The following is a 109543-nucleotide window of genomic DNA, read 5'->3' as shown; positions in this document are numbered from 1 at the left end:
TGCCACACTTCAGTAAAAGCTACTGATCCGGAGTTGCCGGGTTCGAACCCGACCGCGGCGGCCGCGTTTCGATGGAGGCGAAACGCAAAAGGCGCCCGTGTGCTGTGCGATGCCAGTGCACGTTAAAGATTCTCATGGGTGAAGTTCTGAAAGGCGCAAAAGACACACACACAGGAAAAAATGGGGATGACAAAGGCGCTCTTTGTGTCATCCCCCTTTTTTCCTATGTGTGTGTCTTTTGCGCCTTTCAGAACTTCAATCATGAACCAACTAGCCCCAATGCAAGTTCTTCTGCTACACATACTCATGGGGTCGAAATTATTCCGGAGCCCTCCACTACGGCACCTCTTTCTTCCTTTATTCTTTCACTCCCTCCTTTATCCCTTCCCTTACGGCGTGGTAAGGTGTCGGCCGATATGTGAGACGATAATGCGCCATTTCCTTTCCCTAGAAAATTTTTTTTTTTTTTTTAGCGGGAGATATTCTGCCCTAGGCGAAATTGGCAATGGCTGCTTTTGAATCGCTTACAATCACTTCTGCTCGCGAGTTTGTCAACGCCAAGGCGATTGCCGCTTCTTCGGCTATTTCTGAAGAGTTGGTGCTTACTGTCGCGTTTGCTATGAGTGGGCCTTCCTCGGTCACCGCGGCTATCGTGAATGTTTTCTCGGGTGCTGAGTAAGCTGCCGCGTCTACGTAGACTACGTCCTGTCGGCCCTCAAGTTTCTTAGCTAGGACTTTTGCTCTGGCCTTGCGTGTTCCTTCGTGATGGACGGGTTGCATATTTTTCGGCAATGGTTGTACCGTGATTGTCCTTCGGAGGTTGGACGGGATTTTTGGGGTATCCGCGTTGAGCGGCTCCGCGTTTATTCCGAGCCTTTCTAGGATTGGTCTACCCGCATTGGTTCTAGTGAGCCTGGGCTCTTGCATTCTACGATGGCCTCCGTCAATTCGTCTAGCGTGTTGTGTAGGCCGAGTTGCAGTAACTTCTCAGTGGAGGTGTTGACTGGTTGTTGTTGTTTTTGCTTGAAGTATGATGACACATACCCACGGTGGGGGATTGGCCTGGGTTTGGTGCAGATTCAAACAAGGAAAGTCTAATCTAGGTTTATCTCAAGTGGCTCATAAATTGAGATGATTAATTGTGAGTGAAAAAGGAAATCACGAATTTCGAGAGAGCTTGAGGAAATCGGAATGGAAATCAAGGAAACAAAGCGGTGTGAGTAGAATAACTAAATTTTGAGAATTAATCAGAAAGAAAATAATTTTGAGAGGGAAGAAAAAGTATCGAGAAGTTAACACAAAAATCTCCCGGTTTCAATGATATACTTATGTAGTAGCCGACACACCTGCCAAATGGCATGCCCTTTGACGGTTGCACCGGTGGAGAGGAGGACGGGAAGAGTAAACGGCAGTCATAATTGAGCGGCTACTGATCCGGAGCTCCCGGGTTCGAACCCGACCGCGGCGGCTGCGTTTTTATTGAGGCGAAACGCTAAGGCGCCCGTGTGCTGTGCGATGTCAGTGCACGTTAAAGATCCCCAGGTGGTCGAAATTATTCCGGAGCCCTCCACTACGGCACCTCTCTCTTCCTTTCTTCTTTCGCTCCCTCCTTTATCCCTTCCCTTACGGCGCGGTTCAGGTGTCCAACGATATATGAGAGATACAGCGCCATTTCCTTTCCACAAAAACCAACAACAACAACAATAATAATAATAATAATAATAATAATAATAATAATAATAATAATAATAATAATAATAATAATAATAATTGAGCGAGAGGATGTGCCACAAACTGAATTGTAGACCTAGGGCTGCCTTGTAGGCCTGCCTGATGAGTCCTTAATAATTGGTTTTGGGGGAAAGGAAATGGCGCAGTATCTGTCTCATATATCGTTGGACACCTGAACCGGCCGTAAGGGAAGGGTAAAGGAGGGAGTGAAAGAAGAAAGGAAGAGAGAGGTGCCGTAGTGGAGGGCTCCGGAATAATTCCGACCACCTGGGGATCTTTAACGTGCACTGACATCGCACAGCACACGGGCGCCTTAGCGTTTTTCCTCCATAAAAACGCAGTCGCCGCGGTCGGGTTCGAACCCGTGAACTCTGGATCAGTAGTCGAGCGCCCTAACCACTGAGCCACCGCGGCGGGTCCTGATGAGTCCTTCAACTTTGAGTTTCTCAGCGTTGTATAACTGTAGATTGGGGAGGGCGTAATTCATCCTGCTGATGACAAAGGCTTGCACCAACCGACATAGATATTTTTTCTTAACTCTCTTGTTCGCTATGCGTCGGATCAGTCTAATGGTTTGGCGAAATGAGGCGTTTAATTTTTCGATTATTAAGGTATTTTGGTGATTCTAATGGATTATCATTCCAAGGATTCGGATGGAACTCACTTGTCTAACTACTTTGCCTTGCACTTGTATACTTATGTTGGCTGGCGGGAGGCTGGATTTCTGTCCTCTCGGAATGTCTCTTTTAAGTAGGAGCTCCGATTTGGGATGAGAACATTCTAGTCCTACCGTTTTAACGTAGGCGTCTATGGTATCGACTGTCCTTTGTTCCCGGATAGATTTAAGCCGGAGTGCAGCAAATTCGGCGGCAAAGCCACCGTAGACTACAACTTCTGGGACTGTTCGAGAGATCCCCCACCAATATCGCTCAAGAGGCCCGCGTCCCTGGGCCCGTGGGAGACCTTGTTGCTCAGCTCCGGCCTGGAAACCCCCAAGTACAGGTGCTGACGAGAGCCGAAGAGGTCGCCGCCAGTATCCACTGACGGCCACCTAACAAGATCAGCAAACCCATTTATAACTCAAGCCGATAATAAACGTTTTCCAATCCAAATTTAGCGGGAGCTTCGAAAGCAAAGTAAAGGTGCATAACTGCCCCCCAGTGACAGTGGACACCTCAGTCGCGCTTTAGCTCCGTGGCTGTAGTGACAGATGTGCGCCGCACACGTTGGCATTGGCAAAGTTGTGGCAGCTATAGGCTATACGCTATATGGATGGAAAAACTTTATTTTCGTCAGAGAGCATGTGTGGACGATTCCGTGTCAGATGGCCATCAACCCATGGCTGACGGCGACCTGGGTGGCCCACTCCACGGCCCTGGTCTGGACGACCGGGTCTGAGCTGGCCAACACGGCCTCCCACTGCTCGAGGGAAGGTTCACGCATAATGTCCGCCGGTGGCGGTGCTATGCTACAGCTCCATAATATGTGGTCATAGGTTGACAATTCGTGACACCATTTGCACTCCGGCGGAATGTCCGGGTAGATTTTGCTCAATACGTATGGGCCATCCCTATCCTTCTTCCCTCTCCCTGTACTCTCCCTGTCCTTTTATTCCTGCTAGCCGCAGCTCAGGTGCTTCAGGTTTCAATGGCAGATGCCGCGGCTAGCAACATCTTTTACTGCCATTGTAATTTTATTAATAAATAGCCACTAACAACAACAAGCTTTTGGCCATTGGCGTTGACAACGTTGTAGACTCCGATGATTTTGAGGAAAGGGAGGCTCATAACTGGCTCCCTGGGTCAATGGACGCCTCAATCGCGCTTTGAGGTACGTGGCGGCGGGTAGAGAGAGAGATGTGGGCTGCATGCATCAGCGCTGACAACGTTGCGGTAGACACGCGGCACGCACTGCAGCAATATGCCGCAGCGTTCATTGGGTGAACAACCTCTCGCGATCGACCGTTAACCGCCACCTGCTAGGGTGGGCGCGCCGTCTATCAAGTGTGCGGAACGCACCCAGCAGTTACAAGCCGTGTTTATTTGTCCGATACACCACAGCTTTCTCTATCCAACCAGGTCTAGCAGTAAACCGCAGGCAATTTTTTAAAGGAGAGGAATGCCGCAGTAACTGTCTCTGAGTGGACACCCGAGTCGCGCTGTAGGAATAAGATGGCGGTGGGAGTGAACGAAGGGAGAAAGAAAGCGGCCCTAGTGGAGGGCTTCGTATTGATGAAAAAAAGGAAAATGTAGTGTGTTTCGTGTGGCTGCGGCGCAGTGGATTGAAACTGTAGTGGGGTTACTCAGGCGATTCGCTTCGGAGAACGCGGTTGTTCAGACGAGTTCTGTCATCTTTCTCTTACATCTTTCAATTCTCCTGTCTGCACGTGGCAGTGGTTATAGCTGCAATATCTCTCAGGTTATTGTACTTTCAGGCAGCATTTCCGTCTTGACAGCACTCGAAAAATCGATGGATACCTCTATGAGCAGGATCCCTTCGATTTTTTCATTCACCACATATTACACAAGTTCGTTTTCACTGGGTCCGTGGGCACTGTGGCATTGTTTCTAATGAGAGGGCTGATTTTTTAGCTAAGTCCCTTCTTGGGGGACCTATTGTCCCACTAGTACCCAATACTGTCTTCTTGACTGCAGCACGGTTCCAGCGCCTCCACTACTTGAGCCATGAGCCTTTCCTTGCTGTAGCGGATTTTCAACACCTGGCATTTCCTTGGAGTGTGCGGATGAGCAGTTCGAGAAAATGTGAGGTGTCCATGACCCTCTTGCGTTGCATAATACCGCGACTAAATCTCTATGTCGATCAGGGTTATCGCTGACCAACCTTTGTGAGTCTTGTGGCGAAATAGTCAATAGATCACTTTTTCCTCTTTTGCCGGCGGCTCGCTTCTCTCCGTAGAACATACTTGGAGATCCCCCTCGCTTGACTGGGGCTCCCTCTATAAATTCCGATCCTACTCTCCTTTGCGGCAAGCGCCAAGGGATATGCCTTGAAATCGGTGTGCGATTTTATTCACGGGTATATAATTGCATCAGGTCGATTCTTATGCTAACATTTGAATTCACGGCTTTTTCATTTACCCCTTTTTCACCTTTTTCTCCAAATTTGCGCCTTCAAAAAATTATCCCATTACACCACTACTTACCCATGTGTGCGTATGTATCAACAATGTAACCTGGCCAATCCCCCACCATGGGTACGTGCCATTGAGCCATAGGCCGTCATCATCATCATCGAGAGAGAGAGTGGACAGACCCGTCCGCGTTTGTTTTTTTTCACCCTTCCGTCGCAACATCACGCCGTCGAATCTATGTGCGTCATGCGGGGACGTTGAATCAATAGATCATTTCATCCTCTACTGCCGGCGGTTTGCACGACAGAGAATTCAGTTTTTGGTAAATCCTCTCGCTCAATTATGTCTGCCGTTTACTCTTCCCGTCCTCTCATTGGGTGCAACCGTCAAAGGGCGTGTCATTTGGCAGGTGTGTCGGCTACCCCACAAGTGTATCACTGAAACCGGGAGGTTTTTTGTTAAGTTCTCGATACCTTTTCTTCTCTCCCAAAATTATTTTCTCACTAATTCTCAAAATTTAGTTATTCTACTCGCACCGCTTTGTCTCCTTGATTTCCAATCCGATTTCCTCAAGCTCAATCAAAATTCATGATTTCCTTTTTCACTCATCTCAACTGATAAGCCGCTTGAGATAAACTTGAATTAGACTTTCACTGTTTGGATCTGCACCACACCCTGGCCAATCCCCCACCGTGGGTATGTGCCATCATCTTTCAGGCAACAACAGCATTTGTGCAGACAGCAGTAAATTAATTGCAAGGGTCCTCCGATAGCGTTGAAGCTATAAGTGAAGCATTGTGTTCGTGGTTAGGTCTCGTAATAACACGACACTGTTGAACAACACAGCAATGAATTACAGGTTTTTTTTATTGTGGACACTGTTCACAAATGTTCTTAGAGCAGAAGACCGCAACTGCAGCACAAGTCCAAAGTATACGCGCTACCGCCCACGTAAACATTTAACGAAGACCGCAACTGCAGCACGTGTCAAGCATCAACAAACTCAACATGCATATCGAGTAAACTGAGCATATCGGGAACCGTTAATACGACACCGAAAGACTGCGCGAGTCATACGTTCCATCGTAGTGCTTTAGTACCGCATCCCAGCGTCCATTGTCCATTTTAGTTCACCACAGTGCACGATGCGTAGTACGCGAATCTCAATTGCCGTCCGAATACAGGAGTCACTTCGCACGCAACCCCAATAATGGGTCTAATACTGCGAAACGCAAGGATAGCACCTCACCGTCAAATCTTGATATTTCGCGTCCCAAGGGTGCTGAGTTGGTAACGCGACATATACACCACTATACATTAACATACAAGGCGTCCACGCAGGACACGGCGCAATAGAATATAGATAATACCGGGTTACAATTAACATATACACCGGTAGTATATACATATATCGCATTACAATTAACATTCATTACACATCGTCGCAACGCGTCGCACGTTCGGGCAACGAGGCGACGCGTCGCAACCGTTCAAACACACGCGCGTCTGTCCTAAAACGCACGTCGTTGGAGCATGGACGCCTCAACTTTCTCCTCCATGCCGTAGTCTTGCTGGGCAGCCTGAAATACATGACCGCGCAAAAAAATTCTGCAGGTCGCGCCCCACGGCTGTCCAAGGCTACGGGTCTGCTCAATCACGGCCACCAACCAGCACCGCTGCTCCAAGGCTCCGAAACCAGCCGGGGAGGGAGATCTCGAAGGCAAGTTGGTGGGCGTCGAAGGCAAGTTGGTGGGCGCGTCGATGCCGGGGAGGAGTCCTGCTAGGAGCTAAACCTCTCCCAGAACAGCTGCTGGCTCACAGCCGCCTTGAGGAGGTCGGTGGCGCGGGTCAACCATCGCGCCTGGATGGTGGGGGCTCCTAGCGGTGTTGCTGCGGCCCAGCTGGAAGCGTCGATCTCGAGACGCTCCTCCAGAGGGGCCCCTGGAGGCGGCACGGAACGCAGCCAGTGCCTTATTCCGAGCCAAGGGCAAGACGCCGCCCGCCATGAGACTCGCCCGGCACTGCTCTTGAGATTGATGCAAGTGGAAAAGCTGGATGGGGTTCGGCACAGGGCTGAGGCCAGCGTCCACGAAGCCAGTATCCGCAGGTGTTCCTGTCGCCAGGTGCTGGTAACGGCAGGCCGGCGGCCAACTTGGCGGAGTGTGTCGCCGGAGGCCTGGTGAGCAGCGGGGCTGAGGACCGAACTGGAATCCCGGTTGGGCCGCCGAGAGCCATCGGCGCTGCCGCTCGCAGAAGTGGACGCTCAACGAGGTCCGAGAGAGCAGAGCTACCGTCGCCATCTCTATCATCTGGTTCTGATCGGCCCGGCGTTCCGGCGCGCCTTTTATACCCTCAGCGCCACTTCGTTCTCTTCTCGAGCTTATTTGAATTTTTTGTTTTGTTCATGCCGGACGTCCCGAATTAATTAAAAAGTGAAGAATTTTGCAACTTTCGTTTACTTTTACAGAAATATTGTACACGAAAATTGTGTCCGTTTTTCTTAATGCCGAGGTGTGGTCTAGGGCTTCCGCGTCTGGTTTTAGCAGACCCAATCTGGCGTCCGCAGTGCACAAATCGTTTGAATAATAACGAGCAGCAGTAGCGTCTTTGTATTCAAGCACAACGGTAGACATGGCCTTGCGTACGGGGCGGTGTACAGTAGTTTGTCCACGTCATCAAGGGTGGCTCGGAAGAAGTAGTGGCAGAGGAAGAAGAAGATAGGCTCAATTGAATACAGGGACTTTGAGGACAATTATTGGGAGTATATTCCCTCAACGGCTCCACCAAACGTTTTTCTGCGTGTGCCTGTAGTATTTATTTTCGTATAGACCCACATTCTTCAGCAATTATCTGTCGTAATCGCCGTGCGCTGCAGATAAACCCCTCCGATCGAGGGAGCTGCTTTTCACTTACGTGGCACAAATGCTTGTTCGCCATTTAAATTTAGCGTGCTCAAACAAGAGTATCATGGAACGTTATTGAGAAATACGAAATAAAGCTTTTAAAACCTTTTCAAAGCTTTCCTGGCAGCTTTGAAAACGGCCCTACGAGGAACGCTGCCTTGTATGGCAGACATCCTCCATCGATCCTATACGCGTATGAAGGACGCCGTCCTGTGTTACGGTATCGGTGTCACTATTGCCGGAGTGTAGAACTTCGTGAGCAAAAATACCTGCGTTCGACTCCCGTCCGCGGGACCGAAGCACAGGTGGGCGTTGACCTTGAAAGACTCATATGGAAGCCCTCGACAGTGTGCTGCCTTATCTGTAGTCACACCAAAATAGTTCTAGATTCCTCATTACTTGAGAGCTATTCGTCAATCCATATGCTGCACATTCATAACAAGGTTGCTTTTAACGTGCGATAGCAGTGCTGCAACCTGCATCGCCATATTGCTTGCTGGATTGCTTTGTGCATCACTATACTAAGAGCTCCCTGGGGATTTACTTATTATTCACTGCGCTGTTGCTGTGCGCCGCGCACCTGGAATGGGGAGAGCGTCAGCTGCCCAGCGAGCAATATGGGGCTGTGTTGGAAGAGCCTCGTTGGTTCTTGCTGTACAGTGGAAGCTATCGTGCGCGACCCGACGACTGTTACACATGTTGAGTTTGTCTATAACTAAAAGCGCTCATGTTGAGCACACCAGCGTTCACGCCTTTTTTATCTTTCGGTGGCTAACGATCATTTAATGAGCCACGGCAACGCAGGGCAGTTCTACGGCCCGAAGGAATTCGTCTGCGGGGGTGGCATTTAACTCGGATATCAGTCAAATAACGGGCATCAGAGCCCAAAAAATACTCCAGGGACAGTCGGAAACCCCTGGATGCAACTTCGCTGAAACGAATTCCCACTAATTTCAAATGAAAGCCCCTGTATTTTATCGAGGCTACCTTCTGCTTCGTCTACTACTACTTCTTTCAAGCTTCCGCGGTTAAAACGATTAAAACATGTGCCGCGAAGCTGTGTGCACTGTATCTATACCTAGTCATGTGTAAAGTACACGCTTATAAAGGCGGGGCTGAGCTTTGTTATTATTGAAGCGGTCTGAGCATGCGGACGCCAAAATTGGTTCACGAAGACCTGCCGCGCAAACTCTGGAATCCATTCCAGCATTAAAAAAGAAACCACTTTGGCGTGTGCTACACTTCACCAAAAGTAAACGGACTTTTGGTTGCTTCCTGCGCATCAATTTATTAATGTAAACTCGGCCAGAAGAGGGTAGTGTTTTAGTGACAAAAGGACGAAGCGGCGCTAAGGGTATAAAAGGCGCGCAAGAACGGCTGGCGCATATTGTCTTTAGCGCGTCTTTACTATCCTGTCTTTCTATCCCATCTTTCAACCCTCCTTCTATCTGCAAGTGGCAGCGATTGTGGCTCGGCTTGAGCCAGTGAGCAGGCCTGTGCACTTTCCTTTTCTTTCTTCCTGGCAACATCTCTCTCTCTGGCAGCACGGCACTGCCTCCGGGATCGGCCTGGGTCTTTATATTGCGCGTCTTTTCTGTCCTGTTTTTCTATCCCATCTTTGAACTCTCCTACTATCAGCACGTGGTAGCGATTGTGGCTCGGCTTGAGCCAGTGGGCAGGCCTGTGCACTTTAGTTTTCTTTCTTCCTTGCAACAACAGACAGACAGACAGACTGGCAGCACAGAAGAAGAACCCAAGGTGACGACGAAAGCAGCGCTGGTGACGTGGCTTTCACGGTGCGGCCCGCGGAGCTACGCTTGTCCGCCCTCCTGCCTTTGACACACCTCCTAACTCGGCGGACCCGGACTTCTCGGATTCGTTCGCTGGGGGCCATCGTCAGCCATTCCAAGGTTGCGTTCATCTACAGTGGAGCCCTGTCTTAAGTGTACTGGACTCCGCCGCGGCTGTTCTACTGCTGGCCAGGAAGGCGCTGGACACCTCCAGAAACAGTCATGGATCACTCTTCCAGAGATGTCCGCACCTGGGCCTGAACCCCGGTCCTGGGCCCCACAGTCGAGGTGTGTAGACGAACCCGCGTCACTGACCACCTCCAAGGAGGTTATGGGTCAGCAGCAGCCTCAAGCGAAGTACAGTACGGGATCCACCTCATGCGTCCACCGAGTCCCTTCAGAGCCTTTAGCCCTGGCTCCACCGGAGGCTCCTGGAACTACGCCACTGGTGCGCCCCAGCTAGGACCAGCATCGCTGGTTGGCGGTGGGGCGCGACCCGCAGCGGTTCCCAGGACTGAGCGCCCATGTTCCAGCGAAGTGCGTTGGAGGACAGAGACGCGGGGTTTGGGCTGTTCCCACACGTCGCGTTCCCACTGTGTGACGCTTAGTAGCGTTCGCTTTTTCGAATCAATCAATCAATCAATCAATCAATCAATCAATCAATCAATCAATCAATCAATCAGTCAATCAATCAATCAATCGTTTTATTTTCATCACAAAATGATGAGGGTTGGTGCAGGCAAAAAGTTGAAATAACTTCCACTTGAAACAGCCTGAACCTCCCGTGTACATGGCTTGCAGCGTGTGGGGACACGTGTACAAAGAAAAAAATAGAGCACGGCAAAGAGTTGCGTGCGAAATAAAACTCGAAACATTTTGGCACTTGAGATGTACATACAATAAATCAAGAAACATGTCAAGCAAGGCGGTCACAGTTCTCAAAATATACTACAAAAAGAAGTGCATCAAGTGATTAAAAAGCAGTCTCAGGCACAAACAACATAAATGACATTACAATCGTAAACACATGTCACGGATGTCTTTCGGACTGCAGGTGTCAATACAGACGTTCTTCAAGATAAGTTTATTTAGCAGTACTGGAAAGTTATGGCGCATTTGATGACCATATGCAGTGCGTGGAAGGGGATCCACCAAAACTCAGGATTTCGAAGAGTATATGTCGGATCATTTGGTTTTAGCGCGCACATATCTAGAAAACTATCCTGGTATGGTGAAGAGACTTTTTATACCCTAAGCTTGGCTAAGTAGTATTCGTAGAGTTTCAAAATTTGTATGATATTGAGGCGGGTAAACAACTCATCTGTGTGAGCTCGGTATTCTTCATTTGCAACAAAACGAACTGCTTTCTTTTGCAGTCGAAAAGTTTTTGAACATTTATCTCCATGGTACTGCCCAAGACCAAAAAAACAATAACTGAGATAGGGCAAAAACAGTGCACTGTGCACTATGAGTTTGATTGGCACTGGTAAACAGGAGCGATATTTTGCAAGAAGACCCGTGCATTTTGAAAGTTTAGATAGAACGTTGTCAATCTGAGCGTTCCAACTCAAATTTTCGTGAAAAATAGCTCCTAGTGCTTTAACAGAATGTGAAACGTTGTAATGGAGTACCCCATGCATAATTCAAGGTTTTGAAGAATTACACGCTGCCTGGGGTGGAATATGACTGGTTTTGTTTTTGTGTATTGATGATTAGAGAACTTTGTTCACTCCAAGCCCTTAGTTTGTCCAGAGTACTGTTTACAACAGGAATTATTGAGTCGGGAGTGTCGCCTTTAAAAAGCATAGTTGTATATCGTCTGCGTATATTATGTACTCCGGTATGTTGTCGATGTTCGTGATGTCATTTATATACAAAAGAAACAATAGCGGACCTAAAATGCTACCCTGTGGAACACCGATTTTAGCAGTCAAGAAAGATGAGGTCTGCTTTCTTATCATTACACATTGAAGACGATGCTGCAAATATGACTATAAGAGACAGAGGAGTGCCACGGATGCCTAGAATTTCCAATTTTCCTAATAAACGCTGGTGATTTAGGGGGTCGAACGCCTTAGAAAAATCTATAAAATACATCTAAACAGATCTGTTTTTTTTCTAAAGCATTCAAAATAATTTCTTTTTGCATCGCGATATTATGTATTATTGATCGACGTATTTATATAGCGATATTGACGTATATAGTTAGCGCTTATGCTTGGATGCCGCAATTTCGCTTTCGCGATACTTTCATGACGGGACGCGACGTAGCCATAATTTTAATGCTAGTGAGCCTTCTGCTATGGGAATCAACTAATAGTATAGAGTTAATGAACCATCTGCTCAAAGATTTATGTTCAGTTGCAACACTGCAGTGTCTTATTCTGCTTCAGCTTATGATGCATGTGCATCGCAGACGATAGATTGAAACCAGCAGTTTGCTCACTGCGATGTCGGATGACTTATGATCTTTTAAACTCTATTCGCATTGCACGGCTAGCCTAGTTTGCTGTCCCTCTTGGGAGGAGAGAAATTTATACACGACACTTTGACTGACAGTCAAGCAAAGCTTTTTTGTTGGCTTGGGAATCTGCTCCGATAGGCGATAGATATCCAGTAGCGTGCAGTGCATGCAGAGAACTGGATGCGGAGAAGACTGGAGTAAGCTGTGTTTGAAACTGCTGGAGGGACTATAAATACAGTCGTGGATCAGTCTTCCAGCTCTGCGGAGCTGACTTTCGTGACATGACTCGGCGAGATTCCGCAGCATCCAGAACAAGCTACAATTCTGGATGTCTACGAAGTTTAGCTACGTTATAATAAATAATAATAATTGGTTTTTGGGGAAAGGAAATGGCGCAGTATCTGTCTCATATATCTTTGGACACCTGAACCGCGCCGTAAGGGAAGGGATATAGGAGGGAGTGAAAGAAGAAAGGAAGAATAGGTGCCGTAGTGGAGTGCTCCAGAATAATTTCGACCACCTGGGGATCTTTAACGTGCACTGACATCGCACAGCACACGGGCGCCTTAGTGTTTTTCCTCCATAAAAACGCAGCTACGTTATACTAATCTGAAAGTCCTGCAAGCAGTGTATACAGCATATCGAACTGCCTCAAGATAACCTTTGCGGGTGCCGCGATTTCATACTTGTATTTTCGGCGAATGTAAGTCTACCGTGTGGTTCACTCCGGCCTGACGTGGTGTTTTGTACGTCAAAGTTAATTATCGTGATAAGCAATAAAAATTGGAGGACGCTTAAGCTTCGCCACCCGCCGCGGTGGCTCAGTGGTTAAGGCGCTCGGCTACTGATCCGGAGTTCCCGGGTTCGAACCCGACCGCGGCGGCTGCGTTTTTATGGCGGCAAAACGCTAAGGCGCCCGTGTGCTGTGCGATGTCAGTGCACGTTAAAGATCCCCAGGTGGTCGAAATTATTCCGGAGCCCTCCACTATGGCACCTCTTTCTTCCTTTCTTTTTTCACTCCCTCCTTTATCCCTTCCCTTACGGCGCGGTTCATGTGTCCAACGATATATGAGACAGGTACTGCGCCATTTCCTTTCCCCCAAAACCAATTATTATTAACTTCAATGCAAGGGCTCGTTTATTGAGCAAGAGGCATCGCGTACGCATGGCAACTTTCCAAGCAATCCGCTTTAATCCAATCCGAGCGGTAGAAAGCATTATGGCGGCTTTCTTGTCAAGTACACGTGCGATGTAATCAAGCGGCTTACTTTACCTGAAAGCGCTACAATGAAGAACAAGCCATTAAAACACAAGGCAGAGAACACTTTTCGGGTAAGGAAAACCTTTAGTCTTGGCCTGTCGATTAGATATTGTTCAAGAAAACGCTTATATTTACGTTCCTTCATTTGCGCGTTCCAAGTTGTGCTGGACACATCAGTGAACGACTGTTGCCTTGCAAATTTCGAAACATGCCGCGTTCAGTGGCTTTGTATGTTTACTGAGTCACGGTAGCCCTCATTTCCTTGCGACTGAAAGTCGTTCACAAAAAGCGCTTGCGCGGCAAGCTGCACGCACAGCTGTCATGCGACCCAAATTCAAACCTCGACACCACAAGTCGGCGACGTGATGGGATACGCGTAATTAGTGTAAGAGGTGGTGCTGAAAGTATCCCAGGGGTCTGAGCTTTTTTTTTTATTTGATTGGTCTGGAAGCTCCTCTAAAGACAACACTTGCCGCGTCTGTGGCTCAGTGGCTATGGTGCTCGGCTGTTCACTTGAAAAGACGCGGGTTCGATCCCGGCCGCATTTCAAATCGATGGGGGCGAAAAGGTGTTTACATATTCATTTTTGCTGCTAAACTTGAAGGCTACCGCGCATCTGCTGGGAGGAAAGTTTGCCTCAGAGAACCGCGGTACGTTTCAGTATTAACATCACGCCCTGCACTTAAATGTCACCGTAAATACATGGTCAAACAATATAATTGCATGCCACTGTCAGCCTAGTAACGTTGCTATCCTGTTAAGTGCCAGTGCTCTCACCCACGCGAACCAATTGTTTCTGACAAACGAAAAGTTAGAGAATAATGCGAAGAACATAATGATACGTCTGTTTGTGGAGCGGAGTATAATAGCACTGAAAATAATATGCGCTTAACTATTTCGCTACCCTCCTTTCATAGCGGTGTCTGCTTCGCAAGAAGTAATCTAGGTCTTGAAAGTCGTGGAATGTGAGGACAATCTGTTTCTTTTGGAAGAGTGCAATAATAACGATTTATTTCCAGTCCTTGTTTTGCAAGTTCCCTAAAATTGCGTTTTTCCTAAGACTGAAGAACACTGTCCAATAATTGAAGTGCTAAAGAAATCTTAATTCATTCAAAACTGTTCGCGCAAACCTAACCTCGCTCGTGTGCAGTCATTTGCACTGTCTTAGCAGTGACTAATTTGTAGCTTGCACTTCAGTGTAAAAAAAAAAACAAATACAGAAGCTCCCAATTTTTTGCGTGTACAGTATAGCCAGCTTGAGGAACTCACTTCGCTCGGATGAAGCACTCTTTGCACTGTACGCGTGGACAGTCAGCCTTCCTATGCGGTGAAAACTCTTTTACAATGCAGGGGTGATCTTATTTTTAAGTTAAGAATAGTTTGGGGCAGTGCCGGCGTCAACTAGCCAGAGTAGATGTGTGTTCATCATCTGTGACATGCAGCCGCCGCGGTGGCTGAGTGGTTACGGCGCTCGGCTGCCAGCCCGAAAGACGCGGGTTCGATCCTGGCCGCGGCGGTCGAATTTCGATGGAGGCGAAATTCTAGGGGCCCGTGTACTGTGCGATGTCAGTGCACGTTAAAGAACCCCAGGTGGTCGAAATTTCTGGAGCCCTTCACTACGGCGTCTCTCATAGCCTTAGTCGCTTTGGGACGTTAAACCCCCATAAACCAAACCAAACCATCTGTGACATGCCTGCCCGGCAGTACGCTGTGCACCCTCTGTTTAATCCTCGACTCAAGGACTGTAGCAGACCAGACCGTGACTCCTTTCTTGAAGCAGGTCAGTGTGGAAAGTATGTGCGCATCTTAGTGGGTTTAGAAGATGCTAGGAAGGCAGCTATTATATCCACCCGCAGATCATTGTGTCTTGCTCAAGGAAACGCCTGTCGTGGAAGACAGGCGCTTTGGCTTCGCTTTATAAAAAATAAAGGAGGAGGGAAAGTGCATGCACAGTATGTAGCTAGAAAAAAGTGCATTCCGAATGGGAATTTTCTTCCCAGTGTAGTATCGTGGCGCTGCACTTCACTAGACGAAATGCACTCGCTAGAAGTGACACTAAATTTGCCTGTATGCCGTTTCTGAGGAGACTGGCAGTGGTGTGCACACTGGTGATAAGGCGAACGAAAACAAAACTGCCATTAGGCAAGTTTGACACAATGCAAATATCAGGCCAGTGAGTGCGGTACAAGGCACGGCCTCTGCTCGCACTCCTGCATGGATGCATAAGACCGGCATAGCATCGTCTCCGCTCTGCTCTTTATGTGGTGTGTGCGGGGATATCGAACATTATATTATGTACTGCCCAGAGTACAACGCGGAAAGGCATGTGATGTTCGCTTCCTTCAAGAAGACAGGAACCCGTCACAGTACAGTTCAGGACATTGTCTACCCGAGTGGAAACCAGGCATGCAGAAGGGAGGCTGCACGCCTTCTTTTAACATTTCTGCAGGACACGGATCTTGTTTCTAAATGGTGACAGCAGGAACGGACTATGGCCTACTGTGATTGAATGTGTGCGTAGATGGGGTCTTCCGGAGTGGACTACTTTATACTGTGAGTGAATGGGTGTATGGAGTGTGGCACCACAATGGCCTATGTTCTACTGTGACTGAATGTGTGCATAGATAGTGATTTCTGGAGTGGACTGTGATGTGAACTGTGTGGGTTGATTGTGTGCATAGATGGTGACTGCGGGAGAGAATGTGTGCTATTATAAGAGCCTGTGCGCTTAGCGGGGTAGATGCGGCATTGTTAATATCGAAGGGACGCTGTGGTGGAGCAATTGCCGGCAGAGAAAGCAAGGCTAACCCCACCTGTAGCATTCAACACCTCAACTCAACTCAACTCAACTCTGCGGTACAAGGCAAACACACGCAAAACCACACGAGCAAATCAGAAAACGGGTTATGTGGCTGCATGCCAGCCTCCTGTTTTCCTACAATCTGCGCTTCTTTCATGTAGCATTTCCTGATTCTGCGCTTTTTGGTGCGAAATTGGAACATTTTAAGCAGTACACAGCTCATCCTTTGTAGGGTGCATGTTTTCTTCACTAGAAAACAATTAATGAACTAGGAAATGAACCGCCGATGTGGATGTTTCGGCGAGTGCCGCCGGTTGCCGATCATCGGTCCACTATAGCGAAGCGACGGTGCTGTCGCCTGTAGGTCGATCTTGCGGCTAATTGGAACCAATTGGGACCAGTTTGGTTTTCCGACACCAATTGGATTTTCTCTCAGGACTGCAGGGGAACATTCTGCCTGGTGCCAACATTATTTGTACAAGGAAATTGAAATTATGAGAATTGCACATTGTAAGGGAAGTGAAGCCAAACAAACCACCATAAAGGCATCACATAGAAGAAATATATGCTCATTATATATCTGCAGAACACAGTTCTGTTTTCACTTATATACTCCATTAATGGAACCTTCCTGGGGGAGCCAGTGCAGCTTGTCTGTTGAGCTCAGTTATTTCATTTATTCAAGCCCGCGGTGATGGTGGAAATGATGAAAACAATTCGGCAGATAAAAGTTTCTCATATCTTTTTAACAAAAACATAAGTTTGTTGTTCTGTGTGAATAAACAGCAATATGCGGCTGTGAATTTGGCACCAATTGGAACATCGAATTGTTTTCAATGCTCAAGGCATTCCGTGTGGACAATTCAGTGGGAGCTTCCAATTGCTTGAAAGCACACAATTGTGAATTTTTTGATTGGCACCCAATTTTTTTTTCACTGCGATGCCGCCCACCTGAAACTTCTGTAACCAACTGGAATGTCCAATTGGAATCTCAAGAACCAATTGTGATTATTGAACTGGTTTTGGAAATTCCAATTGGTTCCAAGATTCCAGTTGGTGTTAGCTCTCCCAGCTGGAATTTTCAAAAGTAATAGTATAATCCAACTGATCAACCATTTGGATCACTGTGTTGAGCTAAGTCCATTTGGAACTAACTGAAGCCAATTGGTTCCAATGTTTTTTTTTTTTACTGGGTCAGGCAGTCGAAGTTATACAGCGCCCTCCACTGTGGTGTTCCTCATAGCATGAGTTGCTTTGGGACGTTAAACCTCATAAAACTAAACCTAACAGCGCTGACTTCAAGCTGATGGTTTACTCGTAAAGGTGTCCTTCATATTACCGAGAGCCGTGTTCAAACAATTATGGAACCGAGAAAACAAAAGTAAAAATGTAAGACAGGGGGTCACTGTTACAGGACCAAGTTGTGCGCGCTTATTTAAACACTAAAGAAAATATTCTTTTTCGGGCAAAGAAACCAATGGCGTGCTTACCCACCTCTCACGCAGGTTTTCTTATTTTGCGCACCCGTACAGTTTGTTTTTAGTTATTTGTTGTCATTTTCGAGTCTGGGTTTCCAATTGGAGACAGAACCATGGCATTGAATGCTCAGGTGACCCGAAATAATCGATCAAACATTACACCGTTCTGCCGGCTCTCATAAAGGGCATTTGTTTATATTTCTGCCTTTGTTCTTCCTGCTTCTGCGCCTTTTAGTCGCAGTGCAAGATAAACTCTCCCATCATTCCTTGTTATCATATAACACACTAACTTGTGTGAATTGTCATATTTAATGTCTATTTTAGTGTTAGCTCTCTTCGCCATTAAATCCTTCGCCACTTCATGCCATTAAATCCTGCCATTGAAGCTTAGTGGATATCACGTAATTCGTGTTTCCATCTTGTTTCTGCTTTTTCAGTTCCAGTCATTCTCCGAGCGGCTCTCCAACATCAACATCGATGTCATCCACCGTGTGGGTCCCCACAGGCGAGCCACTCCTTTCGAGAGTGAGACCTTCGTTGAGGAAGCTCTCAACAAATGGTCTGAACTGAACTGCACCGAAGATTTTGGCAAGCAGATTTTTCTGTTTTTAATGAGCCCTCTGCCTGAGAGGCCTCTACCTGTCCAGTTGAACAGCAGCTAGTCGTTGAGAGTTCTAGGGTTAACATCTTCTTTAGCTGTAGCTAAGTTCGATTTTTCTTCTAACTTAATCTTCATCTCTGCTATAGCGCACCTTGAAATTGTTTTACTAGATAAATTGTTTAAGTTGCCCTTTGACAAAGAGTTGAAGTTCAAGACCATTGAAATGTTTGAAATGGGCCTGCGCTTTGTTGAGGTCATTAAGTTGTCCAATATTTCATTTGGATTGTTATTGTTGTTATTATTTGGACTTGCTGCTGTGTGCTTTGTGACTGCTATGCTCTCTTAATTACTAGGGCTGAATTCTGCTTTGAGTTGTGAAGTTTTATTATGCTTACTAGTGAAACTTGCGACAGCCGCCATGATTGGCTCATGCCATTGTTCATACCAGTGATTGCTTCAGAGTTAAAAGCGGTGGTGTTAAGCTGGGCTGTTTTTGGTGAAAACCGTGCTGTATACCTGCAAGGTAGAAATAATCCCTTTGAACTTGAATCATGCAAAGATAACCGACCATATGAGAAGAAAATGCTAATCCAGTTCTTGCAACATAGTTTGTAGTTCTGTTTTTCTGCATAGTGTCACAGGAGTGCATGTCAATGAGAAGAACATTAAGTTGTGGTATTTTGTGTGTGAATGAGTTTGTGTATTTTGTTCCAGATAAACTTAGGGAAGACATTGGCCCAGAAGTTCATACTTTGCCCCAAATTGTGCTTCGAAAGGTCAGTCCTCTGCTTTTCACACATGCTTGTTTCACTGGCATGTACTATACAGGGTGATGTGTTATCGATTACGTGGTTAAAAACTTGTTCATAAAAACTTAGTTTTATTATTCTTCAGTATGTGCTAGCTTTGCTGCTGTGCCTGTTTTATAAAATGTACCAGTTTGCGTGCTTGGGACCATTGGGCCTTTTGCAGAACATCTTTATTTTGTGTATCAGAGGTGCAAAACTTACCTTCCGCTCAGTGACCTAGAACCATTGACAGTGTGACATAATGTGGAATATGCAACCAGGAAGAGCTATCGTTTTATGAATGCAGGACTGTTTCCATGTTGCATAGCAGATTTTTTTTTTCCGTCAGTAATTGACAGTATTTCTAAATAAATAAATAATAAAATTTGTCTGCACTTTTGAATGCAGAAGCATATGCTACCATCCCCTATCACTGTTTCCACTACTGTTATCTGCTGAGACAATATGGGTGACAGCATTCAGGGAATTCATTTGTGCTATTAATCCATTGAGCCGGGATCGATGGTTTAATTGTGCATACTATAGGTGTATTGGACTGGCTTTGAATGTAGCAATAACTACCATATTTTTTTTTTTTCTCACAGGATGCTTTGCTCGACATCATTAAAACACAACTGGGAAATCTTGAGAACAAGGCCCTCGACGCGGTTCTTGAGTAAGTAACATGGCTTTGCCTGAGACCACGGTGTGCAACATGTTTACGTTTGCCCGGACACTCTTTTGCTCATATGATATATATTTGGAAATGTTTAGTCAACTCAGGACAGTATCAAATTACATTAAGACAAGTTGTTAAGCTACTTCAAGATATTGCTCGAAATTGTGGATGCATGTTTTGTAGGAAATCCTTGGCTCTGCTTCCTTGAAAGCTGGTATAGTGGCAGTGTGTCTGCATTGATATTATTGGCACTTTGTGCCTCTGGTCCTAGGCTATGGGTCTGTTTTATTTCATTGCAACTTTTTATCTGAGTGGCAAGATAACAAACTTCCAGAAGAAAGTAATTTTGGCATTGACTGCTAATTAGCACATGAAAGTATGTCTCCGTTAAGGCTTTTAAGTTCGTTGTTTCTGTAGTGCAAAGAGGCCCAGAAGTTGCGAGATTGGAGACCTGGAAGACTTACTGTATTTTTTTTTTTTGCAGATGCAGAAACAAATTTTCACATCACACTAATAAAGCTGTTATGCATGTTCCTTACTTTTTCTCTGTGCTTTTAAGGAACACCGAGGACAGTGCCATGCATTTTTTTATGTGTAGTGTTTATTGCCTTAGAGCATTGAAATGGAAATGGTGTTACGAATGAAACAAGGGGAATGGTTAGCGGAAATTGATCGCTTAGCTCGTTGTGGCCAGATTGGTTTTATTTTGGCAGCCCATTGGTTGCTGAGAAAATTGGATGTCCCCCCACGCTTGGTTAATACTCATGACAAGACCAAAACGGGCCGAAAAAGGCACAGGGTGAAAAGTGGCGTTGGTTGGTGCATGATCTTGGGGCGAAAAATGATTAAAGATAAGCATTTTGAGAATTTTTTACTGTTCATTAGAGGCGTGCGCATTGGTGCTTTCAGCATCACGGTTGCCCTAGCCCGGGACCTGCAGTATGACTTCTACCCGAGCTTCCCGGAGGTGTTCCGGCTCGTCTGTGCCCACCTGGGCACGCAGGACCCTGATACGCTGGAGCGGATCTTTGTCTGCCTCTCTTACCTGTTCAAGTTCCTCTGGCGATACATGGTCAAGGACATCGACCTCATCTTCAAGTGAGCTCAGTTATTTTCAATAAATATCAGTTGTCTTAAATTTACTTACATTTATTACATGTCTTTATGTTCGAGGTTAAAAAGCAAACCACCACTGCTTCACTCTACATAGTTATTATTTCTCCTTTTCGTTGCATTCAGAGTGTGTTTTGAGGAGTTGGTGATGGTGCTTTTTTTTTTTCTTCTGAAATTAATTAAAATCTGCCAGATCACATATAACTTTTACAGCTGCTTGTTTTGTTTATTTGTAGCATGATAGTCGGTTGCTTCACTGGGGCATACTGTCACTATTCTCTTATCATTATTCTACTTTACTCAATCCACTTATTATTATTATTTTTTTAACAGCATGTCTGTGATAGTGAGAGGCTCAGTTATGTTGTGCAAGAAATGCAGTGTTTCATATTGACAGATGCGGACAGAATGATATGGAGTGTTTTTTATAGTGTGTGTGTGTGTGTGTGTGTGCACGCGTGTGCGTGTGTGTACACGTACACACACACACACAGAGACAGGGAGAGAGGATCCCGGCCACGGTTCGACTGAGGCGAAATTCTAGAGGCCCGTGTACTGTGCGATGTCAGTGCACGTTAAAGAACCCCAGGTGGTTGAAATTTCCGGAGCCCTTCACTACAGCGTCCCTCATAGCCTGAGTCGCTGTTTGGGATGTTAAACACCTATAAACCATAAGCCATATATATATATACACACACACACGTATACACGCGCGCAAGTCTTGAAAAAAGGACATGCTCTGTCCGAAATCTCGAAAAAGTCCATTAAATATTTTCATTGTTATGTTTTCTTTTCTCATTTTTTGTGGCTTCTATTTACATTCATTAATCAGCTGCCAAGAAACCATTTCTGACATACTATTTAAATGGCTCCTGATACCATCACTGACACGAACAACATAACTTAAAAATTCCCCCGCATTGCAGTAATCTCTGTGATAAATGCAGACTCCCAAATTAAGCACGTGCACAACCACTTTGACCCTCATCGTCTGGGAACGCCTGCATTTATCTCGCGCTCAGGTGCGACGATCGACATTGGTTTTCTTTTAGATTTTGTGCCACGTTCTGCCACCACCTATGTACTGCATGCCGGCGCTAATGACGTGGGAATGATGCCGACAGGGGTTGTGTTTGAGCACTATACAAGGAACTTTTCACCATCATCAAACGTGACCATCCCCAGGAGTGCTCAGTGTACGCTGCACTTTTGCTTCCGTGGACACCGAATCAACACCGGCAAGGCATCAACATGCGGGTCATTCAGCGGTATAACTGCAAAGCTTGCCACTTCAATGTGCTCTTGCAATAGCGCTGCCAGTGCAGCAGAGGCGTCCTCTGCATCAAAGAGGTAGCAGCAAAGAGGTGGCGCACAAAGCGGGCGAAATTTGGGCATGCATGGGTGGTTCTGTGCGGTTTTCGTGGCAGCTGCTTTAATCCTACACAATCTTCGTCTGTTGGAACCTATGAATTATTTCTAACTGCAGGCGACAGTCAAAAAACCTGGACGTCAAAAACATTCCTCGGAGCCAACCCGCACGACTGCATCTCGTGTGGTGCTGCCCGTGTGCCGTTTTCCGCAGCATAGTTTCTTCGCCGCAGTGGTGATGAAACTGCATCACCAGCCGCAACAAGAGTCATGCCTCCTGCAACTGTGCACGGCGTCGGCATGGGTGCAACGTTTCGCGTGCCGGTAGCCACCGAACACGGTGGTAGCCAATCGCCAATGGAGTCTAGAGTTCCAGCTCGCCCATGTCGCCATTCGCACACTGAATGTAGGCCAGCACGGGATTCTCGACATAGCATACAGAAATGCTGCCACAGCTGCGACATAACAGCCGAATTTGTATTGCATGGGTTTCTCTGGGAGTTGGGCTGCGACTGGCTCACGAAAACGTAGCAGCCAAGAAAGCGCAGAACCTGGGAACGTAACAGCGGGGTTCTATTGAGGTGTGCGTGTGTAATGCTCTCAATTTGAAACCTTTGACAAACATATGCAAATGCTTAACAGCAAACTTGTTGAGAAATTTCAGTTCGCTGATTTCTGGCAGGTTGCTTCATGTTCTGTGGCAAGGGTCGCACTTGAGTTTCGTTTGTAGATGCTCTTGCTCCTCGCAGCATTTGAGATGTTATTCAGTTTGCATTGGACGACAGCTGAGCCTCTTTTTCTCTGCGCTGTTTCTTTCTGCGGCACTTGAGATGTAAACCTCATTGTGTGCACTGCAGGTTGTACGTTCCCCTTCTTGGGTCTCAGCAGAAGAAATATGTCCGGGACTTTGCTGCCGAGAGCTTTGCCTTCCTGCTTCGCAAGGCAAGTGCAACGTAGCTCTTTCATCTCTCCAGTACGAAACAGGAACCAGTTTTCTGTTGTAACTTCAAATAGAAGGCACTCACCCGAAAGCATTATCAGGTACAGCTGGCCAAATCTTTAGCTAGCGTGCTCGATGGCGACCTTTTCTGTGGTCCTGCGCCTTAGGACGAAGCAAGGTTGCTGAAAGCTCAGTGTTAAGCACAGACTTACCAAGCCCGTGCTTAATCTTAAGCTTTCAGCGAGCTTGCTTTGTCATAAGACGCAGGAGCACAGAAAAGGCGGCCGTCGAGCACGCTAGCTAAAGATTTGGCCAGCTGTACGTACGTATTTCTGTGTTTATTTGCATTGTGAGCATAACATGCTGCGGAACTCAAAATGTCGAAATCATTGATTCATGCAGACGAGACCACAGGTCATTAAGGTGGGATGCAGCAATTAAAAGTGTTATTGTTATTTAGGCATGAAATGTAACCATATTTAGCACAGATATGTAACTTTTTATGATGATTTCAAAATTTCATTTTATTTTAAGTTAGCTGGTGTAGTTGTTTAGAAATTACAATTACCCCTCGTGTATACTGATCCCCTGGGTGTTAAATATTTAAGGAGAAAGTGCCCAAGTTTTTTATGCCAGCATGTTCACAAAGCCCTGTTCCATGCAATGAAGCTATTAGTTCTTTTTTTTCTGTGCCTAGTACTTATGGAAATAAAAGTTAAACTCCTGTGTGGATATTTACATGAAAACATTCCTTACAAAAATAACTTTACAAAAATATTGTGCGCGTACATAAAAAAAACCGAGAGCTTTATTGCACTCTTCGACGTCTCAGACTTGATGTATAAAACTCAGAATCACTCTACCATTGTTCAATTATGAATTGCCGAAGGGATGAATGAGAGCTGGGGCAGGAAAAATGAAAGATGAGAAAATCAGCCTTAAAGTTTGTTGCTTGGTTTGCTTCGTTTATCGCCTCTTTGTGTTTGCTTTTGGTGAGAGAAATGAGGCATTGCAAATAAGGGAATCTCTGGTCTCCTGATCTCAACTCTTCATGGTGATACTGAGCTGGTGGTGCTGCGTTGTTGGAAACTCGGGCAACTTGTGATGCGCCGGTGCCATCAGAAGCGTGATTTTCTCACAATTTTTGACGGCCACGCATAAAAAAAACATGGCATGTTATAAATTTGTACCGCATATCTGGGTATAATTTTTGTTGAAAGCATTTTTGTGCTGCATTTATAACTCCTTGGCAGATTGCTTGTCGTCCCTATTTTGCATGTTTTTCCGTTGTCAAGAATAGGCGTGGCATTTGATTGGCCACCGTTGCTACATTTTGTAGTCTCCGTTTTAAAGCCCATATTGCGATGTGCAGAACTGAGCACTCTTTATTATCCATTTTTGATATGTACATTGACTCAGTGGAGCAGTCTTCTGCACTAATACGATTGCTCATACTGGCTTATTCGGCTTTTCATTATCTAGCTTTTTTTGTAGCAGTAGACTGAATCCTTGGTGCTAACTTTCTTTCCCAGCACCGTTGTTATGGCACGTGCAGTCAAGGGTGAATAAAAATTGAAATTGATGATGGGTTAAATGAAGCAATGAATTTGCCGCTACAGTAATGATTCATTCTGTGAGGCCTTGAATTTTTTTTGTGCAATTTTTCTATAATTTTTTTACCTCCCTCATAACATTCTGCATTGCTTCAGTTTTGCACTCATTTTGCCTTGCTCAGGTCGCGGACAAGGATAAACTTGTAGCCATGCTGTTGGCATACCTTGAGACCAGTCCACAGGTAAGTTTGTCTCAATTCTGGTATCTTCGATTTGCTCAGCCTTCTACTTGTTTCTCACTGCGTCTTTGATTTCAGAACACTGATGGCATCGGCCGCCTGCTCTTCGAAGCCGTCAAGGGTGTGAAGGGGCAGACGCACAGTTGCATGGCCACGGTATGTTTGGGTGCACCTTCCTGTACACACATTTACGAAAGTTTACGGGAAATGAGAGCCACAGCTATGAAAAAATGTCATATTTTCTCATGTCCTCTGTTAACTGCCCAGCATTGAGACTTGCTTAGTAGTGTTTGCATAGGCTAGTGAACGTTGAAGTGGCATGCTGGGTTAGTTGGGGTGAATTTTTCTTGGAGATAAATGGTAAAAGGATCTAATGAAAAAATGCGGCCGCCGCGGTGGCTCAGTGGTTATGGTGCTCGGCTGCTGACCTGAAAGACGAGGGTTTGACAGCGACTGTCGCATTTTGATGGAGGCGAAGTGTTAAGAGGCTCGTGTACTGTGCAATGTCAATGCACGTTAAAGAACCCCAGGTGGTCAAAATTTTCGGAGCCCTCCACGACGCCGTCCCTCATAGCCTGAGTCGCTTTGGGACGTTAGACCCCATAAAACCAAACTAATGAAAGAAACGCGAAGGGAGAAAGTGCCTGTGCTTTTTCTGTGCTGGTTCATAGTGCGTGGGGAGTGTTGGTTTGTTGAGGTGCAGTGTGGATGGCGAGCGGGAATATAGAGGCGCAGCGCAGAGTTGTCTGTTTCGTTAGGTGATTACGATAGCATGAGAACCCCATGTCACCACACACACCTCGTCCTGCGCTTTCCCACCTGCAAGGTGGGAAGTGTCACCTTGCAAGTAGTAAAGTGGAGAGACGGGAATCCGCCTCTCCACTTGTATTGTATTAATGGTTGTGCGTGACAGCTCACAAACTGTTGTGCTATTGCATTCTCGCAGCCGATGGTAATTAGGTGCCCCGCAAAATTTTTTTGTTCTCCCAGGTGTTGCCCTTGGCGCTGAAGCATCTGGATGGCTCTGTGTGTAGCGCGGAGTTTTCGTGCCGAGCCCTTGGGCAAACGCTCACGGCATTGGCCGAGCACCTTGCCGGCCACCCGGAAAACTCCTCTGGTGTCTGGAGCTGTCTCAAGGTAGACGTTCTCTTTCTTTTTGATCTTCTCCATGCTGTCCATATTGTTAATTGAATTCCTGTATTTTCACTCGCTCCCACTTTGTGTCTTTTTCCCCTTATTAGTAAGTAACTTTAGTTCTTCTGCTTTTCTTGAAAAATAATCACGCTCGAGCGTGGATATATTGATTTATTGTTGATATCAAAGTCAGAACAACCCTTTGAAAATTCCGTGCAAAAGTATAGTACTGTTGTTCGTGTTCTCGAATTTGGGTTCAGCGGAACAACCAACATATCGAACGTTGTGTTGCACGGCCTAAAAGTGACGCTTGTCCTGAAGGCTACGTGGCTTTGGGCACCTGTTGGTAGCGCTAGCGCTGTGAAGCTGTTTGATGGGGTGGAACGTCGGGTGTGTTTGAGGGCGGCCTTTCGTCTCTTGTACTCATTTTCCATGCTGCATTGCTGTCGTGCAGTGAAGCCAACCTAATTAAAGCTTAACGGTGGCCCTCTCGTAACCTGTTTAGCTGCGGAAGCCTACTGTACCTTAATTGTGATGAGAGGTTATTCTGCTTATAGTGTACTGATAACAGGATTAAACATCTTATGGTAGGCAATGGTTAGTTCCAACCAAACCATCCACTGTGGCTTAGATGCATAGTTGGTTAAGCTCCGCAATGCCTAGTGAGTGGTGCACCGCCAGCGTGCTGGTGGGCGGCACATCGCTGTAAGAAACATGTTACTTGCATTGATGCAATGCAGTCTTACTTCTACATTGCAGATAAGCTTATCTACTGCCATTCTTTATGTGCCAAATTATCGGCATATCGAACTACTTTGCGATCCCCCTTCGAGTTTGATGTATCCGTGTTTGATTATATATTGCATGATATATTTGCCCTTTCTTGCTGAAACCATTCTTCTTTTAAATGTCGAGGTGTTTTGAGTCAAATTTTGCTGTCTGTTTTAGCGAGGCGATCAGTTTCTCAGCGTACTGCTAAGGAGAGCAGCTAGTGCTGAAGTTGCGGCACGCATGGGAGAACTATTTCGGACAGGTGCTTTTCACAGCTGTTAAATTTGCTGAGTTCTAGATATCGGAATGAGCAAGGGGAGTCCATGACATGCATGCCGAAACATAGATGTGCATATGAAGTCAGAAGGCTACTTATCTTTCGCTGATTAATGCGCTGAGGTGGTAAGCTTAGCTGCACTGATGTTTTTGAAACGGAATCAAATACAAATTGAGTAGCTTTGCTACCTAATTGAATACGAATAGTGCAGTGAGCATCTGAATCGAATGAAAGAACCTAATCGAATAAAAATCTAATACCTGTGTAATTATTCGCTACTCATGCCAATATTCATTCAAACAGAATAGTCATGATAAACAGTGCAACGTTAGTGGCAGTGCTATGCATCATGAAATTAAAGTTGAAGCTATCGAAAGGCACAGCACTGATTGCCATGGGGGGCAAGCAACACGAAGTCAGCATATTAATTTTATGACCGTCATTTCATATCAGCAGGAAAATTTTCTTTTACTATGCTTTTGACAACAGCGAACAACAAAAGTTGATGAGAGGTGCACGAGTTGGAGTGATAGCCTTAGACATTGGGCATGAAGGCAGGGTTTGCTATACCTGGCTGATCCCTGTCATGTTGCCCAATCTTGAAGGCTATATGTCTTGAGTATCATGAACTCTGCCACGCAAATGAAATGCGTCGCAGTACTGAACCCTTGTCCTGCAGGGACTGATCTCGGCAGCACGCTGTGCGGTATCGTAGCGGACCCTGTTATTGAAAAAGTCGTTGAAAAAACACTACTGCATGCCGTAATTGAACTTTGTGCTAATAATTTGAGAACTTGAGAATGGATTTGATTCGTTGCTAATAACCTTGAACTTGCAATATTTGATTTGCTGCGCACTTTGATCCACAAACGTGGGCTGCTTCCAATGGCACCAAGGCATGGCACCAAGACATGTTTCTTTCATTCGCGCCTGCTTGTTGCCTACAGCTTATAAAAAAAAAATTAAAATTGTGAATGCGACTGGTTTTTCTCTTCTTGTCCCAGGAGGCCATAGCAGAAGCAGTTGAAAAGCACAAAAATGCTGACACGGACTCTGTTCCGACGCACCTGGAGAATCTAGTCTCTGTGGTGAAGGTCTGGGTGCTGTTCAGGAAAGGCCTGCTGTCATGGAAGAACAGTACAGCATGCGAGGTATGTGTTTGACTGCTGGTGAAGACCTTTGCAGGATAACGTTTTCTGTTCTTGCTTGTAGTCTCAGCTTTAAGACGAGAGATCTTTGTATCTGTAGGAATGGGTCAAGACAAAGCGTCCTGAAAAAAAAAAAAGAAATTGTGTTCTTTGGAAAGATGTGAACTGTTCTCTATATTCTCTGTCAAACTGAGCTGCCTCCGTAGTGTTGCCTCTGAGGGTGTTCAGGAAGTTGAAGGTCATGTACAGAAAGCAGAATTCTTCCATGTTGTGATGTGAAGAACAAAGTGAAGAGCCATGGTTACATTTTATTTATTATTAAAGGAGGCTTTGTCTTAGGCGAAGATAAGAGAAAAATAGGTATATAAGCAAATATCAAAAACAGCGTTTAGGAATATCAAACTCCTTACCAAATATAGCAACGGGCTCATCTCCGACAACGATACGCAGCCGATCTCGGTCATATTAAACCCGAATGTATTGAATTGTTGAAAACATCCCCTTGAAAGTGCCATGCAAAAGTATAGCACTGTTGTATGCGTTTATCGAATTCCCATTCAGCGGAACATTGGTTGTATCAAACGGCGCTCCCGCAATCACTCATCGCGCACGGAGCCGGGTCGGCAGCGCAGCCTTGGACATCTGCTGGCAGCTCAAGTCACTTGTGAAGACGTGAAACCACTTGCCAAGGGCAACATGCAGTGTGGCTGTGTATAGCCTTCGGTTTGGAGCGCCTATTTTCTTTGCAACGTCGCTGTCATGCTGGGAAGCCGGCATTTCGTGCACTAGACGTGTTGAAGCTGACTTAGCTGACCCAAAAGATTGCTACGGCTCTCGCGGGACTCAAATCGCTGCTGAAGATGCAGCGGAGGTCAACTGTAGCTTAATTTTGATGAGAAATCATTTGGGTTGTACAGTAAAACCTCGTTAATTCGAACTCGAGGGGGACCGGAAAATTGTTCGAATTAAGCGGAGTTTGAATTAACGAGCGGGCGCTAAAAAAAGCGGCCATCGCGCCCGGCAGCACGGGCCGAAGCTAAAACAGGCATATCTGAGATCGTTATCTCTTACTACGCGCTACTACACATTTGCGGCGGGCGATTGCGCGAATTAAAATCATAGAGCCCGAATTTCGAAGGAAATAAAGTTAATTTGTTTATGCGGTTGGAGCTAACATCAAAATGCATTCGCGTAAGCAGCAAGCTTAATGATTAAATATGACACTATGCTTCAAAAACATGTTTATTAACAGCAGATTGGCAAAGCATATCAAAGAGAAAAATAATCGGTGATGCGCATTTGTTTTCGTTTTCTTTGCCGTGACTCGACAAGCATCGTCTGCAACTTGCCCAACAGCTCCAACGCAGCGTCCGAATTATCATCGGCGGAGAAGTAGCGCGCAGCCAGATCGAGTGCTGTCGCTGTTTCACATGCACTCGGGGGTGGCAATGGATCGTCACCTCCGTCGGACTCGTCATCGCTGTCAGCTGTGCTCGCCGCGCCGGAGTTGTGCGGCATCTGGTCACCGCAGGCCGCTTCAATAATCTCGGCATCGCTTAACGGCCCCGATGTCTCCACGCCGCTGTCAACGTCTACGAAGCTCTGGAAGTCAACACCCTCCGATAAAGCAGCGTAGGCAGGGTGCAGCGCGACGGAGTCATCACACTGAGCATCCAGCTCTGCCGTGCTGCAGGCTTCTGGGCCTTCAATGAAGCCGCACTTTCGATAACAGTTCGCGACTGTGTCCGCCTTGACAGCATTCCACGATGTTGCCAGCATGGGGCAGGCTCCGAGGAGATTGACGTCATACGATTTGCCGCTGTCCATACACACAAGAATCCGCTCTAGGGGGTGGCGCCTGTACAGTGTTTTGAGGTTTTTAATAACCCCAAGGTCCATAGGCTGCAGCACAGCTGTAGTGTTTTTCGGCAGAAATGCCAGACGGATCGCCTTCAGTCCGCTGATGTCGCAATGGGCTGAACAGTTGTCGACGAACAACAGAACATTCCTGTTCTGTGCCGCGAACTTCCTGTCGAGTGTGCGCAGCCAATCCGTGAAAATTGCTCGCGTCATCCACGACTTTCTGTTGAAAGTATAATCAACAGGGAGAGTTTTTAGCCCTTTAAAGCAGCGAGGCTTCGCTGCTTTGCCTATAACTAGCAAGCGGCACCGTTCCGTGCCAGTCGCGTTTGCGCACACCAACACCGTCACTCTTTCCTTGCTTCTCTTCCCGCCTGAACACGTGTCGCCTTTGTAACTGACGGTCTTGTTCGGCAGCAACTTAAAATAAAGCGCGGTTTCATCTGCATTGAACACATCGCTGAGCGAGTAATCGGCAAGGTAGTCCTTTAGTTGACCTGCTGCAACGGCTTGCGCCGGAGCCACCGTGGCCGGAGCATAGGCGGCGCCCGCGGTAGGGTGGCTACCCGCGTGACCGCGCGTCAGCCAAAAATAGACAAGCCAATGCTTCGACGCTCCGGCAGCGAAAACCTGCTACGGCATGCACCGGAGGGCTGGTTCGGGCACTGAAATTCACGTCTCACCTCATGCGTGCTGGCTTATTTTTTTTCTCATCATTCTGCATTTTTTTTAATTTTCAGCACATTGTATTTGCTACGAGGTGACTTCTATATGCGAGGAGCAATGCCAGCCATCGGCGCCTAGTTCGAATTAACCGACGTGGATACCGGCATATTCGAATTATCGGGAGTTTTGACCCATTGAAATACACAGGGCTTTGCCGGGACCCGGCCGTCAGTTCGAATTAACCGGAAGTTCGAATTAAGCGATTTCGAATTAACGAGGTTTTACTGTAGTGTACCTGTTGCTGGAAAGACCTCTTAAGATAGGTGGTGGTTAGTAGGAAAGCACCATCCACTTCGGCTTCAGTGCAAAGTGAGCTAGGCCTGGCATGACACCCAGCGAGTGCCACGCTGCCAGTAATTCACCAGCGGATGGCATGTTGCCTCAGGAACTGCGCCACTAGCGTGTGCACTGTATTTGTGATTCCAGGTTACAGATTAGCTTATCCACTCCATGTTTTGTACATTGAACTACATTTTCAACCCTTGTTGAGTTTGGTATATCTGGGATCGACCATATAAAAGCAAGGAGAGAGATGATGAAGGTGGGATGTGGTAAAGGAAAGGTAGTGTGCGAGTTGGGAACTGTTGCATTGACACAGTAAAAAAAAAGAGAGAGAGAGAGATTGACTTCAGTGGGTACAATACTTACAGATACTGGACTCACTGCTCCAACTTGGCGAGGCGTCCGCTGCACTTACAGCAGCAGTTCTCGAATGTGTGGCATCGCTGGTGAAAAACGGAGGCATTGGGTTGGGCCCGTCTGGACATGTCAGCAAACTTCTCGAAAAGGTGAGAACATTTCAAGCTAGTTTTTCTAATTTTTTACGCATTGTGTCTTCTGGAGATCGGGGTCTCTAGACCACTTGCCCTGTCTTCTGCAGGTGTACTCAGGTGTATTCTCGGCTGGGACCGTGTTTGACTTCACAGGACAAGTTGTTGACTGTTCAGCATTTGAGAAGGTATGTGGAAGAGACCTTCAGGTGGTGTAGGGCCTGACCTGCTGTGCAGTTGGTTTTTATTTTTGTTGCATGCCAAAGTGTTACTCCTGCCAGTGGCACATTGCTTGGGACGCTCTTGTCTTTGTCTAGATACATTTTTGCAAAGCATTTTTTTTTTCACACATTGGTAACAAAGATAGCGTTCCGTAGGTTGTTTCGTGCAGGTTGTGGACAAGGTTATGAAATTTTATGTGAATGGCATCAGGATACTGAGGTTACTGACAACGTTTATATTGATTCTAGTTTTCCTCGTGCTTGAGCTGTCCATTGAAATAGCATATATTTGTCTGCTTGCAGGATATGCTTGAATCACACAGTCAACTCACAACATGCAAACTAACATATAATCACAAGCACCATATTGCATTTGCCTTGCCGAAAGATCTTGTGCAGCTAAGAGGAGCTCTGTATCATGAGTCATTTAGCATGTACCATGTAGCTGATGAGGCTGCAATTGGAAATGATGACTGTAGAGTGAAATGACTTAAGCCCAAATTCACAAAACACGCCTCGACTTGACGCTCCACCTCCAATTCGTCGGGTGGAGCAAAAGGCTGCTTTTCCAGTTGAAGGTCCATTAGGATTCATGAACTCTCCACAACATTTACTGCGATGAGGCGCTCCTCGAGAAACATCCGTCCACCTCATCTTTCCTGAGGAAATGTGGATGGCTTGTGGAGATTAAAATAAAATGGAAAGTTCAGCTGAAAACTGCATGCTGCTACATGTAACAAGCGCATTTTTTCACATTGAGTCTTGTGAGCAACCTTCACCGGGAACTGCGATGTGCACAGCCTAGTAAAACATGTTTTGTGGGCAGTAGTGAAAAATGGCCAGAAATATCTCTGCGTCCGGCAACATTTGCTGCCGGTGATGTAGCGTCTGCGTAGGACACGACATAGGGCATTCGGGCATCGTATGAAACTTGGCGAAGCGTCTGCTCGGATTTTGTCTTATGCAGCATGTTGCAATGCTGCAGACTCCCAAGAAGCGAATGCCACTTGCGTCTTGGGAGTAAGCTGTGAGCTGCATTTATCAACGCACTTGAAAAGCCATGCCCTTCCGCAGGCCACGAATATTCTTTCTGCGGGACAAGCGAAACCACGCATTTACTTGGCATTGCTGGGTTGTATTTCGAGGTGTACGTATCCTGAGGCACACCAGGCAAGCCACTGATGTGTACAGCACAAATGCTTGTAATACTGCTTATCTGCACCTCCGGAGTCCCCCGCACAGCTTTGCGATACACCGTAAGCCGCCAGAAACATTGCCAAGTAGGTAAAGAGTGAGCTCACGATTAGCTAGCTGTGAGATGCCCTCCACAACTCGGCACGTGGTAGGCCATAACGTTACTCGTGTTTCCAGTGATGACGTGGAAATTGCCTGCACCATAGAAGCACAGTACGATGATAAGCTACAGTATTGGAGACAGCGACTGAAAATGATTGTCGTCAGCGACAGGGACATCGGGAGGCCAGCTACGTTTGGAGTCGTAAAACGACAATGTGTTGAAAACTGCAAATTCAATGGATTGAAGCCGTCGCCCAGTCGATGCTTCAGTGCATGGTTCTCTGCATGTGCATCGCATGCACTTTCATGAAAAGGTTTGTCTACGGGTAGAATGAAGTCGACACAGTGACTGATTTATGTCACTCCATGCGTACAAGTCATGTCTTGTTGATATGGGCACTGGGAATATGGAAACCATCCTCGACTCATCCAGGCTCATGTTAAAGGGACACTGAGGAGAACTCTATCATTTTTTTTTTGTTAGCAAAATCTGATAGTTCGGCATTTCATGGCTTTGTTGCCGCTTGTCCGGGCGCGAAAGATGCATTTATTTCAAAGAAATTTGGATTCGAAGATGAAAAAGTTTTTCAACAAACTCAGGGAACTCTTATGACGACACGGCAACTGTTATGACGTCTCAGAACGGAGTGACGTGATACGTGACGTAAACGCAGACTCCGTGATTTCTGACGGCTAGCGGTGCGGTGCGCAACCTTCCTTTGCCAGCCTCAGAGATTCGTGGCTTCCATGAAGTAAGGAAAATTCCTCTATGGTGGCGCCTCTTGTCCTAGGAAGTCATCACGCTTGTACTTGCGAGATTGGCCTGTGCCGGCGACACCTGTATTTTGGTTCTTGCTATTTTCTACATTACAAGAGCTTTGTTTTCAGTAAGAGTGGCGTTTTTGTGATCAGGAGCTGCTATTCTATCGATACAAGCCAACTTCAATTTCTCCTCAGTGTCCCTTTAAGGAACGTTTCCGAAGTGGAAAACAGGCCTTGTGGGCTGCTTGCAGTAGGAGTGTGAGTTGAGGCATGTTTAGGAATTTACCGGTTAGTGCTTAAAACTGAGAGATGTTGCTGAAACAGTCGTTAATGCGATAGCATTTAAAGTCTCATCAGAAAAGCAAACGTGTTGTCGGTCATAAAATTCGCCCATTGGCTGGCGAGAAGTGACGACACCAGACTGGACATGACGTCACTTCCGGTGAAGGCATCGACAGCTTCCAATGCTATCCGCATTGCCAGCACATACGGCGTTTAGGCGCCTCTGTAGATTTTTATGCTAGCTTGCTTGTGTCAGTGACTTTTTTGCACCTCATACTGTATCAGACTTGGGATAAGTGGTAGCGAGGTCTCCGATTGGACGATGGCATTGCTGGCTGCATGGTTTGCGGTAATTGGACGCTGCCCCCTCTCTTCTAGGATGTCCTCTGTCACGTGGTCCGATACTGTGCAAGCTGCAAAGACAGGACACATGCGCTGACCCTCCTCTCTGAGGTGGTCCTCCGTCGGAGGCCGATGTCTGTGACGGCTGAGAAGCTGCTGCGGGAATGGAGGCCCCTTCCCCTGTGCACCTCTGACGACACAAGGCAAGGCTGTGCTGTAGATGATTTCTTTATTGTTGATTATTGCTATGGAGGTGTGATGCTGCTACATGGTTTGCTATTGTTCTCAGCTAATTAAAGTAATCCCTATTGCAACACCTTTCTCCTACGGCCTGTGCTACACCGTGTTGTTTCTTTATTGTGGCCACAAGTCTTCAGTGATATGCTGTTGGTTAGTTTAAAATAGTCTCAACGAAGAAACAACAGGATGTCTCTTCATTGCGGTCCGGATTTCTTTATGACCACAAGCGATGCACTACTTTTTGGTCGCGGACGTAGGCAGCACTAACAGGAGCGTCAGCTTTGACAGCGTTGCACCTGATGTGTGAAACGGACTTTAGTTGGTGTTTCCATGGTTCCCATGTTATGACATGGTGACTGACATTTGCCATATTTATACTTTCTTTTCTGTTTTCTGAAGGGTGGCAGGGGCTTGTGGTTGGAGCAGGAGAAAGTTTCAGGGATGGGGGTGATTAAAAATTTTAACAAACTCGCAAGGTGGTCACCATAGTGTAATGCGAGATTCAGCAACTGCAGTTTGCGATTGGGAAACATAGTGTAATTTATTCGTTATTATTTGCTTTCTCTAGTAGAGAGTACGTGATGCCCCTGTGGTGTCTTTGTGTTTGGACTGGTCAGCGTGGCACGCTGCAGTGACATTATGCATGACATTACTGCATGCTGACCAATCTGAGTGGCGTGTTATGCCAATGCTTATGCTGTAGAATTGGAAAGCTGTAAAAGCATGGCTCAGTTCATGAGCAAACCACGGTGGTCTTTTTTGCTAAGGGGAACAAGAGAGGTGCAGCTCACGTGGTCTGAGTCTCCCCATTCTTCTCATCTTTGCAGGGAGAGTGTGGCTTCCCTTGCGGACGCTGTCCTCGAGGCCTTAGCCAAGGATGTGGCCGACCCTATGCATTGGGCCGGCCTGGTTTGTCTACCTCATCTGAGGTGAGTTGCACATTTTAAGGGAGCCACTTTTGGAGTTGGTTGACAATCTTTCACCAGACAGCTGGTGTGTTTTTAGCGACCAATGTGCAGCAGAACCACGTCGATGCTTTATAGCAGAGACCCTAAAGAAAAAAAAAATTGTGCAAAAGATAGTCAATGCATCGACAGCCTCATTGTATTCTGAAAAGCTGGGCAGTAAACTCGCATGTTTGGAGCTGTACTGTATATGAAAGGCTGCTAGAGCAAAAGAATGAGATGGCATTGTGCCTTGTGGTCTTAAGGGGAAGTGGGAGGCTATCTTTTCCCCTCTTGCTATCTCGCCCTGATAGTTTGGATAACCTATGTCCTACTACCTAGGCAGCAGCCGTTATGCAGTGTACGCCATATGTGGCAATGTATATGGCGGAAGCTTAGATATTTCGGCCTGGCCATATGCGGTGTGCTACAGTCTAAACTCGTTATAGCAAACAGGTAAAAAATTGTAAAGTAGTTCGTTGTAGTCAAAATTTGTAATGTAAAAGTTAGTCACAGAAGGGCAGTGGAAATTTGTCAGTGGAGGGATGGCAACTCTGGCTATCCTTGCTAGTGAAACGAAGATATCTTTTCCCAGGTTTTGGCGATGTTTCGAAAGCGCTGGAGGCTTTTTCCGACGCCTCAAAGAGCCTGCGCCAGTTGGTGTGGCTTTTTCACACAGCGCCGGAAGCGCGCAACAGTGAGGTTAAGCGCCAGCCAGGATGTCTTCCCCGCATCACACCCGTGTCGCGCAGAAAGCGACTTGTGTACTGCGGCGAAACCTGCCGCCTGCCATTCGGACTGACGCCGCTTGGCGCTGGGGGGTTTGATATAACTGTTTCATGGCCAACCGCATTCGATATGTAAAGTATAAATTGCATATGTTTGTTGACAAAAAGTACCCAGTGCTTGATCTAGCCAATAATTCATAATATTGGTGTTTATTATATTGAGGTTTGACTGCACAACGGAGGTGTCTTTACTAGTAATGGGGAAAAAATGCACAGTCGTCTATGGAAGCCACATGGGACTGCAGTTTCACTTTACTGCACCCTTGTTTTTACTGATATGTGAGTTTACTAAATGTGGGTGAGTTGATGGCGATCCATTATGTCGGAGCACAACAAGGCAAAACGCACGGAAACACGAAGGACAGGAAGAAAAGGCACTTTTTCCTGTCTTTCCTGTTTCTATGTGTTTTGTTTTTGTTTTGTTCCAACATAATGGGTAAAAACAACTGCGCATAGGCATCTAGCAAAATGCATTGCGTCTTTGTCCTTATTAACCAGCATATACTTTGTTCTTAGCTTTCTTTTTTTTTTGCACTGGTTTTGAAGACTAATGCTTTCACTTCACATTCGTTCTTTCATTTTTCCAGCGCGTGGGGAGACGTGGAAGAAATGGGAAAGTCTGTGGGCCGAGGTTTGCGGGAACTCGCAGATTGCCTCCTCGTGAAGACTCCACCGGCTCCATCTATCACACGGCTGTCATTCGTCTTCCTGCAAGCTGTGGCCACTGCTGCCCTGTGCAAGTTCAAAGGCGCCCTGGCGAACATCACCTGTGAGGCCCTGGTCAAATTGCTCAGGTGCGTTAAAAGGAGGCTGCATGTCACTTGAATGGGTGTTCGGATCGTGGCTTTCAAACAGAAAATTGCAAGTTCAGTCTCGGCTGAGGCAGCTTCGATGGAGGTGAAATGCAAAAAATACCATAGTACCGAGCTTTGTTGTGCATGCTACAGAACCCCAATGTGCCGAAATTAATGGCGATCTTTCCGCTGCATTGTGCGTCATAACCTTGGGTGTTGCTTGGGCACATAAAAATTCATTGTAGCCGCCGCGGTGGCTCATTGGTTATGGTGCTGAGCTGCTGACTCAAAAGACGTGCATTTGACCCCAGCCGCAGCAGTCTTATTTCGATGGAAGTGAAATGCTAGAGGCCCGTGTACTGTGTGATGTCAGTGCACGTTAAAGAACCCCAGGTGGTCGAAATTATTCGAAACCCTGCACTGTGGCTTCCCTCATAGTCTGAGTCGCTCTGGGATATTAAACCCCATAAACCAAAACCCATAAATTGACTAGTTTGTTAGTCAATCCTGCCTTTCGCTTCATTTCCATTAGCTCTTTCTAGCCACGGTCTATCTGGTCTGAACAAGCATTTGTGCTTCTTTGCGAGTAAAATTTTTAGCTGTCTTGTATCGTGGCTGAAAAAGGGTTCCCTGGTATCCGTGCCCGGGGAAAAAAAGTGCTGATAATGTGTCTCTGTTGTGTTTCTTGTTGTGTGTAGAAGCTCCCCAGGCAATGTCTGCCTGCTGAAGGCAGCGGACATTTACCTGACCCACACAACCAAGTCTTCGATGCCTGCAGAATGGCAGCCTGAAGATATGCTGAGATCGTTCTATGGGGTACTTGAACGCAACCTTGCGTCACCACATAGTGTGGTAAGTTTTTGCATCAACCTTTGTTCTGTGAGTGCGTGCATACGTGTGCCTTACTGCATATTTTTGTAGTTATTGCTAATAGGGTGAAACACTCGTATAGCAAAACAAAAAGAAGTGGCAGTTCTTTAGCTGCTGTCATTGTGTTTGTAGACATTGTAGGATACGCAGATGGCAGAGAAATTTACCTACACTTTATTACCTTATGGCCATTGTTTCATTACGTTTTTCACTAGCAGTGGCTTCGTGGATTTGAAATGGGTTGCTTTCTGGGAGTTGTGGATGAACACTTGTTTTGGTTGCTGCAAAGGCTTATGCTTTGTGACTTTTAATGGATGTGCCTCCGTGGACGTTGCGCAATATAGTCGTAGATTTTAACGGCTTTATATGGGTTTTGAACTCATTCACTGCGTCGTGGGTCACGTCATTTATTCATGCTGTGCGGCCACGAATACTGGGTCACGTGATGAAGCCATGGGTCAAATTTTATTGTAAGGTCTATCAAGGAGGACCTCACAATAAGATCTGTCCCATGGCTTCATTGTGTGAGCTAGTATTCATGGCCGCACAGCACGAATAAATGACGGGACCACACGGTGACATAGGACGCAGTGAATGTGTAAAAGAAATAGTGGAAATGTTAAGTTGGGCAAGTGCAACTAAGACGCTTCCTTCTGCACTCTAGGTTAGACTGCTGTCCTTGCGGGTCTTGTCAGCATTCAAACCTGAGGCTGCTTCCGAAGTTCGAGGAAAGGATGAAATGGTGAGTACTGCTTTTGGGAAGCTTCAGTTTTGGCAGCGATGGGCGCATTTCTACTGGGGTGAAGAACATGCGAGTCATCCCGCATGCCTGTGGTGTGACCTACGTATTTGTGGGGTGACATGTGCGTTTTGCAGGGTGAAGCGCACATGCTCATGCAGTGACAGGTGCATGTTCATGGGTTGATGCGTGCATGGTAGCATCCGTGGTTTGAGTTTACAATGCACGACAGAATTTTGTGCGCGTTACATTGTAGTGCGTACTCGCGGCAGTGTGTACATGCACTGCACTACACAATTATTATTATTATTATTATTTTTTTCAGCAAGGGGAGTTTGCTTCGGCGTGCTATGTGTTTGACGTGTGCCTCTCGGCGGAGGTCGTGCCCCTGACAGTGCAGGACTACCGTGCGAGACTGAAGCTGCTTCAGGCCCTGAATTCTGAGCAGCTGTCAGCTTCTGGTGTGTCTCTGGGTGCTTATTCAATGGTGAGTGTCCCGAACTACAGTTACTGACCGATTTTCGGGACTCGGCAAGACCCGAAAAATGGTCTAAAGAAACAAGCAGCCAGAGAAATCTGCGAACCTAAAAAAAAAAAATCGCATTGCTGTGAAAAGCTGGCTTAAAAAATTGTGGATTTTGCCGTTTTCCATGTTACGCTTGTGTGCGACAATAGTAGCTTGCATTTCAGCCAGAGTCGGGCTTATGTCATGTCCGCGCCGCACTTGTGCCGCAGTGCGCACTCCTGGCCACCCGGTGCATGTTGCATGGTTTGAAGACGGAGCAATGCAACCCACTAGAAGAAGCAAGATGCCATGCAGACACATGGCACCTGAAGAAATGCCTGATTAAATGAATCATGACTGACTGTAGAGCGAAGCAGTGTGTAGTTAGCAATACAGTGGGATTAGTCTCTAAATAAAGTGTTTAAAGGAAAGGTGCTCTTCAGGCATGCATGGAATATGTAGGTGTTCAGGGAACCCCAATAAGCACTCCAATGATCCCCTGGGTTCTACAGAACCCTGTTTTGGAACTCCTTCCTTTGGAGAACAAAGGGGATTTCAAGAGGGTAAGCTTAGCAGAGGGCGGCAGCATGTCAAATGGGTGGAGGAGTTTAGAAAAGGGGTGGGGATAAGGTGGACGCAGATGGCACTGGACAGGGTTAAGGCGGGACACTGGTCTCTGGGATCAAAAAATGACCCAAAAATCAATTTAAAAAAAATGACATTTTTGGACCCTATAGCTATTATTCTTCAACTCTACCAATTTTAATTCTCCTCCAGGAAATTTGTATTTTGACCATAATATTAAATTGAGATCACTGTGTGGGCTGAATTTGTGTAGGAGCAGGCGATTTAACACCATGAAAATTTTGGACACCTGGCTGTCTTAGTACGTCAATACCTGAACGTCTAGGACAGATAGACATGTCATATTGTTTGCTAATTGAAGCTGAAGGCACAATGTATGCAATAATCGAAGCACAATTGTTGAATCGCGCTTCAGGAATTTATAATTTTGCAAAGTTTATCTATGCATGATATTCACACTTTGAATGCTGCTATTCTAAGTGCTGTAAAATACTAATAAGAGTAAACTGAAAAAACTGCTGTGATTATTGCACTCTTTACTCACCATATTGTGTAGCCATGGGTTAAAAATTATTTTTTATTGAGCCATTTTTTCCGTACCGAGGTACTAATAAATTACTAATTAAAATTAATTATCTTAGGAACCAGCAGACGTGTTTAAAAAGCAGTTTCATATTAGAAATCAGTAAAAAAAACTGAGCAAGTTGATACAGTTTCATTAGGATTAGACTAAAAATAAGTGTCCCCCCTTAATCGGAGGTGTATAGGAGGGGTCTGTAGGTACTGCAGCAGCAGTTGAATGCCTTTTGGCATTGTTAGTGTATGGAGCTTGCGCTGTAATTTAATAATGATCGTTTTGGTTTCAGGCCCCCATTTACTACCTGCTGGGCACCCTGCTGGTCAACTTCCAGCTCCTCTGGCAGCCCACCCAGGAAATTCTCGCCAGCCACGCCACCACCGACGGTGCCTTTTGGAGCACTCTCGTGGACCACCTGACATCTGTGTACGACAAAATAGGTTGGTCTCCTTCTCAGGCAGCAAACAGCTTCTCAATTCAGCTGTTCTTAGGCTTGTGGTAGAGACACTCGCGTGAAAAAACACAGGAAAAGCTCATTAATTCATCTCCCATTAATTCGAAAATTCAAATTATTTAAGGGGGGATGAGGGGATTGAAGCGAACTTTTTTATTTTTTGATTTAGAGTGATGAAATTTGGCAGACTGGCTTGAAATGGCATCAGACAGACAGCTACAATGTTTCACAATGATATCTTTGGTAGTTTTTATTTTATCCTTGTTTATATGTTGGTCACATGTTGCTTGCTCGTGGAAAGCCTAGCGTGACAGCAAAATGGATTATGGGTCTGTAAATGCTTTTAGTAGTTACTAAGAAGTATGGCCTAAATCAAGATTCTCTTATTTTTTTTTTTTCAAATTTCTCTGCCCTTTTCCTAAACGACATAGTATGCACCTTCTCTTTATGTTTAGAATGTATCATGCTTCAATTACTGTGTAATAAAAAATGGTGAGCCTAAGCGGTAAATGTGAGACTGCCTTCACGTAAGGCACATTTCAGCAATTACAGCAAAACAAACGGGATTAAAATCCGTGCTCCCATTGCCGTGCTATGCTTTCCACGAGCAAGATGATAAGATCAAAACAAACTTTCGAGAAAACAAGCATGAAAGTTCTAAACTAGCACACACTGTCTATGCGTAGTTGCTCACAAATATATTTATTTGGACCGCTTAGAGTTTATTTTTGGGTGAAATATTTCATTGCAACATAGAAAGAGTTTTGCAGATACCAAAAAGTGTACTTTTTAAAAATAAACTTTTTTCGCAATTTTTGCGATCTGATCCCCACATCCCCCGTTAAACTGCCAAGGCCCATGTAAGTCTATGGCATCAGACACACTTTAATTCAGATCCTGTAGGCTTCACACGGATTAATCTGAACGGGCTCCTGAAGGGAGGCTGCGTCCAGGTGTGACCGGCACGGCAAATGATGGTCAAAGTAGCTTTACTCAAACCTGGATTGCATGCTCCAGGGTTACCATCACACCTGTGACGTTAGAGAGAGCCATAGCAGGTGTGACAAAAAATTGATCGCCTCGTCTCCCCTGACCAGCTTGGACACTTAGTTTTAGTTTCGCTAGTTTCGCTTTAGTTTCCACGCCAGCCTGCAGCGATGGCAGCTATTGCGCACGTATTAGCCAGGCAGCCAAGCCCAGCCACGTGCTGTTTCGGACACCGATTGGCATCGCTGCGCATTTTTCGCTCTTCCATCTGCGCAGTTCTGCTATTCTTTCATTGTGCCAAAACTGCACGCTCGCCACACGCCGTTCGCTCATTATGTTGTGAAGCCTCCTAACAAGAAATGCAGCCACTTGTGAGGGGCCTCCACAACTACAAGGTCACATGGTGAAGGATGCTGGGGAGGCCCTTGCCATTTTGGAGCAGTTCTGCTCTGACGCTTCCGACAGTTTACGCATAATAAAGCACTGACGGAAATGCCAGAAATTGTAGCTCTGCTCTCATATTGAGACCAGGCGACCATTGTCGCCATTGTCTTTCACCAAATTCACCGTGATGCAAGTGTTTCAGTTTTTTACAGATAATTCGATAGTTTGTTCTTAGGATAATTCAAACATTTTTTTTCCAGTGCCTTGAAGTCTGAAGAGCTTTTACTGTAATAGTATTTTTATGGTGGGAGAGCTTCTGTGTTTCCCCAGGAACCTTGCACAAAGTATGATGTCATACTAGAGGGTTTTGCAGTGTTAGTTTGGTAAACTTGCCAGAGAGGATTTCTGTTCTAACTCAAATCAAGGAAGATATAAACTTGGCCGGGACGTCTAATGCATACAATGAGTGGATAGTGGCAATTGAAGTAGGGACCGGGGGTAGAAAACAGAGTAATGCAGCCAACATTGGAGATGGATGGGATAAGAACATTCTTGTGCATGGACTGGATGAAGTTGATGCGGAATATGAACTGCTGCGAGTCTTGGGAAAGGCCTTGGCCCAGCATCACTGCCAAAACGATGCTTGCACCTTTGCAAAATGCATGCTGTTTCTGTTCCGCAGTGAAGCTTGCATCTCTCATCATGTTTTGTGTCTGTCTGTAACTCCACATTTGACAAACTTTGTATACACTTAGCATAAAGCTTAGCCTTCATAGGAGCCTTTATCGTTTGTAGAAACCGCACTGCCCGTGGCTTCCGAAGAGCAGAACGACGTGGATGGTTTGGCTGGTGAGGGGCTTGTGGGTGTCTTTGACGAAGCGCTTGAGGCGTCCACAAAGCTGAACGACAAGCCTGACTATGTCAACCACCGCCACCTGCTGTGGAATGCTGCTGAACAATTTGCTGGGGTTGCCGAACGCCGCAGCCGGGATGTAGTGGCCTTGTTCTACCGTTTTCTCGAGTGAGTCCCTGCTTGCTTGCCAGCTCTGACAGGGTTGTCTGTTCAGTGAGTGGGGTGTGTACTGTAATAGCACTTGTGCGCCTTTGCTCCGGATCAGTGGCTGTGAGTACAGTAGATGACCGATTGTTCGGAATTCGATAATTTGGATTTGTGGGATATTTTGAACTTCGTTGGGGAATTGTCACACTCCTCTTAGGAACATGTCTTATTCGTGACGGATCTTTCGGGCCCTGTAAAACCTGAACGTTCGCTTTTTCGGACTGAATAAATAGCAAGCGGGCATCGTTGACGCTGTCAAACGAGTTCTTTGCCGCCGACAAATGCGCAGTTCTGTAATGAGCAAATGAATCGGCTTGGATAGGCATCGCAATTTCTGTATTTTATTGTGTCACTTTGGGTAACGGCCCATGCATTATGGTCCTGAATAGTGACGGCAGTGCAAGAAACATGTCTGTGAAGATAAGCACATGATAGCGCTGATAACATGACAGCGGGAGGTTCAGTTACGGCTCTGACGCCGCTGCCACCGCTCTAATGGTGCGTAGGATATTGCATTGCGCCCTGCAGTTCGCCTTGGCACCAGTGGAATTCCCATGGATTTTCTCCACTTTCAAGTTTTAGAAACAAGTTGTAGAGCATGGTCGAAAAGTCAAAAGGTATCTTAAACACTTTGTTGTAGTGTGTGGGACCATAACCAAACCTCACTTAAATGTTTCTTTACCCGATGAAGGGCTGATTCACTCAGTGGGTGTTATAAACTGGCAAACCCTGCCGCCACACTGAGTCAGCTGTGGTGGAAACTTCCTTTCAGAAAGGAGTTGTGGCCCAACATGCAGATGGCTCCTCACCATGATATACGAAAAGCGGATGCTGCTCTGCCTGCTGACAATGCTGAAGAAGGAAAACCGAAGCTGGAAGAGGCCAGCGTCATCATCATTGAAGAGCCGCAACAGGATGAGGCGGAAGGTGGAGAGAATGAAGACAACGAGGAGAACGAGCTGCGCGACGAAGGTCAGCATGTGCCGCCTCGGACGAGGCTGAAGCTTGTCAGGTACTAGTTGCAATCTGCACCTGTTGTGACGTCACTTTTTTTGGTCGCTTGAAATCGTAGGCTGGCATATTAAAAAAAATAATGTTTTTCCTTGTGTTCTGCGTGTTCCAGGAGTCTTTGTGACCATCTCAGGCTGTTGTCTAAGTTTTCCAACCCCAGGGCGGTCTCCAAGCACGAGAGGTTGTACGAGACATACCTTGACGTAAGGCTTTTCCCCGTGTGTCAGCATGACCAGTGATTCACCACATTGCTTGCATGCCAAACACACTTTTTTTTTTTGTCAGGAAACATGGTGCTGATTCGGGAGGAACACTTATCATATGGGATGAAATTTACACTGCGGTCAAATAAAATTTCAAATAAGTTTGGTGTCTTCTACAGGCAGTACGTTTGTTATGTGAGGATGTTTGTTTTAGGAGGCCAGTCTTGTGACTCATGCATTCTTTTCCCTGAACGAGAATGTATTGGGTACCGTATTTACTCGAATGTAACGCGACTGCAAATGTAATGCGAGGGATGACTTTACATGCTGCCCAGCAAGAAAAAATAAAACCACGAATGTAACTCGAAGCTTAAGAATGCAAAACAAAGTATCTTGAATAGACATCATGGCCAACATGTTTATTCGTCTTCCTCGCTTTCGGAGGCCTAGTTTTTGAAAATGGAGTCTTCCTTTTCGCTATCGAAGTCTCCCAGTAACTTCTACCGTACCGATGTTGTTCGCCGCAGAGAGAATCCATTCCTCTTCATGAACGTTTGGGCCCACCCACGAGATGATCTGAACTTCCCATCTCCCGAGCAATGGCTCTCTTTCCAGCGGATCAGCTCGACACTGACCCCCATGAGACAATTGCGCTGCTCGATAACAAAGTCCGCCACTTTTTTCTCCAGCTCAACGTGGTGGCTGGGGCAAGGCCTACGAAATCCTTTGCAGTCGGGCTCACATTTAAAAAACCCCTCCCGCTGCAGCCGCCATCCGCGGATGGTTGACTCGTTGAGGTCAAGTCTTCGAGCTGCCGCAGAATTGCCGACCTCTTCAGCTAAAGGATCGCTTTTCTCTTAAAACGAGCGTCGCACTGAGCACGATGCGTTGCCATCATGTGCACTGAATTAATATACTGCGAGCGACGCCACAAGAACACGATGCGATGACGCGTTGAACGCAAGGCCGCAACTAACACAAAAAATCGACAGAGAACAACGCTTTGACTTTGGATGGATGAGGATTTCGCTTCCGTGGTACCCATGTTGCCAGCATAAGATCACAAAACTGCGGAAGATGAAACGAAGCTGATTGCTTTGAAATGGCTGCACCGTGGCACTGCTTTAGGCCAATCGAAGTGCGGTATTCGATTATAACACGAGGGTAGACTTTAAGGGGAAAAAATCCGGGAAAAAACTCGCGTTACATTCGAGTAAATACGGTATCGGTGATATGACAATAACAAGCCATGAGAGTTTAATAAGGCACCTGCTTGTTTGGGTTTACCTTCATGGTAGGGGCCTGGGCCGCTGAAAACTAGTGGCTAGGCTTTTTTTGTGGGACATCGTAGTTTGCCAGCCCATTCCTTTACCTCCTTTCTATTTTTTTGTGCCTGCCTTCGTGTTATCAAACTAAACAATATTTGGAGCTCGGGAGTCTTGCAATCCCGAAATTTTCGTTGACGCACTCCCGTCCTTTTTTTGACAGCTGCTGACTTTCAGAGATGCGGAGGTCCAGAAACTGGCATTTGCCTGCATCCTAAGTTATGGCCAGAAGTTCCTGACACCTTACAGGTAAAGCCATTGTTGAAGCACTTCTTTCGTGACACACGCACATGTGGCAGCAAAATGAGCAGTTTTGGTGTCGGTTGATTACGTTGGCATCAGGCATGGCACAGGAAAATTTCTCTGTGTAATTTGTCTTCTTTGAAGTGTCTCATTCTTCGTTTATGGTTGGCAACAAAACAGCCTGATATATTTCTCTGTTTGTGGATGTGTACTATTCTGTAGTTCAACCTCGATATCACGAAGCCGGTAATATACTTAAAAAAATTTAGAATTTCGCTACACCGAAATTTATCTCCTCGTGTGCAGAGAATCCTCCCAAGCATTTCGTAGACCACTCATGGGGAAAACCTTTACTTGTGATGAAGTGGCCTGTTAATACGGATGATAGGGACGGTGCGCCTGTATAGAGTTTTGGTTTTGCTGTCATTGTTGCCGACCCAATCGCGCGTTCAGCCATCGCCGCTGCCGCGGCCTTGTGGAAGGGAGCCAGGGAAACTAAGGAAGGTTGGCGGCGGCCCACGCCGGCCTGCCCCCCTCGCTTTCGCCATGTCGGTGACAACGTGAAGAGTGTCCTCTAGTATAGTGGAATCCCCCAGTCAGCACCAGATGAAATGAAATCGGACCGGTGGTGCACCTCATCACTTTTCTGCACAAGCACGACCATTTGTTTCTTCGTGCGTATGTGCACATCTGAGTGGGACACGTGGTTGCAAGGCTGGCGAGTGTGCCAACCCTTCCAGTCCTTTTACCGAGCTTTTGAAATACATAAATGTGATAAACGCTGCATGCTTCCTTTGAGCACAAGCAGGGCACCACATTTCGAATCAATTTTTGGCAAGATTGCGAGAGCTGTGGCTGGCCTGGCTGACGTTTACAAACCTCAACCGGACTAGCCCAAATGGCGCAAGAGATGGCGTGCTCCACCGTCATCGCATTTTCATCTGCCGTGCACTCTATTTGCCAGCGAGGTGGCACCTACTTCCTTGCACGCACTCCGGTGTGCGCCTGAGTATGCACTGCGTATGTGTCCTGCTTATCCATTCAAGCTCGCAGTACAATAGGGCTCGCAGAGTTCATTTTGAGCCAGCAGTGGAATTTGGATGCGTTGAAAGTGCTGTAAAATTTACTTTGTTATGTCAAAACTAAAAACACATGGTGTGTTCCATGGACACGAAGTTGTGAAAACCAAAATATTTCATTACAGTGAGGATTTCGTTACATTGGAGTTGGTTACATTGAGGTTTAAATGCTTTTTTTTTTAATCGCCCTTTTTCTGCCTCTTTCTCTCTGTTGCAGAGAGAACTTTGAAAGGCTCCTGGACGAGGCCAGCTTCCGGTCGGAGGTGGTTCTCTTCAACGTCGATGATGCGGGAGAGGGAGCGGTACAAGAAGAACACCGTGCGGAGGTCATTCCAATCTTGATGAGGCAAGGAAGCTTAATGGAAACTGCACCGTTGTCGTTGCCCGTGCTCTGGAAATACAATACATTACAGAGAGCATCTGTACCAAACCCTTTGCTGCTTCCAGCTTGCATTGTGTCGTGTTTTTCAGGTCTGCGTTTAATGACAGTTGATTAGATATTCAAGAAAAAGGTGCTTGTGACCTGTCTAGCAATTTGTCTATACAGTCGGGAAGAAGAGATTGGACCAACTTTTGTTTGCATAAAAGCTGAAATTTGCAACAAGAACGGCACTGGGCTGTACATTGAGTGTGCATAAAAGAACTGGACAAAATGGCAAATTTTTTGGTTCCCTTGGGATTGAGTAGTGGCAGAGAATGCCAAAAGGTTGTGGTGGGAATGGTAATGTGTGAAAAGGACCTTCGTTGTGGCAGAAAATTGGATGCAATTTTTCTACAATGATAGTGGGATGGCCTATTGTGGCACACATTACCATGGCATCATTGTGGTTGTTCTTGGTGGTGTCCTACACTCAGGGTGCTGTATGGCAAGATGCACACGCGCTCTGGCTTAGCAACCGGAGGCAAGAGCAGCTTCACCGCGCGCCAGGCCACTGTGCTGCGCTTTCTGGCCAGCTGCCGGGAGGCTGAACTTGGTGCATTCGTGGACCTTGAGCTGGCCACCCTGAAGCAGTACCTGTCAGGTATGGCATGTTCTGTGCATTCATTGCAGTCATGTCTTGGTATCTTGTTGTGGTCAGGTCGGTGCATATCAGTCCCAAAAGACCTCTCTGATGTGTGCTTTTAATATGTTAGCGTTACAGTCCTACCCTGCTACAACGAAGTATTTGCGATTCCCTGTCGCCAAACCGTGCTAGGAAGTGCAATTATTTCCCCTCTCAACGAACATTTTTTGGAGCAAAACTGCACTTCACTGAAGGTTTCTCAATTAGGGAGCCATTTTTTTTTTGTGCATCTAAGTTCGCCCACGGAGTTCAATATCTCATTCGGTTGGTTTCACCACAAAACGGCCACCGAAGTCGCTTTGCACTTGCAGTGTCACCGCTGACATTCCCAGAGCAATCGAAATGAATGCATGAACATGTGTGCATAATGATATGGTCTGGCTCACAACAGCCTGCGACAGTGGATGGCTTGGACTCCGGGCCCTCCTAACGTCTCCACCCATGAGAAACCACATCACTGGAAAGTAAAATTAACGGTGAAATACAATTGAAAGTCGTGATGGGAAGGCAGTCATTGTGGAAGTGAAATGAACAACCAATACTGCTAATGCAGATTTGTTGCATCACTCATATGATTGCCTGTGCATTTTTCATTGGGGGGGGGGGCAGAAAGTTAGCAGATTTTTTCAATTCACGCATTGATTACACTGCTCATTGAGTACAGTAAAACCTCGCTAATTCAGCTCCCATTGATTGGGATAATTCAAACTGCTTCTTTGGTCCCGCCTAATGCTATGCAAGTCTATGGCATTGGATGCACGTTAATTTAGGCGTTACTGGGCTTGCACTGCTTGTTTTAAAGGGGCTTTCTTCCGAAGGGGTGCCGTGTCGAGGTAAGACCTGCTTGGCAAGCGATCATCCAAACATCCACCCTTGGGCATGCACTGAATGACTTGTCAGTGGTCGAACAACTCATCTTGTGCAGACACCCTCCTGCTCCAGCACCAGTGTGTGCATCCCCCCTCTTCCTTCGGTGCTGTTTTGCTGGTTTTCCAGTGTATCAAAAGTGTGCTCTTTTCATGTGCTGTTTGCCGTTAGTGCGGTGAAGCCTCCTCACAGGTGATGCTGCATGTGGAAGCTCCACCGCCATCTTGTTGCCTCGTATAAGAGACCACGGGGACCCTTACCATGGAACAGTACAGTTTCTGACACCCCCGATATCGTGTATGCTTAAAAGCATTTGACAGAACTGCAGAAAGTTTGCCGCGCAGTTTTCGCGTTTGAAGCAGATGACTGTTGGCCATTTGGTAATTTGACCTTCGGATGGTTCAGACGTTCTTTTCCAGTTTCGTGAGGTCTGAATTAACGATTTTTTCACTGCCTTGCCTGCTCACTAAATTTCCCGATTGCTTGCTTTCTCCTCAACTCCTTTTATGTCACAGATGACATCATGGAAATGGTGAGCAAGATAAGAAGTAACCTGGACCTGTCCAAAGTGGTGCCCATTCGTCGACTCCACGGGTGAGAGTCCCGCAGAGTATTTTGCAGAAGCTTGCTTCCCGGGTTGTGGGTTGGGTACTCTGCTCAGAGATTCCTGAATCATTTGCATAACTTTTTCCAACAGTTCTTGTTCATTTTAGCCCTCTGTGAAACCTGGTGTCTGCGAACTGCGCCCTATTGGGCAAAGATGGTAGAACGTCGTTGATATGTTCCCAGTCCGTACTCTCAAAATACGGACTGTAAAAAATCTCTCCGCAGAGTTTCACTGCTTTTCTTTCGATGAATGTGTTCTCGGATAGCACGATTTTCTGGCTACTGCATTACAAATTGGGACAGATTCTTCTGTAGTACATTTAGCGACCTACTTCACATGTGCGAACGTACGAGTGGGTCAAGCTGGAATGCAGCGGCATTCGCCCGCCGTGGTCGCTTCTCTGCAGTGTACTGTCATCACTAGAACCCACCCAATCACTATCACCTGCACTAACTGCATGGTCCTTAACAAGTTGCTAGGGCCGGTGTTCTATTATAGCCAGTGTTTCTTTCTAGTCGGGGCTTAGCAGGTGGCAGATGGATAGCAGGAACTCCCCTTGAAACGCCACCTGCCACACGGATTCCGACGCGGGACACTGGACAATTTTCGCCATCGTGGTCCTCCTAAAGGGTGGTATCATGCAAGGAGGCCTTTCCCGTGGGGATGCGATGTCGTAGAGAAACCCAGCGGCTCCTTCGCAATGCTTAAGGCAAAAAGGGCAAAGCACTTAAGGGCTGCAGCGATGCACTTGAATAAGAGTGGGTTGGGTCTGGGGAAAACAGCTTAAGACAAAGAACACTGAGACAGTTGGCTGCAGTGGTGGCTTTCCCTCAGTGCACTTATGCAAGGGGGCAAAGCATCTGAAAACAATGAGGTGGCAATTCTACTTACTTTCACTGTTGCCAGTGAACTGGAGGTGTGGCAAACTTCCTTCTGCGCTAAGGACAATGCGAAAACTTAGAAGACAGGCTTGTGTCAAGAAATGCTGATCGGCATTTTTGTGAAGTGAAATTGTCAGTAAATGCCTTTTTACCTTATTAAGTAGCTACGTTTTCCATAATATGGCGTTTTGGATCGTATGTTTTCCCGGACAATATGTTTTTTCCCGTTTTCATTAAAAACTTACGAACGAGGTTCTACCGAAGTATCGCGACACCAGTGTGGTTCACATCAGCCTCTTACCTACTGCAGCTTTGAGCAATATTTGGTGGCTGCTAATTCTGCTGGTGAAAGTTCCTGGGTAGGTTCGTTTTACGGTCGGTGCTATTTCTTTGTCGCCGTTCGGCATATTGCTTCATCATCATCTGCTTGGTTGCAGTGCGAAAGTCATATTGTACATGTGTTCACGCGAAACTGAGTTTCTTTTTATGGAGCACTGGTATTACACACACCTCATTTTATGGTTATTGAAGTTTTGTGAAGGCATCCACAGGCTACTTGATGAATTTCGCATTTTTGAAATGGTTGCGCTGTAGTCGGTTTGATTTCAACAGGAGCAAACTGCGCCTGTCAGTGTTGTCATTGCCAAGTTTTGTTTGGGGGGAGGGAGTTAGCCAAGTTAGCGTCCAACACAGAGTCAGCCTGACAAGCAGTTAGCTGAGAAAAGTCTCCTCTGCTTGTCTTCCTCTTCTCACTTATCTCTGGTGAAATTATTACTCTATGGCATGCTGAATCAATAGGATTTAATGGCTTGCGCAGCACACTGGGCACCGTGGAGAACATGCTCCGCCACTTGGGAGCGCTGACACCTGGGCTTCTGCCCACTCTCCTCAAGCTGCTTGTCGCCGTGGCAACCTACGCTGGCGCTGTCCTCTCCCAGAAGGACCAGGTGGTGCGGGCAGTCATTGGCAACACGCGCGTGCTACGATCACGAGCGCTCAGCCTCATTTCTCAGGTTGGTGACTCGCGTGTGCAGGTTTGGGCTTTCCGAGCACCTAAGTTGATGCATGCTCCAGCTTCTGCTTTATTTTGGGACTTAGTTATACTGCTATTGCTTGCAGCAGACTGTTTCTCTAGACAGCCAGTTATGATTAATTTTATTTCGGTCATTGTTTGGAGGGTCGTGCGTCCACATACTTTTTTTTTTGCTTATGCATGAGGCAGGAAAGGATGGTAGGGTTCTTCAGCACCTTTTGAAAACCATTGAAGTTGTTCACTATGTTAATGTTGCACGCATGGATATGTGGGTTTGTTGACAGGCTATTTCCGGGCATTTGATTCCAAAGAACAAGCCGCAGTGAAAGGTTGGACCCATCCGCTGACCTGTGTTGCCCCGCAGATGATGATTGTCGCACCCCTGAAGCCGCCCTTCGTCGGATGAGCCTTTGGCCTGTCTGCACGATAAAGAGCCACAACGATAACTGAGCGAATCATGCGTTGTCGGTGAATCTTGGTGCCCTAGCCATGAGCTCTACGCTGGGCGCTGTAAACTCCGACACACATTGCACTCGGCTGTGTTGTCTCTGTAATGCATTTTGATGCCTGACCTGCCTCGAGACCAGTTGGCGGGCTCGGCCCAGAGACGCAGCAACAGCCCGGAAAAACGGGCACCCGTAAACCGTGGGCTCTTTGATGGCATTCTTTAGTAATCTGATGCAGGGCACGCATGATGGATGCGGTGGAAAGCCAGAAACCGAGCAGCGGCTTTTTCTTTGTGGGACTTTGTGAAAGTGATAAAGCATCTACCATATCCAGATCTGAGATATCTGATGCCTGACACAACTTAAGAACGAAGCGGATGCTAGGTGCCCCTCAAAGAAGGGCCTCCAGCCAATGGCGTCAACTGATTGTCATGACGCCGGGGCTAACTTTTTGCACCTTCCATGGCTGCTAGCAGATGTGTCACGAACCAACTTGTCCGGCTAATTCCACTCTTTGATCTTAACGGTTGAGTTATACTACCGATAGGGCCTGTGTGTAAATCCAGCGGCCTGAGTGGGGGCCAGAACTCTGAGGTTGTAACTGACTGCCATGCCACCCTTGGCATTCAGATGAACTGCTCTGCGCTGCTTAAAAAAAATACATGCCCCCGATAACTAACAGCCCAGCTCATAGGTAGCGCGACAGTCTGCTAACTTCTGCAAGGTGACCACTGGTATTGGTTTTTGACTCAGAGTTTTGCAACTGGTATGATCAAAGAGCTGTGACAGGACAGTAGGTCGACACTCTTGATTGCAGGGCCTCCTGTGAGAGGCATGTGCCGCGTTATTCTTGAGTTGTATCCTATTATAGTGAAGACTGCTATAACCCATGGTCACTTTGTGTAGCAGAGTGGGTTACAAGGGAGTGCAAGCGCCGCATGGGACGGCAGAGAGTTAGGTGGGTGGACGAGATCAGCTAGTTTGCAGGGGGTATGCTGGCCGCAGCTGGCGCAAGGCAAGGTTAGTTGGAGAGACATGTGAGAGGCCTTTGTCCTGCAGTGGTGGGCGTAGTTAGCCTGATGATGATGATGATGGCAGTGGTAATTGTGAACAATGATGTGATTGTGGTATTAATGGGGGGATTCTATTATTAGAACTGTTTTCATTAATTATACATGAAATGTAACCAAATTTGATGCAGATATGTAACGTTCTGTGCAGATTTCAAAACAACATTTGTATTCCAGCTAGTTTTTTTAAGCTAGCTAGGCGAATTTTGGGGATTTTAGTCATTTAGAAGAAGTTGCAATGATAATAGTTTGCCCCCTCTGCTGGTCTGTGTTGCCCCGCAGATGATGATTATCGCAACCCTGAAGCCGCCCTTCGTCCGATGGGCCTTTGGCCTGTCCGCACGATAAAGAGCCACAATGGTTACTGAGCGAATCATGTGTTGTCGGTGAATCTTGGTGCCCGGACCGTGAGCTCTACGCTGGGTGCTGTAAACTCCGACACACAATGCACTTGGCTGTGGTGTCTCTAGTGCATTTCGCTGCCCGACCTGCCTCTAGACCATTTGGCGAGCTCGGCCCAGAGACGCAGCAGCGACAGCCCGTAAAATGGGCACCTGCAAACCATGGGCTCTTTGATGGCATTCTTTAGTAATCTGATGCGGGGCACTCATGGCAGATGTGGTGCAAAGCCAGAAACCGAGGAGCGGCCTCTACCATATCTAGATCTAAGATATCTAATGTCGGATACAACTCAAGAATAAAGAGGCAAATGCTGCCTGAAGGATGCTCTGCAACCAGTGGCGGCGACCTATTCTTGGGAATTTAGAGTGTGCCCAGAAACAAGGAAGTTGGAGTGTCACAAAAGGGTAAAATCAAGAACCTCAGCATTATCTGCAATTTTAGCTAACGTCTCGATTTCTTGATCAGAAATTGTGGACAGTGCTGCTTTGAGGGGCAGCTCTGCAGAGGTTGTTGGGTACTTGCTCTGGGAATCGGCGTGCTGTTTAGAGTTAGGGTTTACAAATCCTGTTTTGCAACTCCTTTTTTTATTCCGCATTTTTTTGTCACCGCTGGCTTGGTTGTTTCAAAATCATTCCTTCCCTCCCTTGTCCTTTCTTTTCTGCTGTCTTCTTTCAGTTCTTCGAACGGTTTGACACGTATGACTTCACGTCCGCGGAGATTGATGCTGTGTTCGAGTCGGTGGTGTGGCCTCAGGTGGGCTTTGCTTTTCACAAGTGATTGTTGACTATCCGTCACTTGTGTCGGTCATTGTTTTAACGGTGGTCCACAACTTTTGATTCCCAGCTGCCTCACTTGGCCGAACTGGCTGGAAAGCAAAAGCCGAACTCTCTGCTCAACTTCTTCCTCACCCTGAGCCGTAATCATAGGCAAGTGCCATTATCTTTGAAACCAGTTTGCAGTGCAATATTATTTCACTGATAATAATTTTAAATATATGTAATGTAATCTATATGATAATTATTAGATTTATGAACCAGTTATTAATGATTACTCAATTATTACTCATACGGACATATTAAACCTTGCATTTGGTGCATAATGGCCTTAGTTGCCTACGTGCCATAAAACACTACACAGAAGCTTATACTTATGTTGTTGGTTATTACAGTGGGCTTTGGCTAATTTAGACGTGTAATATGAACAACCGGTGCATTCAAAGCAGTGCTTTGATCCTGTCAGCATAAATGGTATTGAATTCAAGGTCTAGTTAATTCAAGCTCTGCACAGTTTGAACGAATTTTCAGTCCATTTCGAATTCGAATCATCGGGAATACGACTGTAACAGCTATAACAGCTGACGGTGTAAAATCTGCCTTACCATGTCCTGACGAGGCTTGAATAGGAGCTGTTGCCCTATGCACGTGTGTGCGGTGGTTAAACGCCCGCTTATTCTGGCAAAACCGAGGTACGTCCTGACCTGCTTGCCGGCTGTCGCTGCTTTCTCCGCCAGGTACCTTGTGCTATTTGCCAAGTACAAGGCCGACGACCCCAGCACTTCGCCGCTGCCATGCCTCATATCGCTGCTGGCCAACTCCAACATTTCACCGTCCATCCTCAAGCTGGTTCTCTCGATCGTGAACAACATTCTGTCGCTCAGCGAAGAGTGCGACGAGGGGGAAGAGGTCAAACGGGCTCCACCGTTGGTTGTGTCGGACTGCTTCGACATCGAGGCACGGCGGGCGACAGCCAACTTGCCCGGTGAGTGGTAGCATTTCATAGTGGGGCCTCAGAAAAACCTAGGCGTATGACAAGGAATGGATTACACAATAATTATAGTAGTAACCCACTGTAGTAAACTTGCATCTAGTAAAAGCGTGGGTTTAGTGAAGTCAAACCGCAGTCTCATTTTGCCTTCCATAAACTGTACATTTCCTATTTGCTTACAGTGGAGGCTTCTTTAATAAAGCTTTGATAGTAAAGAGCATCTGGCCATGGCGACGTAGTTCCCACAGAATAGTGACGTCGCGGCATGTGCGCAGTCTAGGTCATCTCAGAGAAACAGATACTACATAGCGGCAAAATCGCAAGTTCAACAGCCGAATGTGCGTGGATATCGACTGTGACGAAACTGCACGCTTTGTTTTTGCTTAACCATCAGCTTCGTGAGCAGCAAGAAGAAGCCAACTTTTCAAAGGCCTTGAAGCTGTTGGGCGAAGCGCACGGCACACATGCGCAAACACTGGCTTTGAACGTGGATAGATGGTGGTTCAGGCTGTTGATCAAGGGAAGGCAGTAAGAGTAGCGACGAGTAGGGAAGGAGAAAAAAGTGCAAACATTAGCAGCACTGAGCAGTGCGAAGCACAGAAAAATGGCGGCACTTTGGGGCGTGTTGCCGCACTTGTCTGAGTCCTGCATGTTTTGTAGTTACTGCCTCTTATTTTACACTGAGGCCACGGAGGACGGTGCTTTGCTCATGCAAAGCTTTGGTTTTCATATCGAATTAAATGCCCCCCCATGTTGCGTCTTATTCATGGCCGCAATATCTTTGTGCAAATGCGGTACTAAACATAAAATTTTAACAAGTGTTACTATGGTCTTGTCAAAAGATTGGAGTGTAAAAAAAGATAATGGAGTGATAAGAGCAGGATGGAAGATATTATTGATATCACTAAGTGTTTCTTTTCGAAACCAACACTATGCATTTGGGAAGCTGGTCTTAGAAAAAAATTCTTTATTAATGAAGTCACAATTATGAAATCTTCAGGAAACGTATTTTTGTGTGCCGATTCCAAATATGACATTTAATTTCATGTACGACAACAATTCCTTGGGCACTTATGCAATATGTTATGTAACTTTTTGTGGAGAACTTTCAAGAAAATCTGCTGCATGCAATAAGGGTAAAATTATTACCCTGCCTATCGTAGAAGTTGCGTTACAGCGTTTTGAACTTGCTACTTCACAAACGGGAAGAAACTTTGCATTCCTGTTTCTGATGTGGCAACTTCAAAATCCTATAACTCAACTTCTATGACAGGCAGGATGATAATTTTACCTTTATTGCATAGCTTAATGTCAAGAGAAACCAATGGCATGCATTCTAGCAAGTTTCCTGCAGCAGAATTTCTTGAAAGCTCTCCACAAAAAGTTACATAACATATTGCATAAGTGCTCAAGGAATTGTTGTAGTACTTGAAATTAAATGACATATTTAGAATCAGCACACAAAAATACATGTTCCCTGAAGATTTCAGAATTGTGACTTCATTAAGAAAAATTTTTTTTCTAAGACTCTCTTCCCCCTTGAGCAGCGAAATTACCAAACATCATCCTCATAGCTATCCTCAGCAACTCTATAATATATAAAGATTTTTGGCGGTCCGAGCGACATTGCTATAGTGGGGTTCTGCTGTACTATGTTTTTTTTTTTTTCATTTAAATTGGGGGAAGATTATTTTAAACTCGATGCAAAATGGCACGCATTTGCAGTTGTTGCTATGTTCTTATCAGCAGAGTTGAGGGAAGTGTCTTGCCTTTGCACATGTGTCATAGGTGTAATTTATGTCATTGTTAACACGCAGATAGGCATGGATTTTGTTCTTGTTTACTGTGTTGCAGAAAAATGGGATGGTGGTAGTGAATATGGTGCACTGTTGATGCTGCCGTATGTGTCCCACGTGTTGCTCAAGCTGAAAGCGGTTGTGGAATTTGCTGTGAAGACGCAGAAACCGCTGTCACCGGTCGAACTGAACATCTTGTTGAGGTACGCACTTCCTGTTTCTCATTTCTACATTTTGCTCTTCTTATTCTGGTTTCTCTTAATGTAATTTGCCTGGGGATGTTTATGCTTTTGTAATACTGTATTTACTCGAATGTAAGCCGGACTCGATTGCAAGCCAACCCCTGGATATTGCAAAGCCTAAAAAAATAAAATAATAAAGCCCTCGAATGCAGGTCAGCGGAAAGAAGATAAGCCTGAGCAAGAAAAGTTCGCCGCGGCAGGCTAAACCCAAGCTTTTTCACGAATCTCTGAAGCTAGCCTCCGCTTGCTTTGAATTCGGTGCAGAACACGCCTCATGCTTTTGCGGCTTCCCCGGCTTTCGCTTTTATGATATTCATGGTCACTAGAGTTGCTGCAGCCCTCTGTGTCTTGGCAAATTGAGCAGCTCCATGTTCTACATCATGATGGCGGCTTCTGCGGGGTCGGCAAAACAACGGCTTTCGTGTAGCAGCACAGTTGAAGAGCTAGTCTCGTTGCTGTCTGTGTTTGTCTCTCCACGTCATATCCATGCTGTTTCTGAAGATTTGATTACCTTTCCGCTACTAACACAACTTTCCGCTTGAAAGCAGAAGTGTAATGACACTGCTTATTTGTTGTTATAGACTTTGCGTCGCGAAACAAAGCACACTAGGCATACAGCTGAACTGCACTGAAAGATAGCGTGGATGCGCAAGGCATGGGCCTAACAATAACATGCGTGAAAGAGGCCTCATTGCTTGCGCAATAGCAGCAATGACGATGGCAGTGTTAGACCTAAGCCAATCTCAGAGTTTCATGTTCGGAGTTTCAGTAAAAGCAATCGGCTTATGCTTGGGTCGATACATTAGCTAGGTCAGGGTTTCTCGATCCTTTTAGCACATGGGAACTCTAACAGCTTCTGAAAGGTACTGAGGATTGCAGAGTTTCTTGGCTTCCCGCTCGTCCCGCCTAACGTGCAAGCAAAAAAAAAAAAATGCAGATGCACGGTGTCTGGTGGCATAGTGGCTGTGGCATTTTGGAAACTGATCCTGAACTCGTGCGATCGAATCCGGGCCACGGTTGCAGCATTTTTGATGGAGATGAAATACAAAACATTCATGTGCTGCGCGACGGCAGCGCACATTAAAGAAATCCAGGTGGTCTGAATTAATTTGGAGCCCTCCACTACGGCGTCCCTCGCAGCCCATGTGCACCTCGAAAAATGCCAAGTTTTATTAACAGTGGCAGGCTGTACAGGATGCAGTCTCCTATTAAGAATTACAGCATGGTCAGTCCCAAAATAAAGTGGATAAAGGAAGGAAGGGGTGGGGGGTTGAGTCGCACTTGGTTTTATGTTCTCGGGGAGCCCGAAAGCTTTGCAAGTTTCCTGGAACCCAGTCTGTGAACTGTGTTGAACTGCAAAGGTTTAACTGCGAAGCCGTGCGCATTTGTCACAAAAGGGCTTTTTTAAATGCATGTTCTCCGTGGCTAACGGTAGCACTGCCACCCTGACTCATAATTTCAAGTTCAATTTCAATTTCATTCAATAATTCAATTCAATAATTTCAATTTCAAAGCCAACCACGGTGTTCTGTGCAGGAAATGGGCTGTCTGCGGCCTTGCCTGCCTCTGAAATCAGCATTGGTAGAATAAGAAATGTGATATGACTTTTCTTGCTGGAAAACACAGAGCTTTCACTTACGCTCCTTGACGAGCATGATCTTTTTTTTTCTTTTTTAGGATAAGTGGACTTCTGACTAACTCACTCCAGTGCGCGGAGCTGGCCAAACTGTTTGTCGTTGGATTCCGGAAGCTTCACAGCCAGGCTTACGTGAGTGAACAGGCCTCAAATTTTAAAGTAGTCGAGACATTGAAACTGTGGCGTTTAATCCTCTTGCATTAGTAGATATGCTGTTGCTAATCGTGTAACATGACTTCAAATGGCATGCTCACTACAGACTGTTTCTCAAGTTTTTCTGTAGACCTGCCCTGATGGCTCAGTGACCGTTGCATTTGGCTTCTGAACACAAGTTATGGGTTCGGTTAGACTGCATGCAAGAATTAAAACCAGAATTACCGAAATTAAAACCAGAGCCGAGCACTACAGCGTGCCTTGTAGCCCATAGTATTGCTTTGGCACCTAAGTATTTGGTAAACAGCTTCTTTTAAATTTTTTAACTGGATGATGTTCGTGTTCATTGATTAAAAAGTTCTTGAAGAAAACATTTGGGAAATTAGTTGGATAGGAGCTAGCAGATACTGAAAGCGATATTGCAGATGGCTGAAGGTGCCACAGTGAATAACCTGAGCATCACTAAAGTGGTAGTAGGTGATTCTGACCACTTGTCACTTCAAAAAACTGTATTAGTAATTGCGGACTGGTGTGAGCGCTGGGGCATGGATATTAACCCAAACAAAACTGTACTATTAAGAATCACAAGGAAAAAAGTGCCCAGATTTCACAGTTATATACTTCACAATCATCCCATTTTAGAAGTAGAAAGCTATAAGTACCTCGGAGTAACCCTCACGAACAAACTTACTTGGTCCACTCATATCGCTGACATCTGCTCATCAGCAGTAAAGAAATTATGGTTTATTAAAAGAAAACTCAGAAACTCTCCCGTGAGCACCAGAATCACTGCATACAAGGCTTGTGTTAGGTCCCGACTTGAATATGCGGCAGCAGTGTGGGACCCGCATAACAAGAAAGACATTGCTCAACTGGAGCGTGTTCAGCGAAAAGCAGTTTGTTTTATTTATGGGAAATATAGAAGGATAGACTCTCCAACTGCATTAATTCGAAAGAGTAATTTACAGTTCTTGGCAATAAGAAGAAAAGTTACCCGTCTAGTACTGCTTCATAATTACATGTCTGGAAATCTGAAGGCTGATCTTCCTGATTGTGTGAAGCTGGCGAGCACTACGAGAACACGTCATGTACATGAGCAGTCATTAGCACCAATTTTCGCGCGAACTAGTGGGTTTAAGAACAGTTTTTTTCTGAACACTGTCGCGGAGTGGAATGGCCTTCCTTCGGGTCTATGTAAGTCTAGGAATTTTGAGAAGGAGCTCAAGAACTTATTGTATGGCTCCCAGTATCTTGTTTGATGACTCTGGTTTTGTGTCCTGTTTACTGACTCGCGGTTTTGTAGCTGGTGCTCTTTTAGAAATTTTTTTAGTTGTATGCCCCTCCTGCTTGGGCCAACTCTGGCTTGCAGTATACTGAAATAAATAAATAAATAAGTGCTCAGTTGTGCATCTGATCACTGAGATGTCAGACTGCTTTTATTTGCTGCTTTTGTTTTTAAATCCACTCATTCAAGAGGACCCATACCGAAAGGAAAAAAAAAAAGACATTTCTTCTCATTTGCATATTTCTTGCAGTGATCTAATTGGAGTCTATTTGTAATGAAAAAAAAAAACTCGCAATTAGTAATTTGATGCATCTTCACTTCTAACATTGAGCATTGATGTATCTCCTACCCTGCCGTATTCACTGCTGTCTAAGTGCTGCATTGACAAAGGGGATTGGTGTTAAGGGTTCTAGTGGTTGCATTGAAATTTCGCATAGAGGTTGCATTTAGTATTAGTGGGTTTTCTGACGTATATTTAGGGGATTCAAAGTAAACATCTATGGTTAGCTCTTGAAAAGAATGCTCAGTTCGATTATGTAAAGGGTGTGGTGCCTCCTGTCACCATGAAAGGCAAACATTTTGCTTTTGTAGCGCGAGGAGCTGCGTCATCTTCACAACAACTGAATTCTGAGTTGCCGCTGCGCTTCGCAGCAAACACCATACACTTTTCCTTTGGTGACGAAATGAGCAAATAGTCCCTGTGGAAACTTTGAGCACAATTGAGCTATAGGTCTAACCTAGAGTCGTGCTTGTCTGCGTTACTAGTACGACGCACCGCACTAACTAAATTATCAGACACGTTCGTAACTTGCGTCATGTGCGCTCTCGTTTTTCAGGATTCCGACCAGCAGAAACTATCAACGGTCCTCAACCTGGCCAAGGTTGCTGACAGCCCGGACACCCTTTTGGGGTACGTCATCAACGAGGGGGTGCCTTGTTTGAAGGCACCAGGGTACTGTGTGTTGTTCATTTGCTCCACATCTGCTGCTTTGCATTTCCAGGTACACTGCCATTCTGTTCTCGAGCCTGACCAACCACCAGTCAAGACGTCTCCTGTGCGACATCTACGCTGCCGTGGCCGAACGGGTTCCCCGCTTTGCCGAGCTGTCGTCGTTTATCGCCAAGGTTGGCTTTCGTTGTGCACTTACTCCTTTGTTTTCCTCTTCAGTGCAGTTATTGTTCTCAGTTGAAATTGATTCCTTGGCTCCTCTTGCCTTTGTTCACATCTGTCCAGCAGCAAAAGACGCATTTATTGCTTAGGAAATCTAATGTAAAAGTGGCATTTTTTTTTTTCCGCCACTTGTTTCAAACTTATGACATCAGTGATAAAAGGGACTCTATCATTGGTGGCTGAAAGTGGATGGGGGTGCAGTCAAGCCTCGGAGGACCCGCGGGAAGAAAAAAATACGGACCTCATCACAGTTTGTAAAATGGCCAGTGGTGTCAATGACTGTATATCAGTTTTTTAGCCTGTTTGGAACATATAAAAGCTTTGTTTGCAGCAAAAACAGCCTCTCTGTCAATGCAATAATCTATCTGCACAGGCCAACTTGAATTTGACCTCGATGTCCCTTTAACCTCGTCTCCTACCTGGCGATTACTGCTGTCGGGGGTGTCTTCATCATGACCCTATATTCTGTTTCATATATAGCAGTCAATGCTGCCAAAGCTAGAGTGCCTGTTCACGCAGGCTAAGTCTGCACCCAAAAAGTACCTTGTCATACTACCAAGGCAAACACAGGCATATTTTATTGCAACAGACCTTAAGTGTCATGACTGGAAACCACCAAGATTTCGTTTTACCTCTTGCCACATTTTCGTCCTGCGACTCACCGAGACTTCGAGAAGTGAGAATGACATGTGGCAGTATTATCCGCGCCTAAAAACTGAAAAATGAAGCCAGAAGGCCCGAACAGTGAGTACCTCGCAGCTTCGACCAAGATTCTCAATGCTGGCACTCCGTTGTGTACCACTAATAATTTTCGTCGAAACACTCGTCGAGGTTTCAGGAACAATGGATGATACGTGGCAGAGTATTATGGTTTTGCGGGCACAATACTTCTGAAGCCTCCACAGTGTTGAGTGCTAGGTATGAAATGGAGTATAGTTGTCATTTTACACTAATGCCGTCCAGCTGCATTTACCACAAGAGTTCTGGCTTAAATGCAGTTGAATTGGGCTTCAAAGGCTGTATATTACTACATTCGAAGCTCGTTACAGCAGATTCACATGATCCAAAAGAAAGGCATCCATTTTATCGAGAGTGTACTCATGTGAAACAGAGTGAGGAGCACGAAAATGACTGACTTTTGCAGCACAACTTCACAAACTTGAATATTCATTGTTTTTAAAAGAACTGAGGGATGAAGGACTGCCTTAGTCGTTTAGAAAAGAACTCCAGTAACTCTCCACTGCAGGAGAAGTGGGCAGCCAGAAGTTGTTGTGACACTGCTGATTCTCGCTGTCTCTCTTTTTTTTTCTATCACACCTTCCGCTCAGGTGAACTCCTGGAACCCGAGGGCTGCGGAAGAGCCGAACTACCAGATGAGGCTGCAGGGATTCAAGATGGCCGCCCCCCTGGTGGAAGGGCAGAGGGACAATCCAGACGTTCGGATCGTGCTGGCCGTCATTTGCAACTGCACGTACACCATTCGGGCTGTGAGTGCAGTTTCTCCTATTTATCTATCTACCTGCACCTGCTGGCAGGTGCAGGTAGATAGATTTTCGAGATAGATTTTTTGTGCTTGTTGTGCACTTACTTTTTGTCGCTTGTCATTTGAGGAGACAAGAGTGCCACAAGGAAGAGCTTTTGTCTGTGTTTCTGGCCTTCAGCTAGTGGATGTTGCCTTCAATGCAGTTCTTTACGGTGTTTGTTCCAAGCGTCCCTAACTAATGTATCGGGGCAGCATGGGCTTCATGCGGAATGGTTGTCTACATCAGTCATTGAGACAGCGATCTTTCACATATCATGGCTTCACAGTTTATATCATTCTTATCTTGGTATTGTGTATTTTTGATTGCTGTTAAGCTGCAGCTCCTGCTTTCTAGTTTGTAATTGTAATTTCTCTTGATGCAGTGACATTAATAAAAAATTTGGTTAAATCTCTCCTTTAACCAGTACTGGCTGAAGTGCCTGTTGCAAAGGTAGCAGTTACTGCACATTTCCAATCCTTATACAGGGGAATCTCAGTGGTACTGTATCATGGTTGATACAAACTTTGGGGTGGTGTGAATTTTTTTTTTTTAATTTAGGGAACAGGAGAAACACAAAAGGCGCCAAACACAAAAGGGATATCGGTGCAAGTTAAAGATCCCCAGGGGGTCCATATTACACCAGACCTCCACTACCCTCCACTACAGCACCTCTTTCTTCCTTTCTTCTTTGGCTCCCTCCTTTATCCCTTCTTCAGGTGTGGTTTGGGTGTCCACCAAAATATGAGAGACAGTTACTTTGCCATTTCCTTTTCTCAAAAACCAAACCAAAAGATCAATTTGACTGATGCTGAGGAAGTGCTGTAGCGTTTTTCTTTCAGGTGCCAATCTATTCTTATTCTGATTCTGTTATTCCGTATTAATTAGTTTTGTTGAGCCATTCTTAGTCCAGCGTCTTTCTACCCTACAAGTAAGGGGAGACAGCTGACAGGTTGCAGGTGGAGAGACGGAAATGTCCTCCTAAACACTGCATGCCAATGCTGGACAGTTTTTGCCTTCCTCACATAAAGATTTCCTGCCCAGGTGTGCAGCCAGAAATAAATTCCATCAGCCATAAACAAATTTGTGCGAATGCATTTCCTGTGCTTTCTGCAAACAGATTTTGATACAAGTTTTGTATGATATGAATATTTTTCGCGACCCCGTAAGATTCATATCATCAAGATTCTAGTGTAACCACTTCTACTCGCGCTGTTTGCGATGGGGTCTGTGTTCTTGCCTGACCCTTGTAAAGCTTTCTTTTTGGTGTGACTCCCAGAGTACAAGTCAAAGAATGCACTGATAACTGGTGCATGTTTCATTCTTATCTTATCGTTAATTTCGTTCTATATAAGTGTATTCTTTCGTGATGCCTGTAACCTGCTCTGTACCAGCAGCAGTATTTCACATTGGTAAAACGACATGACATGACATGACATGACATGATGCAGTGGATAGACGAAACAGGCAAGGGCACGGTGCTGTCATTGGAGCACAGCATTGTAATTTTGCACTCCATCATCACTGCATTGTTTCTACAGTAGCATTCCTTTGGAGTGGATCCAGGGTTTGAATGTGACACAATGTGTGCACTGTTGGGACAGGTGGACGACCTTGCTCTACGAGATGCAGCCTCCCTGGCGTTGGCTCAGATGGGGCCAGTGTTCCGCTCCTGGCTGACGGCGGAGAAGGCTACCTTCGAGAAGTGTGTCACTGGGGCACTTATGGGTGAAATCCGCCAGGGGCTGCGTGGCAAGTCAGAGGTGAGGCCGGAAGTTGCTTTTCGACCTGTTGGTCGACCGACGAATCAGACATCATTAATTAAGATGGCGTTAAGAGAGGCACCATGTACCAGGCTTTTTACTAGTTCTGGTGTGGTTGCGCTGCCGGTTTTGTGTGGCTAAAATTAGCTGGCTCCTGAAGTTGCCGCAAGTCAGCCCCGCAAGTCCGAAAGCAGGGAGAGATTTTCTCCTTCATTTTGGCAGTTAGCTTCTCTTTTTCAATTCTGGAAAAATTCATAAAGTATGTGAGCTCCTTACAGAATTTACACGATCTGGTGTGCTTATGCTAGAACATTAAAAAAAAACGGTTAAGGTTTCTATTAAGGTTAAGGTTTCTTTTAAGGTTTCGGTTAAGGTTTCTATATTGCGGTATGCCGCACAGTGGTATTGGTGTACAGCAAAGTACTGAGAGTTGCTCTGCGACATTCACCTTTTGTTTGATGCATCTGCTGTTGTATGGTAACCGGGATTTCTGGTTGCATGCTCAACAGGCTACTCGCCTGGAGTTTGTCCGCGTCCTCTCGCAACTGCTGCGTCACTGTGGCGAGCATCCATCCCTCAGCGGCCTCAGCCAGTTGTGCTGTGAACGGGACGTGGAGCTTGACTTCTGGGAGAACCTTTGCCACATACAGGTGAGTCGTCCTCATTGCTTTTTTTTTGTTGCCTTCTCCAAACATCAGTGTGCGCTCAGGTGTAGAAAGGAAAATGATAAAAAATGATAAGGGGGTAATGCAAGAGAAGAGAGCAGAGTAGAAGTGGTTCCTTCTTTGTTTGTCTGACTTCTGCATGATCAGGATCATACTGGGTTGGACTCTCACCATGAGTAACAATGTGGCTGCCAGACAGCACTTCCTACACCTTCCTTTGCAGCGCCATTTTAGCTGTTTTCCTGTTTTCTTCGAGATTGACATGCCGCTGTATCTGCTTTTCTGCTTCAGATGCACCGGCGAGCACGGGCCCTGACGCGGCTCGCGACTGCTCTAAGGGCGGGTGAGCTGACCTCGCTGGCACCGACGGCCATCTGTGGCGTGATGCTGCCCTTGAGCTCATGCTACCTGTTTAACAACGCATACACAAAGCACACAGCACTCGTGGATGCGGCCATTGATGTGGTGGGGGCGCTGTGTGGCCGGTTGCCTTGGCGCCACTATGAAGCGACCCTGTCGCGCTACCTGCTACAGCTGCAGCGGGACTCGGAGCACCACAAGATGGCTGTGCGGTGAGGGCGGAATACAGTGTAGTTCTTGGAGTTTTGAAAGTGTTCTTATTACTCGACAGCATAAGGGCCCTGTTCTGCAGAACAGCCGGTGTTGGTATTGTTGTCGTTGTTCCTGTTGTTACCGAAATATCTTAATTGGTCGAAAAAGTGGCTATCACAAGGAACTGCCATAGATGACGTCGGGCACACAAGTGACGCATCGGATCTTCAGCGATCGGAGCAACTGCAAGCAACGCGTCAAGCGCTCGGGTCATCGGTCACCATCTTGCTCCTCATGCTCATATAAACACACAGCAGATGGTGACTCGCGTTACTAGTGTCGCCTCTCAAGCTGCTATGCAGCAGACTCATTGCTGTATTCCCTGACTTTTGGGTTGCGAGTCAGACACGCTCCCGCTAGGCCACACAGGCACATTCGTATGGCTTGTCTAAAGCGGGGCTTGACACGACTGTATGTATGTTGTGTAGTCTGTCATGTAGAATACACAGTGTCTATGTCTGCATGGGCAGTAGGGACTGTTGTCCCGTCATACCTTTAAAGACGGAACTTAAGTGTCCCTCCCCACAATTTTTTACAGCAGTATCACTGCTTATCTCAAAAACATTCTTCAGTAGCATTTTCCAAGTACAGTTTCTCAAAAGTTTATTAGAAAAAAACAAGATCTCAAAGCTATATGTTGGGGAATGGCTTTCGCAGTCATTTGCAGTGCATTGGAAAACCGTCTGTAGCTATTCATGCAGCGATGTAAAGCGGCACCCTTTTGCTCATCTGCATGCTACTTTTAACACCTTCCAAAATCGGTGCATGCATGTGTAACACTGCTGCTTGCATTGTTCAGGTGGTCTATGGCTGAAATGTATGCATGAAAGCTTCGAGTTCTTGTCTGCATAACAGGGATCAGGTGCCCTGTGTGCAGTTCCGTGTATTTCATTGTCTAGTGTTTTGGCTTGACGCATTTGTTGATTGCACCGTCATGCACTCCAGCACTCCATAAAGCTTGTGCTGTACTGCACGTGATTATAGTTTAAAACAGACGCTGATGTGGCAGGTACCATATGTTGCTGTGCATGAATCAACCACCCCCACCAAAAACACCAGTTTCTGCCCTGACTGGTCAAAAATTGAGGCTTGAGTTACGAAACTCATCATTCAGAATTGTACCTCCACGAGGTGTGGTCCTACCCGCTGCTTGGCCGAAAGCTCTTTAGACCTTGCAAATAGGTTGGCTGTGCATGTAGGTTGGTCCATATTATATCGGATGCTTAGTTTTCATTAAAAAAATATTGCCTTAAACGTGACATGGCCACCCATAAAACAATTTTAAGAAAGGGATATCAACTTTATTGCCCGTTTTGCGCTTGCATAGTCTCATTCGCCTTTGGGCACAAACATGCTTTTATTTCATTGACAGGTTAGTGGTGGGCATCCTGGACGCATTCCACTTTGACCTCAGCAAGTCCAAAGGCATCCGCCAGAAGCCGGGAGTTGCCAATCCGCCTGAGGATGCAAGCCAAACCGAGAAAGGAGCCGCGGAGGAAGGTGATGAAAGGGTTGATGCAGAGCCTGACCAGGAGGAGAATGCTGCGGATGAAAACGAGCTTCCTCAGGAAAATGGTGAGCGGGAGCATTCAATCATCACACCAGCCTTGTAGAAACGAAAACTGGGGTCCTTGTTTTTCGAGCAGACGTTGAAATATTATTGTTTTATGTGTTTCTACTTTCTCTCTGAAAGGAGAGGTGGAAGAGACTTCGGGCGACAGCAAGGACAAAGCCCTGAGCGAAAAGGTAGCCACAGGCATTCACACGGCCATAGCCACTCGCCTCCTGCCAAGGCTGCACAGGATCTTGAACCAGAAGGTAAGCTGTTGCTGCGACACTGTTATTATGCATGGGTAGAGTTCTGCAGAAATTTTAATGTTTAGATTGAAGCGAAGAGTGCGGTGTTGGTTTGTGCTTTGAAGCAAACAGGAATGTTTGGAAAACTCTAATCTTTTCGAGGTATTTTGAATTTCAAGAATCCAGGAAACAAAATATTCGGGGGACACTTAAGCTATGCCTTAAGGGCGTAGCTTGATTGCATGGTGTAATTAAGGACACGAGAAAAACACAGGTCTACAGCATGAAATTATATTAGTACTCGGAAGAGTGTGAGGCAAGCACAAATAATGCACGGCGGACACAGGCTGCGACTGACTCTGATGCTACCAGGAGAGAAAACTGAGAGTTACAGCATGCACTCTGTACAAACACGGAGGCCCCGAGCAGTGGCTCTGTCTCATCTTCCACTGCATTGCTGCCGGCTATGGTGCTGCTACAGCTTTAATGGCCCTCTTTAGCGGCCTGGACTCCTCAGCATATCATTTCAGAGACACGAGCACTTAGCAACGCAAACCCTAGCATTGCTAGCGCAGGCCGCATCTCGTGCGCCATCTCTTGGCGCAGCGGTGCGCCTTAGTTCTGGCGGCCACCACGTGCTGGCGCCACTACACCAGTAAGTTGCACCAAGCTGCCACGCCCGCCTACCTATCCGGGATTTTAAAGCAATAGCTTTTTCGTTCACGGCCAATGCACTGTCAACACACGGCCAACACCGACACCAGCAGATTTTCTGCATAGTGGGGGTCCTTATATTTGGACTTGAATAAAAAGTTCTTTAGCTGTGAGTCAGTGCACATCCTGTCTACTCCTTTCCTAGTGTCCTGCATCCCTTTAGTGCTGGTTTTACTCCTCGAGACGAAGGCGGCATGCAGGTGGGCTCGTCACCAGCTGGGCTCGGGCCTTTACAGCTGTGGCGATTGTTTTGATCCCTTCAGGTGCGTGCGGACGACGAGCACAAGGCGGTGAAGGTGGTGTACCCGGAGGAGCAGGAGATCCTGCGGATCCCAATAGCAGTGGCTATGGTCAAGCTGCTGCAGGCACTGCCGGATGGCATGCTGCAGCGACACCTGCCAGGGTGGGTGATGCCTTCCTTTTGTTGATTTGTTTGTTAGTTTGTTCGTTAATTCATTGCCCACAGCACCTTTGATGCATTACAGTGGGGTTCGGCAGCTGGTTGTGAGGACTGTGATTGGAGCCAGAAATTTTGTTGGTTGTCCTCTGAAGCCCAACTAGCATGAAAGTGAACATGGTTGGCTGAGAGGAGGGGCTCGTCGTGCTGGCTGCAAAGGGGGTTATAAGGAGAGGAACGGCACATTAGCGCTCTGAAGCTCGGCTATATATATATACACAGAGAGTGAGAAAGTGTTCGATGTGGCAAGTCAAGGGGGAAGGACAGCTTAGGAGAGGCCCTTGCTATCTGACCTGCATGACAGAGGAGGCATCAAAAGCGTGCCAGGCCAGAGGTCAAGTAGCCAAGCAATGCCACATTCAAAATGACACCAAGGGCTACAACCCTGGTTGTAACCTTGGTGCCCTCTGGATAAGTAAACATGGTGCTCAGGTTTGAATGCCTTTTTTTTGAATACTGCCTTTCTGGGCTGTTGCTCACCTTATGGGGCTGATTAGTCGTCACGGCTGTTTTGTCTATTTTGACCCCATTTGTTTTGTTGCACACTCCGAACCACATCAAATGCAATGATGCAGCTCTTGACTTTGAGGAATACAGTCATAGTTCTTGAGTTTGAGGAGTTGTGAATTCTTGGTGTGATAGCTTGTTTGTAGTCTGCACATGTCTATGGCAGCTACACCATGGAAAATGACTGCACTAAAGATTTGTGTGGGGGAAAAACAAATATAAGAATGTCATGGCAAATGGCATACATTTAGAAATCCAGTGGAGGTTGAAGCAGTCTTCTGCCATATTATGTCTAGTCTGCAGGCTTTCCACAAGGTGTAGAAGAGAAAAAATTGTAGAAAAAAAAAGGTTATTGAGATATAATGCTGATATTTTGTGCACTTTGTTTTGGGACGATTACTGAAATGCAAAAAAAAAGTTATCTAAATCCATAAAAAAAAACAAAGTGGAGCGACTCTAATTTGTGCGTGCTATCTTGTCAGTGTCCTGCTGAGGATTTGCGAGTTCCTCAAATCGCGCTCTCGGGACGTTCGGGAGGCTGCCCGGAGCACGCTGGTGAAGGTGATGTCGCTGCTGGGCGCTCCGTACCTGAGGTACCTGTTCTCCCAGATGCGGGCCGTCCTCAAGAGAGGATACCAGGTGGGAGGATGTGCTGCTTTTCCTTTTTGAACGCTGCTTGGTCCTCATCACTTTCACCATTGAGACCTCTCCACTCTTGTCGTTTTTCAAACTGACCCTCCAAAGTGGTGCGTGATCAACATGGCAAGATCAGCGTTTGTAATACGGTTAAACCTGGATTTAACCAACCTTCACGTGGTGAATTCCTCAATATTACGAAGTTTATGCATTTCCCAATGCGACCCCATCGAAGTGTGTGTATTTGTGAACTCCATGTAACGAAGGTGTTGTGGTGATTGACCTTGATTTAACGAACTCGCCACGCCAGCTATCCACTGTCACTGCGTTACTTGAAATTTGGTTGAACCATGCAAAAGTTTTAACGATAATAAAACATGAGCCAGCGTGAGAGGAAAGTCTGTGATTGCAGCAAGTGAACACAGTCTTACAGAATGCACCATGCTCTAGTGCTATCAGTGCCTCTGTAGTGCCTTTCCCTGGCAAATGCAGCAGTCTCCACTTCTTTTGTTTTCAAAGCGTTGCACTAAGTGGCACTCTTTATAGTGCAATTCATGTCCAAAAGCAGCCAGAAACAACACGAGGTAGCTAAGAAGGCACGGGACGAGTAGTGAGAGCCCATCGTTCCCGCTTGATTGCTCGTGCAATTCAGGCGCCGACTGTAGACATGCGGCGGAAGTTGGGATGGTGGGGTGACCTGCAATGCAAAGTGAAGAGTCAGTTCCTAAGTGCAACGGTGGGCAGGCAGGGCCGAGATAGTGTCCTTTCTTCTTTTTTAAGGGAGACTAGTACTCAGAAACAGATGGGTGCTTCCGACTCTCCTGCCTCCCCACTCTCCCCACCTCCCTGTAGCAGCAGCGTTGTGTGTCAGTGCCTGTAGGTACAATTCGCGGAGGAGACTGTGGAAGTTGCTGCTGTGCTCATGTTGTCGGCACGAATGTGAAATGCCTCTTCATATTTACGACTCTGAGTAGCGGGGAATTAATGTGAATGTTCACTATGCTATTTCGTCTACATTTAATTCTCATTTTAGCTTCCATGCTGCGCTATTCTTTATAGTCTTCACGTGGAAGCTGGATGTAGTGAAAACCTGCGTGTAACGAAAAATGGAGCACTTTTCCCGGTTTCATTACAACTGTATTATAAACAGTTGTGAGTGCATGCTTTACGACGACGTGTGTAAATTCGTTTTCTTGCGCGAGTTTTGGCTAGTGCACAGTAGGCGAGAATGTAGAACTAACTATCCTCTCCCTATCTTAGCACCGGTAGATTTGAACAGTACTTGCGTTTCTCGGGCCTTTGGTTTACGACGCTTTTTTTCGCGAGTCGTCCTCCTGCACCGTGCTCCCTGCTGTGTTTATTCTTGTGACTGCTATTGCCTTCCATGGCACTGTCCACATCTGCAGTGATATCGCACTCTCATCGAGTGAAAATTCTAACGCACGTGAGCCACACCACCGTTCTATTTTGCCTATTCACATCCATCCCGTTCCGCCGGTCTTTTCCCGCAACTTGCACCCTGCCGTGGCACTTCCTGCAACTAGGCCTAGTGTGAGGGCCACCTTCATCATTGCACAGTCGTAACCCCCGCTAATTGAGACTTAGAAACAGACGAAAATTTGTTGCATCAGTGCGGAGTTTGAACTGCAGGGTTCCACATAGATGACAGGGTTGATATGGCAAATTAAGTGCATGGTTCTCGTTCTGTCCAGGTTCATGTGCTGACTTACACAGTGCACGCCGTGCTTTCGTCGATGTCCTCGGTGCTTGTTTCTGGAGATTTGGATGCCTGCTTTGATGACATCATACAGGTAAGTTGCCTGCACTCATTTTTTCTTGTTTCGCTGAAGCATTTAAAGGAGCTGCGTGGTCGAAATTATTCTGGAACCTCCTTCTGCGGGAGCCCCGGAGTTGCTTCTTCGGATTTGGTGCATAAACATTCCTTGACTAATGTTTACTGTTCTGAACTTGCACATTTGTCAGTGTTCTTGCTTCTTTCAAGATGGGATTTGCACGCCACAAATTTCTTCCTGGGGAAAGGCCTTAATTTCTAAGTATAGTTTTTCTTTGTTGGTTCAATGGTTTGCGGAAGTTGCGGGAGTGACTCGGGTCAAAAACTTGCGGTGCAGGTGTGCCAGGCAGAGCTCTTCTCGGACATTGCCGAGGAGAAGGAGGTTGCCCAGATCGGCAGCAAGGTGAAGGAGGCCAAGGCCACCAAGAGCTTCACCATCTACAACATCCTTGCGTCGGTGGCGTCCACGGACAGCTTGTCCCAGCTGAGCCCCGCCCTCTCTGAGGTGGGTCTCCCAGAGCTCTCTTTGTTGCTCATATTAGGCTTGATTGGTGGACATCCTGAGCACAGTAACTGCCTTCACAGGATGTCTGAGCAAGCCATTTTCATTGTCTTGCAGTGTTTCTTGTGAGCACAGGTGCAGAATAGCTGCATGCTCGAGGAGCACACGCATGTAAATCAAAAGTACAAAAAAATGACTTCGTTTATAAACTCCCGTTTATTGTGTAGGTGTATTTATTATGAGCAGTGAAGAACCTCATATGTTTCTGTTGTTCATTGCACCACAGCTGACAATTTTCAACTGTTTTCGCTGTGGTTGTGTTGCAAGCAGAGACCATCTCGTTAATGTTCACGACACATCTTACCTTGCCCTGAAAGACACGGGTTCAATCCCGGCCGCGGCGGTCAAATTTCGATGGGGGCGAAATTCTAGAGGCCCGTGTACTGTGCGATGTCAGTGCACGTTAAAAGAACCCCAGGTGGCAGAAATTTTTTGGAACCCTTCACTACGGTGTCCCTTATAGCACGGGATGCTTTGGGACCAACCAAACATCAAAACCAAAACCAAACATCTTACCTTCCTTCTCGTTGTCTCTTCCCACACCATGTACTGCACCACCTACATCACAGTTGTTGTGCAAGCAAATCTTGACATTTTCATTGAACTTGCATATCTTTTAGATGTGCCTGCCACTTTGTGAGACTCCATTTTGTTGTTGTCTTGTGTTCGTTCAGGTTCTCCTGTCCACTTCGATCCACAAGACGGTCAAGAAGTGTGACGACTGCCTGCACAACATCGTCCTGGGCCTTTCCGTCAACAAGGGTGTGCCCATAGAAGACCTGCTCATCTACACGCATCGGACCATCAGCGACAATGCTCCAAATCTCATCGAAAAGTGGGTTGCCCCTTAGTGCCTCTTGCGTAGCCCAACATTGCTCTGAGATGCGTCTGATGTGCTGACGATGAATGTTACTGGCGATGCCACTATACCGTTCTAGCATACATTACTACTGCCTTTGCCTGTTGCTAACCACACCTGTAAATGTGATTAGCAGACATACACTAAAATACATCCTGCGTCTCCGCTCAAGCCTTTGCTCGCAAGGGTCAAAACATGATATGTTGTGCATACTTGTGTCTGAAGCCGGTAAGTGACGATCTGTGTGCCTTAACACATGCTGTATGCTGTGAAAAAGCAACTGTTGCATTCAATTTGAATACAAACTGAGGCATTGCTTTCTGGAGGCAGCTTTGCATGGATGCTTTGAAGAGAGTTGAAAAAGTATTGGCAGCAGCCATTTAGTCTTCCCAGTGGCATCATCAGTGACTGTGTCTTTTGATGCAAAAGTACACTTATTTATACCTGGGCTGCTGAAGGTGGACTCTTGTGTCTTCATCTTTTGCAAAACGTGCACCTGTAACAACCAAGAGTGGTACAGTTGGCTTTTATCCTTTGAACTCTAACAAGTCTCAAATTTTGGGGAATTTGAATTAATGTGAGCCCTTTTTAAAACTCTTCATGTTGACAGGATAAAGTATTGGTTTGAATATATTGGAAATTTGAAATAACTGGTGCCCACTGTATTACACAAAGTTCACTTCTAAATTTCACCTTTTTGCAAAAGTTGGATGGCATGTATCGGTGGTTTAGCTGGTGAAATAATTCATAGGTATCTCCAGTAGTGACGCAAAAGTCTCTGTAATTGGAGGCATTGGTTACTGAAGGCTTTGTTTTTATACATGTTTGCTCAAAATACAACCCGATCGTGTAGGCCCCGAGAGCCTGTCCCAGAGCCGAAGCTACTGGAGGAGAAGACGGACGTGTACCTAGTGCCTCAGGAACCATCCCGCAGCGGACTCCCGGTGCGCACCAACAAGCGGGCCAACTCCCATGTCCTGGTCGAGTATGGCCTCAAGGTGAGCACCTTGAGAAACACCGCCTGGAATGTGGATTAGTTAGCCTGGTACAAATATTGTCCCCAAAGACGGTGCTTTATTTGGATATCAAGAATGCCGCACTGTGCGGGTTTGTTGACAATATGTTGTCAACGAACCCGCACAATGCATTTCGTTTCCATATTGTGTTTATCGCCCACTTGCCCCTCCACACTAACTTTTAGTTACCTTGATGGGTACTGAGTTACCTAATCCCACATTTTAAGCTTTTTCACGAAAGCTATATGTCCATGACTGTACAGTTTCATCACTGTACATTTTAATCACTGTCAGTTTCATGACTGTACAGTTTCATCACTGTCAGTTTCATGACTACAGTTTCATCACTGTCAGTTTCATGACTACAGTTTCATCACTGTACAGTTTCATGACTACAGTTTCATCACTGTCAGTTTAATGACTGTACAGTTTCATCACTGTCAGTTGCATGACTGTACAGAAGGCCAGCTTCTCTGCCTTCCCCCCAATGTTGTGAGGAAGAAGTCACTGCAGCTACAAAGTTCACATGCCACAAACATTAGCTGCGTTCATCCACAGCCATTATTGAGCCAAGTTTCACACTTTCTCTCATCTCAGCTTCTGCATGCCCTTCTGAAGAGGGAGCGGACGGTGGCGACCAACCAGAAGCATCTGGAGATGCTGGACCCGTTTGTGAGTCTCCTGGCTGGGTTCCTGGACTCCACGTACGTGAAGGTGAGGTGTCATTCTCTGTAGTGATAGTTGTGCGAGGCATTTTCTAGGACAAAAATGTGTGCCATTGTGTTTTATCACAATTGAATAAGAGTCCTGCATTTCCTTGCCAGTCAGAGAAGAAGTTACTGAGGTGGGTCTGGGAGCAGGTGCGTTTTTAGGATAGTCTACTGCCATTGTTACCACTTTGCCCTGGAGGATGCAATAAAGTCTGGAACATTTAATGTATAAACGCATTATGTTGCTTGCTTCTGTGTGAGATTTTTACCCTGGACAACAGACCTTATGTTTCAGCAAGCTGCGTATCAGGAAGACCACCATGAGGTCAGAAACAAGAAAAAAAAAAGTTTAAGGAAGAAAGAGGGAAAAAAAAAATACTCGTAGCATGGTCACCGCTACGTAATGTGAGCCTCAGCGGCAGCTGTTCGTGGTGATGAAATATGATATTGTTTATTCGTTATTGCTTGCCTTCTTGTCTAGTAAAATGTGTATGAAGTCACTGGGTTTGCTGTGTGGTGTGTTGGCGTGGCACATGGCATTGCACTGTAAATTTTCAGACACACTTTCTAAAGTTCTGCAGAAACGCATTCCCACTTGAATTGCCCATAGGAGCCCATGCGTATTAGTCAGGCTACCTTCTCATTCACCCGCTCTATTTTCTCAGCTTTGTGAGGTGCTGGTGGAGGTAATGAGGCTATGGTGAGCACGGGGGGACAAAAATGGCATTGGGACGACAGGGGAGCTGTGTGGTGATGTGTGATGTGCGTGGCGATGGAACTCGTTGGGCAGCAGAGCAGACTTCAGGCTGTGGACTGATATGTTGGGGTGCGGACATTCTGTATGAGACTAGTGTCATAAAGTAGTTCCATCCCTAGACCCCTGACAACTTCATTCTCCTCTTCTTCCAAGCTCGGTTGAATAACACGGGGGACCCGTCCTCCTATCAATGCGGCTCCGCATGCTTGCACTGTGCCTTTAAAACCTTGGGTGGGTGTTAGTTATTCATTTCACTTCCGCAATGAGGATGTGAGTGTTGCTACAATGTGTAGGTACAAAAGTGGATGATAAAGCCTACTGTGCAAACCTTAGAAGTTAGAATGCATTTGTGCACTGAAACTCCCACACCGACTGTCTGGGTGAGCTGCGCATGGTGTATGCAAAAGTGTTGTTGCAAAGAGCAGATGCAAAATTTGGTCAGGGAGTATTGGACATGCAATTTCTAGGGTTCATTTCTGGATTGAAGCCATTAATCCATCCCCCTTCTCTGTTTTCATTGTTGGGCGCAGGTGTTGACGGTGACATTGCGCTGCTATGGCCAACTGCTGCGGCTTCCCCTGCCCTCGCTGTCTCGGCACGTTCGCAAGCTTGGCAAGGCGCTGTTCGTGCTGTTGCACAAGTATGCCGGTGCCGGCATGAAGCAGGGCCAGAATTTTGAGCTGCTGGTCCTCTCCTTCAAGGTGGGCGGACGATGATTGCTTGTTTTTCATTTGAAGTGCATCTTCCAGAGTCCCGCTTTTGCCACTTGCACCGTGTGGGCACACTGACTTGGCCCTTGAGATTGCAGGCCACTCAATTTCTTCTTAATGCATCTGCTTTACAGCACGAGCAGTTATGGCCAGACCTCCCTCGGGGATCTTATGGTTGTGTGCAATAAATATATCGCACAGCAAAGTCATATGATCCATTATTATTATCAGTCTCATGAACTTCCGCATTGGTCTAGTGATTGTCATCTGCATGAACTGATGTTTTCTCATAGTAAGGCCACATGACCCATTGAACCTCTTGCACATCATGACCCCCAAAGCAGCTGACGCTGAAGTTTGTATTAATGCCTCCTTGGCTTTTTTTTTTTCCAGATGTGTCTGTGTGCTGGCTAGTGCTGGCATCCTTAGGCCTGTTCTGTCACCATGTGGTAGGACTAACACGCCTTTAAAATAAGAAAATAGGTCACCAAAAAGAATATGTTTGGGTGGAGTCATTGCTCACATATTCTTTTTGCACATAGTACACTGGTGTGACATGTTTGCGGGATAGAGTCATACTGCAGGTTAAAAATTCGCTGACAATTTATAAGCCGTATATAGGAGCTTTGGTACTGTTCCATTCTTCGGATGGCTCAGAGAAGCCAGTGAAACATTATTGTGCATCTCTGCTGGCTGTAGACCTAGTGGTGTTGCCGTGGACAGCAGCCTTGTGCTATAATAGAAAATCATTGTTGTGCTTTTCACGGTACCTCGGGATAAAAAAAAAACAGTAACAGCCAGGAAATGTAGTAGCCAAATATTATGCATTAAAAAATTGTACGCCATTGTCTGACACATTGTTTTTGTTTATTTATTATAGGTGTAACATGCTTCTTTAGAATTTGCATGCTTGCAATTTCCCTCCGTCTGCTTGAGCAGCCGTCAGCATAAGGAAGGCAGCAGAGAGAAGGGAGAGAGTTCAGTTATTGTTATAATTACAGTTATTGGTATAAGTGGGTTCTAGTGTACATATACGCTGACCGTACCAAAACTTGTCATTTCTTTGGTGTAAAGAGGGCTTGCCATGACCAGAAGTCGTGAGATTTGCTCAGTGGCCTTCTGTGTACAGTGTTGCAAAAGGGTTGCAAGCCCCAAGGGTAGCGTTGGCCTGGCGGCCTGGGGCAAAGCTGGAAACATCCGAAGGTCCCGGCAAAAGATGAGTCGACTGGCAACAGAACAACTTGTTTATTCTGGCATCGCAAAAGAGCAGCCGGTCAGGGCGACCACGTTACTCGAAGGAAGAAAATCGAAGTCTCTCTCGGCGTCCGGGGCAGCGGCGTTTTATACCCTCGGAGTCGAGGGCAAGAAGGAACGGCTTGGGAAGAGGCGTCCGATACGGCGACGCTTGAACATGTCCAGACGTGACGGGCGCGTCCGCCAGGCCGGCGCCGGTCAGACCTCCTCGCCTCCCAGTTGGGGAGCTCCTCTCCCCGGCTGCCGCGCTTTGACAAGCGTGGGCACCAACATGCACACACACACACACGCACGCACGACGACACGCGGCACTGAAACCTGCCCGGACGCGCTTGGTGGGAGGCGTTGCGGCAGCGATGAACGGGTCCAAATGACCGCCGCTTTGAACAAAGCCGCGGCGTCCGTTGCATCCGCGCCGGCTATACCGCGCGTCGTAGGTGAGACGTAACAACAGGCTGTGTGTACAGGCTGTGTGTGTTGGGTCGCATCAACATCGAGCTGCTAGGGAGTGACGACGTTGACGATGGACGTGCTCCTTGCTTGAGACTTAATAAATCATCAACAACTTTTCTTTGGTGACACATCATAACTGTGGTGGTGGTTAGTGTACTATGTGACAACATGTGGTGCCATCTATGTATATAACAATTTGAAAGTTACAACAGCATTGTAGTCCCGTCCCTCTAGTGTCATTGCGCGAGAACCCCTGTGGTGTCATTTCACAGGTGATGACCACACTGGTGCGGGACTCACCCCTGTACCAGCTGACCAGGAAGCAGCTGCTGGTGCTGCTCACCTACATTGAGCAGGACGTCTACGACCAGTCGAGGCAGAGTGTGGCCTTCGCCTTGCTCAAGGTGGGTGCTGTGCTTGTCTGTCCGCAGTTGGGCCGCATGGCAAGAGATGTTCCTTCTGTCTTACGCGGATGTCTAGGAGTGATTGCCTTCATCTGGAGACCGAGCTAAAAAAGAGTTCCTCGAGTTTTGTCTGATTACTGGAGTAAAACAGGTCATTGTGAAACTGTTGCAATGCTTGATATCTTTTTGTGTATTCTTGTGATGGAACCATATGTGCTACAGTGCACTACCTTTGGCATGGCCTTGGAGTGACTACTCAGAAATTGCTGTTTCTTATTTGTATTTACCCCCCAAGAGAATGTGTGAGCATGCTGTGTATATCCAAATGTCTGTCACATGAATGCAATGAACGAAATATTCTTGCAGTGAGAAATTTGTTGCTAAAATAGTGTTTCTTCTTTTTTTAAAAAAATATGCATGGCCAAAAGCAAAGCAGTTGGAGCATGACCTAAGTTTTCTCCTTCTTCTAACTGTCTACTTGCCTGTTGTGTCTGACTCTACTTGCCCATCAAAGCTTCTTTCAGGCCTTATTGTGCCTAGGCTTATAACATTCCCTCTGGCCTGTGAAAAAACTTGGGAATGTGCACTACACAATTTTTTAAGGAATGTCAGTGTAGCCATGTGAAACTGGTTTCTATCTTATTCGAGTATACTTTTTGATGAGAGTAGAACCTCGATGATAAGAATCTCACGTGGGAATAGTAAACCTTAAGAGGGTATCAAATTGGGCTACTTGGTAGTTCACATGGTCACGCATAATTGCGCTTTTGAAATTACTTGGGACAACACACCGCAGTAAACTTCAGTTGACAGTTTGCACACCAGTGTTTGTATCGTCCCTGTGTTGTCCCAAGTGATTTCAAAAGCGCAATTATGTGTGACCATGGGATTAGTGCCCGTTTGCGGCTGACGGCACTATTTATGGCCACGTGGCACTGCTCACTGCTCGCAGTGCATATTGTGCAATTGGCAACTGTGGTGGGGTTAATGTGCAGGCCTCATGCCACTGCTTGGTGCTCATTGTGTGTACTGCGTAACTGGCAGTTGCAATGTTGACGATGTGCAGGTCGTGTGCCACCGCTCGGTGTAAGCACTGTGTGCTGCGACCGGAGGTCAGGTTATTGGGAATGTGTAGGCAGCACTGCTTGCGGCACGATCATAGCTTCCATGTTCCTATGAGCAGTAGGACGTGGAAGTGTTTGAGACACTGAAATTTTGCACGTTGTACAGTATGCACTTTGGCCAGGCAATTTTACGACTTCATATCCCATGTTCGTATGATCATATCAGTAATTTTCGTATGCTCATATCAGCCATGTTCGTATGATCAAGATTCCACTGTGTGTTCTTTCAGGGCATTGTTCAGGCCATGCTGTGCTTAATTTTGTTATTGGAGAGACTGAGAAAGGCTTTCTTTTTGTGTGTGCGCATGCATGCGTGCGTGTGCCGCAGCACGTTTCATGGGGTGCACTGTCTCAGCTTTGTTTGTTTGTTTGTTTATTTACTGATCCCATGGAGTGGTGGTGCTTTTCTTTGTGCCTTTTCTGCATTGCAGTGCTATCAGTAAATTATGATTTCTTCTTGACTGGTGTGACACATTTGTGAGGGGGCTGCTTCTGAGTTGCTTCCTGAGGACCCTGTGAAACAAATGAACCAAAAATGCGTGCAGGCAATCCTTCAGCGGAGGATCCAGGCGGAAGAGGTTCATGACTTGATGGACAAAGTGGCGACCATGAGCATCGAGAACGAGCAGGCCCACATCCGCAGCCAGTGTCGGGAGGTGAGGCTTCGACAGAGGTGACTGATATTGAGGAGGTGCCAAAATGAAAGACAAATCGTTGCGACAGAAAGTGGGCAAAATATAGGAAGCCACTTAAGCTTCACCTTTAAGGTTATGACATGGAAGCGGCTTGTGGTCCTCTCTAAGTACTCATTAGCAGAGAACCGTAAAATACCACAGCGCATACGTATAAACCCCCACTTGTTCCCAAGCCAAACAAGTGCACCTCGAGTGCCCTAGTCTGTAGAGTGTCTGGCTCGTAACCCAAGGGTTGCGGGTTCGAATCCCACCTAAAACCTAATATTTTTGCAATTTTTCATTAAGCAGAATCAATTACTCTATAAAGTTAGATCATTTGAGGCATGCGGTCACCTTTAATTCTCATTGCATGCCAAGTTTTAATGACTTTCATTCTGTGTCGGCATTGTGGGGTGTTTGAAACTCCTGCGTGAGGTCATGTGGCTGGGACGTCATGACCGTACTGACCAATCGGCATTTTCGCTAACGGCCAACGACGATACTTTTTCTGTGACATAGTACCCCTAAGCTATCGTTTAAAATCTTGAGCAGGCAAATTCGCCACTGGTAGTTGGCTTGAAAGTGGCACCAGTGGCGGCTAGCCCAGTAAACTGCTCTTTCATGCCTATCTCCCTGGGGTGTTCAGGCCTACCTGCAGTACGTGCTGGACTACCCGATGCAGCGGCGAATGAAGAAGGCGGTGGGCTTCTTCACGGCGCAACTCGACTATGCCACTGAAGATGGCCGCCTCTCAGCCCTGGAGATGCTGCATGCCTATTCGGCAAAGTTCCCTCTGGTGGGCTTCTTATTCTGTTGCCACTGCATAGTCATCCTTTCTATTTTGTTCTTCGTTTCTGAAGCAGCAACTACAAACTCTAGTCATGTGAAAGGGGGGATTGTAATTTTTGCCTTATCATACCTTCCGATACCAGCGCGGTGCGTGTTTTAGCAAGTTCCTTGGAGCAGATGTCTTAAAAAAATGTTAGCAAAAATCTTACATGACATATTACATGAGACAGTGGGGGCGTGTCTTGCTTTGTGAAAATAGATAGCATGGTATTGGAATTGGCGCATTAAAATACATGTTCCGTGAAGCTTTCGGCTTTGTAACTTCAGTAATAAAATCTCCTTTGCTTGTAGTGTTTACTGGAAGCCGAGTTTGCTAATAATGAATGGAATCTTGAGTCTTCGGTAATCAGTAGGTTTCATCATAAAGTGCACAGTAACGCTGACTTGGAGGGATCTTTGTTAGAGTCCATATGGATCACAGTTGAATTTTTTGTTTTTTCGGCATCCGCTTTTTGTCATGAACGTCTTGCAGTGGGTAATCCAGTGCTTTTCTCGCAGAAAACGCTGTCGCACTATGCAGGCACCCTGTTTGTGCCCATAGCAGCGCGTCTGGTGAATGACACGTCGCCAAATGTGCGCCGGGTAGCTGCAGCTGGAATCCGAAGCCTTCTGGAAAAGGTATTTGCTTTTCTTCCGCGGACTTTGGAGCATGATGCGCCGAGCTGGATTGGCCTGGTGGAAGTATTTGGAGGGCAGGGGAATAAGGAATTCAAAACTATGGTTCGGTTTGATACGCTCGGGACAGACACTTGAACCATGCCGTGACGGTAAAAAGGAAGTCAGGGAGAAAGTTTTGCCCCGCCGCGGTGGCTCAGTGGTTAGGGCGCTCGGCTACTGATCCGGAGTTCCCGGGTTCGAACCCAACCACGGCGGCTGTGTTTTTATGGAGGCAAGACACTAAGGCGCCCGTGTGCTGTGCGATGTCAGTGCACGTTAAAGATCCCCTGGTGGTCGACATTATTCCGGAGCCCTCCACTACGGCACCTCTTTCTTCCTTTCTTCTTTCACTCCCTTCCTTTATCCCGTCCCTTACGGCGCTGTTCAGGTGTCCAAGGATATATGAGACGGATACTGCGCCATTTCCTTTCCCCCCAATACCAATTATTATTATTATTAGAAAGAGTCGCTTTAGTGGAAGGCTCCTGATCAATTTTCATATTTGGTTCAAGCGGTAAAAGTTATAGTGCATCCCATGTTTGTCAGAATATGCTGTCATTAGCAGTAGTGAAGCGTGCGTTGTTTTTTTAATGACTGTTCATTGAGACCCCCGTATATCACTTAGTTGCATTTTGTCATCCTTGCGGGGCTCGGCTGTTTGGCTGTCACCTTGCATCTTATTCTTTCTTCCGTTTTCTCTCTTTTTTTTTTTCTTTCCTTCAGCTGGATGAAGCCACCAGGAATTCTCTACTCTCAGTGGTGCTGACGTGGTGCGAGCAAAAAATGGTGAACACCTTTGGGCCAGTTACTCTTCTGTGGCCGTCATTTAGGTCACTGCAAAGCCATAATTTCTCTCTGTACTTTGATGGGTTCCCTATTTTAATTTATTAGAAAATATGGCTATTCCTTTTTGTGCACTCGACAAGTTCTTAATTTCCGTCTTGCAGGACCTGTGCATTTAGATCTGATTGTCTTAGTTTGTGTTTCCGATGCATGCAGAAAGATGTTGCTTCATGGAGCTGCACTGGCGTAGGCAGATTTCAGTTCCAATTTGCATGTTGTCCATTCTGTTTGGATCGTGTCTGTTGTGACGACAAAGCAGCTGTTGGTGCAGGCCCTTTCTCCATCTGCAGTGCAACCAAATGTCACGCAACTTGTCTCACTCAGCTGCCTGCTAACCTACTTGCGGTCATGAAAGTATAGACTACAGCTGGGCAGAGGTTCTCAGATCAATGCGTCCAAGCCATTAGTGCACCTACCTTTTGGTGAAACAACTCTGTTAATTTGTTTATGTGAGCTTGAGAGCAATAGTGGCACCCTGCTTTGTCATCTGCAATCTCAGTGCCAGCTGCACACATATAATGTTTGCAGTTATACCTTGCGACAGCCAAGACTTCTAGGAGCTTCAGATGTGCAGCTAGCGCCGGCTGGTATTGGCGGCATGGCAAACCCCACTTTGATCATACCGACTGCGAAACTCCGCTTCGAAACCTGCGGTGGTTTGGAGATGGTGGCGCCGCCAATGAGTCGGGCTGCCAGCTAATGCTGGTGTACTATTTTGTGCAGTGCTTAGCATTTTGACTGAACACCACAAGGGCTAACCACCGAGTTTCGGCCCAATCAGACCACCGGTTTTCAATGTGTGGGTCTTTTGGGGAGTTTCCCAACTCAGTGTGATGAAAGAGCTCTGGCCAAAGCGGTATGCTATGTGTGACAGCTGTTCGAATGAGAACTGGCGCAAAAATCAAAGCAGAAAAACTAGACAGGGCAGGCAACAGTGAAGCTAAAACTCTGTGCTAAAACACTCCGTCCTCTCCTCCTCCTTCCTTGCAGTTTGCGACCCGACGGCTGGCAGCTCAAGTGTTGGGCCTGTTTGCAGATGTGGAGAAAGAGCGCTTTGAGCGCCACCTGCCCGATCTGCTGCCTGTCCTCGTCAAAGAGATGCACCCCGACAAGTTCGAGGAGGTACTTATCCGATTACATTTCTATGAGAGAGTATCATTGGAGTGGAACGCCACTCCTGCAGTAGCCGGCCGTTATTTCGGACTCGGCAGGACCCAGCAAACCGTCCAAATAATTGAACAGTCCAAAAAATCTTTCAACTTCAAGAAAGTAATCATTCTGTGAAAAATTGTAGGGGTGTGCAAATATTCGAAATTTCGAAGACGAATCGAATATGTTCGATATTCGATTTGTATTTAAGGAATCGATATTCGAGAATTTCTGAATATTCGAAAATTCCCGAATACTCGCCAGCGATCGTCTACTGCTCAGGCTTTCATAAATTCGACCGTGGCAAAACCACAGTATCTGGGCAAATTAGCCGATGATCGATTTAAAAATTCCAGGAAAACAGTACAGAGGTCCTGTTCCCTTCCGTCTCCGTCGTTTATCATGCGGACCGATCGCATTCTGACACCGCTAGACTTGACCTTGTGCGAAGTTCCGCAAGTTGGCTTTACACATATCACACGTGCTGCAAACAAGATGGCCGACGGCCCACTTCGAACAATTGCGACGCGAAATCGCGCTTTTTTTAATCCTTCCGTAATACGTTACATATTTAATGCCCACATCCAAAGAATGCGTCCTGTCGCCTTCATAACTCTCCGAGCATGACCTCCGTCATCCCGTTTTGTAAACTACGCTATGTCGGAAAGCCTACTTGCGGAATTTCGCGGGAGCCTCCTGAAGGGGGCGTGTAGAGTTGTCACAATAGGGCAAGCGTTCCTGTAAAAATCCCACCTATTGCATGGTGCATTGTAACCTGCGCACCTCGTTAGTGGGCTTAATGGCAGGCGTGACAACGATCGCAAGGTCCCTGTCGCTAGGTCAAAAAATAGCCTGGCCACGTAGTTTTGGCTTCTGAGCTTCGCCGCTGCCACGGGCAACTGCAACTGTCGGCCCGCGCATTCGCCGATAGTCCAATCCCAGCTCCATGCGGCTTTCGGATGCCTACTGGCGCGTCGTGGGTGATTTCTTTTTCCTTTTTAGAAACCGTCGCGCCATTCCGACGTCAGTGTGTGTTCCCCGGCCCCTTGCTTGCATTTGTGTTCTTCCAGCACTTCAAAACGGGCGGCTTGTCACGGGCTTACAGGTGTTAGCGCGATGGAACCGCCTTATAAAACCTTACTGCATCTTCGCATTTTCAGCAGGTTTTTTTTTTTTTCCGTGGGGGGGCCGAATTTTATAAATCGAGGCCTTTGGATGAACCGGCCATTTCTTCTGGCCTCTTGAACTCTGAATGAATGAGGTTCTCCTAGTCAGCATGTTATTTTTTTTTGCCAGTCTTCTCATTTTAGGAATTTTGTTTTGCATGACCTCATTGCAGTTTGGATACTGTTATGCTGTCTAATCAAGTAGTATACATTTCTGTGCACATCATGTTTTTTTATACGGTACTGAGGGAGTCTAGTTTTGTTTATTTTTTTTGCAAAGACCATACACTATTTTGAAAAAAAATAAGGGCAACAACGTTTGCTTGCTCATCGTTTTCTGAAACCTTTTTTTTTTTTTGTACTGAACAGATATTCAATTCGATATTCGAAGCCCTTTTTTCTTCATATTCGTATTCGATTCGTATTCGAAAATTCCAATAATCGCACACCCCTAAAAAATACCTAGCCAAGCCTATCCAAGCCAGCCCGTCTGATTGACTCTGCTTAAATCCAAGGCAGCGCCTTTCACAGCGGCGGATAACCATTTGGTCGTGACAGCGATGCCTGCTCGCATCTATAAAGTCGAAAAAATGAATTTTCAACTGAAAAATGATGTCCACAGTATCGCTGGCATCTGTTTGAGTTTGAAAATTAAAACTTTTGGGCCCCACCGAGCCCGAAATGTCGGTCATGAAAACGTTCAGATTCCTATGAGATGCGTGATGGTTTCTCAGCGAGGTGCGAAATATCGCGCAAGTCCGAATAATTGGAGTCCGAAAAATCGGCTATTGTATTGACTTCTGTTGGCTATTGCTGATCGTACCTTCTGAGCGAATGATTGTCTTTGTGGGTTTGTATTGGGACTGTGACATTGATGTGTTCTGTCTCGTGTTTTTCCATGCTTCTGTGCTGTTTGCTTTGTTGTTCTCTACTTTTGTACCACTTGAAAGGTAAACGACTTTTTAAAAAATTGTGAGAAAACACATCAAAGGTATTTCAGAAATTATGGTAAACAAATGCTGGTAAATCTGGATATGCATTACGAACACGGTTGATACAGATTCGTAAAATTCCCTGGCCTGAGTGCATTGTGCAGACTTTTGGATGTTGAAAAACACTCTCCTACAACACTATGGCTGATATGAATGCACGAGCCCCGACTGCACCCTAGAGCACTAAGCGTTGCTCGTACATCGTTCACTCCACATTCGGTTGTCACGCTGTACGCACCATGAGCCGTGAGCGGCAGCGCCCGCCCTGCAGATCACCGACTACTCAACCACTAGCCGCTCTGTAAGTCACGCTGTACATACAGAGCAAAGGGCTGCGTCGGTGGAGGTTTATTACATCCAGGTTTAACTATATCGCTGTCTTTACTATACCGCTGTCTTTGCTGCATCAGTTGTTGGGGGTGCTTTCTCGATTTCATTGCCAGCCTGGTAGGACCGGTATCTCCAAATCGAGCTCTCTCCTTAGACCCTTTTGATGCTGTCCCATTTGCATGCCCTTTTCGCATGTGCAATGAGAGGATGAGGACCCCCCGTCATTAGTGACATATGATGGAAAATCGGTTAAAAAAAAATTCTGATTCTCCTGGTTCGGGAAGCAGCGTCACGTGAGATGCATTCATCAGACATCACAACCGATTAGGCTATGACATAAATTGCCGCTCCCCATAAGTGGCACCTCATTGTGACGAGTAAATGAACCAAAGCAACCAAATGGGATCCTGCTGTGAAGCGAGAGGTGGGGCTGGAATTAGAATGGAGGAGGCATTGGATTGGCACTGAGCATCCTTGTGAACAGTTCTGCCACTGCTGTTGCCTGGGTTTCAGCTTACGGTGGAAGACATTGAGCGCACCAAGGACCACATCATCTACCTGTACCTGGTCTCGCTGTCCAAGGTGGCCATGGCGTGCAGCCTGGTGCGAGCCCCTGCAATGCAAGAGAACTTTGGAACGCTCTGTGGTGAGTGTGGTCATTCAAGAATGAGTGCTGGTTACCAAAGGGGTAGTTATGTAGTGCATGTCAGTGCAGCAGTTAGTTATGAAGGGAAACTGGGGAGAGCTGCATCCACTTTCTGTTATTAGTAAAAATTAGAGTTCTGTGAATATTGGAAAATTTGGAATATGAATCGAATATGTCCGCTGTTTGGTTCATATCCAATTCGAGAATTGGATATTTGAGAATATTTGAAAATATTTAAAATTTCAGCGGCGATTGAATACTGGGCCGGCTTTCATAAATTGGACCGTGACAAACCACAATATCTGATCAAATTATCTGAAAGTGCGAGGAAATCAGTGCAGAGGTGTTCTCTTCGCTTTCTTCTCCGTTTATCATGCGGACCGATCACATTCAGACACTGCTAGGCTTGGAGTGTACGCGAAAATCACAAATGGGCTTTCTCACATATCTCACGTGTTAAGAGCAAGATCACTGACTACCTGCCTTGAACATTCACAACGTGATAGCGACAGTCTTTTGTTTGATCCTTACATACTTAATGCCCACATGCGTGGCACAGATCTTGTCGCCTTCACAACTCTTCTAGCCTGTGCTCCACCGCTTCGTTTGGTCAACTATGATAAGTGGGAAAGCTCACTTGTGAGATTTTACATGGGGTCTTGAAGGAAGGTTAAGTCAAAATGATACCAGCAGGTCACGCGATCGTGTTAAAATCTTGCCTATTCCATAGTGCAGTATAGCCCGCTCACCTCTGATGTGTTACGAAATGGCAAGCATGGCAATGATAGGAAAGTCCCTGTCGCTAGGCCAAAAAACACTAGTGTGACCATGTAGTTCCGGTGCAGGACCACACTACATGTTGCATACTGTTGTGCTGTCTAATCAAGCATTATACATTTCTTTGCATATCATGTTATCTTTACATGGTGCTGAGTTCATTTTAGTTGCACTATATTAAAAAAAATGGACACCAAAGTTTGCCTCTATCTTTTTCTGAAAATTTTGTTCATACTGAACCAAATATTAGATATTCGAAGGCATTTTTTCTTCATATTTGGATTTGATTTCTGTTCGAAAATTTCACTATTTGCACACCCTTAGTAAAAACCTTCTGACAAAGTAAGCCCTTCGGTGTCAGAATGCAGTAATCGGTTGACACAGGTTGTCTTCAGTGATCCGTTAATGCTGGAGTGCTTGGAAATTTAGACTGTACGGACGTGTCCTCATTTGCAGTGTGCCTTGTGTGGCTGTTCCCACACTAGATCTTGCTGTTTGCTTGTAATGTGGCTCATTAACATTATCCTTTGCCCTTTCTTGTTGACGGTTCTTCGATTTTGGGGGGGACTATCCAGGCTATGCAGAGACATACCTGCTCCATCCGCATGCCTGGGTGAGGTTGGCAGCCTCACAGTTTTATGGCGCTGTGTTTGCTGCGTACAAGCCGGAAGAAGTGGCGACGGCATGTGGTCCCAGTGGGGAGGAGTCATCCCCGGAGTACTTGTTGACTGAATCTCCCTCAAAGGTGCACCACCCCGTGTCCTTGCTGCTTGCACCGAGTTGATTGTTGCGTGGTGGCTTTTTGATTGACGGTCTGTGTGTAGCATGCCTTTTAAGGGGGGACACTGGTCTTAGACCTATTTTTCTTATTTTAGTCCAATCCTAATGAAACTGTATCAACTTGCTCAGTTTTTTTTTACTGATATCTAATATGAAACTACTTTTTACATAAGTTTGCTGGTTCCTAAGATAATTAATTTTAATTAGTAATTTATTAGTACCTCGGTACAAAAAAAAATGGCTCAATAAAAAAATAATTTTTAACCCATGTCTACATAGTATGGTGAGTAAAGAGTGCAAAAATCACAGAAGTTTTTTCATTTTACCCTCATTAGTAATTTTACAGCACTTAGAATAGTAGCACTCAAAGTGTGAATATCATGCATAGATAAACTGCAAAATTATAAATTCTTGAAGCATGATTGAACAATTGTGCTTCAATTATCGCATACATTGTGCCTTCAGCTTCCCTTAGCAAACAATATGACTTGTCTATCTGTCCTAGACGTTGAGGTATTGATGTACTAAGACAGCCAGGTGTCCAAAATTTTCATGGTGTTAAATCGCCTGCTCCTACATAAATTGAGTCCACACAGTGATCTCAATTTAATGTTATGGTCAAAATACCGATTTCCTGGAGGAGAAAACTGTTAGAGTTTAAAAATAATAGCTATAGGCTCCAAAAATGTCATTTTTTTTTTTAAATTGATTTTTGTGTCATTTTTTGGTCCCAAAGACCAGTGTCCCCTCGTAATGCTGCCTTGCTGTTACTCATCAAATTGACCAGACAGTTGGCCATTTTGTAATTATTGTGTGTTGAAATGCAAACCTCAGTACAGTAAAACCTCGTTAATTCGAACTCGAGGGGGACTGGAAAATTGTTCGAATTAAGCGGAGTTTGAATTAACGAGCGGGCGCTAAAAAAAGCGGCCATCACGCTCGGCAGCACGGGCCGAAGCTAAAACAGGCATATCTGAGATCGTTATCTCTTACTACGCGCTACTACACATTTGCGGCGGGCGATTGCGCGAATTAAAATCATAGAGCCCGAATGTCGAAGGAAATAAAGTTAATTTGTTTATGCGGTTGGAGCTAACATCAAAATGCATTCGCGTAAGCAGCAAGCTTAATGATTAAATATGACACTATGCTTCAAAAACATGTTTATTAACAGCAGATTGGCAAAGCATATCAAAGAGAAAAATAATCGGTGATGCGCATTTGTTTTCGTTTTCTTTGCCGTCACTCGACAAGCATCGTCTGCAACTTGCCCAACAGCTCCAACGCAGCGTCCGAATTATCATCGGCGGAGAAGTAGCGCGCAGCCAAATCGAGTGCTGACGCTGTTTCACATGCACTCGGGGGTGGCAATGGATCGTCGCCTCCGTCGGACTCGTCGTCGCTGTCAGCTGTGCTCGCCGCGCCCGAGTTGTGCGGCATATGGTCACCGCAGGCCGCTTCAATAATCTCGGCATAGCTTAACGGCCCCGATGTCTCCACGCCGCTGTCAACGTCTACGAAGCTCTGGAAGTCAACACCCTCCGATAAAGCAGCGTAGGCAGGGTGCAGCGCGACGGAGTCATCACACTGAGCATCCAACTCTGCCGTGCTGCAGGCTTCTGGGCCTTCCATGAAGCCGCACTTTCGGTAACAGTTCGCGACTGTGTCCGCCTTGACAGCATTCCACGATGTTGCCAGCATGTGGCAGGCTCCGAGGAGATTGACGTCGTACGATTTGCCGCTGTCCATACACACAAGAATCCGCTCTAGGAGGTGGCGCCTGTACAGTGTTTTGAGGTTTTTAATAAGCCCAAGGTCCATAGGCTGCAGCACAGCCGTAGTGTTTTTCGGCAGAAATGCCAGACGGATCGCCTTCAGTCCGCTGATGTCGCAATGGGCTGAACAGTTGTCGACGAACAACAGAACATTCCTGTTCTGTGCCGCGAACTTCCTGTCGAGTGTGCGCAGCCAATCCGTGAAAATTGCTCGCGTCATCCACGACTTTCTGTTGAAAGCATAATCAACAGGGAGAGTTTTTAGCCCTTTAAAGCAGCGAGGCTTCGCTGCTTTGCCTATAACTAGCAAGCGGCACCGTTCCGTGCCAGTCGCGTTTGCGCACACCAACGCCGTCACTCTTTCCTTGCTTCTCTTCCCGCCTGAACACGTGTCGCCTTTGTAACTGACAGTCTTGTTCGGCAGCAACTTAAAATAAAGCGCGGTTTCATCTGCATTGAACACATCGCTGAGCGAGTAATCGGCAAGGTAGTCCTTTAGTTGACCTGAGATCCAATTTTGACACGTTTTTTCATCGACTGCGGCTGCCTCTCCACAAACGCTTTTAAACGTAAGTCCGTGACGGGCCTTGAAACGCGACAACCAGCCTTCCGACGTGCTGAAGTCACTTATGCCCATCTGGCTGGCGAAGTCTACTGCCTTTGCGGCAATTATTGGTCCACTTAGCGGAATGTTCCTGCTGCGAACGTCCTTAATCCATGCCATTACAGCATCCTCCATCTCTGGATGAGCCGATGTTCTTAGTCGTTTCCGCGAGGGCTCCATCTCCTTTTGATACGCATTGAAGATCGAGTCCTTGTTCTTGAGGTATGTGGACAGCGTGCATTTCTTGACTGCAAACTTCTCTGCGATCGCTGTCTTTGTTAGGAGACCACGTTCGACCTCCTGTAATATCTCCACCTTCGTCTTCAAATCCTTTGCGGAGTACTTTCCTCGGTTTGCCATGATTGGCACAGTCGATGAGACGTCACCAGCGAGACACCAAACAAACGAGGAATATCACGCAACACAAACTTCGCTAGACACCGCGGCAACAAAGACTAGGCGCAAGAGGGGCCGGGTGCTGCGTGCAGGATGAAGGAAAGGAAAGAGTCTTCGTTTCCCGAGCTGCACAATAAAAGGGTACCGGAAGTCGTGCGTTCTCGCAAGGGCTACTGGGAGAGTTTAGCCGACGGCGCAGCCAATAGAACGCTGGGCGCAGCGGCGTCGTCTGCTGCATGAGCAGGCGCGCTGGGACGGCGCCCAAGTAGAGGGAAGCGGGGGAACGGGGAGGGGAGGCCCGCTTGATTGAAACGTTTATTTCCATCAGAAAAAAAGCGCGGCTTCAAAAAAATGTGACGTAACCGCCTCTCCCGAGTACTTCCTTCCTCCATGGTCGCGTGCGTCTCCAATGGTCACGACCGCCTCGGCGCAGCGGAAACCTGCAACGGCTTGCGCCGGAGCCACCGTGGCCGGAGCATAGGCGGCGCCCGCGGTAGGGTGGCTACCCGCGTGACCGTGCGTCAGCCAAAAATACAAGCCAATGCTTCGACGCTCCGGCAGTGAAAACCTGCTACGGCATGCACCGGAGGGTTGGTTCGGGCAACGAAATTCACGTCTCACCTCGTGCGTGCTGGCTTATTTTTTTTCTCATCATTCTGCATTTTTTAAAAATTTTCAGCGCATTGTATTTGCTACGAGGTGACTTCTATATGCGAGGAGCAATGCCAGCCATCGGCGCCTAGTTCGAATTAACCGACGTGGATACCGGCATATTCGAATTATCGGGAGTTTTGACCCATTGAAATACACAGGGCTTTGCCGGGACCCGGCCGTCAGTTCGAATTAAGCGATTTCGAATTAACGAGGTTTTACTGTATTTTGTGCTATATTTACGTGTAGCTAAAGGGCATTAGAATTGATGATATTTTTGGAGGCATGAATTAAAAGACAATGATGTAACTGATAGCAATTATGCATTCAGTATTCATACCACTCTTTGAGAAACCATTATGGACTGCTGAAACACACACACACAAAAATAAAAGTATGTGCACCTTGCTGTCAGAACCGCGTTTTGGAGCACCCATGTGTTTTTCTTCTTTCAGCAAGAATGCGAGCTACTGGCAGAGAAGGGTGCTTTATGTCCTTTTTTTTCCATGTTTGGTTCTAGCTGAAAAAAAAATGTAAAAGCAGAAGAAACATGCATTTTGATTTAGTACAGTTGTCAAGTTCTTTTTTTTTTTTGTGTGACAGGTTCGTAACCTGACTGAAAAGTTCTGCTCCCAGCTCCAGCCAGATGACGTCCTTCCCGAAATAGCTGAACAGGTACTGCAACTTTTCGAGCTCTTTCCTGCGGGTTCTTGTTGCTTTTAAGCTGTGAAAGAGGCTTAGTTACTAGGGGAAAACTAAAGGGACTGATATGGGTGCTTTTGCAGCTTTTACAGTGATAAGTTTGAAAACAAAGCAAGGACTATCCCTTATGTTTTCGGAATGTAGGAGTGTATCACATATCATGTAACGAGCCTTCAGGTAAAACATTTACCATCTTTTGCTCACCTCAAGGAACGCACTTCCTTAATCGCAGATGGAGGCAGTGCAAACTAGAGTGCTGGCTTTGTTGAGTGCAGTGTTGCATCTGATGTATGAAATAAAGTATAGTCAGCGTCCGAAAGCGACTCGCTTCTGGGTTCACATGGCTGGCGAATGCACGGCCAATAGCCACCATTGCCACGGGCTGGCGGCGAAAGTGAGAAACCAGAACTATGTGGCCCGGCTATCTTTTGTCGTAGTTGATGGGGGCCCTCCTGTCTTATTACTTGCTGTTAAACACGCGTCAAAGGTGTGCAGTTTGCAACGCATTATGCAGTGGGCAGGATTTTTACAAGGTCGCTTATCCTGCCGGTGACACCTCGAGTCTTCCCCCCTTTCACGAGCCCTGTGCGAAATTCTGCATGTGCTCTTTCCTGCATATATCATAGTTGACCAGGAGGAGACGGCAGAACTTGCACTAGAAGAGCTGTTAAGGCAACAGAACAAGCGCTATGGGCTTATGGGTGTGGGCGTTAATTATGGTACACATTATGGAAGCGTAAAACAAAAACCGCTTGCTTTCTTGTAATTTTCGAAGTGGGCAATTGCCCATCTTGTTTTCACCTGTGATATGTGGGAAAGCCCGCCTGCTGACTTTTACATGATTTCCAATCTAAACAGATTCCAAACCTAAGTGGTCCACGCGATAAACGATGGACAAGAAAGTGAAGAGGATGCCTTTTTACTGTTTTCCTGGCCCTTCAAACTTGATCACCAGATAATTTGCCAAGATATTGTGGTTTTGCATGGCCAAATTTGTGAAAGACAGCGCAGTATTCGATTGCTGGTGAATATTTGGAAATACTCTAAGAAACACGTTCAATTCATTTTCAGAGTTTTGAATATTCACAGACCCCTTATATAGTGCTATGCTTTAATTTCCTCGCAGTAACCTTTTCCATTGATCTGTACCAGCAGGTCGTAGTTCCACTCTTCAGTTGACGAGAAGTCTATAGGGCTTGGGCGTTGCCTGAGCTCACTCGGTGTATTTAGCACCCAGTGAGACTATGCCTCCATGAACTGACATTGGTGATGCTTTGTTCTGCAGGGCATTCGAAACCTAGTGTTCCTGACAAAGGTCTCGGTGCGTGCCTCACGTGAAGGCATAGACACTGTGCATTCTGTGGACTGGATTCTGAAGAAGGTGTCAAGGGAGGCGCATTCAGAAGTGGTGTCTGATCCCCGATGCACCGTTAAGGTTTGTTGATTGAAGCTCATTCAGCTATTGGAAGCTACTGTTTTATAGTGCCATGTTCAAGCCGCCCTTTTTATTAACAAAAACGACCATCTGAAATTGAGGGGTGACGTTGACCTATGACTTACGGCAGGTTCTACGGTTTCTTTGGCTGGGCTCTAAGTAGTGCGTGTGCCCCGTGTCAACACCCATTCCTGCCATGATTCATGAGATCTGTACAGAAATATTTTACCTTGTTAATTCAGATGCAAGTTGTTTCCGCCAACAAAACTTCGAAGTATGTGCCTCTGTGGCCGTTTACCAGACTCTTATGCTTGTGGTCACTTTCCCAAATGAGTGGTAGGTAGGGATAGTGCAAACTCCGAGCATGTGTTCCTCTAGAATCCGAAACTGCAAAGCCATTGGCAGTTCGTTTTGCAGCTTATAGGCTAGTCAGTTGGGATGCTAGAGAGTATGGAAAGTGAACCGTTTTATTGCCTTGCCACCAAGAAATTCTGCCGGAAATTGCCCTTGGAAAGCTTTGCAACTCTCCGAGAAGTCGACGGAGGAGAGGTTGGCAAGGATGAAATGCAAAAGAAATGCAAAACACTGTGGCTTCATCTAGGGACAAAAATACGTGGGAAGTAAGCATTGCTTTTCATCGAAGGGAGCACAGGAGAGAACGTATACTATAATAAAGCATGAAAAAAACCCTCCTGAAAGAAAAACAAACACTGTGCACTTAAAACAAATCAGTAATATTTTACCTAGGGGTGGCCACTCGGAGGGAATACATGGATAATGGCAGGGTTTCACTGCAAGATGGCACATCAGTTTGTTTTTATGAGATTTCCAGTGTCAAATTAAAATTATAAATCCTCGTTTCTTCGATGTTGCATTTGAGACACGATCTTTTCATTTCTGCCATAATATTGTGACACTCTTGGTAGTGGTCGGTTTCTTTAACACAACACAAATGCAGACAGAATACTGCGGGCACTACAAAAGAAGCTGTTGAGACCTTGTGCCAGGAAATGCTGAGCGACATTTTTATGAACTGGAATAGTCAGTAAAAGCCTTTTTACCTTATTGTGCAGTTTAATTTTTCAGAATTGGGTAGTGAGTGTTGTGCATTTGTCTACGAATGTTTCCGACTCCTCCTGAATTGTTAAATGCTCGTTAAGAGCAGTTAGCTTGTTCGCACAGCAACTATGCTCTGAGCTAGGCTTTGGCGCTTAACCTTTTGACATTGCCAAACGAAATAGGCCGTATTTAGTTTTTATGCAAGTAATTTTATTACTGTAGGTACCGTCATTGCTGCATAAGTTTCACGTTTTGATATTTGTGTCACATTGTTGTCCAACAGCATAACACGGCTTAATACAAAGTCACGCAGAGCATTGATAGAAATTGTTGTCCGACAGCATCACACGGCTTGATACACAGTCATACAGAGTGTTGAAGGAAATTGTTGTCCAGCAGCATAACACGGCTTGATACACAGTCATACAGAGCGTTGAAGGAAATTGTTGTCCGAGAGCATAACGTGGCTTGGTATGCAGTCATACAGAGTTTTGATGGAAATATGCGCAGAGTTTTGTAGCTTGCCATGGTGCACATTGATGCCGGGGCTCTTCAGTGCATTGGGTTGTTGCAATGCAGCGTTCCAATGTGTTCAAGTTCTTGGCTGCTGTTTCCCTGGACCTGACCAGGCCCGAGCTGCACTCCCACCTAGAGGTCATCCTCATGCCCATCTGCCGAGAGCTTGAGGACCAGTCACCTAGTCAGAGTAAGCGCCCGTGGTCCTTTGCACCTATGTCTTGCCTCACTGTAAGCAAGCTGCCTGTGTGCAACATGGAGCTTGGCACTGGAGCATCAAAGGGTGTGGACCGTTTTAAGAATGAACAAGCACACATTGACCGTTTGGTGCTAAGTGGCTTTGCTGGTGAAACAGGCTGACACCAGCGTCATCTGCTTCATTACCGAAACTAAGCTTGTGTGTATATAAAATGTCAAAATGGTCCAGTTTTATGAATACCGCACAAAGCACCTTACTGCATCAAATGCCACTGTGCAAGCTTTATCCTGCGATAGTGGATGCGGTTGTCACAAGGCACTGCTGGACCAATATATGAGCTTTCATCGACGTTTCGAAAGAGTTAATTTAAAGGGACTATGCAATAAATTAATTAAGATTACGTAAAGCAGACGAGAGAGGCATTCGATCACTCGTCACCCCAGTGCAAGAATTTTTGAGCTAGCATCAACAACAGCGAAGATACAGGCGATTAAAAATTACGCTCCTCCTCTCCCCTCTAACTCGTACAGGCGGGGCACCAGACAAAAATAAAAAAAACAGGTCTGGGACTGGGCCCTGCCTTTGAGTACGTCATCAGATGACGTTCGCTTTGCAACTTCCGGTTGTCGCTCCTAGAATCCCAGCAGCAGCGTCGGCGGCGTGGCGACATACCTCCGGTCTCTATTCGCCTTCCTGGATTGCGGCGCGCGTCGGGTTTCTTGCTTGTCTTCTGTTGTAGTTAGCAGTAATAAACCCGGACCTCGAGGTGTGACTGCTCGCTCTTACGGGCGTGATGGGCGTCGAGCCCTATGCGTGCCCACAAAGAGCCGTGCGAGTGGCTCCGGAACTCCCGACAGAAGGAGGCGGCAGAGGAAAATTGAAACATATGCGCGAAGGCAATGCCCTCGCCTGCGCTTCCCGAGAGGGTCGCGCGGCGGCACGAGCAGACGATTTTCACAGCTACCGGAAGTGTGCCCGTGACGTCGTGGCTGCCGTGGCTCCAGCGAATGAGAGCGTGTGGTGGCCTGGCGACGTCATTGGTATTGTGACGTCTTTCTTCCACGATTTTAGTTCCAAAATCGGTCACTACGAGCACACCAATCGGCCCGCGAATTTTAAAAAACACGTTGTTTTTTTTTTAATTTATAAGAAATTGCCGGCTCCGTTCCAAAGACTTATACTTGGTGTGAATGCTCATTAGCATCATTTCTAAACATAGAAAACATTTACAGGCGACTTTGAATTCTTTGCATAGTCCCTTTAAGGCTAGGTCCAGCTGTTACCAAATGTTCATAGCAAGGAAGCTGCTGTTATATATGAGGCTAGTGATGCCAGAAATTCTGGCACTGTAAAGTTATTTTCTGCATTGAAGTGTCAGTTGCCTCCAGAGACTCCTTGTAGAGTATAATGCCTTGCATGGGATTTCGATGCGTAGGAAACTTGCGAGAAGACTTGCTGTATTGATTTCGGTGCTTGTGTACCATCGAAGGGAGACCAAGTAAAGGGGGATTGAAAGAACCAATTCAGTGACTGCGGGGCTACACGCTCTGCATGTTCTGCAACATGCATTGTTAATTTTGAGATTGGCAGTAGCGCAGGGGGCTTGCATTTTCGTGTTCTGGGATAACTTTTCGAGATGGACAAGGATACAACTTTTTCCCTTTGGGGTTTGCATTTTGTTTGGTTGGTTTTCGAACCACAAGTGAAACACAGTCATAGAAGCATTTTGTGAACATTTTCGGTGGTGCGGGAAGAGCGTTATTATTGTAATTTTTTATATCCTATTCTGATGAAAGCTGATTCTTCATGGACGGATTTTATGCATGACTGGTACGCGTATCACTTATTTTTGTCACTGTGTCGACAGGTGATGAGATGAAACAGCTGGCAAACGAAGTGACAGGTGTTGTGAAGAAAGCGGCTGGTGTGGAGGCCTTTGGCGCCGCCCTGGTGGCCTTGCAAGGAAATCTGGCTGGCAAGAAGCTGAAACGGAAAAGGGACAAGGCCCTCGAGGTGAGTTGATGGAGCCGAGGATCGGATGCGGGGGTGGAAACCGAGCAAGCTGTGCTTGTACATGATCCTTTCAGTGCATTTGGGCAGAAAACGCTCGCCTTTTTTTTTCTTTGTTGGGAGAGGTTGAACTGTGCAGTGAAGTTCTAATTATGTCTTCACCTTTTTTTCTCAAGACTTGAGCCTCAATACTGTATACTCAGTGCAGTCATATATTAAACTGAAACCATGCTAATATAGCACCAGCTCTTATTGCCATCACAAAATGGCAGTTAAGCCTCTTTAGGCCCAACTGCGCCACTGTGTTAATGGCTGTCAGTTGTATCCAAGTGTAGTAAAATGTGCAGATGATGACCTGCCTTAATTTGACTTTCCCCGCAGATGGTGAGGAACCCCGAGGCAGGGGCACGCAAGAAAATCAAGCATCAGCTGAGGAAAAAGGAAGCGCTGAAGCGGAAGAAAACAATCCAGTTTGGCAAGAAGGTTAAGAAGCGGAAGGTCAGCTAGCCCTTTAGGTGCCTAGGATCTTCCTTTCTCTCTCTCTCGCAGCATATGGAGAGCTGCCTCCTGTCAAATAAAAGTAATGTATATAGGCTATCTTTACCAGCTTGTCGCAGGCACGCAGTTTCCTCCTCTGTGATTTTTTAATTTTTTTTTTAATTGTTTTTTTGGGGAAAGGAAATGGCGCAGTATCTGTCTCATATATCGTTGGACACGTTGGACACTTGGACACCTGAACCGCCCACATGGGAAGAGATAAGGGAGGGAGTGAAAGAAGAAAGGAAGAAATAGGTGCCGAAGTGGAGAGCTCCGGAATAATTTCGACCACCTGGGGATCTTTAACAGGGCTCCGGAATAATTTCGACCACCTGGGGATCTTTAACGTGCACTGACATCGCACAGCACACGGGCGCCTTAGCGTTTTTCCTTCATAAAGACGCAGCCGCCGCGGTCGGGTTCGAACCTGGGAACTCCTGATCAGTAGTAGAGCGCCCTAACCACTGAGCCATCGCGGCGGGGCCTGTTTGTGATTGCAGTATACTGCTTTCAGCTTAGAAGTGCATCAGGAGTCAAAGTATCGTGGTCACATGCATATCCCCATCATTTTGTTCACTTCCTTGCAGCAGTCTGGTCGTAGTGGCATTGCTGTTCTTAATAGGTAGATAGGCTGCCGGTGCCTTAATTTCTTTTTCTCTGGGAATGCTTGTGCCCTCCAGTTTGGGAGTAATTGGGTCTATTTCGACTGGTGTTCCTATAGTCATCTTTGGTGATATAAATGAGCAAGAGATCCGACTTTGTCGGGAAACATTTTAGTCCGAAGTTCGCCGTGTGCTGGTGTAACTGGGCTGTCGCCTAGTTTAGCCAATTTTGTTATTGGGAAACATTTTTGTTTGAAAACTGACATAGAGAATTTTCAAGTTGTCTATTCCCACGCAACTGAAGCTCCTTCGTGCTGATGCTTTAAGGCCTTGCTGCTGTGCAACCCCCTACAGTGTAAGCAGAAGGGAGTAAGCTGTAATCCAGTGCACTCCCTTATGTAAATGACAGTGTACTAGAAGACAACTTACTCACTTCTTGCTCCCATATTGGCGTATTCGTATTTTGAGTAGCACGAAGCTTGTCTGAGACGGCAGTTGAAGGCCAACCTTCGCAGTGCTGCTGGCGCAGCTCTCGGTGCTGTGCAGCCTCCGTTGCCTGCCGGTGGCGGCGCACTGCTGTCCGCTAGTCTAACGCTAGTCCACCGTAGTTCTGATGCTGCGTGGGCTTCTAGTGGCTGGAGGGAAGCAGTGGGTAAAAGTTTAGGTAAAAGCAATGGCAACCTTTGAAAAACGACAAACGTGACATGTGGGCTAGTTGGTGGTTCATACTTCTTTTCAACAGCGCAAAAGACGTGGATGCAGCTGTGTGTGTCCTATGTGTTCCTTCTGCGTTCGCGTCTTTTGCGCTGTTGAAAACTTTAAAAAATGTCGCCCGCCTCGTTCCCTGTGCATTCCCTGACGTTCTACCCTCCCATTTGCCGAACGCCTTCAAGTGTTTTCGCGCGCTTTTTTCTTGCTTTTGTTGCCTCTTCCCCCGCAGTTCCTAGCAAGGCGAGCGGCGCATCGCGTAGGGGAAGCCGCGGTCGAAACTGGATGAGGGAGGGGAAATAGCGTAGATCCTTACATTATTAAGGGGCTTTAGCGGGCATGTGGTGTGCCTCCGTGTTATGGATTCGGCTTCATTGATGATTCAGGGAGGCTCCTAATAACAGCTCTCGCCGTAAAAACGCAACACTGCTCTTTTGTTAACCTCAAGCTTCAAGAGAGCAGGAAAGTAACCAGCACTCATCTGTGAAATCCGTTCCTAACATTGCAGTGACCTCTTTAAATGAACTATCTATGAGGTTATTGCAGAGCAAGGACAGGCGGAATTGGGCGTCTGATTTTTGCCACTTGTGGAAGCCAAATGTTCCAGCCGGGGCACGTTGCAGCACTTCCTCAGAGGCCGCGGTGATATTTTCGAATACAATGCCTTTCTTCGGCCATCACAGTAAGCTTCCTCTCTTCTGCTAGTCAGCGCCGGCATCTTCGCAGGAACAACTCGCAAACTCGCCTCCTGGCTCCCATGCGTCGCTTCTGGCTCTCCTGTCTTACACTGTAAACACGAATATGCCTATGTGGGAGTATGAAGGGAGTAATCTCTCCTCTAGTGCACTCCCTTTTATAAAAGGGTGTGCTCTGTAGGACAGCTTACTCCTTTCTGTTCAGAGTGTGCCCCGCAAGGTGCTGCCCAACGGCGGTCAAGCCAAAGAAGACATGGCCTTTTGACATCACGGGGGATCAGCAGCGGAGTGTTTCTTCCAAGCACAGCGTCTGCCGAAGCACGCTCACCTGCAGGAACTGGACGTACCCTTAAAGCGTAGCTTAAGCATCCGAATTTCTTTGCGGTTACCCATTGATTTCCTCGAAAGGGTACACGCCATGGTCTGGCCTGGTGCACGACTTTCCAGGATGAATGGCTTGGGAAAGGAACCAGTGCTTTCAAATCCTATCACTGTGCTCTTGAACAAACATTCCAAAGAAGGGCCGCAATGAATTTTACTGCACAAGGTGGATTTAGGTCACTCGAAGATCGATGATCCGCCTTGGAGGTGGTTTAACCAAAGTCCCATTTTCCAGGCGTTTCACCCCAGAAGAACAGACTATCAGGCTGGGAGAAATCTTGTATGCATTAGAGAAATGGTGTGTACAGGGCGGCTTTGGGGATCGAACACAGCACCTCCAGAATGCGAGGCTGATGTTGTAACCATTAGGCCACCGCTGTAAGTATCGTACTGGGAAGATATTCTTTTTTCAATATTGGGATATAAATGACACATTAAAGGCCCCTGTCAGGCATGAAAATTGCAGTTTGCTTCTGTATAGTTCCTTGCGTACCTTCGCAGAAAAAGGTAAAGGAAAATTATCAAAACGCCTGCACGTGTTGGTGCCGTGCTTGGTACTGTTTGTAATATTGCTCGAGCAGGAATTTCACCTAGAGAATTCATGCAGTAAATTATATTTAAGGACACTTAATCGCTGATTACGTGCAACAGAGCAATAGATAGCATTGCTTTTTGAGTCCGTCGGGGAGCTTGCAATACAGGACCGACCCACTCCCAGACACATGCTTGCATTTGTTGGTCGAAGGTTCGACTCCAGTTTCACTGCTGGCTACTCAAGTTTCGACTAGAAATTTTGTGCTACATCTCGGGCAGATACAAATGTTGCTGGCCTTGTGCTTGTGCAGCAGTTGGAGAGTCGCAATCTTTTATCTGAAACCGCATCATTGGGTAAGCTTGTGTGTATATGTAGAAAGTGATGCTGTGTGTCTGAATGGCAACAGCCTCGGTCGTGGTTGGAGCCTTCTCTCGACATGTAAATGCATCCTTTTTCACTTATATTCTAACTCTATTCTAATCCTTCGTAGTTGGTGCAGTTGTGATAGTACTAACTACTACTGGTTAACATTTTGTATTTTCCCCGCCTTTGAGGACGTCGCATCTTTTCGAACAACCCGGCATACAAGCAACGAAGCTGTTGAAGGAAATGTGAAAAAGAAAGCTTACAGCATTGCAAAGCCACTTTTTGGGCGACACCAGGTTTTCGAGTTGATGAGCCATATCTAATGCTTCCGCATTAGCATATCTGAGGCAGCTACGAGTTTGTAACGCAGATGATCCAGCGATAGCTAGTTTGTAATGGCAAAGAAAGAGACATATTAGAGGGGGTGCCCAGACCACCTGGCCACCGCAGCGGTAGCCTACAGTGGATCCTTTTTATGAGGGAGAGGCACCACTCCTCATATGCATAAGGTGAATTTTTACTGGAGGGTGCCTGGCAGTAGGCTTGCGGACGCCGACGACGCAAAACAGAGGAAAGAGGTAACAACAGCTAGCGATGCAAAAAAATTTAAGAATGGTCAGTAAGATTTGAAGTGTACAAGCGACGAAGCTGATGAAGCAAATGTGAAAAAGAAAGCTGGAAGAGAATGACTTATGCGAACTGTGTGGAAAACACCAGACAGTTCGGAAAAACAAACAGCACACAGCGCTGACTCTTAACAAAATAGTTTATTGGCAGTGTTACGTTCATTTAATCGAAATATTTATATCGGTATTTCAAGCCGCTACCGGCTAATCTAATTTGCCTTACGGTTGCCAAAATCAAGCTGGTGATTTCAAGAAACAACAAAACCATAAAATAAAAATGACCTTGACCAGGCGCACGTGCCTGGTAAAGGAAGAGAATGACTTATGCGAACTGTGTGGAAAACACCAGACAGTTCGGAAAAACAAACAGCACACAGCGCTGACTCTTAACAAAATAGTTTATTGGCAGTGTTACGTTCATTTAATCGAAATATTTATATCGGTATTTCAAGCCGCTACCGGCTAATCTAATTTGCCTTACGGTTGCCAAAATCAAGCTGGTGATTTCAAGAAACAACAAAACCATAAAATAAAAATGACCTTGACCAGGCGCACGTGCCTGGTAAAAATAATGACCTTGACCAGCCGCACGCACCGGGTGCTTTCACCTGAAAATAGAAGAAAGAAACGAAAGCTTTTATATAGACAAGCAGTTCCCTGAAACCCTCACAATCTTTTTCAAGCGACTAGCAGAACTGAGCAGTATGTGTTGTCGGGTAGTTGGTTTCGTTTATGCAAAGCCGTGAAGAATTATACTAAACGACTGCACATAGTAGGTAGACATGACAAGCGCAGTTAACAACTGATTTATTTTGAAGCAGTCGCCACTAAATACAGGACTGCGGTCGGTGCTTGCGCCGGGCAAGCGCCGATACATTCACAAAAACGTACATGTACACTGCAAACACTAATTAACCTGTATGGTAGTAAAAAGGGAGTACGCTGTCCTCTAATACACTCTTTTAGGGGCAGGGTAGGCTGCCCAAGCCCTGGGGTAGATATCTATCACTAAACATGCGGAATACTTACGATTGGCAACGGAAACAAATTGCCTCTCAGAACATGCCATGCGAAATTCCAGCATTTACGAAGATTTTTAACCGATGTTTAAGTCTCTTCTATTTGGCTAGCCTCAAGACCACTGGTGTTGCATTTAAAATCCTCCTCCCATTGTTAACTGCATCAAGTCCATATTGTTTGCTGTGGCCAAGAGTAAGCTTTCCGTATGTTTAGGGATTGAAGTCCATTCCGGGACTTGGGCAGAATACCCTGCCCCTAAAAGGGTGTGCACTAAGGACAGCTTACCCACTTTTTACTCCCATATAAGCTAATTCGTGCTTAGAGTGTATGACTGTGGCATTGCACCGAAGTGAAGTGTCATTAGTAAATTATTTACTACATGGAGTGCTAATGGAGCAGTTCTTAGATACTCATACTTTTCTATGAATGAATTTTTGGCGCATGCGCCAACCTTTGTCCTATGTTTGGTGGCGACCGCCTTTGAATAAACCAGTTGTTAATTGCTGTCATGTCTTCTTACTGGTTGCTGTCATTTAATGCAGGGCCTCATGGCTTTACAAAACTGCAGATATTTTTTCTGCATGTAGCTATAGCTTTCTCATAGGTACAGACATTGTTGCGTGCTCATGGCATTCAAGGGACCTGCCAGAAAAGCTTTATAGCAAGCTATTGTACAAGTCTTACATTCTCAAATTATTGGCCAGATTTCTCTAATGTGGCTTTGAAATGGGGTAGTAGATGTGCCTGTATGGACTCCTCTTAGAGGGGGGGAAGGAGTGGAGGGTGGCGTTTCGTGCTGAAAACTTTTCACCCTCTTCTTCAGCACAGACAAGCGTAGATTCAGAGAAGTTGATGCTTAATGAAGTTATCGAAGAAATTACAGAACTAAGAATTTCGCACCCATTAAGTCCCACAGATTCCATATGGAATCATGCAAAAAAGCCTAAAAAAAACTGACGGAACTTTTTTCGGGTCTAAGAACTATCCTCCCCCTACGCATGCTAGCCTCTCTGGATATCAATTCCTTATACTGAACAGCATTAATTTGGGCCCGAATAGGTTAAGAGTGCGCACCTGCGGGCTTCGGAACCCGGCCACACATGTAGATCCACAGGACAGTTCGTGCGGCACTCACCAGTGGGCGTACTCTTCGTCGGTCGCGGCCCGCGGCACATAGTCATGAGGGCGAAGCGGCTGGTGGTACCAGTCCAGCTCTGCCGGCAGGTGATACCGCATCAGGGTGGTGATGAGCATCACCGGCCGCGGTCGTGTGGTTGGAGAGTCCTGCATTTATTTTTGCAGTGAATGCTGTTAGGGGCAGGTTTCCCAGTTGTGCGGCATTGTCATCGTCAGCGTAACGCTTTGCTGCACTGATTGGACACAGTGGTGTCACGCATCACGTGACTGAAACGCGCCACAGTGAGTGGTCCAAACAGTGACGTCAAGTCTATTCTGCCATAGAAGAAAACGAATAATAAGGAATAAACAATATTATATACACTAACGCGAACAGATGTTGCCGAATCTCGTGTTACACAGCAGTAAACAAAGAGCAAGTTTTTTTCTGATGTTCTACAGCATCAACTGCTATATCTAGACCGCTGAAGCTCTCGTGGTCCTTGTCCTCGTGAAATGCCGTCGTCATACATCAGCATTACATGAATCATTGTCATTGGTCTCTATACTGATGGTCCATACCACGAATGAGTTATGAGCAATTGATCATGTGGCCAGTCTGTTTAACTTGTTACAGTTAAATAACCTGGAAACAACACCCTAACACATCCTCTTGTCAGATTCTTTCTTCCACATCTCCTTTACACATATGAGATGACACTGAAGCTCGTGTCGCATTACCTGAACGGTGCTCCATCATCATTTTTTTTTTGGCTACCCATTTCCTGCATCTTTCGATAAACTTACACTTTGCCGTTCTGTTATTCGTAACTATGACAGCACGTATCTGAACCCCGCACAAGTAACCCTAGTCACAGGAAAGCCCTAAAGCTGCAACAGGTACTATACGGATAATTAAATGCGACGTCTATCCTGCTTTTCAGCGGTTTCACTTGTTTCGCAACCTCCATTCAGGCTTTTTCTTTTGTGGGTTCCTTTTTTCGGGTGAGTTTCACCGAATTCTCTCGATACTGCGATAGCACTGCAGTAGTCCGAGTTGCACTCAGTATGCGACACTAGTTTTGGACCAGCAGTTAAGTCATGAATGCCAATGCACAATTACTATTAGGGACAAGAGCCTCCCCCCCCCCCCCCCCCCCAACACCCGTGAGCCACGAATGAAGCCAATAGCTCTGTTATTCCCAATGACTCCAGACTTTTGTCTAGCTGTAAGTCGGACTCGCGTGCTTCTAAGGTGTGGCAGTCAAATGAGACGATCGTACAGACTAACTTTGAGCCTATGCGCCAAGGTCGCTTTTAGCGCCTATACCTTTGTCCCTGATAGTGTGTGTTACAGCCATGCTTTCCTATAAAAACGAGTGATAAATAACGTAGCAGCGCTATGCGACAATCGAGGGTATTGCCACTGAAGTCGGTTCCTCCGATATGCCAACGAAAAGGCTTTAACTCTACTAGGACCCTTTGTAATGTGCGTCAGCAGCGGGCACCGTAATAAAACAAGCCTGTAAGGTACTGCGTTTCTCGGCATGCATGCCTGGCGACTTCAGATGGAGGCTTGACTGCTTGTTATCTAAGCAAAAGAAGCTATATGTTTTGGTTCACAATAACAAGTACTGTCTTTATTGGAAACCACAGCCATTAACTTAATCCACTGATCAGTCGAAAAAAAATAGACGGTTTACCATGGCTAAGTGTGGCATATCGTGCAGTAGCACTACTTACGGTGGGCACTAGGGCCCTTATGTGCTCAAGGCATTAGATATAAATGCCTTCTATTTAAAGTCCTTTATGCAGGAATGCCTCCTGCATAAAGGCCTTTGACATAAATACCTTTACACTGAAGGCATTTACCAAGAAGGCCTTCACAGGTGACGGTCTACCAGGTGTACACACATGGCAGGTTTCCCACAACCTGATGGGCCGCCTGCCTCAAAGCAGGCTTCAGGGACGTACATATTCACAAAATCGAAAAATGACAGAGACACCACAATGTACATGTACCCTCACCGGCAGCTTCATCTGTCGCAGTGACTGCGGCAGATAGCAGGGCCCGAAGTACTTGTTCTGGCCGTCGGCAGAGGTCACACAGCCCTGCACAAGGATGACATCCTGTACCGCCTCGTCGAGAGCGAACTCGATGGCGTAGTACAGGTTCGGCATAATGCCCCCTTCCAGGAACCGCTTGAGCTTGTCGTGGGTCCAGTCCTGGATTGCAGACAACAAGAATAGGGAAGCTGCCACATACGCTTGAGGCGAACGACAGGTATTTTGTTCCAATGCTTGCGGTGGCCCGTGGTGAGGCATTCTAGATTGTCATCATCAGCCTGCATAACAAAGGCCTTCTTTAAATATATCCAATTAGCCATGTACAACGCCAGCTGTGACAACTTATCCCTGCCAATTTCTTTATCTAAAAGCCTGCACCTCCCTCTCTGTTGTCCCCTATTGCACTTTTCTAATCTCAATATCTATGCCACTACTATAGTGTATTGGTAGCTATCTGTCCTCTCCTTACATATGTCCCCCTGCCCCCCCCCCCCCCCCCCCCCTGTCTCTACCGACGTACGTGGGGATAGTGACGAAAACAAGTACTTAACTCTATTGCACCCATGTGACTAAAGTGCCAGACAAAAAAGATGAAACTCGACAATTTCGTCTTTACTGCTCCCAGCATTACAGAAATATAAAAAGGTGTATATAAAATAATAATTAAGAGTATGGTCTCTGACCAATGAACTAGTTGCCACAATTTCTGAACATACAAGAAAGATAAGACTATAGTCTATATAAGACTATAGTCTTAGACACAGATTCTCAGGGCTTGCATTACAAAACAGCAGAATTGAAATTCATGGTACCACTTTCCGACAGTTGTACAAGATTGTTAAAATTTCAGGTTGTTTGGCCAGTACTCTAAACTTTTGCAATGAGGGAAATATCTTCCAGGAAGCATTCTGGTTTACATTTAGACTCTTATTTGATAATTATGATAGGTAATGCGGGTTGTCCCACACAGTGTGCAACTGGTATACGTTTTAGAGCGCATTTAAAAATATTTCGCACTCTTGCAGTCTGCACTGTGCACGTTATGCGTTCCGTTTTGTTTTGTTAGTGTTAACTTGTGGCAAGATGTGGTGAAGTAAGGCGACCGGAATCGCAGAAGTTCCGCAAGGCAGATGTTCACAGCTGAGGGACTAAATGGCCCGGAATTTCTCGCTTACGATGTGCCTTGCAATACGATATGTGTTTAAGACAATACAGAGCATGCTAATGGAATAATAGTAATAATAATTGGTTTTTGTGGAAAGGAAGTGGCGCAGTATCTGTCTCATATCGTTGGACACCTGAACCGCGCCGTAAAGGAAGGGATGAAGGAGGAAGTGAAAGAAGAAAGGAAGAAAGGTGCCGTAGTGGAGGGCTCCGGAATAATTTCGACTACCTGGGGACCTTTAACGTGCACTGACATCGCACAGCACACGGGTGCCTTAGCGTTTCGCCTCCATAAAAACGCAGCCGCTGCGGTCGGGTTCGAACCCGGGAACTCCGGATCAATGAATCTGAACTCGAATTGAGGCCTAAGTTAAAGTGCACAAGCTTCCTTGCATCTTCTTCCTGACTCAGAGTTGTTGAAAATGCATAAAAAATGCTAGCATCACAGTGCGCAGCTGATAGCAACTTACCGCTGACAATGACGACTAGCAGTAGGAGCAAGGTGCCGTACTCTGGTTCGTTCCCGTAATAGGTGGCGGTGCTAGCACTCTCCACGCTGTAAGGACAGCGATTTGTGCTCAGTTTGTATGTCTTTTTGGTTGGGTTTATGGGGATTTAATGTCGCAAAGCGACTCAGTCTATGAGGGACACCGTAGTGAAGGGCTCCGAAAATTTCGACCACCTGCGGTTCTTTAAAGGGGTAGAGACATCAAATCTGAAAGGTTGTACAAAGCCTGTTGTACGCTTCCTCTGTATGTAAGGGTCATCATAAGCAAGTATTGAACACAAAGGGCGTATTAGATTAGGTTTAGGTTTATGGGGATTTAACGTCCCAAAGCGACTCTGGCTATGAGGGACGCTGCAGTGAAGGGCTCCGGATTTTTTGGACCATCTGGTTTTTTTTTTAATGTGCACTGACATCGCACAGTAAATGAGCCTCTAAAATTTCCCCTCCATCGAAATTTGACCGCCGCGGCCGGGATCGAACCCGCGTCATTCGGGTCAGCAGCCGAGCGCCATAACCACTGAGCCACCGCGGCGGCTTGTATGTCTTTTCGTCAGTTCGTTTACATTAAAACGGCACTCAGTTCTGTATTTGTTTGGTAATGTTATGCGACGCAGGAATCAGCAGCGCTGCAGTTTCCGTCCATTGGACTTTACATAATTTCTGGCGGTCTTGCTTCTTTCCATTGGTTTCAAACATTCGCTACAGACAAGCAAATGCGTTTGCGAATGTATCGTGATCACAATCATAACAAGATGCTTTTTGCTTCCATGCAACGGGAAAAAGTAAGGTTGTTTAATAATATGGATTTAATTCTAACTTTTGGTATCAGTCAAGGCATATGGCATACGGGGCTAAACGTCCCAAAGCGACTCAGGCTATGAGGGACGCCGTAGTGGAGGGCTCCAGAAATTTCGACCACCTAAGGTTCTCTAACGTGCACTGACATCGCACAGTACGCTGGCCTCTAGAATTTCGCCTCCATCGAAAGTCGACCGCCGTGGCCGGGCGCCATAACCACCGAGCCACCGATCAGTCGAGGCACGTTTAATTCGAGTTAATGGTGTGCTTAAAAATGACATCTTTTCTTGACATTTCAAACATAT

The 109543-nt window shown here is 46.3% G+C and overlaps 2 protein-coding genes across 3 annotated transcripts; one reads left to right on the top strand and one right to left on the bottom strand.

The window, feature by feature from the left end:
- Window positions 1-13195: 13195 nt before the first annotated feature.
- On the top strand, window positions 13196-98731 carry LOC144104483 (small subunit processome component 20 homolog). 2 transcript variants are annotated; one of them, XM_077637525.1, is made up of 61 exons: window positions 13196-13311; window positions 17956-18106; window positions 18834-18895; window positions 19513-19583; window positions 20496-20684; window positions 22925-23009; window positions 24743-24802; window positions 24878-24955; window positions 25790-25936; window positions 27986-28132; window positions 31366-31503; window positions 31596-31673; window positions 34425-34591; window positions 35456-35557; window positions 36948-37154; window positions 37853-38006; window positions 38689-38766; window positions 39089-39250; window positions 40720-40870; window positions 43051-43276; window positions 44088-44327; window positions 44439-44529; window positions 46018-46103; window positions 47394-47522; window positions 48032-48198; window positions 49623-49701; window positions 51413-51608; window positions 54222-54299; window positions 54390-54472; window positions 55057-55304; window positions 57165-57309; window positions 59026-59116; window positions 61259-61332; window positions 61424-61547; window positions 62922-63080; window positions 64718-64876; window positions 65386-65526; window positions 65833-66113; window positions 67526-67728; window positions 67847-67971; window positions 68928-69067; window positions 70111-70267; window positions 71977-72075; window positions 72394-72561; window positions 73293-73453; window positions 74331-74475; window positions 75091-75207; window positions 76491-76661; window positions 78650-78781; window positions 80451-80561; window positions 81226-81375; window positions 81927-82046; window positions 82809-82871; window positions 83919-84050; window positions 87079-87211; window positions 88564-88733; window positions 92798-92869; window positions 94182-94331; window positions 95970-96096; window positions 97973-98118; window positions 98497-98731. In XM_077637525.1, exons 1-61 carry the CDS (start codon window positions 13267-13269, stop codon window positions 98620-98622), a joined length of 8187 nt encoding a protein of 2728 aa, XP_077493651.1. In that variant the 5' UTR covers window positions 13196-13266; the 3' UTR covers window positions 98623-98731. The 2 variants fall into 2 exon arrangements, with proteins under 2 accessions (XP_077493651.1, XP_077493652.1); XM_077637526.1 differs by having other exon boundaries at window positions 67850-67971; window positions 98497-98720.
- A 4290-nt stretch (window positions 98732-103021) lies between these two features.
- Window positions 103022-107026, bottom strand: LOC144103710 (sperm-specific sodium:proton exchanger-like). Its single transcript, XM_077636366.1, has 3 exons — window positions 106730-107026; window positions 104721-104869; window positions 103022-103173 (listed from the first exon to the last, which is right to left on the bottom strand). The coding sequence occupies exons 1-3, from the start codon at window positions 107024-107026 to the stop codon at window positions 103170-103172; spliced, it is 450 nt and encodes a 149-aa protein (XP_077492492.1). The 3' UTR covers window positions 103022-103169.
- Between the last annotated feature and the right edge of the window lie 2517 nt (window positions 107027-109543).

The sequence above is a fragment of the Amblyomma americanum genome, chromosome 9, assembly GCF_052857255.1.
Source record: "Amblyomma americanum isolate KBUSLIRL-KWMA chromosome 9, ASM5285725v1, whole genome shotgun sequence".
Lineage (NCBI taxonomy): Eukaryota > Metazoa > Arthropoda > Arachnida > Ixodida > Ixodidae > Amblyomma > Amblyomma americanum.
The sequence above is the reverse complement of the archived record's forward strand: the minus strand, read 5'-3'. Positions and strand labels throughout refer to the sequence as shown.

What these genes read in the sequence shown, in the direction of transcription:
- LOC144104483 (XM_077637525.1), top strand. Translation starts at nt 13,267, where the DNA reads ATGAAGAACAAGCCATTAAAACACAAGGCAGAGAACACTTTTCGG. An exon ending in TTCGAGGAAAGGATGAAATG is followed by an intron (nt 38,767 to 39,088) that starts GTGAGTACTGCT and finishes TATTTTTTTCAG; the next exon opens with CAAGGGGAGTTTGCTTCGGC. An exon ending in AGCTTCACAGCCAGGCTTAC is followed by an intron (nt 59,117 to 61,258) that starts GTGAGTGAACAG and finishes CTCGTTTTTCAG; the next exon opens with GATTCCGACCAGCAGAAACT.
- LOC144103710 (XM_077636366.1), bottom strand. Translation starts at nt 107,026, where the DNA reads ATGCCTCACCACGGGCCACCGCAAGCATTGGAACAAAATACCTGTCGT. An exon ending in TGCGACAGATGAAGCTGCCG is followed by an intron (nt 104,870 to 106,729) that starts GTGAGGGTACAT and finishes AAATAAATGCAG; the next exon opens with GACTCTCCAACCACACGACC.